Source organism: Salmo salar, chromosome ssa12 (genome assembly GCF_905237065.1).
Source record: "Salmo salar chromosome ssa12, Ssal_v3.1, whole genome shotgun sequence".
In the NCBI taxonomy this organism is placed as follows: Eukaryota; Metazoa; Chordata; class Actinopteri; order Salmoniformes; family Salmonidae; genus Salmo; species Salmo salar.
This window is the reverse complement of record NC_059453.1, coordinates 88,546,149-88,690,327: the sequence shown is the minus strand read 5'-3', so window position 1 is coordinate 88,690,327 and position 144,179 is coordinate 88,546,149. Positions and strand designations below refer to the sequence as shown.

At 44.6% G+C, this 144,179-nt stretch overlaps 4 protein-coding genes across 7 annotated transcripts; 2 read left to right on the top strand and 2 right to left on the bottom strand.

Moving 5' to 3' along the window:
- Positions 1–23,112: 23,112 nt before the first annotated feature.
- Positions 23,113–42,165, top strand: LOC106566011 (SAM pointed domain-containing Ets transcription factor). The gene is made up of 6 exons (XM_014133778.2): positions 23,113–23,535; positions 36,786–37,251; positions 38,964–39,161; positions 41,156–41,203; positions 41,413–41,547; positions 41,745–42,165. The coding sequence occupies exons 2-6, from the start codon at positions 36,798–36,800 to the stop codon at positions 41,921–41,923; spliced, it is 1,014 nt and encodes a 337-aa protein (XP_013989253.1). The 5' UTR covers positions 23,113–23,535; positions 36,786–36,797; the 3' UTR covers positions 41,924–42,165.
- Positions 42,166–78,651: 36,486 nt separating this feature from the next.
- On the bottom strand, positions 78,652–110,689 carry LOC106566012 (protein kinase C and casein kinase substrate in neurons protein 1). 4 transcript variants are annotated; one of them, XM_014133780.2, is made up of 11 exons: positions 110,556–110,689; positions 106,346–106,433; positions 88,313–88,442; positions 87,368–87,524; positions 86,410–86,645; positions 86,085–86,240; positions 84,840–85,015; positions 84,598–84,718; positions 84,163–84,311; positions 82,081–82,286; positions 78,652–81,365 (listed from the first exon to the last, which is right to left on the bottom strand). In XM_014133780.2, exons 3-11 carry the CDS (start codon positions 88,370–88,372, stop codon positions 81,256–81,258), a joined length of 1,371 nt encoding a protein of 456 aa, XP_013989255.1. In that variant the 5' UTR covers positions 88,373–88,442; positions 106,346–106,433; positions 110,556–110,689; the 3' UTR covers positions 78,652–81,255. The 4 variants fall into 4 exon arrangements, with proteins under 4 accessions (XP_013989255.1, XP_045547852.1, XP_013989257.1 ...); XM_045691896.1 differs by lacking the exons at positions 106,346–106,433; positions 110,556–110,689 and adding exons at positions 81,677–81,736; positions 95,675–95,976; XM_014133782.2 differs by lacking the exons at positions 106,346–106,433; positions 110,556–110,689 and adding an exon at positions 95,675–95,977.
- Positions 110,690–111,960: 1,271 nt separating this feature from the next.
- LOC106566014 (40S ribosomal protein S10) lies at positions 111,961–115,354 on the top strand. The gene is made up of 6 exons (XM_014133786.1): positions 111,961–112,076; positions 112,811–112,960; positions 113,360–113,534; positions 113,998–114,084; positions 114,659–114,714; positions 115,268–115,354. Exons 2-6 carry the CDS (start codon positions 112,811–112,813, stop codon positions 115,313–115,315), a joined length of 516 nt encoding a protein of 171 aa, XP_013989261.1. The 5' UTR covers positions 111,961–112,076; the 3' UTR covers positions 115,316–115,354.
- A 255-nt stretch (positions 115,355–115,609) lies between these two features.
- Positions 115,610–134,058, bottom strand: LOC106566013 (diphosphoinositol polyphosphate phosphohydrolase 1). Its single transcript, XM_014133785.2, has 5 exons — positions 133,736–134,058; positions 132,223–132,333; positions 120,162–120,206; positions 119,973–120,057; positions 115,610–119,852 (listed from the first exon to the last, which is right to left on the bottom strand). Exons 1-5 carry the CDS (start codon positions 133,832–133,834, stop codon positions 119,656–119,658), a joined length of 537 nt encoding a protein of 178 aa, XP_013989260.2. The 5' UTR covers positions 133,835–134,058; the 3' UTR covers positions 115,610–119,655.
- Positions 134,059–144,179: the final 10,121 nt, after the last annotated feature.

Below are 144,179 nucleotides of genomic sequence, written 5' to 3'. Positions count from 1 at the left end.
CAACAATTTCGGGAGATCATTTTAGAAAGAAAGGGTCCAGATTGTCTATCCCGGCTGATTTGTAGGGGTCCAAATTTTGCAGCTCTTTCAGAACATCAGCTGACTGGATTTGGGAGAAGGAGAAATGGGGAAGGCTTGGGTGAGTTGCTGTGGGGGGTGCAGTGCTGTTGACTGGGGTAGGGGTAGCCAGGTGGAAAGCATGGCCAGCCGTAGAAAAATGCTTATTGAAATTCTCAATTATAGTGGATTTATCAGTGGTGACAGAGTTTCCTATCCTCAGTACAGTAGGCAGCTGGGAGGAGGTGCTCTTATTCTCCATGGACTTTACAGTATCCCAGAACTTTTTTGAGTTTGTGTTGCAGGAAGCAAATTTCTGCTTGAAAAAGCTAGCCTTGGCTTTTCTAACTGCCTGTGTATATTGGTTTCTAACTTCCCTGAAAAGTTGCATATCACGGGGGCTGTTCGATGCTAATGCAGAACGCCACAGGATGTTTTTGTGCTGGTTAAGACCTTCATGTCTTAAAGTAATGATGGACTGTCGTTTCTCTTTGCTTATTTGACCTGTTCTTGCCACAATATGGACTTGGTCTTTTACCAAATAGGGCTATCTTCTGTAAACCACCCCTACCTTGTCACAACACAAATGATTGGCTCAAACGCATTAAGAAGGAAAGAAATTCCACAAATTAACTTTTGAGAAGGCACACCTGTATATTGAAATACCTTCCAGGTGACAACCTCATGAAGCTGGTTGAGAGAATGCCAAGAGTGTGCAAATCTGTCATCAAGGCAAAGGATGGCTACTTTATAGAATCTAAAATAGAAAATATATTTAGATTTGTTTAACACTTTTTTGGTTACTACATGATTCCATTTGTGTTATTTCATACTTTTGATATCTTCACTATCATTATACAATGTAGAAAATAGTAAAAATAAATAAAAACCTTTGAATGAGTAGGTGTCCAAACTTGACTGGTACTGTATATACACTAAGTTATTAAACATTAGCGTCACCTTCCTAATATTGAGTTTCAGTTTGTCATTATGGGGTATTGTGTGTAGATGGGTGTGAAAGAAAAAATGTTTTAATCAATTTTGAATTCAGACATTAACAACAACATTTGGATTAAGTCAAGGGGTATGAATACTTTCTGAGGAGACTTTACAATAACACAAACCTTACTGTATACAAAAACATTGGAATGGTCTCTGACTATATGATGGACAGGTACCATGATGGTTTTTGAATAAAATAATATGTGTGTAAGGGGATTATTTTAGTGGGACAGTGCAGACATGGTGTCAACAGAACAAATGAGGACAAATATTGACTTTGACTCTGCAGTACATTGGCAACTTGAATAAGGAAGACATGGCAAACCGCTGTTAATCATATCTGGGATCTGCAAGTGCATTTAAGTTAATGATGTAAATTACATTTACATTTTACATTTATGTCATTTAGCAGACGCTCTTATCCAGAGCGACTTACAAATTGGTGCGTTCACCTTATGATATCCAGTGGAACAACCACTTTACAATAGTACATCTATATATATATATTTTTTCCCCCTTTTTTTGGGGGGGGGGGGTTAGACGGATTACTTTATCCTATCCCAGGTATTCCTTAAAGAGGTGGGGTTTCAGGTGTCTCCGGAAGGTGGTGATTGACTCCGCTGTCCTGGCGTCGTGAGGGAGCTTGTTCCACCATTGGGCTGCCAGAGCAGCGAACAGTTTTGACTGGGCTGAGCGGGAACTGTGCTTCCGCAGAGGTAGGGGGGCCAGCAGGCCAGAGGTGGATGAACGCAGTGCCCTTGTTTGGGTGTAGGGACTGATCAGAGCCTGAAGGTACGGAGGTGCCGTTCCCCTCACAGCTCCATAGGCAAGCACCATGGTCTTGAAGCAGATGCGAGCTTCAACTGGAAGCCAGTGGAGAGTGCGGAGGAGCGGGGTGACGTGAGAGAACTTGGGAAGGTTGAACACCAGACGGACTGCGGCGTTCTGGATGAGTTGTAGGGGTTTAATGGCACAGGCAGGGAGCCCAGCCAACAGCGAGTTGCGGTAATCCAGACGGGAGATGACAAGTGCCTGGATTAGGACCTGCGCCGCTTCCTGTGTAAGGCAGGGTCGTACTCTGCGAATGTTGTAGAGCATGAACCTACAGGATCGGGTCACCGCCTTGATGTTAGCGGAGAATGACAGGGTGTTGTCCAGGGTCACGCCAAGGCTCTTAACACTCTGGGAGGAGGACACAATGGAGTTGTCAACCGTGATGGCGAGATCATGGAACGGGCAGTCCTTCCCCGGGAGGAAGAGCAGCTCCGTCTTGCCGAGGTTCAGCTTAAGGTGGTGATCCGTCATCCACACTGATAAATCAACCCAATTATTAGATATGAAGGAAAACGCATTGTCTAGTTATGGTGGAATGGACACCACGGCCGCCAGAGGGCGTTTTTGCTATGGCTCCATCTCTTTATTTCATGACAATATTTTTTTTAAATGTGTGTGAAAGTTTTGATCCTTCCCGAAAATGTTCATGGCCCCAAACTTGTACAAGTGCACCAATTTTTATGCAAAAATTAACATTATTTTCACCTTTATTTAACTAGGCAAGTCAGTTAAGAACAAATTCTTATTTTCAATGATGGCCTAGGAACAGTGGGTTAACTGCCTGTCCAAGGGGCAAAACAACAACGGGGATTTGAACTTGCAACCTTTCGGTTACTAGGCCAACGCTCTAACCACTAGGCTACCCTGCCGCCCCATATCCTTGACTTTCTTGACTTAAAGGAAAGATTCATCTATTTTGAATGTAATATTTTTTTTGTGCATCTCTGAGCGATGTTCTATCAATTCCCGGGGTAATTTCATGTTTTTATGTGTATCTGAGCAATAGTCCGGTACAGCGGTTGCATCATAATACCCATAAAACCTAGCGGTACATTTGAAATGTACATTTAAGTCAATTAGCAGATGCTCTTATTCAGAGTGACTTATAGGAGCCATTGTGGTTAAGTGCTTTTCTCAAGGGCACATCAGATTCTTCACATAGTTGGCATGAGGATTCAAACCAGCAACCTTTCGGTTACTGGACCAATGCTCTAAATCCCAGTAATGGTTCCAATAGTTTTTTCACCATTAACTATTGTGTCTGGGATTTTAGAACTACTTCATATAAGGTCTGTATTTTGTGTAGGCTTACCCTGGCATGACGTTGTGATAACAGCATAATTCTCTCTTGGACAAGGTGAGTTTTATCAATTTACTCCCCACAAAATGTAATGAAAATGCTAATTAGCAAAAGATAAGACCTCAGCAAGACAACAAATTCCTTCAGGAAGCTCCTGCACGTCATTTCTGGCCGACACTCAGCTACCTTTCACCAGCGTGATCAGAGACCTGTGCCCAATCCAGGAACTTCTTATGTCCCCTTTCTCGGTTATAGCTAGCCACTGACCACACTTTACCTAGCTAGTTAGCGGAGCAGTAGATCAAAATTAGTGACATTTATAATTGTTTGTTGACTTTTGTGTCTATTTTAGATCTTATGGCATTTTTCAAGTATGATCACTAAAAGGGGAGAAGAGGGACAATTTATCGGTTTGGTCAGGTCCACCATGAGGGATAAACGTTTATCCTGTCTACGTGAATGTAGCTGTTAAGTTTGAGAGTCTTAGCAATACAATATGTTCTATAGTGCTGCCAACATTCTACAAGGAAAGAGCCATTTAATCATTAACCAGATTACCCCATCACGTTTTTATTTATTTATTTATTTCACCTTTCTTTAACCAGGTAGGCAAGTTGAGAACAAGTTCTTATTTACAATTGCGACCTGGCCAAGATTAAGCAAAGCAGTTCGATAACATACAAAAACACAGAGTTACACATGGAGTAAAACAACATACAATAAAAGATACAGTAGAAAAAAATAAGACTATATACAATGTGAGCAAATGATGTGAGATAAGGGAGGTAAAGGCAAAAAAGGCCATGGTGGCAAAGTAAATAAAGTATAGCAAGTAAAACACTGGAATGGTAGATTTGTAATTTGAAGTAAGTTCAAAGTTAAACTATAAATAATATGGTGCAAAGGAGCAAAATAATGAATAAAATAAATAAATACAGTAGGGGAAGAGGTAGTAGTTTGGGCTAAATTATAGATGGGCTATGTACAGGTGCAGTGATCTGGGAGCTGCTCTGATAGCTGGTGCTTAAAGCTAGTGAGGGAGATAAGTGTTTCCCGTTTCAGAGATTTTTGTAGTTCGTTCCAGTCATTGGCAGCAGAGAACTGGAAGGAGAGACGACCAAAGGAGGAGTTGGCTTTAGGGGTGACCAGAGAGATATACCTGCTGGAGCGCGTGCTACAGATGGGTGCTGCTATGGTGACCAGTGAGCGGAGATAAGGGGGGACTTTACCTAGCAGGGTCTTGTAGATGACCTGGAGCCAATGTGTTTGGCGCCGATTATGAAGCGAAGGCCAGCCAACGAGAGCGTACAGGTCGCAGTGGTGGGTAGTATATGGGGCTTTGGTGACAAAACAGATGGCACTGTGATAGACTGCATCCAGCTTGTTGAGTAGGGTATTGGAGGCTATTTTGTAAATGACATCGCCGAAGTCGAGGATTGGAAGGATGGTCAGTTTTACGAGGGTATGTTTGGCAGCATGAGTGAAGGATGCTTTGTTGCGAAATAGGAAGCCAATTCTAGATTTAACTTTGGATTGGAGATGATTGATGTGAGTCTGGAAGGAGAGTTTACAGTCTAACCAGACACCTAGGTATTTGTAGTTGCCCACAAATTCTAAGTCAGAACCATCCAGAGAAGTGATGCTGGACAGGCGGGCAGGTGCAAGCAGCGATCGGTTGAAGAGCATGCATTTAGTTTTACTTGTATTTAGGAGCAGTTGGAGACCACGGAAGGAGAGTTGTATGGCATTGAAGCTCGTCTGGAGGGTTGTTAACACAGTGTCCAAAGAAGGGCCAGAAGTATACAGAATGGTGTCGTCTGCGTAGAGGTAGATCAGAGACTCACCAGCAGCAAGAGCGACATCATTGATGTATACAGAGAAAAGAGTTGGCCCAAGAATTGAACCCTGTGGTACCCCCATAGAGACTGCCAGAGGTCCGGACAGCAGGCCCTCCGATTTGACACACTGAACTCTATCAGAGAAGTAGTTGGTGAACCAGGCGACGCAATCGTTTGAGAAACCAAGGCTACTAAGTCTGCCGATGAGGATGTGGTGATTAACAGAGTCAAAAGCTTTGGCCAGGTCAATGAATACGGCAGCACAGTATTGTTTCTTATCGATGGCGGTTACGATGTCGTTTAGGACCTTGAGCGTGGCTGAGGTGCACCCATGACCAGCTCTGAAACCAGATTGCATAGCGGAGAGGGTGCGGTGGGATTCGAAATGGTCGGTAATCTGTTTGTTGACTTGGCTTTCGAAGACCTTAGAAAGGCAGGGTAGAAAGGATATAGGTCTGTAGCAATTTGGGTCAAGAGTGTCACCTCCTTTGAAGAGGGGGATGACAGCAGCTGCTTTCCAATCTATGGGAATCTCAGACGACACGAAAGAGATGTTGAACAGGCTAGTAATGGGGTTGCAATAATTTCGGCAGATAATTTTAGAAAGAAAGGGTCCAGATTGTCAAGCCCAGCTGATTTGTAGGGGTCCAGATTTTGCAGCTCTTTCAGAACATCAGATGAATGGATTTGGGAGAAGGAGAAATGGGGGAGGCTTGGGCGAGTAGCTGTGGGGGGTGCAGTGCTGTTGAATGCAGTAGGGGTAGTTAGGTGGAAAGCATGGCCAGCCATAGAAAAATGCTTATTGAAATTCTCAATTATAGTGGGCTTATCGGTGGTGACAGAGTTTCCTATCCTCAGTGCAGTGGGCAGTTGGGAGGAGGTGTTCTTATTCTCCATGGACTTTACAATGTCCCAGAACTTTTTAGGGTTTGAGTTGCAGGAAGCAAATTTCTGTTTGAAAAAGCTAGCCTTGGCGTTTCTAACTGCCTGTGTGTATTGGTTTCTAACTTCCCTGAAAAGTTGCATATTGCGGGGGCAGTTCGATGCTAATGCAGAACGCCACAGGATATTTTTGTGTTGGTTAAGGGCAGTCAGGTCTGGGGAGAACCAAGGGCTATATCTGTTCCTGGTTCTAAATTTCTTGAATGGGGCATGCTTATTTAAGATGGTGAGGAAGGCATTTAAAAAAAATAACCAGGCATCCTCTACTGAAATCGGGGAAAGGAGAGAGAATAGGTCCGGTATGCTCTGGTCTGAGTCGCGCTGTACAAAAACTGGCGATAGCGACAGCTAACCGTGGCTAGCTGAACTCCAACGTTAGCCAGTGAAAATGGCTAACCTCTAGCTAGCTTCTGTTGTGGATTTCAGATTTGAGGTAAATAATACTTTATTTTTGAAATTGGTGAGGCGGGTTGCAGGAGAGTGCTTTGAGGTTGAGTTTTTAGAAGAAAAAATGTAAAAAGATATGCGAAGAAAAATATGTAAATATATATATACACGGGACACGACAAGAGGAGGGTAAAGGACGTCTGAACTGCTACGCCATCTTGAGCTTTTTAAGGTAGGTTTTAAGGCATGACCCAGGTGCAGACAGTGTTGAAGGAACAAAAGTACAGAAAATAGCCCTATTTGGTAAAAGACCAAGTCCATATTGTGGCAAGAACAGGTCAAATAAGCAAAGAGAAACGACAGTCCATCATTACTTTAAGACATGAAGGTCAGTCAATACGGAAAATTTCAAGAACTTGGAAAGTTTCTTTAAGTGCAGTCGCAAAAACCATCAAGCTGTATGATGAAACTGGCTCTCATGAGGACCGCCACAGGAAAATAAGACCCAGAGTTACCTCTGCTGCAGAGGATAAGTTCATTAGAGTAAAATGCATCTCAGATTGCAGCCCAAATAAATGCTTCATGGAGTTCAAGTAACAGACACATCTCAACATCAACTGTTCAGAGGAGAACGCGTGAATCAGGCCTTCATGGTCGAATTGCTGCAAAGCAACCACTACCAAAGGACACCAATAAGAAGAAGAGACTGGCTTGGCCCAAGAAACACAAGCAATGGACATTAGATGTGTCCTTTGGTCTGGAGTCCAAATTGGAGATTTTTAGTTCCAACCACCGTGTCTTTGTGAGACGGGGTGTGGGTGAACGGATAATCTCCGCATGTGTATTTCCCACCTTAAAGCATGGAGGAGGTGATATGGTGTGGGGTTGCTTTTCTGGTGACACTGTATGTGATTTATTTAGAATTCAAGGCATACTTAACCAGCATGGCTACCACAGCATCCTGCAGCAATACGCCATCCCATCTGGTTTGGGCTTAGTGGGACTATCATTCGTTTTTCAACAGGACAATAACCCAACACACTGTGGGCTGTGTAAGGGCTATTTTACCAAGAAGGAGAGTGATGGAGTTCTGCATCAGATGACCTGGCCTCCACAATCCCCTGACCTCAACCAAATTGAGATGGTTTGGGATGAGGAAAAGCAGCCAACAAGTGCTCAGCATATGTGGGAACTCCTTCAAGACGGTTGGAAAAGCATTCCAGGTGAAGCTGGTTGAGAGAATCCCAAGAGTGTGCAAAGCTGTCATCAAGGCAAAGGGTGGCTATTTGATTTTTTTATTTGCTTAACACTGTTTTGGTTACTACATGATTCAATGTGTGTTATTTCATAGTTTTGATGTCGTCACTATTATTCTACAATGTAATAAATAGTAAAAATAAAGAAAAACCATTGAATGAGTAGGTGTTCTAAAACTTTTGACCGGTAGTGTATAGGATTCTTCCCACTTTACGATTGATAAGTCAAGTGATAAAATCCCCAATTATCAATTAAAAGTTTATGGAAAAACTGCACTTGTCCTCATGTGAAAATGGCAATTTATTAAATATTCTACACTTGTAATGTCATCAATCAAATAAAAATATATTTATATAGCACATTTCTTACAATGAATGCACTTCTAGGTGTTCAAAGTCATGCATAGAAAGGCATGTGGCACTTGTCAAAGACCCCAGCCACCCCAGTCATAGACTGTTCTCTCTACTACTGCACGGCAAGCAGTACCGGAGTGCCAAGTCTAGGACCAAAAGGCTTCTCAGCAGCTTTTACCCCCAAGCCAAAAGACTTCTGAACCGGTAATCAAATGGCTACCCGTACTATTTGCATTGTGTACCCCCCCCCCCCCCCCAACCCCTCTTTTACCCTGCTGCTACTTTCTGTTTATCATATATGCATAGTCACTTTAGCTATACATTCATGTACATACTACCTCAATTAGCCCGACTAACCAGTGCCCCCACACATTGGCTACCCGGACTATCTGCATTGTGTCCCACCACCCACCACCCGCCAACCCCTCTTTTACGCTACTGCTACTCTCTGTTGATCATATATGCATAGTCACTTTAACCATACCTACATGTACATACTACCTCAATTAGCCCGACTAACCGGTGCCTGTATATAGCCTCGCTACTGTTATAGCCTCACGACTGTACATTTTCACTGTCTTTTTACTGTTGTTTTTTATTTCTTTACTTACCTATTGTTCACCTAATAGCTATTTTTCACTTAAAAATTGCACTGTTGGTTAGGGCCTGTAAGTAAGCATTTCACTGTAAGGTCTACACTGGTTGTATTCAGTGCACGTTACAAATAAACTTTGATTTGATTTAACCTCCTTCCTCTTGGCAGGTCTCTATAGGTGACCAGGGGATTCTCTCTACCACATGTGAATGCCTCCGTGGAGCTAGCCATGCATGCAGCCATGCAGCCTATTTTGGCGGTTCATAATATCGGCCATACGGCTGTGGAATGCGAGTGGAGGGAAGCCAGTCGTGTCCAACCAGTTGCAGTCGGTGGGGGATCTGTACCTGGCCGAAGACTACAACCCTCTGTCCCAAGAGCCCACAGAGGACGATCTTCAGTGCCTAAGGAACTGTGTCCGGGGCAGGTTCAGTGGAATGGCAGTGGAACCTGAGCCAGAACAACTGCTACCCTCCCTGTCATCCCAGTCTGTACCAGACATTGTTAAAAAACAGGGGCACCTCGGGCATGCAGGCATCCTGGCTGGCATGGCGCTGTCAGTGGAGCAGCAGGAGGCTATATGGCTGGCAACAGTTGGACAGCACACCAACCCCAACTGGCACACCATGAGGAGAGGGAGGTTGACAGCCAGCAATTATGGAGCAGTGATTAGGGACAAATGCGTTACTCTGTCGCTGCTAACAGTCGCTGGATGTGGTGTTGTCTGTAAAGTGGGGGACAGATAATGAAGAGGATGGCATCAAGGCATTCAAATGGCTACAGCGATGGATGTGCCGGAGTCAGGGCTTTGGGTCACAAGGTCTGGGATCCTTGGTGCCTCATTGGATGGTCTGGTGGGCACCACAACAGTGGTGGAGATCAAGTGTCCCTATGGTGCAAGGGATCTTACCGTTGAGGAGGCAGTGAAGTCGAATGATTTCAATATCAAGGAGGGAGGTTCTTACAGCCTCCGTGAAGACCATCCTTACTGGCACCAGGTCTGAGGTCAGCTCCGATTCACTGGAAGCGAAACCTGTTTCTTCATTGTGTGGACCATCAAAGCATCCATCACCATCCCTATCCAGCGTGACAACCTCCGACAGACTCATGTCGTGGAAATTCTAATCAAAAGGAAGAGAGACTGCAGATTCTTCAAAACAACAACTTGTTATTATAAGATTTGCAAATCTGGAGCTGGTTAACAATCCACTCAACAACAGTGCAGAGTTAAGAGGTAAACAAACAAGAGTTGGGTCTCAGCCTTTATAGGAAAATACAACCTCTGTCTACTTGGCAGTTTAGCAGTTGTGTGAGATCATGGTGGGAACATAGAGCACAAACCACTGATAATGCCAGTTTTGTCAGTGTTTCTCATCATTCACCATTATTCATTGCATTTTTTTGTCTGCCCTTCTCTGCTTCTCTTTCCCACTTCCTAAAATCATCCCAGTCTATTCTACTTGCCTTTCTTGGTTTATCTCTCAAAGTCCTGTAACTTCTTTGTACATTCTGTTAACAAAACTTCACTTAATGTGCCCTTCAAGGGAAAGTCTGTTCCAGAATGTCCCTGCATCCACCATTACCTTACCAGTCCAGTCAGCAGGTCGGGCATACAGGGTTCCCCTGCTGCTCTTGGCTCCCATTGTGAAACACCATCTATACACACACACTCAGAGATAAACAAAAAAACAACACACAAAACAAACAGTATTTAGTTAGGAACGTCTTCCTTTCTTAAAATGAATTATGGGTTAACGCAAAAATAAATTGATCATGAGTTAACTCAAAAGGGGGCATTTCTTTGCCATGAAAAAATGTTTTAATTTCATTATGTAATCTAGAATTCTGTACCCATACAGTATTTCCCCCTATACAAAATGTTGTATGTGTTTTATGCACGTAAGCAATTATTTCCCAAGTATATCCAAATCTCCTTTTTCCATCTATGTAACATTGCAAAAATCAGAAACTTTCTGTCCACAAATGAAGCAGAAAAATGTATCCATGCTTTTGTTACTTCTAGGTTGGACTACTGCAATGCTCTACTTTCCAGCTACCCGGATAAAGCACTAAATAAACTTCAGTTAGTGCTAAATACGGCTGCTAGAATCCTGACTAGAACCAAAAAACTTGATCATAATACTCCAGTGCTAGCCTCCCTACACTGGCTTCCTGTTAAGGCAAGGGCTGATTTCAAGGTTTTACTGCTAACCTACAAAGCATTACATGGGCTTGCTCCTACCTATCTTTCCGATTTGGTCCTGCTGTACATACCTACACGTACGCTACGGTCACAAGACGCAGGCCTCCTAATTGTCACTAGAATTTCTAAGCAAACAGCTGGAGGCAGGGCTTTCTCCTATAGAGCTCCATTTTTATGGAATGGTCTGCCTACCCATGTGAGAGATGCAGACTCGGTCTCAACCTTTAAGTCTTTACTGAAGACTCATCTCTTCAGTGGGTCCTATGATTGAGTGTAGTCTGGCCCAGGAGTGTGAAGGTGAATGGAAAGGCTCTGGAGCAACGAACCGCCCTTGCTGTCTCTGCCTGGCTGGTTCCCCTCTCTCCACAGGGATTCTCTGCCTCTAACCCTATTACAGGGGCTGAGTCACTGGCTTATTGGTGTTCTTCCATGCCGTCCCTAGGAGGGGTGCGTCACTTGAGTGGGTTGAGTCACTGACGTGGTCTTCCTGTCTGGGTTGCCGCCCCCCCTTGGGTTGTGCCATGGCGGAGATCTTTGTGGGCTATACTCGGCCTTGTCTCAGGATGGTAAGTTGGTGGTTGAAGATATCCCTGTAGTGGTGTGGGGGCTGTGCTTTGGCAAAGTGGGTGGGGTTATATCCTTCCTGTTTGGCCCTGTCCGGGGGTATTGTCGGATGGGGCCACAGTGTCTCCTGACCCCTCCTGTCTCAGCCTCCAGTATTTATGCTGCAGTAGTTTATGTGTTGGGGGGCTAGGGTCAGTCTGTTATATCTGGAGTATTTCTCTTGTCTTATCCGGTGTCCTGTGTGAATTTAAGTATGCTCTCTCTAATTCTCTCTTTTTTTCTTTCTGTCTCTCGGAGGACCTGAGCCCTAGGACCATGCCTCAGGACTACCTGACATGATGACTCCTTGCTGTCCCCAGCCCACCTGGCCGTACTGCTGCTCCAGTTTCAACTGTTCTGCCTGCGGCTTTGGAACCCTGACCTGTTCCAGACCTGCTGTTTTCAACTCTCTAGAAACAGCAGGAGCGGTAGAGATACTCTCAATGATCGGCTATGAAAAGCCAACTGACATTTACTCTTGAGGTGCTGACTTGTTGCACCCTCGACAACTGTGATTATTATTATTTGACCATGCTGGTCATTTATGAACATTTGAACATCTTGGCCATGTTCTGTTATAATCTCCACCCGGCACAGCCAGAAGAGGACTGGCCACCCCTCATAGCCTGGTTCCTCTCTAGGTTTCTTCCTAGGTTTTGGCCTTTCTAGGGAGTTTTTCCTAGCCACCGTGCTTCTACACCTGCATTGCTTGCTGTTTGGGGTTTTAGGCTGGGTTTCTGTACAGCACTTTGTGATATCAGCTGATGTAAGAAGGGCTATATAAACAAATTTGATTTGATTTGATAGTTTATCATATCACAAATACACCTTGGACAACGTGACAACTGGTCCCTCAACTCCCAATCCTCATGCCTCATTGTTTGTTCTTGTTTCCCAATCAACAGTCTGGATCTTCCTTTTCTGCCATGGTGGATGAGCTATCTTTTCTGGTAAATGCAGGGCCCTTTCTCTTTCCCACCGGAAAATGGCAGCTACAGACCCAAGTGTTGTCACTGGGTTTCCGGTTCGCGCATCTGAAAGCCAAAAATAAAAAAGTTACTTTTACTAGCTAGCTAGGTTGATTACTAAAATGGTAACATCTACACTACCGTTCAAAAGTTTGGGGTCACTTAGAAATGTCCTTGTTTTTGAAAGAAAAGCACATTTTATATCTATTAAAATAACATCAAATTGATCAGAAATACAGTGTAGACATTGTTAATGTTGTAAATGACTATTGAAGCTGGAAACAGCAGATTTTTTTATGGAATATCTACATAGGCCCATTATTAGCAACCACCACTCTTGTGTTCCAATGGCACGTTTTGTGTTAGCTAATCCAAGTTTATCATTTTAAAAGGCTAATTGATAATTAGAAAACCCTTTTGCAATTATGTTAGCACAGCTGAAAACTGTTGTTCTGATTTAAAAAAGCAATAAAACTGGCCTTCTGGAGCATCAGCATTTGTGGGTTCGATTACAGGCTCAAAATGGCCAGAAACAAAGACCTTTCTTCTGAAACTCGTCAGTCTATTCTTGTCCTGAGAAATGAAGGCTATTCCATCCGAGAAATTGCCAAGAAAATGAAGATCTCGTACAATGCTGTGTACTACTCCCTTCACAGAACAGCGCAAACTGGCTCTAACCAGAATAAAAAGAGGAGTGGGAGCACAACTGAGCAAGAGGACAAGTACATTAGAGTGTCTAGTTTGAGAAACAGACACCTCACAAGTCCTCAACTGGCAGCTTCATTAAATAGTACCCGCAAAACACCAGTCTCAATGTCAACAGTGAAGAGGCGACTCCGGGATGCTGGCCTTCCAGGCAGAGTTCCTCTGTCCAGTGTCTGTGTTCTTTTGCCCATCTTTTTATTGGCCAGTCTGAGATATGGATTTTTCTTTGCAACTCTGCCTAGAAGGCTCAACATCAGTGCTCGACCTCACTAATGCTCTTGCGGCTGAATGGAAGCAAGTCTCCCCAGCAACATTCCAACATCTAGCGGAAAGCCTTCCCAGAAGAGTGGAAACTGTTCTAGCAGCAAAGGGGGGATCAACTCTATATTAATGGCAATGATTTTGGAATGAAATGTTCGACGAGCAGGTGTCCACATACTTTTGTTCATGTAGTGTAGCATTGCGATAAAGCCGCTCTCACTACACTGGAAATTAATAGGAAAACGACTAAGATTGCAAAAATGTCTATCATACATGTAAGATGTCAATACGGACCCATGTCCAGTGGCGATTTTAGCATGTAAATCTTGGTGGGGCAAAAAATTTAACAATGTGGGATGGATGCCAACAAAGCCACAACACTAAACAATACATGAATTGCACTCTAACGGTGACAAACGGTGCCCACAGACTGTTAGCACCTACATAAAGCTGTCCTAACAACAGAGTCCCAACACCTTACCACTGCTACACATGGCTATCAGCGGAGCCTTGTCTGGCAGCGAAACAGTTTTTCAGCCTGTTAAAAAACATAGCATTTATGTCTGACTTGCTTAAACAGATTTGGTTTCTACTGACAAATGAGATGTACAAACTATTGCATAAGGGGACGAGAAGCGGATAAGAGGCAATCCGTAATTTCGATTAAGACATTAATGAGCGAGCTAAAACGGATGTAGTCAATATAACTATTTCTTCAGCTGGGGGCATATAAACAGAATGAAAGCTCTTACAATATATTTGAAGATTACATTTCTCTAAAACAGGTTATAGGCTACATATGCACCACCAAGTCAGAACATTAGGCGAAATTAAGAGAGGGGAAAATATACCAAATTATTAGGGTCACCTTGTTGTGTGTGCTGTGCTCACTTGAACAGGAAGGTGGCGTAGAGTTCCTTTTTGGGCAAATTTTGTCATCAAAGTCTGTCATTCTCTGGATTTATGGTGCTTTCAGTGATCTTCATGTCGTCGCTCTAGAAAGAGGCCCGAGTTCCCGATTTACAATTCCGAGTTGGATGACCATTCAAAACGTAATTTCCCAGTTGGATGACCATTCAAAACGTATTTTCCCAGTTGGATGACCGTTCAAAACGTATTTTCCCAGTTGGATGACCGTTCAAAACGTATTTTCCCAGTTGGATGACCGTTCAAAACGTATTTTCCCAGTTGGATGACCGTTCAAAACGTATTTTCCCAGTTGGATGACCGTTCAAAACGTATTTTCCCAGTTGGAGCTTCTGAGTTCCCACTTGTCTTGAACTCACTGAAGTCAGATTTCGCAGTTCCGAGTTAAGTTGTTTTGAGCGCGGCACAAATCATGCTTCATTGACAGTATGGCCACATTCAATGTTGAATGTATATCATTTTAAACTTGGAAAAGAGACCCCTAATCTCAGATTTGGGACCACACAGGCACTCCACTGAATAGCAGGCTAGTGAATGCTTTGCGATGCTTGCAGTTAGAAAATGATTCCTTCCAAACCACTCCACGGGCTGATATTGACTTGGGTATTATTGTGTGTAGCTACATTTGCTAGCTAGCTGGCCAGTCAGCCCATAGAAAGAGCATTGCATTGTGGGTTTTGTAGTCGACTTGAACTGCAACAGATTTCCATAACGATTTCACGTTGCTACCAACCTTATTATAATTAAACATTTGTTCACATAAAAACACAAGATAAAACTGCTGATGCACAACCACATTTTTAAATTGCACCTATTCTACTATTATAACTTGCAACAGTAAGTTGAGACCCCAAATGACTTCCTAAATTATTTATTTATAGATTGTTTAATTGATCCGAGGGCCTTCAAATGGAAGGCTGCCAGTTGCCCATCCCTAATATAGACCAATTCCCACAAGTGTAAAGTGTAAACAGATCATGATAAACATATGTATCTTTTGGTAATTTCATTTTGTTTCCTCTCTGTACAGAAACCTGAAAAGAAGATTTCATAAGAACATATTTTGTTGGAGTGTTTTGCACCATTATGCGTAGTTGACAACCACATCAATGAAATATTGATGACCTGGATTATTTGGTAGGGTTTTATCCCTAGCATAGCCGTATAGATTGTTGAAATGTAATTAACCCCAACAATGTATTTACCATGAAGATTCCCCAAATTACATTTTCATTATTGTCAACACAGTTTAATTTGCAAATTTGTCGCATCACATTTAGTCAAAGTAATTTGAGGACATAATCCCCATTCATTGCTACTCTATCTACTGATCTGTATATTCATTTCATCAGGCAGTGAAAGATTGTCACTGCCTATGAACATAAAACAAGTCAAGAACCCAGAACAGTCAATCAACCCATAACTGAATATATCATTCATGCCAGAAACACCTGCTCCAACCCTGAAAGTCACTGAGGAAGGTTGCAGTGGGGTGAATAACACCAAGGTACACAATTGACAGTTCCCTGGCCCAAACGCCTGCTCAAGATCTCATCTATTACAATAGCTGCAATTTTATAGACACAGTTGTAAATTTGAACTGTGACATGATTATTTAACTCTCTCAAATCCTATCTCAACCATGTGAATGTTATTCTATAGTAATGTTTTCTAAAGGTTAAAAGAGCAAAGTTTTTCTTCCCACATTTCAAGTAACTGCCATGCAAATTTCTTCAGATAGATAGGATGTTGGCAAAGACAAAAACAAACAGAAGAGAGTGAGAAGAAGGAGCTCTGTGCCGTTGAGCTCAACTGAGATGATTATTTTTTACGCCATTTGACTCATTGTGATAATGCTGAATGTATGTGGATAGGATTATTTTCCAATTAAAAGTGTAGCTCCATTGCAAGATATGTCTTCATTTTTGCAGACAAGTTCAGTCTGGATATATAGTATTACAATACCAGCCTTTCAGACAATATGAAATGCTTCATAATTCAGTAGGCTACAAAAAACATTCCCAACACACACACACACACACAATCTCCCTCTCACCAGCCTTGAATCTATTATAACAGGAGTCCGTCTGTCATGGTTCCTGTGATTATTGCAGGTGTAAAAGAGCAGGGCTAGTGTGGGTGTGTCAGTTTAACAGTACAAGCACACACCAGGCTCAGTCTCTCTAAAGGCCCCATGCTAGCAGCACTCCCTCTCCCTATCTCACAATTACTCTATTCACACACTGCATGCGTAATGATATCTAACCTTTCTCACAAGTACTTTCACACATGAAACCTAATAATGTTATTTTATCCTATTATCATTTAAACTCAACTCCTCCATAGCTAAGAGAGCAGCATCGAGGTCCGGTCATCCTGATAGCAATTAAATAATGTTTTACAGTGCAAGTACAAAGTAATTAATGGGGGAAAGAAATAAACTACTGTCATTTGGGGGGAGCGTGCATGTTTTATTGCTAAAGGGGAGCACTTCTACATTACGTTCTTTACATTCTAATTGACGGGACATTAGGGCAACATGCTGTTATCTTTTTAGCTCCTGTATTCATAAAGCTTCTTGGAGTAGGAGTGCGGATCTAGAAGCAATGTGTGTGTCCTTGTAATCTTGATCCTTATGATCTAAAAGACGAAACTGATCCTAGATCAGCAACAGCCCTAATCAGCACTCCTACTCTGAGAAACTTTACGAATACGGCTCCAGATCCCATGAAAGGAAGAAAATTATATTTGGTCCAGTTACACACAAGTGTGTAATGTGCGTGCTTAGTCCCCTCTGTACTCTCTGTTCACCCACAACTGCATGGCCAAGCACGATTCCCAACACCATCATTCAGTTTGCCAACAACACAACAGTGGTAGGTCTTATCACCAACAACGATGAGACAGCCAATAGGGATTAGAAAGCAAATTACGGACTCCTCTTTAAATCTGCGAATTCCTTCAAAGCTCAGTTGTCCTGAGTCTGCACAACTCTGCCAGGACCTAGGATCAAGGGAGACACTCAAGTGTTTTAGTACTATATCTCTTGACACAATGATGAAAATAATCATGGCCTCTAAACCTTCAAGCTGCGTACTGGACCCTATTCCAACTAATTACTGAAAGAGCTGCTTCCTGTGCTTGGCACTCCTATTTTGAACATAATAAACGGCTCTCTATCCACCGGATGTGTACCAAACTCACTAAAAGTGGCAGTAATAAAGCCTCTCTTGAAAAAGCCAAACCTTGACCCAGAAAATATAAAAAACTATCGGCCTAAATCGAATCTCCCATTCCTCTCAAAAATATTAGAAAAAGCTGTTGCTTTTTGTAAACGCTTCAGTCTGGTTTTAGACCCCATCATAGCACTGAGACTGCACTTGTGAAGGTGGTAAATTACCTTTTAATGGCGTCAGACCGAGGCTCTGCATCTGTCCTCGTGCTCCTAGACCTTAGTGCTTCTTTTGATACCATCGATCACCACATTCTTTTGGAGAGATTGGAAACCCAAATTTGTCTACACGGACAAGTTCTGGCCTGGTTTAGATCTTATCTGTCGGAAAGATATGTTTGTCTCTGTGGATGGTTTGTCCTCTGACAAATCAACTGTAAATTTCAATGTTCCTCAAGTTTCTGTTTTAGGACCACTATTGTTTTCACTATATATTTTACCTCTTGGTTATGTCATTCAGACACATAATTGTTAACTTTCACTGCTATACGGATGACACACAGCTGTACATTTCGATGAAACATGGTGAAGCCCCAAAATTGCCCTCGCTGGAAGCCTGTGTTTCAGACATAAGGAAGTGGATGGCTGCAGATTTTCTACTTTTAAACTCGGACAAAACAGAGATGCTTGTTTTAGGTCCCAAGAAACAAAGAGATCTTCTGTTGAATCTGACAACTAATCTTGATGGTTGTACAGTGGTCTCAAATGAAACTGTGAAGGACCTCGGCGTTACCCTGGACCCTGATCTCTCTTTTGACGAACATATCAAGACTGTTTCAAGGACAGCTTTTTTACATCTACGTAACATTGCAAAAATCAGAAACTTTCTGTCCAAAAATGATGCAGACAAATTAATCCATGCTTTTCTCACTTCTAGGTTAGACTACTGCAATGCTCTACTTTCCGGCTACCCGGATAAAGCACTAAATAAACTTCAGTTAGTGCTAAACACGGCTGCTAGAATCTTGACTAGAACCCCAAAATTGTATCATATTACTCCAGTGCTAGCCTCTCTACACTGGCTTCCTGGTAAGGCAAGGGCTGATTTCAAGGTTTTACTGCTAACCTACAAAGCATTACATGGGCTTGCTCCTACCTATCTTTCCGATTTGGTCCTGCCGTACATACATACACGTACGTTACGGTCACAAGACGCAGGCCTCCTAACTGTCACTAGAATTTCTAAGCAAACAGCTGGAGGCAGGGCTTTCTCTTACAGAGCTCCATTTTTATGGTCTGCCTACCCATGTGAGAGATGCAGACTCGGTCTCAACCTTTAAGTCTTTATTGAAGACTCATCTCTTCAGTGGGTCCTATGATTGAGTGTAGTCTGGCCCAGGAGTGTGAAGGTGAACGGAAAGGCACTGGAGCAATGAACCGCCCTTGCTGTCTCTGCCTGGCCGGTTCCCCTCTCTCCACTGGGATTCTCTGCCTCTAACCCTATTACAGGGGCTGAGTCACTGGCTTACTGGTGCTCTTCCATGCCGTCTCTAGGAGGGGCGCGTCACTTGAGTGGGTTGAGTCACTGACGTGATCTTCCTGTCTGGGTTGGCGCCCCCCCTTGGGTTTTGCCGTGACGGAGTTCTTTGTGGGCTATACTCGACCTTGTCTCAGGATGGTAAGTTGGTGGTTGAAGATATTCCTGTAGTGGTGTGGGGGCTGTGCTTTGGAAAAGTGGGTGGGGTTATATCCTGCCTGTTTGGCCCTGTCCGGGGGTATTGTCGGATGGGGCCACAGTGTCTCCCGACCCCTCCTGTCTCAGCTTCCAGTATTCATGCTGCAGTAGTTTATGTGTCAGGGGGCTAGGGTCAGTTTGTTATATCTGGAGTATTTCTCTTGTCTTATCCGGTGTCCTGTGTGAATTCAAGTATGCTCTCTCTAATTTTTTCTTTCTTTCTCTCTCTCGGAGGACCTGAGCTCTAGGACCATGCCTCAGGACTACCTGGCCTGATGACTCCTTGCTGGCCCCAGTCCACCTGGGCGTGCTGCTGCGCCAGTTTCAACTGTTCTGCCTGCGGCTATGGAACCCTGACCTGTTCACCGGACGTGCTACCTGTCCCAGACCTGCTGTTTTCAACTCTCTAGAGACAGCAGGAGCGGTAGAGATAGTCTGAATGATAGGCTATGAAAAGCCAACTGACATTTACTCCTGAGGTGCTGACCTGTTGCACCCTCGACAACCACTGTGATTATTATTATTTGACCCTGCTGGTCATCTACGAACATTTGAACATCTTGGCTATGTTCTGTTATAATCTCCACCCGGCACAGCCAGAAGAGGACTGGCCACCCCTCATAGCCTGGTTCCTCTCTAGGTTTCTTCCTAGGTTCTGGCCTTTCTAGGGAGTTTTTCCTAGCCACCGTGCTTCTACACCTGCATTGCTTGCTGTTTGCGGTTTTAGGCTGGGTTTCTGTACAGCACTTTGAGATATCAGCTGATGTAAGAAGGGCTTTATAAATACATTTGATTTTATTTGATTTAGGGATGTAGTCAGAGACCTGGCAGTGTAGGGTCAGGACAACAACCTCTCCCTCCATGTGAGCAAGACAAAAGAGCTGATCGTGGACTACAGGAAAAGGAGGGGCAAGCACGATTCACATCGATGAGGCTGTAGTGGAGCGGGTCGAGAGCTTCAAGTTCCTTGCTGTCCACATCAGTAACAAACCATCATGGTCCAAACACAACAAGACAGTCGTGAAGAGGGTACCTAGTGGTTAGAGTGTTGGGCCTGTAACCGAAAGTTTGCTAGATCGAATCCCCTAGCTTACAAGGTAACAATCTGTCGTTCTGCCCCTGAACAAGGCAGTTAACCCACTATTCTTAGGCTGTCATTGTAAATAACAATTTGTTCTTAACTGACTTGCCTAGTTAAATAAATATTTTAAAAAAGAGGGCATGACAATGTCTATCACCCCTCTCAGGAGACTGAAAAGATTTGGCATGGGTTCTCAGATCCTCAAAAAGTTCTACAGCTTCACCATTGAGAGCATCCTGACTAGTTGCATCACCGCATGGTATAGCAACTGCTCGGCAAGGCGCTACAGAGGGTAATGCGTACGGCCCAGTACATCACTGGGGCCAAGCTTCCTGCCCTCCAGAACCTCTATAACAGGCGGTGTCAGAGGAAGGACCTAAAAATTGTCAAGGACTCCAGCCACCTGTCACGACTTCCGCCGAAGTTGGTGCCTCTCCTTGTTCGGGCAGCATTCGGCGGTCATCGTCACCGGCTTTCTAGCTACCACAGAACCACGTTTCTTTTTCCATTTGTTATGTCTTGATTGTTCACACTTGGTTCCCATCTCGTTATGATTATTTTCCCTATTTAACCCTCTGGTTCTCATTATGTTTGTCACATCCTGACCAGCAGAGGAAGCAATTGGATTAGTTTTGGTCAGGATGTGACAGGGTTTTTGTGTGTGTGTGAATGGTTGTTGGTGATTAGGACTCCCAATTGAAGGCAGGTGTGTTGAGTTTCCCTTTGATTGGGAGTCCTATATAGGAGTTTGTGTTTTTCTTTGGGGTTGTGGGTAATTGTTTCTGTTCAGTGTGATATGCTGTCAGTACTGTTTAGCTGTCGGTATTTTCTTGTTTTTGTAGTGTTCCAGTGATCGTTTTTTAATTAAAATTATGAACACTAACTCTGCTGCACCTTGGTCCACTTCTCTCCATGACGACAGTTGTGACAGAATTACCCACCAAACCAGGACCAAGCAGCAGAGGAACGAGGAGGAAGGATGGACGTGGGCAGAGCTAAGGAGGAGCGTTTCCAGGGCGATGGAGTTTAGTAAACTCGAGAGGCAGCCCCAATAATTTTTTTTGGGGGGGGCACAAAGGCTATTTGGCGGGGCGAGATTGGAGCCCCAGGCCAGCTCCCCATACCCTTGTAGGGCAGACTGGACAGGTCCCGTGCTTTGGGGTTGGGGCTGTGGTGAGGCCTGGGATTTTCAGGCCGGTAGGCACAGTACCAGCGCACCGCATGTGCCAGGGCGAAGTAGGCATCGAGCCTGAAGGGGTGATGCCAACCCTGCGCTCAAGACCGCCGGTGTGCCTCTACGGTCCGGTGTTTCCCGCTGTGCGCACTAGCGTGGAGGTGTGTGTCTCCAGTCTGGCACGTCCACTACCAGCCCCACGCATCAGGCGTCTAGTGTGTCAGCCCAGCCTTGCCAGTCAGGAGTCGCCAGAGCTGCCTGCCAGTCAGGAGTCGCCAGAGCTGCCTGCCAGTCAGGAGTCGCCAGAGCTGCCTGCCAGTCAGGAGTCGCCAGAGCTGCCTGCCAGTCAGGAGTCGCCAGAGCTGCCAGTCAGGAGTTGCCAGAGCGGCCCGACTGCCCGGAGATGCCAGAGCGGCCCGACTGCCCGGGTCTGCCAGAGCGGCCCGACTGCCCGGGTCTGCCAGAGCGGCCCGCCTGTCCTCCGGGTCTGCCAGAGCGGCCCGCCTGTCCTCCGGGTCTGCCAGAGCGGCCCGCCTGTCCTCCGGGTCTGCCAGAGCGGCCCGCCTGTCCTCCGGGTCTGCCAGAGCGGCCCGCCTGTCCTCCGGGTCTACCAGAGCGGCCCGCCTGTCCACCGGGTCTACCAGAGCGGCCCGCCTGTCCAGTGGCCCGCCTGTCCAGTGATCGTTTATGAATTAAAATTATGAACACTAACTCTTCTGCACCTTGGTCCACTTCTCTCCATGACGACAGTTGTGACAATGTTTTGTGCATGATTGTTTGCTTGTCATTGTGTTAGTTGTTTTGTGTCAGGATTATTTATCCCTGCGTGGATTTTGACTTATGAGTTTCTTCGAGAGTAAAGTACGTTATTTTACTCAGTTCTGTGTCCTGCGCTTGACTCTATCCTCACCTCCACATAACTGACACTGACACCACCCTAGTCATAGACTGCTCTCTCTGCTACCACATGGCAAGCGGTACCGGAGCACCATGTCTAGGACCAAATGGCTCCTTAACAGCTTCTACCCCTAAGTTATAAAACTACTAAACGGTACCACTACCCCCTGTATATAGCCTCGTTATTGTTATTTTACTGTGGTACTTTTTTAGCAAATATTTTCTTACTTTCAAAATAATTCTGCCTTGTTGGTTAATGGCTTGTTAGTAAGCATTTCATGGTAAGGTCTACAGCTGTAGTATTCAGCACATGTGACAAATAAAATGTTATTTGATTTAACAGTTAAGTTGCTGCCTAACTACATTCAAGTAAAGAAGACAACTAGATTTTTTAAATGTCAAAATAACTGTCTTTTCAAGTACAATTTACAAAGCAACCTACTGTCTATTTCCCAATGATTTTTCAGTTTACCTTTACAGAATCTGCCAGATTAAATGAGAAGTTGTCATGGACACTCAGACCCCCATTTACTTTGAACTAAGATCAGACGCTGTTGTACTAACAAAGTAGAGAAATGACTGTGTTCTGAAGGGGCTTAGGCATTATTTTAGGAGGAGTGGGCTGGGGTGGCAACAAGGCCCTCAGACAGGGGTCAGCTCACACACACACACACACACACACACACACACACACACACACACACACACACACACACACACACACACACACACACACACACACACACACTGTGTGCATAGGTAAACAAGGCTGCCCTAGTATAAATATGACCTGCAGCCAATGGAACTGAAATTCCTTCACACGCTCTTGCTCTCCCTCTGTCACACCCACAGCAGGTATAGTGTCACCAATAGCGTAAGTTAGCCTTGGTGTGCTTTTAGGCTGCACCTTTCAAATCTTTTGAGTGACCTAGTAGAGTCTAGGAGACAGCCTCAGCCCTCAGGTCCCAATGCAGATGATTCTTCATCAGTCTTCTGGGTGACATAGAGGCCTGCCTGCCTGTCCTACCTGGTACCTGCTTGCCTTCCTACCTGGTGCATCTCCTGGCCCATCAGAAAACACCAGACACCTGCAGGCTAACAGAAGAGGAGTCTGGGCTAACTGGACCAGACGTCATCATCACCACTAGTCTACGTTACATCTGTTGCTGTCCTGTCCTGTCTACACTCAGCAATAGTCTCATCCTTGCCAGAGACCACCCAGAGACCAGCACACCTTGGCCCAGGTAAGGAGTTGGACAGGTAGTCAGCATTCACTTTCTGTGGGGTCTGTGTGTAAGAAAGAAAAAAAAGAAACAGAACTGGCTCCAGGGTGTGTTCTTATGGCTGATTTATCAGGTGCTGTTCACTCTGTGTTGGTCTTATTGTATGTTTTCAGAAAGAAAATTACTTTGCAGTTACAGTGCCTTCAGAAAGTACTCACACTCCTTTACTTTTTTCCACATTTGTTGTGTTACAACCTGAATTTAAAATGGATTTAAAAAATAGTTTTATTTTGTCACTGGTCTAAATACAATACCACCATAATGTCAAAGAGGAATTATGTAAAAAAATAGATATGAAAAGCTGAAATGTCATGAGTCAATAAGTCTTCAACCCATTTGTTATGGCAAGCCTAAATAAGTTCAGTAGTAAACATTTTCTGAACAAGTCACATAATAAGATACATGGACTCACTCTGTGTGAAATAGTAGTGTTTAACATGATTTTGAATGACTACCTCATCTCTGTACCCCACACATACAATTATCTGTATGTCACGCCCTGACCTTAGAGAGCCTTTTTATTTCTCTATTTGGTTAGGTCAGGGTGTGATTTGGGGGGGCATTCTAGTTTTCTATTTCTTTGTTTGCCGGGTATGGTTCCCCAATTAGAGGCAGCTGTCTATTGTTGTCTCTGATTGGGGATCATACTTAGGCAGCCTTTTTCCCACCCTAGTTTGTGGGATCTTGTTTTTGTTAGTTGCTGTGTAGCCTGCAGAACTTTTTGTTCGTTTTGTATTTTGTTGTTTTGTCGGTGTTCATTTTTATTAAAAGTAAGATGTTTGCCTACCACGCTGCACCTTGGTCCAATCTTTACGACGAGTGTAACACTGTAAGTGAATTTCAAACACAGATTCAACCACAAAGACCAGGGAGGTTTTCCATTTCCGGCACATATTGGATAACATTTTTAAAAAAGCAGACGTTAAATATCCCTTTGAGCATGGTGAAGTTATTAATTGCACTTTTGATGGTGTATCAATACACCCAGTCACTACAAAGATACAGGCACACTTCAAATTTTCTTTGTCACATGCGCCGAATACAACAGGTGTAGACCTTACCGTGAAATGCTCACTTATAAGCCCTTAACCAACAATGCAGTTTTAAGAAAACTAAATGTGAAGAAAAATATTTACTAAAGTAAATAAAAGAGCAACAATAAAATAATAATGAGGTTATGTACAGGGAGTACCGGTACCGAGTCAATGTGTGGGGGTACAGGTTAGTCGAGGTAATATGTACATGTAGGTAAGGGTAAAGTGACTATGCATAGATAATAAACAGTCAGTAGCAGCGTAAAAAAAATGCAAATAGTCCGGGTAGCCATTTGATTAGCTTTTCAGCAATCTTATGGCTTGGGGGTAGAAGCTGTTTAGAAGCCTTTTGGACCTAGACTTGGTGCTCCGGTACCACTTGCCGTGCAGTAGCAGAGAGAACAGTCTATGACTAGGGTGGCTGGAGTCTTTGGCAATTTTTAGGGCCTTACTCTGACACCGCCTAGTAAAGAGGTCCTGGATGGCAGGAAGCTTGGCCCCAGTGATGTACTGGGCCGTACAAACTACACTCTGTAGCGCCTTACAGTCGGATGCCGAGCAGTTGCCATACCAGGCAGTGATGCAACCAGTCAGGATGCTCTTGATGGTGAAGCTGTAGAACTTTTTGAGGATATGACAAACCATGCCAAATCTTTTCAGTCTCCTGAGGGGGAATCGGCGTTGTTGTGCCCTCTTCACAACTTTCTTGGTGTGTTTACACCATGATAGTTTGTTGGTGATGTGGACACCAAGGAACTTGAAGCTCTCAATCTGCTCCACTACAGCCCCGTCGATGAGAATGGGGCCATGCTCGGCCCTCCTTTTCCTGTAGTGCATGATCATCTCCTTTATCTTGATCACGTTGAGAGAGAGGTTGTTGTCCTGGCACCACACTTCAAGGTGTCTGACCTATAGGCTGTCCCGCTGTTATTGGTGATCAGGCCTACCACCGTTATGTCGTAGGCAAACTTAATGATGGTGTTGGAGTCGTGCTTGACCACGCAGTCATGAGTGAACAGGGAGTACAGGAGGGGACTAAGCACGCACCCCAAAGGGGCCCCCGTGTTGAGGATCAGCGTAGCAGATGTGTTGTCTACCTTTACCACCTGGGGGCGGCCCGTCAGGAAGTCCAGGATCCAGTTGCAGAGGGAGGTGTTTAGTTCCAGGGTCCTTAGCTTAGTGATGAGCTTTGAGGCCACTTTGGGGTTGAAAACTGAGCTGTAGTCAATGAACAGCATTCTCACGTAGGTGTTTCTTTTGCCCAGGTAGGAAAGGGCAGTGTTGAGTGCAATAGAGATTGCGTCATCTGTGGATCTGTTGAGGCAATATGCAAATTGGAGTGGGTCTAGGGTTTCTGGGATGATGGTGTTGTTGTGAGCCATGACCAGCCTTTCAAAACTTAAGGAAGGAAACTGCTCAGGGATTTCACCATGAGGCCAAAGCAGTTACAGAGTTTAATGGCTGTGATAAGAAAAAACTGAGGATGGATTAATAACATTTTAGTTACTCCACAATACTAACCTAATTGACAGAGTGAAAAGAAGGAAACCTGTACAGAATAACAACTATTCTGTAATACTGCAAAAAATGTTGCGAAGCAATTAACATTTTGTCCTGAATACAAAGTGTTATGTTTGGGCCAAATCCAATGCAACACATTACTGAGTACCACTATCCATATTTTCAAGCATTTTCGAGCACAAGCAAAATCTTGAATTCTTGGTTCAGTCTGCTTTCCAACAGACACTGGGAGATGAATTCACCTTTCAGCAGGACAATAACCTAAAACACAAGGCCAAAAACACTGGAGTTGCTTACCAAAACGACATTGAATGTTCCTGAGTGGCCAGGTTTGACTTAAATCTACTTAAAAATCTATGGCAAGACCTGAAAATGGTTGTCTAGCAATGATCAACAACCAATTTGACAGAGCTTTAAGAATTTTGAGAAGAATAATGGGCAAATTTCAGCCGTTGAAAGCTTTTATACACTTACCCAGAAAGGTGCTTCTAAAAAGGATTGAAAAAAATCATCTTAAATCATGTTTTCACTTTGTAATTATGGGGTATTGTGTGTAGAATTTATTTTGAAGTCAGGCTGTAGCACAACAAAATGTGGAATAAGTCAAGGGGTATGAACACTTTATGAAGGCACTGTGTCTTATGGGGTAAAGGTCTATGGGGTTATGTTTTACGAAAAGAGATCAAGCACCATTAGGGAAGCTACTCTGAAAATATAGTTTGCCATGCTACCAATTACTTCACACTGGAAGACGTTAAGCTACACTAAAACTACCCCTAAGAAAAATATAGTTGACTAAAGTTACTTTGAAAAAGAAAACTGACCAAAAATATAAACTCAACATGTGAAGTGTCGGTCCCATGTTTCATGGGCTGAAATAAAAGATCCCAGAAATGTTCCATACTGAATGCACAGAAAGCATATTTCTCAAAAATGTTGTGAAGAAATGCGTTTACATCCCTGTTAGTGAGCATTTCTCCTTTGCCAAGATAATCCATCCACCTGACAGGTGTGCCTTATCAAGAAGCTGTTTAAACACCGTGATCATTACACAGGTGCACTTTGTGCTGGGGACAATAAAAGGCCACTCTAAAATGTGCAGTTTTGTCACACAACACAATGCCACAGATGTCTCAAGTTTTGAGGGAAAGTGCAATTGTCATGCTAACTGCAGGAATGTCCACCAGAGCTGTTGCCAGATAATTGAATGTTAATTTCTCTACCATAATCCGCCTCCAACGTTGTTTTAGAGAATTTGGCAGTATGCCCAACCGACCTCACAACCGCAGACCACATGTAACCACACCAGTCCAAGACCTCCACATCCGGCTTCTTCACCTGCGGGATTGTCTGAGACCAGCCACCCGGACAGCTGATGGAACGGTGGGTTTGCAAAAATCGCCTCAGGGAAGCTGATCTGCGTGCTTGTCATCCTCACCAGGGTCTTGACCTGACTGCAGTTCCAGTGGGCAAATGCTCACCTTCGATGGCCACTGGCATGCTGGAGACTTATGGTATGGGCAGGCATAAGCTATGGACAACGAACACAATTGCATTTTATCGATGGCCATTTGAATGAACAGAGATGCCGTGACGAGATCCTGAGGCCCATTGTCGTGCCATTCATCCGCCACCATCACCTCATGTTTCAGCATGATAATGCATGGCCACATGTTGCAAGGATTTGTACACAATTCCTGGAAGCTGAAAATGGGCCAGTTCTTCCATGGCCTGCATACTCACCAGACATGTCACCCATTGGCCACGTTTGGGATCCTTTGGATTGACGTGTACGACAGTGTGTTTCAGTTCCCGCCAATATCCAGCATCTTTGCGCAGCCATTGAAGAGGAGTGGGACAACATTCCACAGGCTACAATCAACAGCCTGATCAACTATATGAGAAGGAGATGTGTCGCGCTGCATGAAGCAAATGGTGGTCACACCAGATACTGACTGGTTTTCAATTCCATGTCCCTACCTTTTAAAAAAAATTGCTATCTGTGACCAACAGATGCATATCTGGGGCCTAATTAATTTATTTCAACTGACTGATTTCTTCATATGAACTGTAACTCAATAAAATATTTGAAATTATTGCATGTTGCGTTTGTATTTTTGTAGGTCACTACATCCAAAATACTTATTATATGTAAATCTGAAATGTCATAGACTACAAATTGCAAGAAGAGATCACTTTGGGTCATATGTTAACAGAAAGTGTAATTTAGTGTATTAAACACAAAAACAATGTTTCAAGTGAGAATTAGGCAGGTCTGATGCCAAAAAATAAAGGCAATTATTATTACTTGACCCACATTTGATTTTTTTAAAGTAGTGTGTGGTTCCAGTAGTTAGCTGCACCGCTACGAGGTAAAAAACGTATCAAGTACTGACAAACACTACCAAGATTTGAATTTAGTTAAACTACCACCAAGCTACAGCAAAATGTAGTTAAATGACTAGTTTAACTAAATGAAGCTCACTATGACCCAACACTGTCAAACACATACAGTTTGTAGCTCTTATGCTGAAAAATATGTAAATATTCAAATTTCCTGAGTCATACCACACAATTGTGGTATTTTAGTTTATTGCATTTTATTCAACATTAAGATACTTCAGAATCTGTGCTATTGCATCCATCTGTGTATTTTGGATTTATCTGCCATAATATGCAAATTATATTTCAAATAAGAGATACTGAAGGATCCCAACAGTAATACAAATTAGTCCAGAAAAGTACAGGCACCTGATGGATTTAGGTTGTACAGAAAAGTAGCTGTTTTGGTTTGGCTGCTACCCAACCCGTAACACCATAGCACATGAATATGTCTCAAAATAAATAACAAAGTGCATTTCGCCCACATTCTTTTCAGAGATAGAAAAGATAAAGGGTGCAGGGGCTCAATAGCTCTCCACACTAAAAACATCAAATTCAGGGTAATAAATCAGCAATCAAATATTTTAAAAATATAAAACAAGGTAACTGTAGCCAACCCTCTCTGAAGATCCTGGCCTGATGCCATTGCAGGTGGAAATGGTCCTGTCACAAGAATAGCAAAATAGCGTGACACAGAAATAAACCATTCACTCTAATTCATACCAATCCCTTCTAAGCAAGGAAATAAAAACCAACATCCCTCATTCAAATCCAGTCATGTAGATTCAACCACTATTGTTCATTGATTGATTTATACCAGGGGGCATTGTTACCCTGGAAAGGTTAAGGGCATACTGTGCTTCATAACATGCAGTCACCTGCAGTAGGGATATGTCACAATTAATATATTAGAGGTACTTTACATGGTGATGAAATGCTTCTTGATTCTTGCTTACCTTTCTGGGGTCTTTCCAAGTATCCATAAAGAAAGAGGGGAATAACTCAAGAGACTTGCTTGGAAAGTAGTCAATAGGAAATATGTCCAGACATGTGTCCCAGGGACATGCAAATATACAGTATATGTGAATGCTCCTGGGTGATACAGTCATCATGGTTGATTAATATTAATTAGACAGTGAGTCAAGAAGTTATGACGTTTTCAGCTTTTACTGTTTTCTGCAATTACAGTTTGTTTCTGTGTTATTGGTCATCCCCAAAATATTTATGTCCACAAAAGAAATGTCTAGACTAATTATAATTTTATACTTAAAAAAAAAAAGTCACCCTTATTTAACCAGGTAGGCTAGTTGAGAACAAGTTCTTATTTACAACTGCGGCCTGGCCAAGATAAAGCAAAGCAGTTCGACACATACTACAACACAGAGTTACACATGGAATAAACAAACATACAATCAATAATACAGTAGAAAAAGTCTATATACAGTGTGTGCAGGTAATCAAATGGCTACCCGGACTATTTGCATTGTGTGCCCCCCCCCCCCCCCATTCATGTACATACTACCTCAATTGGGCCGACCAACCAGTGCTCCCACACAGTGGCTAACCAGGCTATCTGCATTGTGTACCACCCACCACCCGCCAACCCCTCTTTTACGCTACTGCTACTCTCTGTTCATCAAATATGCATAGTCACTTTAACCATATCTACATGTACATACTACCTCAATCAGCCTGACTAACCGGTGTCTGTATGTAGCCTCGCTACTTCTATAGCCTCGCTACTGTATATAGCATGTCTTTTTACTGTTGTTTTATTTCTTAACCTACCTATTGTTCACCTAATACATTTTTTGCACTATTGGCTAGAGCCAGTAAGTATGCATTTCACTGTAAGGTCTATTCGGTGCAAGTGACAAATTAACTTTGATTTGATTTGATTTGCAAATGAGGTAGGATAAAGGAGGTAGGATAAAGGAGGTATAGGCAATAAGTAGGCCATGGTGGCGAAGTAATTACAAAATAGCAATTAAACACTGAAATGGTTGATGTGCAGAGGATGAATGTGCAAGTAGAGATACTGGGGTGCAAAGGAGCAAGATAAATAAATAAATAAATACAGTATGGGGATGAGGTAGTTGGATGGGCTATAAACAGATGGGCTATGTACAGGTGCAGTGATCTGTGAGCTGCTCTGACAGCTGGTGCTTAAAGCTAGTGAGGGAGATATGAGTCTCCAGCTTTAGTGATTTTTGTAGTTCGTTCCAGTCATTGGCAGCAGAGAACTGGAAGGAAAGGCGGCCAAAAGAAGAATTGGCTTTGGGGGTGACCAGTGAGATATACCTGCTGGAGCGCGTTCTACGGGTGGGTGCTGCTATGGTGACCAGTGAGCTGAGATAAGGCGGAGCTTTACCTAGCAGAGACTTGTAGATGACCTGGAGCCAGTGGGTTTGGCGGCGAGTATGAAGGGAGGGCCAGCCAACGAGAGCGTACAGGTCGCAGTGGTGGGTAGTATATGGGGCATTGGTGACAAAACGCATGGCATTGTGATAGACTGCATCCAATTTGTTGAGTAGAGTGTTGGAGGCTATGTTGTAAATGACATCGCCAAAGTCGAGGATCGGTAGGATGGTCAGTTTTACGAGGGTATGTTTGGCAGCATGAGTGAAGGATGCTTTGTTGTGAAATAGGAAGCCGATTTCTAGATTTAATTTTGGATTGGAGATGCTTAATGTGAGTCTGGAAGGAGAGTTTACAGTCTAACCAGACACCTAGGTATTTGTAGTTGTCCACATATTCTAAGTCAGAACCGTTCAGAGTAGTGATGCTGGACGGGCGGGCAGGTGCGGGCAGCGATCAGTTGAATAGCATGCATTTAGTTTTACTTGCATTTAAGAGCAGTTGGAGACCACGGAAGGAGAGTTGTATGGCATTGAAGCCCGTCTGGAGGTTGGTTAACACAGTGTCCAAAGAAGGGCCAGAGGTATACAGATATTTGACTAATTCCAGGACTTCACCGTTTGAAGTTTAATAGTGTGAGGTGTATGCCCTCAGTTGGGAAGAGAGCTAGGGGACAGAACATGTTTGTGTCATTGTTATAAAGATTTCAATTGTTACTGAATGACTGATCTAAATAATGACACATTGATCTATTGTGAACTCTCACCACGAATACATAAAATGAGTCCCGATCATTGTATTTTTATCTGCACACATATCGTAATTTTTTAAATGTGTTTTCAATATCTCTTCATTATTGACACAAGCTTCTTTGGTCTTTACTTTTTGAACAGACCTCATATAAAACACCTGGTTATCAGCGTGTTAAAGATTTCCTCTGACCTCAATTGGAGTTCCTGGTTAAATAAAGGTTAAATAAAAACATTATGACAGGGTGTAAGGAGAGTCAAATGGCTGTATTAGGTTATATTTCTCTCAGCAAAGACTATTTCCTGGGAACAGCAGACTTTGCTGGGTATATGTAGCTTCCCAGCATTCTCTTGTTGCGGAAGGAGCCTGCCGTAGAGCGCAATCATTATCTTTTCTTTTCTTTCGTCTCGGAACTGTTCTTTCATTCGTCGGTTCCAAGTTTCCCATGAGAAACAATGACAACGAATCCCTGAGGCTCCAGATCTCTCTTTAAACCGTACACATTTACACACACAGCAAACATGCCTGACTATATATACTTATTTAACCCCAAAATCAAACAAGGGAGCTCTTTGGAGGAGCACAGGGAGAGAACTTAACAAGGGAAATGTGGTGACTGTTGCATTTCCCTATCTCTAGTACTTATGCCAACTTTTGTCTCAAAGAGTCATTTTAAACCAGATACAACAGTCTTGTAAAAGACCAAGCAGTCAGGGTATTCGACTGTTCCTCAGAAAGTCACTAGTCACTAGCATCCTAATATTGAAATGGAAAAACCTTTAGATATACAATACTTAATGTTAAACACATTATTTATATTAAAGAAAGTTTTGCCTTAATGAGCTTCTCATAGGGATAGGACTCAACATAATAACTGATACTTAACCTGACCACCCATCCTACATACTACATGTCTCCATAGAGGACCTGTCATAGTAAAGCTGGTTAGGAACCACAGAGACTCTAGCTGAACATCAAGCTGAGATGCAGAGTAAGCCAAGAAAGCAAAGAAAGAGGAATGAATTTAGTTACCAGGGAGGATGGCTGCCTTCACGGCTATAGTCCCTCTCACTGTGTGTCTAAGGTCTGCCCTGGATGGTTACCAGGGAGGATGGCTGCCTTCACGGCTATAGTCCCTCTGACTGTGTGTCTAAGGCCTGCCCTGGATGGTTACCAGGGAGGATGGCTGCCTTCACGGCTATAGTCCCTCTCACTGTGTGTCTAAGGTCTGCCCTGGATGGTTACCAGGGAGGATGGCTGCCTTCACGGCTATAGTCCCTCTGACTGTGTGTCTAAGGTCTGCCCTGGATGGTTACCAGGGAGGATGGCTGCCTTCACGGCTATAGTCCCTCTCACTGTGTGTCTAAGGTCTGCCCTGGATGGTTACCAGGGAGGATGGCTGCCTTCGCGGCTATAGTCCCTCTGACTGTGTGTCTAAGGTCTGCCCTGGATGGTTACCAGGGAGGATGGCTGCCTTCACGGCTATAGTCCCTCTCACTGTGTGTCTAAGGCCTGCCCTGGATGGTTACCAGGGAGGATGGCTGCCTTCATATCTATAGTCCCTCTGACTGTGTGTCTAAGGTCTGCCCTGGATGGTTACCAGGGAGGATGGCTGCCTTCACGGCTATAGTCCCTCTGACTGTGTGTCTAAGGTCTGCCCTGGATGGTTACCAGGGAGGATGGCTGCCTTCACGGCTATAGTCCCTCTCACTGTGTGTCTAAGGTCTGCCCTGGATGGTTACCAGGGAGGATGGCTGCCTTCGCGGCTATAGTCCCTCTGACTGTGTGTCTAAGGTCTGCCCTGGATGGTTACCAGGGAGGATGGCTGCCTTCACGGCTATAGTCCCTCTGACTGTGTGTCTAAGGCCTGCCCTGGATGGTTACCAGGGAGGATGGCTGCCTTCGCGGCTATAGTCCCTCTGACTGTGTGTCTAAGGTCTGCCCTGGATGGTTACCAGGGAGGATGGCTGCCTTCACGGCTATAGTCCCTCTGACTGTGTGTCTAAGGTCTGCCCTGGATGGTTACCAGGGAGGATGGCTGCCTTCACGGCTATAGTCCCTCTGACTGTGTGTCTAAGGCCTGCCCTGGATGGTTACCAGGGAGGATGGCTGCCTTCACGGCTATAGTCCCTCTGACTGTGTGTCTAAAGCCTGCCCTGGATGGTTACCAGGGAGGATGGCTGCCTTCGCGGCTATAGTCCCTCTGACTGTGTGTCTAAGGCCTGCCCTGGATGGTTACCAGGGAGGATGGCTGCCTTCGCGGCTATAGTCCCTCTGACTGTGTGTCTAAGGCCTGCCCTGGATGGTTACCAGGGAGGATGGCTGCCTTCATATCTATAGTCCCTCTGACTGTGTGTCTAAGGTCTGCCCTGGATGGTTACCAGGGAGGATGGCTGCCTTCATATCTATAGTCCCTCTGACTGTGTGTCTAAGGTCTGCCCTGGATGGTTACCAGGGAGGATGGCTGCCTTCACGGCTATAGTCCCTCTCACTGTGTGTCTAAGGCCTGCCCTGGATGGTTACCAGGGAGGATGGCTGCCTTCGCGGCTATAGTCCCTCTGACTGTGTGTCTAAAGCCTGCCCTGGATGGTTACCAGGGAGGATGGCTGCCTTCATATCTATAGTCCCTCTGACTGTGTGTCTGACCTGACCAGCAAATGGAGCAGAGCCTAATTCTCCTGAAATGAATATCACCGTCTTGACCAAACTCATTTAGAGATCAGGCAGGCCCTTAATCCTTCCCCTGGGGAGCATGTTTGCGCCTCTTTCTCCCGTCCCCTCTCCTTTTGGTAAAAGCTAATATGGCTACATTTGCCGAGCTAATGGGCTTAGCGCAAGCTGTTACAGAGGAGAGTGGACACACAGCAGGCTAGCCGGGACACTGGCGCTTTTTAATCTGACTCCTGATGAAGGGAACACACAGTGGGTTATCCCTAGACCCTTAGCAGGACATTTGGGAGATAAAAGGAGGAATGGGGGAGGGGGTAGACTGGGGGTTGGAGACACAGAGAATAGAGAAATAGAGAGAGAGAGAAGAGAGAGTAGAACTATTTTGGTGAGGATAACTTCATTTCCTTTAGGGTGATTACAGCTCTGGGACTGATAGAGGGCTGTTGTAGGTCTGTCAAGTGTATTCCTGCAAGGATCATTTGGGTAATGCTAAATAAGCCTTTTTCCCACCCCAGGGAATATTCTATGACAACAGTTTCTTTGATAAACAACAATATAACAAGTGTAAAAATGGATCAACGTAAATATATCTTCCTTATTGATGGCTTTGGGGGCTGTTGCTGGGTGTGGCACGGTAGTGTTATAGCTGTTTTATTAATACAGTGGCTAACAGTCTCTTTGGACAAACAAAGCATGCCACTCTTTGAACATGTGCTATGTGAGAGCAGGCATCTTTTAACATAGCACAACTACTGATAACCCTGTCTGTATGACACCTATGCTCCTTCCCTTCTACCACCTGTGGCAGCAGGTAGCCAGGTACACTTAACCATAAGTGAGGTCATCCTGTGATTACACTGGCATCCTCTGATGTTGACTTAGGATGGAACTTTAATGCCAGTAGAAATGCACCTGTGAAGAAAATGTTCTAAAGGCAAGGGGGCGTTTTTCTTGTACAGGTCATGTGTTGAGAAATACCTCTGGGACATTTTACATGAGGCAGGGCAAACTACTGAAACCAACATGTACGTAAATAGAGTGAATTGACACAAGAAATACAAATTCCTCCAAATTCTTCTGAAACTTTTCCTGAGCAGACAACAACACCAGCCCATTGTCATGCCATATTTGAGTTGTCTTCTCCTCCACATTATCCTTCTTTCATTTGATTAAAAACTCCAGCTGACAGTGGAGTCTAAGGACTGCGGAAATGGCACCTTGAAAGGCAAAGGCAGGCAGTCATACTGCTTTAGGCCTCAATACAAGTCACCTACCCCCAAGTCACAACCCATTCTAGGCCAATGACCCACAAGTAAGAGACTCAGTCAAATCCGTTTTGCCCCATGCCTGTCCTGCTGGTGCTGTGCACTGTGCAGTGAATATCTTCAGGGTCATTTCACCTAGTCATTTCTTCACTTGGCTCCAGACACACTTAAAGAGCCCCAGAAAACACTCTCACCTCAGTTTCTGCTCTGGTCTGTGTGCTCTGGAGGAGTCACACCCGGCACCGCAGTCCATCTGGAGGACTCACACCCACAATCCCCTGGAGGACTCACACCTACAATCCCCTGGAGGACTCACACCTAAAATCCCCTGGAGGACTCACACCTAAAATCCCCTGGAGGACTCACACCTAAAATCCCCTGGAGGACTCACACCTAAAATCCCCTGGAGGACTCACACCTAAAATCCCCTGGAGGACTCACACCAACAATCCCCTGGAGGACTCACACCCACAATCCCCTGGAGGACTCACACCCACAATCCCCTGGAGGACTCACACACACAATCCCCTTGAGGAATCACACCCACAATCCCCTTGAGGGCTAACACCCACAATCCCCTGGAGGACTCACACCCACAATCCCTCTGATGGACTTTCTTACAGTTTTGAAACTGATGCATGTTTAGCAGCCGGAGCTTTGGGCACGGATAGTTTCTCGAAGGTACTGTGATTTTGATTTACTGCAGGAATAACACCTACTACATAAAATGATATGTTCATAATACTTTGTTTTGGAATTTCAATCATTTAAATAATTCCAAAACGTTATTACAATTTGGCTATCAGGAAGCTCGTTTAGGTCACTGGCAACATCTTCTTTACAGAGTTTTCAGTGAAAGAGTCTTTTACGTTTTCCTGTCCGACATTGAACTGATTTGAATATGAAATAAGAGAGCTAGTGCGTGCTATTGCTCATTCCCACTTAAATAAAGAAACACTTGCTTACTTTGGGTCAACAAGTATGCTATGTGAAAGTGTCAGAGAATTATCCGCATAGCAGTCAGCTGAAATGGTGTTACAAGATCAAACACCATTTGATGACAAACCGTTGTTTTTCATTATTTCATCATCCAAACTTTATGAATGAGGCCAATGCACTGTATCTCCACACCTACAGTATATAAACATATAAAATAGAAAATACTGATGTACTACTTTGACCTTTGACCTGTAAATCTTCATGACTATTGTAAACCACATGTCCATTCCAGGAGGCAGCAGCTATGTCGAGTCCGGGGGAGAGTCTATCATCAGAGGGCAGCAGCCCATTGTTTCCGCCCCGCCTAGGTCTGCCCGAGAGCAACATGGGACACAGGGCCGGGGCTGCCTGGGAGATGGAGGACATCAAGCCCTGCATGGAGGCTCTGGAGCATCGCGGCTTTCCGGGCCTCTACCTGTCCTGCTTCGATATGCTCTTTACCGAGGACTCCGCCTGGCTGGTGAAGGTGTCCGAGGCCTCCCCGGGTTTGGCCTGCGCCGTGCCTGTCCCTGTACCCAGGACGGCGCACGGAGAGGAGCCTGAGCAGTGCCCCGTCATCGACAGCCAGGCCCTGGGGCTCTCCCCGGGGCTAGAGGGCCAGGAGGAGGAGCGCTCCCTGGAGCAGGTCCAGAGCATGGTGGTCGGAGAGGTTCTGAAGGACATCGAGACGGCCTGCAAGCTGCTCAACATCACCCCAGGTAGGTACTGGTACTGTAGTAAGCTGCCACTCTCATTCTATAATTATTATTAGAGTTTATAGATATTTCTGTTTGAAGCTATGTTCTGTGGTGGATCCTCATTCCATGTCCAATGTACAATTAACTGATGGTTGTTACATCAGCATTCTGTGCATTTCATATCTGATGTGGGGTACAAACCATAGTCCATGCACTTTCTCCTAATTGTTATTCTATGGCTGCCATCGCTGCATGATCCTGTCTCCTTTTCAAGAGCATTAAAAGAAGGTCGACTGACTGAAAGCTCAGCCATAATTAAAGAAATCAAATGAAAAATCAAATCAAATTGTATTTGTCACATGCGCCAAACACAACAGGTGTAGACCTTACCGTGAAATGCTTACTTACAAGCCCTTAACGAACAATGCAGTTCAAGAAATAGAGTTAAAAAAATATTTACAAAATAAACTAAAGTAAAAAATTTAATTAAATGAAAAGTAACACAAGAAAATAACAATAACGAGGCATAAGAGACAGTAGCAGCAACATTATGTACAAAATAAGTTACAAACAATGCGGAAAAACAAACAAAATAGCATAGAATGTGCATCTGACTGGAAGTGTACTTTTTCCGGTTTCTCCAGTTTTGCCTTTTGCCTCCAGCACCTTCACTAATCAGCTGTGGGTGTGCAGTAGATTCTGCTTATTATCTAATAGCATTAAGAACACCATGGCCGATCATTCTAGCGTATTCATGCATTACTGTCCAGGTATTGACAGAGGTATTGATATATTGATTGAGAGCAGACACGTCTCCCTGAGACAAAAGATACTCCTGCTGCTAGATGATAATGGCTGGATGACAGCTCGATGAAGAATATCTCTCTGACGCAAGTCATGTTTGTCTGCTCCAGGATCTGTATAATCCCAACCTTTGCATGCGTTTAACAAATACCCAACATGACTTTATGGGAATGACGTTGTTGCTCGCCTGCCAACAGCCGTGTACACAGTACTTGGGTGAGGTCTGTTCAACTGGCAAAGCAAACAGCAGGTTGAAGGAATACAGTACTGCATGTGTACTGTAAGATGTCTTCAGTCAGTCACACCCTGACATCTCAGAGCCCCTCATCCTGCTGCTGCTGTTGTATCAAAAATGTGGTGTCATGGTGCGTTCAACTGATGAAAATGATTGTAGAGTACACAACAGAACAGTACCGTACCTTATGCAAACCACCATTCTCCCCAGCTCATGCCTGTGATTAGAGTTTACCCAGAGTGAACCTCACAGAGCAAATACTAGTCAAATAAACAGCTTGAGATGAAGACAGTGATAGGCCTCTGACTGACAGCATTTGTGTCTGTATATGTCTGCGTACATACACATACATAGATACATATAGGGAGGGAGCTATTCAGGGTAGTTAAAGAGGGTTACCAAAACAACCATGAACACAGTGGAGACACTAGATGTGTGTGTGGTCCCTATACTACAGTGTCACTTGATCTTTGGTCTCACACACACACACACACACACACACACACACACACACACACACACACACACACACACACACACATGTTTTTTTTTACCCTGAAAAGATCCTTCCCTATTGAAGGTCAACAGACATGAAGTTGACAGTTATTGAAAAATGTTAATAGTTTCTATAGATGTATAGGGGACTAACCCCCCAAAAAGTTATATTTTTATTGTTTTTATCTGTTATCCCCAGACCCCATGGAGTGGAGCTCGGGGAACGTTCAGAAGTGGTTGCTGTGGACAGAGCATCTGTACAGACTGCCTCAGGCTGGAAAGACCTTCCAGGAGCTGACTGGGAAAGACCTGTGTGCCATGAGTGAAGAGGACTTCAGGCAGAGGGTCCCTCAGTGTGGAGACACTCTGCATGCCCACCTGGACATCTGGAAGTCAGGTGTGTTATAATAACTGTATGACTGGTGTGGAGACACAGGCTTCCCTGTGGCTCAGTTGGTAGAGCATGGTGTTTGCAACGCCAGCATGGTGTGTGCAATGCCAGGGTTGTGGGTTTGATTCCCACGGGGGGCCAGTACAAAAAAAGAAAAAGAAAGGTATGAAATGTATGCATTCACTACTGTAAGTTGCTCTGGATAAGAGCGTCTGCTAAATGACTAAAATGTAAATGTAAATGAGACAAATAACTGGAAACACTGGACACAAATACAAATGCAACATGTAAAGTGTTGGTCCCATATTTCATGAGCTGAAATATACTATACCAGAAATGTTCCATATGCACAAAAAGCATTGTGCACAAATGTGTTTACATCCATGTTAGTGAGCATTACTCCTTTGCCAAGATAACCCATCTACCTGACAGGTGTGGCATATCAAGAAGCTGATTCAACAGCATGATCATTACACAGGTGCACCTTGTGCTGGGGAAAATAGAACACTAAAATGTGCAGTTTTGTCAAACAACACAATGCAACAGTGGTCTCAAGTTTTGAGGGAGCGTGCAAATGACATGGTGACTGCAGGAATGTCCACCAGAGCTGCTGCCAGATAATGGAATGTTAATTTCTCTACCATAAGCCGCCTCCAATGTTGTTTTAGAGAATTAGTGCAGTATTTCCAACCGACCTCACAACTGCAGACCACATGTTACAATGCCAGCCCAGGACCTCCACATCCGGCTTCTTCACCTGTGGGATCGTCTGAGACCAGCCACCCGGACAGCTGATGAAACTGTGGGTTTGCACAACCGTAACATTTCTGCACAAACTGTCAGAAACCATCTCAGGGAAGCTTACCTGCGTACTCGTCAGTCAGGATCTTGACCTGACTGCAGTTCGGCGTTGCAACCGACTTCAATGGGAAAATGCTCACCTTCGATGGCCGCTTGCACGCTGGAGAAGTGTGCTCCTCACAGATGAATCCCATTTTGAACTGTACCAGGCAGATTGCAGACATTGTGTATGGCGTTGTGTGGGCGAGCAGTTTGCTGTCAATATTGTGAATAGAGTGCCCCATGGTGGTGGTGGGGTTATGGTTTGGCATATGGCTTCCCATTGTATCAATGCTAATTTGAATGCACAGAGATTCTGTTACGAGATCCTGAGGCCATTTGTCATGCCTTTCATCCACCCCCATCACCTCATGTTTCAACATGATAATGCACAGCCCCATGTCGCAAGGATCTGTACGCAATTCCTGGAACCTGAAAATGTTCCAGTTCTTCCACGGCCTGCATACCAACCAGACATATCACACATTGAACACGTTTGGATGCTCTGAATCGACGTGAACGACAGCGTGTTCTAATTTACGCCAATATCCAGCCACTTCACACAGCCATTGAGGAGGAGTGGGACAACATTCCACAGGCCACAATCAACAGCCTTATCAACTCTATGCGAAGGAGATGTGTCGCACTGCATAATGCAAATGGTGTGGTTTTCTGATCCACACCCCTATATTTTAAAGGGTATCTGTGACCAACAGATGCATATCTGTATTCCCAGTCCATAGAATAGGGCCTAATGAATTCATTTTGATTGACCTATTTCCTTACATGAACTGTAACTCAGTAAAATCTTTGACATTGTTCCATGTTGCGTTTATATTTTTTCTCAGTGTAGCTGTATGACTGGCGTAGACATTCAGCTGTGTTATAATACTGTAGCTGTATGACTGGCGTAGACATTCAGCTGTGTTATAATACTGTAGCTGTATGACTGTCATAGACATTCAGCTGTGTTATAATACTGTAGCTGTATGACTGTCATAGACATTCAGCTGTGTTATAATACTGTAGCTGTATGACTAGCGTAGGCAGTCTGCACATACTGTACTACTGTTTTCTATAGTGAAGCTTGTATTATTCTGTTGAAACAATACAACAATTCATCTCTCTCTTTTTATATCCACTTCTTTCTCTCCCCACAGCTGCCTGGATGAAAGAGAGGTGTTCAGTTGGAGACAGCAAAATCACAGGTAGGTTTAGCCTCTTCTCCAGTAGCTTTGTTAGGACAGAAAGTGACATGAATCTCATTTCTCCAGCACCAGAGTGTTGTTGGCCCTTGGGAAGGAGTAGCGACAGTTGTGTTCATAGCCCCTAGGTAGAAGAGCAGAGGGTCATGTATAGTGCAGTCTTGTTAGCAAATATGTGTGTGTGCGTGCTCATCCCTCCCCCATCTTTGCAGGCGGAGAGGAGCTGTGGTTGGAGGCAGACTCGTCGTGCTCAGGCCAGCCCATCCACCTGTGGCAGTTCCTCAGAGAGCTGCTCCTCAAGCCCCACAACTACGGACGCTGCATCCGCTGGCTCAACAAGGAGAAAGGTGAGCCAGGCAGGCTGTGTGACTGCCAAGAACTGGGATGGGATAAGTTCAGAAGTATTTTCAACTCTGCAATAATCCATCCTCTTCTCTCTTATAATTTTTCTTATAATTTTTTAATTTCATCAAAAAGACAGTAAATGACAATGGAATGGAGTGACAATGTATTCCATATCTAATCCCACTCTGCTGTCTGCCAGGTATTTTCAAAATCGAGGACTCTGCTCATGTGGCGAGACTCTGGGGACGGAGGAAGAACCGTCCAGCGATGAACTATGACAAGCTGAGCCGCTCAATACGGCAGTATTACAAGAAGGGCATCATCCGCAAGCCTGACGTCTCCCAGAGACTGGTCTACCAGTTTGTCCACCCAGTATAAGGGGAAGGAGGAGGACAAAGGCCTACAAAGAAAGGGCCACACGATCACACCTTGGTCTTGAACATTACACAACCAAGCTGAAAAGGGGTAAAACACATGCACTGGCCAACCCCTGTCAGTACACATACCCTTTGCCAGTACTGAAGTGTCAGCTGCCAAAGCTGGCAAATTAAGATTTTATTTTTTAACGCAGAGAAGAAATTTGAGACAAAACTTTTAAGTGATATTTCTCTGGACTGCCCCCCCCCTCCCTGCCATTTCAACTGCCTTTTTAATTTGCATGATCTGCCTGTCCTTGTTTTCCTATTGTGTCATTTAACCAATAATCGGTATCTTAAAACAACACTGTAGAATGAAGAACAGTTTGTTGTTTGTTAATTTATCAGATCTGGTCCCCGTTCTTCGTCTGGGAATGTATTTAGGAGTTTTGCTTCAGTAGCGTCAGTTCTGGCTGTTATCCAGAGGGGCAAACAGCTCCCTCTTTTTTTCTTAATCACATGGCACACTTCGGAATTCTCCCGAAAGGCATTTACAATAGAGAACTAGAGCAGTTCACTGAACCTGAATGTGAGTGCATCAACAACTCCATGACAATAAACTCATACAGCTACCACAGTCATCCGACCCTCTCCTATATGCACGCTCCATTAACTTACAGTGGCAAGGAAAAGTATGTGAACCCTTTGGAATTACCTGGATTTCTGAATAAATTGGTAATACAATTAGACAGCCTGCTTAAACTAATAACACACAAACAATTATATGTTTTCATGTCTTTATTGAACACAACATGTACACATTCACAGTGTAGATTGTAAAAAGTATGTGAACCCTTGCATTTAATAACTGGTTGACCCTCCTTTGGCAGCAATAAACTCAACCAAACATTTTCTGTAGTTGCGGATCAGACCTGCACAACGGTCAGGAGAAATTCTGGACCATTCCTCTTTACAAAACTGTTTCAGTTCAGCAATATTCTTAAGATGTCTGGTGTGAACCATTCTCGAGGTCATGCCACAGCATTTTAAATTGGGATGAGGTCAGAACTCTGACTGGGCCACTCCAGAAGACGTATTTTCTTCTGTTGAAGCCATTCTGTTGTTGATTTACTTCTGTGTTTTGGGTCATTGTCCTGTTGCATCACCCAACTTCTGTTGAGCTTCAATTGGCGGACAGATAGCCTTACAGTCTCCTGCAAAATGTCTTGATAAACTTGGGAATTCATTTTTCCGTCGATGATAGCAGGCTGTCCAGGCCCTGAGGCTGCAACGCAGCCCCAAACCATGATGCTCCCTCCACCATACTTTACAGTTGGGATGAGACTTTGTTGTTGGTGTGCTGTGCCTTTTTTTCTCCACACATAGTGTTGTGTGTTCCTTCCAAACAACTCAACTTTAGTTTAATATGTCCACAGAATATTTTGCCAGTAGCGCTGTGGAACATCCAGGTGCTCTTTTGCGAACTTCAGACATGCAGCAATGTTTTTTTTTGGCCAGAAGTGGCTTCTTCTGTGGTGTCTTCCCATGAACACCATTATTGTTTAGTATTTAACGTATCGTAGACTCGTCAACAGAGATGTTAGCATGTTCCAGAGATTTCTGTAAGTCTTTAGCTGACACTCTAGGATTCTTCTTAAAACCGCATTGAGCATTCTGCACTGTGCTCTTGCAGTCATCTTTGCAGGACAGCCACTCCTAGTGAGAGTAGCAACAGTGCTGAACTTTATACATTTATAGACAATTTGTCTTACTGTGGACTGATGAACATCAAGGCTTTTAGAGATACTTTTGTAACCCTTTCCAGCTAAATGCAAGTCAATAATTCCCTCTTGAGGATACCCTAGGATAGGGGGCGCCACAGCGCATTTTGATAAAAAATCGTTCCCATTTTCAACGGCCTACTAATCAAACTCAGAAGCTAGGGCATGCATATACGTATTATATATGGATAGAAAACACCCTAAAGTTTCTAAAACTGTTTGAATGGTGTCTGTGAGTATAACAGAACTCAAATGGCAGTCAAAACCCCGAGACCGATTGAAACAGGAAGTGGAATTCAGAATTGTGGACTCGACTTCTCATCTTTCCCTATAAATCACACCGTTAACCATGGTTCAGTGAGCACTTCCTATTGCTTCCACTAGATGTCGCCAGTCTTTTCACAGTGGTTTGAGCCTTATACAGTCGAAACTCAGTGAATGAGAGTCATTGGAAATTGGTCACAGTGGATGGGCCATCACCATTATGACTCCGGCGGCCATGTCTACCCCCACCTTTGGAAACGGTTTTAAAGGCAATGAAATCATCCCCCTCGAATCTTATTGGCTCTCTTGGTGTTACAGGCCCTGAAGATGAATGTTTTACAACGTTTGACATGTTTGAACGAACCTACAGGCGGGAGAATCTCATTTTATCCGGAACTTCAGCCCTGCGCTTGGAGAGAGCCCTAGGACGCGTTACCAACAGCAGGCTAATGGAACGTGAAGTATGGACTTTTTCGACCGAAAATACATCTGTTGTGGACCTGGGATGCTTTCTGATGAAGACAACTAAAGGTAGGCGATTATTGACAATATTATACAAGATCAGATGTGACTTGCGATTGTGCCAAGATGGCGCGGCGCTAGTTTTCCAGGCTCATTTTCTGAGTATCGCATCTCCTTTTATCGCAAAGTGTGATTACCCAGTAAAGTTAATTTAAAATCTGGTATGACAGGTGTTCTCAAGAGATATTCATCTATAAATGTTAGATTGACAATATAAATTTAAAAAATCGTTATAGGATAGTAATTTAGGGAATTGTAGCATTGTTTCCCGGGACGCATTTGAGGGGAAATTCGTTAGTCAACGTCAGACGCCGATGTAAAATGCTGTTTTTATATATAAATATGGCCTTTATTGAACAAAAGAATGCATGCATTGTGTAACATGATGTCTTAGGAGTGTCATCTGATGAAGTTTGTAAAAGGTTAGTGCTGCATTTAGCTGTTTTTTGGTTATATGTGATGCAAGTGGTTGGTCGGAAAATGGCTATGAAGCTGCTTTTTACGATGGACTCATCTAACATAATCTAATGATTTGCTTTTCCTGTAAAACCTTTTTGAAATCGGACGACGTGGGTCGATTCAGGAGAGGTGTATCTATAAATTATGATTTTTTTTAATTTTAATTGGCGATATGATTTTTCGCTGGATTTTGATCCCGCTGACGGGATGAGACGCTGGAGAGGTTAATCTTAGGTCTACTGAGATATCTTTTGTTCGAGGCATGGTTCACATCAGGCAATGCTTCTTGTGAATAGCAAACTCAAATTTTGTGAGGGTTTTTTATAGGGCAAAGCAGCTCTAACCAACATCTCCAATCTTGTCTCATTGATTGGACTCCAGGTTAGCTGACTCCTGACTCCAATTAGCTTTTGGAAAAGTCATTAGCCTAGGGCTTCACATACTTATTCCAACCTACACTGGACATTTTTAAATTATGTATTCAATATAGACAAGAAAAATACAATAATGTGTGTGTTATTAGTTTAAGCACACTGTGTTTGTCTATTGTTGTGACTAAGATGAAGATCAGATCAAATTTTCTGACTAATTTATGCAGAAATCCAGGTAATTCCAAAGGGCTCACATACTTTTTCTTGCCACTGTAACTGGCTGGTAAAGTCTGATCTATCATTGCAGTGTAACTCACAAAGCCATTGGATGTTCACTATGCTGTAGGAAACCTACAGTAGAATATACCACACCACTGTAAATTACCATATTACAGTTGAAGTCGGAAGTTTACATACACCTTAACCAAATACATTTAAACTCAGTTTTTCACAATTCCTGACATTTAAACCTAGTAAAAATTCCTTGTCTTAGGTCAGTTAGGATCACCAATTTATTTTAAGAATGTGAAATGTCAGAATAATAGTAGTGAGAACAATTTATTTCAGCTTTTATTTTTTTCATCACATTCCCAGTGGGTCAGAAGTTTACATACACTCAATTAGTATTTGGTAGCATTGCCTAAAAATGGTTTAACTTGGGTCAAACGTTTCGGGTACCTTGAACTGAACTTGACTTTGTTGTTGAAAAAGCGTGTGCGAGCAAGGAGGCCTACAAACCTGACTCAGTTACACCAGCTCTGTCAGGAGGAATGGGCCAAAATTCACCCAACTTATTGTGGGAAGCTTGTGGAAGGCTACCCAAAATGTTTGACCCAAGTAAAACATTTTTTTGGCAATGCTACCAAATACTAATTGAGTGTATGTAAACTTCTGACCCACTGGGAATGTGATGAAAGAAATAAAAGCTGAAATTAATTATTCTCTCTGCTATTATTCTGACATTTCACATTCTTAAATAAAGTGGTGATCCTAACTGAACTAAGACAGGGAATTTTTACTAGGATTAAATGTCAGAAATTGTGAAAAACTGAGTTTAAATGTATTTGGCTAAGGTGTATGTAAACTTCCGACTTCAACTTATATATATTTTATTATTATATATTTTTTAAATGGCTGTATATAATGAAAATCGAGGTGAGGGCGATGGAAATGCATTTGGCGGTTCATCTGCTTCTGTTCTGTGGGTGGCACTGTGTGCTCTTTTTGAAGGATGGGTCCCGGTCTCTCCGGGGCTATGGGATCCGGGGGGTCGGGGGTGGTCTGCCGGGCATTGGGATGACAACCCAACTCGGGATGAGGAGGGCTTTTAGCGGGTGGAATAGTGGGGACCAATTGGAGGTTTACTTAATATCAATGCAAATATCATGGTACAGCTATATAGACACTCAATCATTACTTTTTAATGGTACGTTTACAAACATATATTTTGATAAATAGAATTGAAACTTGTGTCTCATTATGGTAAGTGGTGAAATAAGTATAGCCAGTTATAGTTGTAATGGCTTAGCAGATAATAAGAAAAGTCGATCAGTATTTACCTGGCTAAAAGAGAAGGAATATCATATCTATTGTTTACAGGAAACTCATTCAACAATTTTAAATTAAGTTTTGTGTAAAAAGGACTGGGGGGGTGAAATGTATTTCTCCCATGGGCAAAGAAATTCAAAAGGTGTGATGATATTAATTAACCTGTTATGGATAGGGGGCAGTATTTTCACGGCCGGATAAAAAACGTACCCGATTTAATCTGATTATTACTCCTGCCCAGAAACTAGAATATGCATATAATTATTAGCTTTGGATAGAAAACACTCCAAAGTTTCTAAAACTGTTTGAATGGTGTCTGTGAGTATAACAGAACTCATTTGGCAGGCCAAAACCTGAGAAGATTCTGTACAGGAAGTACCCTGTCTGACCATTTCTTGGCCTTCTTGATAATCTCTATCTATTACAAGGGATCTCTGCTGTTACGTGACACTTCCTACGGCTCCCATAGGCTCTCAGAAGGCGGCAAAAAGCTGAATCGTGGCTTTGCAGGCCCTGGCTGAAAAACAGTAGCGCATTTTGATAGTGGTCGATCAGAGTACAGAGACTGGCGCGCGCGTGCACGAGGCGACCCCATGTTTTTATTCTTTCGTCTTTGAACGTAAACAACGACTCCCGGTCGGAATATTATCGCTTTTTTACGAGAAAAATAGCATAAAAATTGATTTTAAACAGCGGTTGACATGCTTCGAAGTACGGTAATGGAATATTTAGAAATTTTTTGTCACGAAACGCGTCGGGCGCGTAACCCTTCGTCACCCTTGGATAGTGTCTTGAACGCACGAACAAAACGCCGCTATTTGGATATAACTATGGATTATTTTGAACCAAACCAACATTTGTTATTGAAGTAGCAGTCCTGGGAGTGCATTCTGACGAAGAACAGGAAAGGTAATCAAACTTTTCTAATAGTAAATCGGAGTTTGGTGAGGGTCAAACTTGGTGGGAGTCAAAATAGCTAGCCGTGATGGCTGGGCTATCTACTCAGAATATTGCAAAATGTGCTTTCACCGAAAAGCTATTTTAAAATCGGACATAGCGAGTGCATAAAGGAGTTCTGTATCTATAATTCTTAAAATAATTGTTATGCTTTTTGTGAACGTTTATCGTGAGTAATTTAGTAAATTCACCGGAAGTGTTCGGTGGGAATGCTAGTTCTGAACGTCACATGCTAATGTAAAAAGCTGGTTTTTGATATAAATATGAACTTGAATGAACAAAACATGCATGTATTGTATAACATAATGTCCTAGGCGTGTCATCTGATGAAGATCATCAAAGGTTAGTGCTGCATTTAGCTGTGGTTTTGTTTTTTGTGACATTATATGCTAGCTTGAAAAATGGGTGTCTGATTATTTCTGGCTGGGTACTCTGCTGACATAACCTAATGTTTTGCTTTCGCTGTAAAGCCTTTTTGAAATCGGACAGTGTGGTTAGATAAAGGAGAGTCTTGTCTTTAAAATGGTGTAAAATAGTCATATGTTTGAAAAATGGAAGTTTGGGGATTTTTGAGGAATTTGTAATTCACGCCACGCCCATCATTGGATATTGGAGCAGGTGTTTCGCTAGCGGAACGTCTAGATGTAAGAGGTTTTAACAGTAATTTTGATCCAAATGTGCAAATTGTCCAAACAGATCATCAAGGTAGATGAATTATTTTAAATATGTTATTGGACAATAAACTGATATGGCTTACTAACCTATACGGTCCAAATAATGATGATCCAAGCTTCTTTGTGTAATGGCTGTTGAAGGGAGTAGACCAAGGCGCAGCGTGGTTAGTGCTCATCTTTGTAATTTAATGTGAAAAATGAACACTTTACAAATACACAAAAGACGACAGCCAAACAGTTCTGTCAGGTAAGATAACTAAACAGAAATAAACCACCCACAAAACCCAAAGGAAAACAGGCTACCTAAGTATGGCTCCCAATCAGCGAGTTTATATATAAATGGCAGGAATATTTACATTTTGTAGAATCTCTTATAAATAGGGTTAAAGATATGTATAGTAACCCTAGGTGTAAAATATTTGTAATGAACACGAGGGACAGAGAGCTGGTTTGAAGCACAGAGCGCAGCAGGTGTTTAATGAAAGGGACCATAGGAGGAGGCAGGTAGCTGGGTCCAGGGGCAGGCAGAAGGTCATACACAGTAGGTCCAAAAATGGCAACAGTACAGGCAGGGAATAGGCAAAAGGCGTCGTGAGTGAGGCAGGCAAAAACTATCATACACGGGAAAAGAGAAGGACGGGACAAAAAAAGAGCTCCCAAAAAGGAAGGGGGATGGGTCGGCACATCTTGGAGAACCGGTCCAATACAACTAAAATAGTCATGAAGCCCGAAGTGTCCGGCAGATTCGTGAGGAAATCCATGGCAATGTGAGACCATGGTCTGTGTGGTGTAGGTAAAGGCTTGAGGGCTCTTTGCCCATGCAAAGAGGTTGGCGAGGACTCTTTTGCCCATGCACAGACGGGACAGGAGAGAACGTAATCTCTGACGTCTGCTGTTAGGGATGACCATCAGAACTTGCGTGTTAGTAGCTCCGTGGTCCGGGTGATTCCGGGATGGCCAGAACTCAGCGAGGTATGGCACCACTGCATTAGTTGGGATCTGACGTACGCCGGAACGTAGGTCTTGTCTGCAGGGGTGTCGGGAGGTGCTGGGTCGTGGCATAGGGCCTCTTGGACGGCTGATTGAATTTACAACTGTATGGGTCCCACGACCCAAGACGGAAACAGGATGGGCTCGGGAGCTGGGTTAGAGGAAGGGGAGTCAAATAGATGGGATAAGAATTCCGGTGAATGGGTTTGGAGAGTGAGCTGGAAAGTGGGCTGCATTTCGGGGATCTAAGTGTTTGGGAGTGTGAGTTGGATGCAGACGTTACAATAGTAAATAAAGGCTACATCTCAGAAGGTTTTAAACTGTCAAGAGGAGTAAAACAAGGTTGTCCATTATCGGCATATCTATTTATTATTACCATCGAAATGTTAGTTGTTAAAATTAGATCCAACAATAATATTAAGGGATTCAAAATCTGTGGCTTAAAAACAAAGATGTCATTGTACGCTGATGATTCATGTTTTCTTTTAAAACCACAATTAGAATCCCTCCACAGCCTCATAGAGGATCGAGATACTTTTGCTAACCTCTCTGGATTAAAACCAAATGTTGATAAGTGTACTATATTACGTATTGGATCACAAAAAAATGCAACTTTTACATTACCGTGTAGATTTCCAGTAAAATGGTCTGACAGGGATGTGGACATACTCGGTATACAAATCCCGAAAGAAAGAAATTATCTCACTCCAATAAATGTTTATAGAAAGTTAGCAAAAATAGATACGATCTTGCTACCATGGAAAGGAAAATACCTGTCTACTTGTGGAAAAATCACCCTGATTAACTCTTCAGTCATATTACAGTTTACCTATTTGCTTAAGGTTTTGCCTACACCTAGTGACCTTCTTTTTAAATTATACGAACAAAAATATTCCATTTTATTTGGACTGGCAAGCCAGACAAAATTAAAAGGCCTATTTATATAACGAATATGAATTCGGACGGCAGAAATTATTAAATATTAAAGCATTAGATCTCTCACTAAAGGCACTAAAGGCATTAGTCACACAAAAGTTATACTTAACCTCTCTAGTATCATTGGGACGCTAGAGTCCCACCTCAACAACAGCCAGTGAAATTGCAGGGCGCCAAATTCAAACAACAGAAATCCCATAATTAAAATTCCTCAAACATACAAGTTTTATACACCATTTTAAAGATACACTTCTTGTTAATCCAACCACAGTGTCCGATTTCAAAAAGGCTTTACGGCGAAAGCACACCATGCGATTATGTTAGGACAGTGCCTAGCCACAAAACACCATACAGACATTTTCCAGCCAAGGAGAGGACTCACAAAAGTCAGAAATAGCGATTAAATTAATCGCTTACCTTTGATCTTCATCTGGTGGCACTCCCAGGACTCCATGTTACACAATAAATGTTAGTTTTGTTCAATAATGTCCCTCTTTATGTCCAAAAACCTCTGTTTTGTTGGTGCGTTTAGTTCAGTAATCCAAAGGCACAAGCGCGCTCTCAACATCCAGACGAAAAAGTCAAAAAAGGACAATAAAAGTTCATAGAAACATGTCAAACAATGTTTAAAATCAATCCTCAGGTTGTTTTTGTCATAAATAATCAATAATATTTCAACCGGACAAAAGCTTCGTCAATAGAAAAGGAGAAACAAGAAAGGCACGCTCCCGATCACACGCTGGACTCATGTCTGGAAATTTCCAGCTTTTGTCCTGTCCACTCATTGAAAGTGCTGTATCTCCCTCATTTTTCAGAGTAAAAGCCTGAAACAATGCCTAAAGACTGGCCACATGTAGGAGAAGCCATAGAGATCGTGAACTTGGTCCTAAGTTTTTGTATGGTGGATAGGCTTTCAATGGAAAAACAGCCTTTCAAAATAATAGTACTTCCTGGATGGATTTTTCTCGGGTTTTCACCTGCCATATCAGTTGTGTTATACTCACATACATTATTTTAACAGTTTTGGAAACTTTAGAGTGTTTTCTATCCAAATCTACCAATTATATGCATATCCTAGCTTCTGGGCCTGAGTAGCAGGCAGTTTAATTTGGGCACGCTTTTCATCCAAAATTCCGAATGCTGCCCCCTACCCTAGTGAAGTTAAATCCGAAATTGTTCTCTAGTAAATTAGTAAGAATGTCTCACCCCATGTTCAAGAATGGCCTTTTTCCCTTTATTCAGATTACAACTGCTCACTTTTGGTTATTTGAAAACGAAATAATCTCCAAAATTACGTTATTTTTTTAAACAAGGCTTAGAAAGTTGGTTGCAATTTCAGTTTAATCCACCTGAAAAGGCAGAACAAATAATACAACAAATATTGTGGTTAAACTCAAATATACTAAATCATTAAAAAAAAGTATTTTTCAATAAAATGTTTAAAAAAGTTATAATTTTTGTAAATGATATCATAAATAGGACTGGTGGAGTTATATCAGACATGCAGTTAACATATGGAAATGTCTGCTCTACCCTAAATTACAACCAACTAATTGCAGCATTACCACAAAAATGGAAGAGGAACTTGTCTGTCGGCCCTGCATTAAAACTTTATTCTAGAGCTGGCTGAATATGTTTTGATGTATAATTATTTCAGGTTTGATGATGTATACTACCTCCAAACTAATGGAACATCGATGGGCTCCACATTCGCTCCGAGCTATGCTAACCTCTATGTGGGTCTTTTTGAAGAACGTTTTGTTAATAATGAAAACGAAAATCCATTTTTGAATAAAGTCCTGAAGTGGTATCGATATATCGACGACATGTTTTGCATATGGGAAGGAACGGAAAAAGAGCTGTCAGACTTTATGGCACTACTGAATGACATTGACCCCAATCTCAAATTCACTATTGAATGTGACACGCAACATGTTCATTACCTCGATATATGGATTGAGAAATCAAAAGGAACCCTGTTAACAACTCTGTATAGAAAAGAAACAGACATAAATTCTCTATTAAAGGGGGACAGCTTCCATCCTGAGCCATTAAAAAGAGGACTTCCAAGAAGCCAGTTTTTCAGACTGCGCCGTATATGCCACTCCACAGAGGATTACTTAGAAATAGCAGCAAAGATGCACACTAGGTTTCTAAGAAGAGGCTATTCGCCACAATGTGTGGATGAAGCTCTTAATTTGGCATTGGTAAAAACACGAGATGAACTGCTACAAAAAAAGACCCGCTAAAGCTATAGAACACTCCGTAATGTTCACAACCACATATACTTTGAACTCGCGAAAAGTGGGAGATGCGGACAAGAAACACTGGCATATTTTTATCATCGGACCCAGCTTTGCCGGCTGAATTTAAAAACCCACCACTTATTGTGTATAGGAGAGGTCGCAATTTACGTGATAAATTGGTTCATGCCAACTGCCAGCCACAAAAGAAAATCAGCCAGGCTCTTTTACGCCCTCTTCCAAACGGTAGCTATAAATGCAGAGGATGGGCACAGTGCAACAATATGATGAAGTGTGAATATTTCTGCCACCCACATACAGGAAAACGGTTCCAAATAAATGACCTTATTACGTGTTCCACCACCCATGTTATTTACATTATTAAATGTCCATGTGGGCTGTGCTATGTAGGTAAAACCTCTTGTTCTCTCAAACAGAGAATCAGTGAACATAAAAGTTCAATCAGGAGAAATAACAGGGATTATCCAGTCGCAGTACATTTTAATGACCTAAAGCATGACATTTCTACCTTTAGATTTTGTGGCATAGAGAAAGTTAAGATATCAGACAGGGGAGGTGACATTAATAACACTGAGTAAAAGAGAATGTTTCTGGATTTTCACCCTCCAGACATTATTTCCTAAAGGTCTTAATGATGAAATGCCTATGTATGTTATGTTGTGAATTTCAACATGAATTATGCTCCTATTTAAGATTACTCTGCTTTTCGTACGATGTACCCAATGATTAATGAACACTTACTCTGTAGGTCTATGTCCTCATTGTGGTTTTACAGACGTGTTTAATACGTGTTATTTACACACTTTATTTGAATATTTATGAAATGTATATTGTTATACACTGCTCAAAAAAATAAAGGGAACACTAAAATAACACATCCTAGATCTGAATGAATTAAATAATCTTATTAAATACTTTTTTCTATACATAGTTGAATGTGCTGACAACAAAATCACACAAAAATAATCAATGGAAATCCAATTTATCAACCCATGGAGGTCTGGATTTGGGGTCACACTCAAAATTAAAGTGGAAAACCACACTACAGGCTGATCCAACTTCGATGTAATGTCCTTAAAACAAGTCAAAATGAGGCTCAGTAGTGTGTGTGGCCTCCACGTGCCTGTATGACCTCCCTACAACGCCTGGGCATGCTCCTGATGAGGTGGCGGATGGTCTCCTGAGGGATCTCCTCCCAGACCTGGACTAAAGCATCCGCCAACTCCTGGACAGTCTGTGGTGCAACGTGGCGTTGGTGGATGGAGCGAGACATGATGTCCCAGATGTGCTCAATTGGATTCAGGTCTGGGGAACAGGCGGGCCAGTCCATAGCATTAATGCCTTCCTCTTGCAGGAACTGCTGACACACTCCAACCACATGAGGTCTAGCATTGTCTTGCATTAGGAGGAACCCAGGGCCAACCGCACCAGCATATGGTCTCACAAGGGGTCTGAGGATCTCATCTCGGTACCTAATGGCAGTCAGGCTACCTCTGGCGAGCACATGGAGGGCTGTGCGGCCCCCCAAAGAAATGCCACCCCACACCATGACTGACCCACTGCCAAACCGGTCATGCTGGAGGATGTTGCAGGCAGCAGAACGTTCTCCATGGCATCTCCAGACTCTGTCACGTCTGTCACATGTGCTCAGTGTGAACCTGCTTTCATCTGTGAAGAGCACAGGGCGCCAGTGGCGAATTTGCCAATCTTGGTGTTCTCTGGCAAATGCCAAACGTCCTGCACGGTGTTGGGCTGTAAGCACAACCCCCACCTGTGGACGTCGGGCCCTCATACCACCCTCATGGAGTCTGTTTCTGACCGTTTGAGCAGACACATGGACATTTGTGGCCTGCTGGAGGTCATTTTGCAGGGCTCTGGCAGTGCTCCTCCTGCTCCTCCTTGCACAAAGGCGGAGGTAGCGGTCCTCCTGCTGGGTTGTTGCCCTCCTACGGCCTCCTCCACGTCTCCTGATGTACTGGCCTGTCTCCTGGTAGCGCCTCCATGCTCTGGACACTACGCTGACAGACACAGCAAACCTACTTGCCACAGCTCGCATTGATGTGCCATCCTGGATGAGCTGCACTACCTGAGCCACTTGTGTGGGTTGTAGACTTTTTTTTTAAATCACAAAAGCTCTGACAAAGGCCATGAGGCCGATACGTAAGCTTATTAAAGATCAGTGACACTATCAAGAGCAGTGTGCGGTTTGCTTTTTTTTTTGTTCAATTGTTACCATGCACCTGCAAAAAGATTGCTCAGATGTGCGAGTGCCTTTTGAATTTTAGCCTTGCGTAAAGACCATAAATGGTTAAAGAAAATTGTGATTAATAAAAACATCTACCAATTTCATTTAAGGACCAAATAATTGACAGCTGTGCCATATAAATGGCAAAATAGTTGGGAAGAGATTTTCGATGTACCTATTCCATGGCACATGGTTTATGAATTGACAAGCAAAACAACGCCGGATTCAAAACTTTGAATTTTTCAATTTAAAATTCTTGCAACCAATAGAATGTTATATATATGGGGGATACAATCTTCCCAGCTCTGCAGATTTTGCTATGAGGAGGCAGAGTCATTAGATAATTTATTTTGGTACTGTCCATATGATTTTGGTCACAGATCCAGGAATGGCTGAAGAATTGCAACATTTACCTAGAACTAACGCAGCAGAGAGCAACACGGGGCGATTTGAAAAGTCATAATCAATCAATAATATAATAATTATTTGAGCAAAAAATTGTATCTTTAATATACAATCTGTAGAAGCTATGAGAATAGAAAGGTTCAGTACTTTTGTGAAGCATCACAGCACAGTTAAAAAATATATGGCAAAGAGAAATCCAAAATGGATGGTGTTAAGAGATAGATGGGAGGGGTTGAATGGAGCTGAAGGGTGGGACTAATAACAACAAGATAACCAATGTAAAATATACGGGGTCTGTAAAATGTATATACTGTAGGTTCAGAAATGTTGTGAAATAGCACAGTTACAAATAGAAATCAGAAATAGAGGAAGGACTAAAAACATACAAAATATAACTATTGTAAAATAGATTGTGTCTGTAAAATGTGTATAATATGTATAAACTGAAGGTAGAAGCCTAAATGTTATTGTTTATTAGTTTACTCCAATTGGGGGAGGGGTGGTATGGTTTGCGGGGAATAATAAAGGTATATTCTAAAAAAAGTATGTATATAAACTCCCTTTTCCAGGACCCTGTCTTTCAAAGATAATTCGTAAAAATCCAAATAACTTCACAGATCTTTATTGTAAAGGGTTAAAACACTGTTTCCCATGCTTGTTCAATGACCATCAACAATTAATGAACATGCACCTGTGGAACTGTCTTTAAGACACTACCAGCTTACAGACGGTAGGCAATTACGGTCACCGTTATGAAAACTTAGGACACTAAAGAGGCCTTTCTACTGACTCTGAAAAACACGAAAAGAAAGATGCCCAGGGTCCCTGCTCATCTGCGTGAACGTGCCTTAGGCATGCAGCAAGGAGGCATGATCCCTCCTGTCTCAGCCTCCAGTATTTATGCTGCAGTAGTTTATGTGTCGGGGGGGCTAGGGTCAGTCTGTTACATCTGGAGTATTTCTCTTGTCTTATCCGGTGTCCTGTGTGAATTTAAATATGCTCTCTCTAATTCTCTCTTTCTCTCTTTCTGTCTTTCTCTCGGAGGACCTGAGCCCTAGGACCATGCCTCAGGACTACCTGGTATGATGACTCCTTGCTGTCCCCAGTCCACCTGGCCGTGCTGCTGCTCCAGTCTCAACTGTTCTGCCTGCGGCTATGGAACCCTGACCTGTTCACCGGACATGCTTGTTGCACCCTCGACAACTACTATGATTATTATTATTTGACCATGCTGGTCATTTATGAACATTCTAACATCTTGACCATGTTCTGTTATAATATCCACCCTGCACAGCCAGAAGAGGACTGGCCACCCCTCATAGCCTGGTTCCTCTCTAGGTTTCTTCCTAGGTTTTTGGCCTATCTAGGGAGTTTTTCCTAGGGAGTTTTTCCTAGCCACCGTGCTTCTTTCACATGCATTGCTTGCTGTTTGGGGTTTTAGGCTGGGTTTCTGTACAGCACTTTGAGATATCAGCTGATGTACGAAGGGCTATATAAATACATTTGATTTGATTTGATGAGGACTGCAGATGTGGCCAGGGCAATACATTTCAATGTCCGCACTGTGAGACGCCTAAGACAGCGCTACAGGGAGACAGGACGGACAGCTGATCGCCCTCGCAGTGGCAGACCACGTGTAACAACACCTGCACAGGATCTATACATCTGAACATCACACCTGCGTGACAGGTACAGGATGGCAACAACAACTGCCCGAGTTACACCAGGAACGCACAATCCCTCCATCAGAGCTCAGAATGTCCGCAATAGGCTGAGAGAGGCTGGACTGAGGGCTTGTAGGCCTGTTGTAAGGCAGGTCCTCACCAGACATCACCGGCAACGTTGCCTATGGATGTTGCCAACGTTGCCTATGGGCATAAACCAACCGTCGCTGGACCAGATAGGACTGGCAAAAAGTGCTCTTCACTGACGAGTCGCGGTTTTGTCTCACCAGGAGTGATGGTCGGATTCACGTTTATCGTCGAAGGAATGAGCGTTACACCGAGGCCTGTACTCTGGAGCGGGATCGATTTGGAGGTGGAGGGTCCGTCATGGTCTGGGGCGGTGTGTTACAGCATCATCGGACTGAACTTGTTGTCATTGCAGGCAATCTCAACGCTGTCTGTTACAGGAAAGACATCATCCTCCCTAATGTGGTACCATTCCTGCAGGCTCATCCTGACATGACCCTCCAGCATGACAATGCCACCAGCCATATTGCTCATTCTGTGCGTGATTTCCTGCAAGACAGGAATGTCAGTGTTCTGCCATGGCCAGCGAAGAGCCCGGATCTCAATCCCATTGAGCACGTCTAGGACCTGTTGGATCGGAGGGTGAGGGCTAGGGCCATTCCCCCCAGAAATGTCCGGGAACTTGCAGGTGCCTTGGTGGAAGAGTGAGGTAACATCTCACAGCAAGAACTGGCAAATCAAGGTGCAGTCCATGAGGAGGAAATGCACTGCAGTACTTAATGCAGCTGGTGGCCACACCAGATACTGACTGTTACTTTTGAATTTGACCCCCCTTTGTTCAGGGACACATTAATCCATTTATGTTAGTCACATGTCTGTGGTACTTGTTCAGTTTATGTCTCAGTTGTAGAATGTTGTTATGGTCATACAAATATTTACACGTTAAATTTGCTGAAAATATACACAGTTGACAGTGAGAGGACGTTTCTTTTATTGCTGAGTTCATATATGTGAATGTATGTATATACACTGCTCAAAAAAATAAAGGGAACACTTAAACAACACAATGTAACTCCAAGTCAATCACACTTCGGTGAAATCAAACTGTCCACTTAGGAAGCAACATTGATTGACAATAAATTTCACATGCTGTTGTGCAAATGGAATAGACAACAGGTGGAAATTATAGGCAATAAGTAAGACACCCCCAATAAAGGAGTGGTTCTGCAGGTGGTAACCACAGACCACTTCTCAGTTCCTATGCTTCCTGGCTGATGTTTTGGTCACTTTTGAATGCTGTCGGTGCTTTCACTCTAGTGGTAGCATGAGACGGAGTCTACAACCCACACAAGTGGCTCAGGTAGTGCAGCTCATCCAGGATGGCACATCAATGCGAGCTGTGGCAAGAAGGTTTGCTGTGTCTGTCAGCGTAGTGTCCAGAGCATGGAGGCGCTACCAGGAGACAGGCCAGTACATCAGGAGACGTGGAGGAGGCCGTAGGAAGGCAACAACCCAGCAGCAGGACCTCTACCTCCGCCTTTGTGCAAGGAGGAGCAGGAGAAGCACTGCCAGAGCCCTGCAAAATGACCTCCAGCAGGCCACAAATGTGCATGTGTCTGCTCAAACGGTCAGAAACAGACTCCATGAGGGTGGTATGAGGGCCCGACGTCCACAGGTGGGGGTTGTGCTTACAGCCCAACACCGTGCAGGACGTTTGGCATTTGCCAGAGAACACCAAGATTGGCAAATTCGCCACTGGCGCCCTGTGCTCTTCACAGATGAAAGCAGGTTCACACTGAGCACGTGACAGACGTGACAGAGCCTGGAGACGCCGTGGAGAATGTTCTGCTGCCTGCAACATCCTCCAGCATGACCGGTTTGGCGGTGGGTCAGTCATGGTGTGGGGTGGCATTTCTTTGGGGGGCCGCACAGCCCTCCATGTGCTCGCCAGAGGTAGCCTGACTGCCATTAGGTACCGAGATGAGATCCTTAGACCCCTTGTGTGACCATATGCTGGTGCGGTTGGCCCTGGGTTCCTCCTAATGCAAGACAATGCTAGACCTCATGTGGTTGGAGTGTGTCAGCAGTTCCTGCAAGAGGAAGGCATTGATGCTATGGACTGGCCCGCCCGTTCCCCAGACCTGAATCCAATTGAGCACATCTGGGACATCATGTCTCGCTCCATCCACCAACGCCACGTTGCACCACAGACTGTCCAGGAGTTGGCGGATGCTTTAGTCCAGGTCTGGGAGGAGATCCCTCAGGAAACCATCCGCCACCTCATCAGGAGCATGCCCAGGCGTTGTAGGGAGGTCATACAGGCACGTGGAGGCCACACACACTACTGAGCGTCATTTTGACTTGTTTTAAGGACATTACATCAAAGTTGGATCAGCCTGTAGTGTGGTTTTCCACTTTAGTTTTGAGTGTGACTCCAAATCCAAACCTCCGTGGGTTGATAAATTGGATTTCCATTGATTATTTTTGTGTGATTTTGTTGTCAGCACATTCAACTATGTAAAGAAAAAAGTATTTAATAAGATTATTTCTTTCATTCAGATCTAGGATGTGTTGTTTAAGTGTTCCCTTTATTTTTTTGAGCAGTATATGTGTATATGTATGAATGTTTATGTATACATATGAGTAAGTATGTGTACAGTCGTGGCCAAAAGTTTTGAGAATGACACAAATATTAATTTTCACAAATTCTGCTGCCTCAGTTTGTATGATGGCAATTTGCATATATTACAGAATGTTATGAAGAGTGATCAGATGAATTGCAATTAATTGCAAAGTCCCTCTTTGCCATGCAAATGACCTGAATCCCCCAAAAAACATTTCCACTGCATTTCAGCCCTGCCACAAAAGGACCAGCTGACATCATGTCAGTGATTCTCTCGTTATCACAGGTGTGAGTGTTGACAAGGACAAGGCTGGAGGTCACTCTGTCATGCTGATACTGTTCGATTTACAGACAGGAAGCTTCAACCGGAGGTTGCTTGGAATCATTGTTCTTCCTCTGTCAAGCATGGTTACCTGCAAGGAAGCACGTGCCGTCATCATTGCTTTGCACAAAAAGGTCTTCACAGGAAAGGATATTGCTGCCAGTAAGATTGCACCTAAATCAACCATTTATTGGATCATCAAGAACTTCAAGGAGAGCGGTTAAATTGTTGTGAAGAAGGCTTCAGGGCGCCCGAGAAAGTCCAGCAAGCGCCAGGACCGTCTCCTAAAGTTGATTCAGCTGCGGGATCGGGGCACCACCAGTACAGAGCTTGCTCAGGAATGGCAGGCAGGTGTGAGTGCATCTGCACGCACAGTGAGGCGAAGACTTTTGGAGGATGGCCTGGTGTCAAGAAGGGCAGCAAAGAAGCCACTTCTCTCCAGGAAAAACATCAGGGACAGACTGATAATCTGCAAAAGGTACAGGGATTGGACTGCTGAGGACTGGGGTAAAGTCATTTTCTCTGATGAATCCCCTTTCCGACTGTTTGGGGCATCCGGAAAAAAGCTTGTCCGGAGAAGACAAGGTGAGCGCTACCATCAGTCCTGTGTCATGCCAACAGTAAAGCATCCTGAGACCATTCATGTGTGGGGTTGCTTCTCAGCCAAGGGAGTGGGTACACTCACAATTTTGCCTAAGAACACAGCCATGAATAAAGAATGGTCCCAACATATCCTCCGAGAGCAACTTCTCCCAACCATCCAGGAACAGTTTGGTGACGAACAATGCCTTTTCCAGCATGATGGAGCACCTTGCCATAAGGCAAAAGTGATAACTAAGTAGCTCAGGGAACAAAACATCAATATTTTGGGTCCATGGCCAGGAAACTCCCCAGACCTTAATCCCATTGAGAATTTGTGGTCAATCCTCAAGAGGCGGATGGACAAACAAAAAAACCCAAATTCTGACAAACTCCAAACATTGATTATGCAAGAATGGGCTGCCATCAGTCAGGATGTGGCCCAGAAGTTAATTGACAGCATGCCAGGGTGGATTGCAGAGGTCTTGAAAAAGAAGGGTCAACACTGCAAATATTGACTCTTTGGATTAACTTCATGAAATTGTCAATAAAAGATTATGACACTTATGAAATGCTTGTAATTATACTTCAGCATTCTATAGTAACATCTGACAAAATTATCTAAAGACACTGAAGCAGCAAAATTTGTGGAAGTTAATATTTGTGTCATTCTCAAAACTTGTATATGATTATATACAGTGGGGAGAACAAGTATTTGATACACTGCCGATTTTGCAGGTTTTCCTACTTACAAAGCATGTAGAGGTCTGTAATTTTTTTTTATCATAGGTACACTTCAACTGTGAGAGACGGAATCTAAAACAAAAATCCAGAAAATCACATTGTATGATTTTTAAGTAATTAATTTGCATTTTACTGTATGCCATAGGTATTTGATCACCTACCAACCAGTAAGAATTCCGGCTCTCACAGACCTGTTAGTTTTTCTTTAAGAAGCCCTCCTGTTCTCCACTCATTACCTGTATTAACTGCACCTGTTTGAACTCGTTACCTGTATAAAAGACACCTGTCCACACACTCAATGAAACAGACTCCAACCTCTCCACAATGGGCAAGACCAGAGAGCTGTGTAAGGACATCAGGGATAAAATTGTAGACCTGCACAAGGCTGGGATGGGCTACAGGACAATAGGCAAGCAGCTTGGTGAGAAGGCAACAACTGATGGCGCAATTATTAGAAAATGGCAGTTCAACATGACGGTCAATCACCCTCGGTCAGGGGCTCCATGCAAGATCTCACCTCGTGGGGCATCAATGATCATGAGGAAGGTGAGGGATCAGCCCAGAACTACACGGCAGGACCTGGTCAATGACCTGAAGAGAGCTGGGTACAACCCCAAGAATACCATCCCAACCGTGAAGCATGGAGGTGGAAACATCATTATTTGGGGATGCTTTTCTGCAAAGGGGACAGGACGACTGCACCGTATTGAGGGGAGGATGGATGGGGCCATGTATCATGAGATCTTGACCAACAACCTCCTTCCCTCAGTAAGAGCATTGAAGATGGGTCGTGGCTGGGTCTTCCAACATGACAACGACCCGAAACGCACAGCCAGGGCAACTAAGGAGTGGCTCCGTAAGAAGCATCTCAAGGTCCTGGAGTGGCCTAGCCAGTCTCCAGACCTGAACCCAATAGAAAATCTTTGGAGGGAGCTGAAAGTCCGTATTGCCCAGCGACAGCCCCGAAACCTGAAGGATCTGAAGAAGGTCTGTATGGAGGAGTGGGCTAAAATCCCTGCTGCAGTGTGTGCAAACCTGGTCAAGAACTACAGGAAACGTATGATCTCTGTAATTGCAAACAAAGGTTTCTGTGTCAAATATTAAGTTCTGCTTTTCTGATGTATCAAATAATTATGTCATGCAATAAAATGCTAATGAATTACAAAAAAATCATACAATGTGATTTTCTGTATTTTTGTTTTAGATTCCGTCTCTCACAGTTGAAGTGTACCTATGATAAAAATTACAGACCTCTACATGGTTTGTAAGTAGGAAAACCTGCAAAATCGGCAGTGTATCAAATACTTTTTCTCCCCACTGTATATTTACCCAAAAGATATGTGGCAGAGGTAACTCTGGGTCTTCTTTTCCTGTGGCGGTCCTCATGAGAGCCAGTTTCATCATAGCGCTTGATGGTTTTTGCGACTGTACTTGAAGAAACTTTCCAGATTGACTGATCTTAATGTCTTAAAGTGATGATGGATTGTCATTTTTCTTTGCTTATTTGAGCTGTTCTTGCCATAATATGGACTTGGTCTTTTACCAAATAGGGCTATTTTCTGTATACCACCTCTACCTTGCCACAACACAACTGATTGGCTCAAACGCATTTAGAAGGAAAGAAGTTCCACAAATTAACAAGGCACACCTGTTAATTTAAATGCATTCCAGGTGACTACCTCATGAAGCTGGTTGCGAGAATGCCAGGAGTGTGCAAAGCTGTCATCAAGGCAAAGGGTGGCTATTTGAAGAATATAAAATATAAAATATATTTTGATTTGTTTAACACGTTTTTGGTTACTACATGATTCCATATGTGTTATTTTATAGTTTTGATGTCTTCACTATTATTCTACAATGTAGAAAATAGTAAAATAAATAAAAACCCTTAAAATGAGCAGGTGTTCTATAACTTTTGACCAGTAGTGTAAGTATTCAGACCCTTTACTCAGCCGGAGCTTGCCACTGAGTCTTGTTCTGTGCGCACACAGTGCAGGCGGCGATGAATGTGGAGACGTCAGGAACCATGGTGGGCCACCAAAAACCTTGTCGGATGAAAGCCAGGGTCCGACTGGAGCCGGGATGACAGGTAAGTTTAGCGGAATGAGCCCATTCCAGGGCCGGGGACCAGGCTGAATCAGGGACGAACATCCGGCTGGGAATGCTGCACCTTGCGGACCAGGCTCTCGATACCCCAGACAAGTGTAGCTGCAAGACAGGCGGTAAGGAGGATGGTCTCTGGGTCAGAGGGTGTAGCTATAGAACTATACAGGTGAGAGAGGGCATCGGGCTTAATATTATTGGACACAGGATGGTAGGATATGTTAAAATTGAACCAAGTGAAAAACAGAGCCCAACGAGTCTGTCTTGGGTTGAGGCGTTTGGCGGTGCGAAGATATTCTAGATTCTTATGGTCGGTCCACACTAAGAATGGGTGGTCTGCCCCTTCAAGCCAGTGCCTCCACTCCTCCAGGGACATCTTGACCACGAGAAGTTCCCGATTACCAACGTCATAGTTCCTCTCAGCGGGATTAAGGCAATGGGACAGGAAGGTGCAAGGAAGCAAATTTTGGTCCTGGGCACAACGGGAGAGAATGGCCCCCACTTCAACGTCCGAGGCGTTGACCACCACCAATTGATGGGACGGTCCGGATGAATTAGGATGGGGGCAGTGGTCCCCAAAACGCCTGATCCAAAAACACCTGGTCAGCAACTGGGGGCCACGTGAACAGAACCTTGGGATGGTGAGTGCAGAGAGGGGGGAACCCAGGGTGCTGTAGCCTCGAATGAAGCGCCGGTAGAAATGTGCAAATACCAGGAAACGTTGCAGCTGCACTCTGAATGTGGGTTGGGGACAATCCACCACCGCTCTCACCTTGTCAGGATCCATCGGAACGTTCCCTGCAGCGATGACGTATCCCAAAAAGGAGATAGTTTAGCGATGGAATTTATATTTTTCCCCTTTAACAAACAGCTGGTTCTCCAGGAGATGCTTTGATGCACCTGTGGCTCGGGTGGTTGTTGTCCTTGATGATCTTCTTGGCCTTCCTGTGACATCGGGTAGTGTAGGTGTCATGGAGGGCAGGTAGTTTGTTCCCGGTGATGCGTTGTGCAGACCTCACTACCCTCTGGAGAGCCTTGCTGTTGTGGGCGGAGCAGTTGCAGGCGGTGATACAGCCCGACAGGATGGTGTTTTTGGTGACAAGCCAAATTTCTTCAGCCTCCTGAGGTTGAAGAGGCACTGTTGCGCCTTCTTCACCATGCTGTCTGTGTGCGTGGACCATTTCAGTTTGTCTATGATGTGTACGCCGAGGAACTTAAAACTTTCCACCTTCTCCACTACTGTCCCGTGGATGTGGATAGGGAGGTGCTCCCTCTGCTGTTTCCTGAAGTCCATGATAATCTCCTTTGTTTTGTTGACGTCGAGTGTGAGGTTGTTTTCCTGACACCACACTCCAAGGGCCCTCACCTCCTCCCTGTAGACCGTCTCGTCGTTGTTGGTAGTCAAGCCGACCACTGTAGTGTCGTCTGCAAACTTGATAATTGAGTTGGACGCATACATGGCCACGCAGTCATGGGGGAACAAGGAGTACAGGAGAGGGCTGAGAACGCACCCTTGTGGGGCCCCAGTGTTGAGGATCAGCGGGGTGGAAATGTTGTTTCCTACCCTCACCACCTGGGGGTGGCCCATCAGAAAGTCCAGGACCCAGTTGCACAGGGCGGGGTCGAGACCCAGGGTCTCGAGCTTAATGATGAGTTTGGAGGGCACTATGGTGTTAAATGCTGAGCTGTAGTCGACGAACAGCATTCTTACATAGGTATTCATCTTGTCCAGATGGGTTAGGGCAGTGTGCAGTGTGATTGCGTTGTCTGTGGACCTATTGGGGCGGTAAGCAAATTGGAGTGGGTCTAGGGTTTCAGGTAGGGTGGAGGTGATATGATCCTTGACTAGTCTCTCAAAGCACTTCATGATGACGGAAGGGAGTGCTACGGGGCGATAGATATTTAGTTCAGTTACCTTAGCTATCTTGGGAACAGGAACAATGGTGGCCCTCTTGAAGCATGTGGGAACAGCAGACTGGGATAGGGATTGATTGAATATGTCTGTAAACACACCAGCCAGCTGATCTGCGCATGCTCTGAGGACGCGGCTAGGGATGCCGTCTGGGCCGGCAGCCTTGCGAGGGTTAACACGTTTAAATGTTTTACTCATGTTGGCTGCGGTGAAGGAGAGTCCGCAGGTTTTGGTAGCGGGCCATGTCAGTGGCACTGTATTGTTCTCAAAGTGAGCGAAGAAGTTGTTCAGTTTGTCTGGGAGCAAGACATCGGGTCCGCGACGGCAGTTTTTTTTGTAGTCCATGATTGACTTTAGACCCTTCCACATTCCTCTCATGCCTGAGCCGTTTAATTGCGACTTTACTTTGTCTCTATACTGACGCTTAGCTTGTTTGATTGCCTTGCGGAGGGAATAGCTACACTGTTTGTATTCGGTCATGTTTCCGGTCGCCTTGCCCTGATTAAAAGCAGTGGTTCGCGCTTTCAGTTTTGCGCAAATGCTGCCATCAATCCACGTTTTCTGGTTGGGGAAGGTTTTAATAGTCGCTGTTGGTACATCATCACCGATGCACTTGCTAATAAACTCGCTCACCGAATCAGTGTATACATCAATGTTGTTGTTCGACGCTATCCGGAACATATCCCAGTCCACGTGATCGAAGCAATCTTGAAGCGTGGAATCAGATTGGTCGGACCAGCGTTGAACAGACCTGAGCACGTGCGTTTCCTGTTTTAGTTTCTGTCTATAGGCTGGGAGCAACAAAATGGAGTCGTGGTCAGATTTGCCAAAAGGAGGGCGAGGGATAGCTTTGTATGCGTCGTGGAAGTTAGAGTAACAATGATCCAGAATTTTCACAGCCCGGCTCGCACATTCGATATGCTGATAAAATTTAGGGAGCCTTGTTTTCAGATTAGCCTTGTTAAAATCCCCAGCTACAATAAATGCAGCCTCAGGATATGTGGTTTCCACTTTGCATAGAGTCCCATGAAGTTCTTTCAGGGCCGTCGAGGTGTCTGCTTAGGGGGGATGTACACGACTGGGATTATAATCAAAGAGAATTCTCTTGGTAGATAATGCGGTCGGCATTTGATTGTAAGGAATTCTAGGTCAGGTGAACAAAAGGACTTCAGTCCCTGAATGTTGTTATGATCACACCAAGACTCGTTAATCATAAGGCAGACACCCCCGCCCTTCTTCTTAGCAGAGAGATGTTTGTTTCTGTCGGCGCGATGCATGAAGAAACCAGGTGGCTGTACCGACTCTGATAACGTATCCCGAGTGAGCCATGTTTCCGTGAAACAGAGAATGTTACAATCTCTGATGTCTCTCTGGAAGGCAACCCTTGCTCGGATTTCGTCTACCTTGTTGTCAAGAGACTGGACATTGGCTAGTAGTATACTCTGGAGCGTTGGGCGATGTGCCCGTCTACGGAGCCTGACCAGAAGACCGCTCCGTCTGCCCCTTCTGCGGCGCCGTTGTTTTGGTTCGCCTGCTGGGATCCGATCCATTGTCCTGGGTAGTGGACCAAACAGAGCATCCGCTTCGGAAAAGTCGTATTCCTGGTCGTAATGTCGGTAAGGACATTGCTCTTATATCCAATAGTTCCTCCCGACTGTACGTAATGAGACTTAAGATTTCCTGGGGTAACAGTTTAAGAAATAATACATGAAAAAACGAAATACTGCATAGTTTCCTAAGAACGCGAAGCGAGGCGGCCATCTCTGATTTGCAATATCGCTCAAACAGATTCACAGATGATGCAATCTCTATTGCACTCCACACTGCCCTTTCACACCTGGGCAAAAGTAACACCTATGTGAGAATGCTATTCATTGACTACAGCTCAGCGTTCAACACCATAATGCCTTCAAAGCTCATCACTAAGCTAAGGACCCTGGGACTAAACACCTCCCTCTGCAACTGGATCCTTGACTTCCTGACGGGCCGCTCCCAGGTGGTAAGGGAAGGTAACAATACATCCTCCATGCTGATCCTCAACATGGGGGCCCCTCCGTGGTGCGTGTTTTGTCCTCTCCTGTAGTCCCTTTTCACTCATGACTGCATTGCCAGGCACGACTCCAACACCATCATTAAGTTTGCCGATGACACAACAGTGGTAGGCCTGATCACCAACAACGACGAGACAGCCTATAGGGTGGAGGTCAGAGACCTGGCTGTGTGGTGCCAGGACAACAACCTCTCCCTCAACGTGATCAAGACAAAGGAGATGATTGTGGACTACAGGAAAAGGAGGACCGAGCACGTCCCCATTCTCATCGACAGGGCTGTAGTGGAGCAGGTTGTGAGCTTCAAGTTCCTTGGTGTCCACATCACCAACAAACTAACATGGTCCAAGCACACAAAGACAGTCGTGAAGAGGGCACGACAAAACCTATTCCCCCTCAGGAGACTAAAAAGATTTGGCATGGGTCCTCAGATCTTCAAAAGGTTCAACAGCTACACCAGAGAGCATCTTGACTGGTTGCATCGCTGCCTAGTATGGCAACTGCTCAGCCTCTGACCGCAAGGCACTACAGAGGGTAGTGCATACGGCCCAGTACATCACTGGGGCCAAGCTTCCTGCCATCCAGGGCCTCTATACCAGGCGGTGTCAGAGTAAGGCCCTAAAAATTACCAAAGACTCCAGCCACCCTAGTCATAGACTGTTCTCTTTGCTACCGCACCGCAAGTGATATCGGAGCACCAAGTCTAGGTCCAAGAAGCTTTTAAACAATTTCTACCCCCAAGCCATAAGACTCCTGAACATCTAATCAAATGGCTACCCAGACTATTTGCATTACCCCCCTTCCCTCCCTCTTTTACGCTGCTGCTACTCTCTGTTTATTATATATGCATAGTCACTTTAATAACTCTACCTACATGTACATATTACTTCAATTACCTCGACTAACTGGTGCCCCTGCACATTTACTCTGTATTTTACAGCTGCTCTTTAATTATTTGTTACTTTTATTTATATATTTGTTTTCTTATTAAAACTGCATTGTTGGTTAAGGACTTTTTAGTAAGCATTTCACTGTAAGGTCTACACCTGTTGTATTCTCTCCACGCAGACACACTGTTGGCTTTTGTTGTGGCAACTTGGGGCTTCTATGTGTTCGTTTGTTTTGGCACCTCTCAACAGCCCTCAATATCACCATCTATGCACGCATCCACTCACTTACACTACTGACTACTGACTACACACACCATTGTTACTTGGATATAGTTTACTTTGTTTAATAAATATATTTTTGTTATTTCTTCATCTCCTCGTCTCCCTCTTTGTTACGGACTATGAGCCGGTTCGTAACAATTGGGGGCTCGTCCGGGATGTAAGGTTGGTTCCTAGACATTTTGGTGTGTAGTATTTTGTTGCATTATGATGGGTTGATGCTAATTGGGATGTGCTTTGGTTGGTATTCACTGCCTAATCTTATAAGTGTTCGGTATAGTGCCTTTGAGACTTATCAGTGACTTTTGTTGTCTGGTGATGTCATCAAACCTGGAAAAGTATGCCAGTAGGCCTAATACTATTGTTGTTAAGCTAACTGGTATGATTATTTTGTTTGGGAGAAAATGAGGAGTTAGTGTTTTGATCAACTCTGTTGGTGCTTTGTTTGCATCTTTTGTACCAGCTTTGTTGAGTTGCGGTGTTTGGTAGCACCAGGGTTGGTGTCCTTTGTTAATGTTTGTTTGGTAGGCCCAGTGTTTGTTGTCTTTGTTTGTTTGTTTGGTAGGCCCAGTGTTTGTTGTCTTTGTTTGTTTGTTTGGTAGGCCCAGTGTTTGTTGTCTTTGTTTGTTTGTTTGGTAGGCCCAGGGTTTGTTGTCTTTGTTTATGTTTGTTTGGTAGGCCCAGGGTTGGTTGTCTTTGTTTATGTTTGTTTGGTGAACTTGCCACTGCGGTGGATTGTGTGCTGCATTGGAGAGAGGAACATTGGTTCGTTTTCAGCCCCGTGCCCAGGCTGGAAACTCTTGCTCTACTTGCTGTTGGGACATTGGTCCGAGGAGGTGAGTACAATCGGCTGTGTACCACAGTGGGAAATGTGGGTAGGGAAGTGCCATTTGCTACTCAGAGCTATAGCCTTTTTTTTCCCCTGTTAGGCTTAGCGACATTTTCCACTTTGGAATATGTTGGGCATGGTTATTTTGTTGGTTATTTTTGTGTGGTGTCCGTGGGTGGAGCAGTTGTCTCGGGGGCACATCCGTGGTTAGGGGGGAATCGGGCAGCGTGCAGGGGGGGGGTTCCGTGCCAGCGGGCTACAGCGCGTAATTACCCACTGTGAATCCACACGAAGACTACGGTTGAGCTATGGTAGGATTTGGGAAAGCTTTTAATTTATCTAATCTCTCTCCTGTGGTGCCCAGTGTGATTGGCGTTTCTCTTGCTGTGATCCGGTCTGGTGTGCTCAGCAGAGGGGAAGAGATTTTGTCTTAGCAGTTACTTCTGGCTATGACGTCTAATGTAGACGAGTTCATTCGCGTTCCATCAGAGGAACTGTTAGAATGATGTACTAAAAACAGATGTTGAAGATCGCTGAACAATACCAGGTTGAAATTAGTGATAAACTTCAAAAATTATGTTAGGTTGATATTGAAGGCCAATCTGCTGGAGTGGTATACTCGTAGTTACCACTGGGGCAGCCTCTGCCGAGGACTTGCCACCCCCCAGCCGTCTCCCGGTTTCGCTACAAAGGCCGCTCTGTCTGTTGCCCTAGTAGTCCTTCTTTTGAACAGCACCAAGAACTGTTTCTGTTACAGCTAGAGTATGATTTTGTTAACCTAGAACATGATTGCGTTAAGCTAGAGCATGATCGTGTTCAGCATGAAAAGGAATTTGAATTTAATCAGGATTTGGAACGCAGTAAAATCATGCTGTAACAAGAGTGGCTGGAACTGGTTTGGCATGGAAAGCTCTCGGGGGAGAGTTTGCTTAGGGAAGGTGACCTGATTCACCTAGGGGTAGCTCCTCTGTCGGTCGTGCCCCGGACACATTTGATATTGTTGGAAAATTACAGCTGGTGGTGGGGATGGGGGGGGGTGACGAGTTGGGAGGGTCGTCAGTGAAATGGGACATACCCGAGCCTAGGTGTGTCCCATTTCGCTGACGACCCTCACAGCTCCACCCACTGACATCCTATTAAGGAAAACAAGAGCAGAGAGAAAGAATTTGGCAGACAGAGTGGGAGGGTCATCACAAGTTCAATCTTGGTTTCATCAGACCAGAGAATCTTGTTTCTCATGATCAGAGACTTGTATGTGCCTTTTGGCAAACTCCAAGCGGGCTGTCATGTGCCTTTTACTGAGGAGTGGCTTCTGTCTGGCCACTACCATAAAGGCCTGATTGGTGGAGCACTGCAGAGAAGGTTCTTTCATCTCCACAGAGGAACTCTGGAACTCTGTCAGAGTGACCATCGGGATCTTGGTCCCGATTGCCAAGTTTGCCTGGGCGGCCAGCTCTAGGAAGAGTCTTGGTGGTTTCAAACTTCTTCCATTTAAGAATGATGGAGGCTGCTGTGTTCTTGGGGACCTTCAATGCTTCAGATTTCTTTTGCACCTGAGCTCAATTTTGAGTATCATAGCAAAGGGTCTGAATACTTAGGTAAATAAGGTATTTCTGTTTTTATTTTTTATAAATGAGCTAATTTCTAAAAACATGTTTTCACTTTGTCATTATGGGGTATTGTGTGTAGATTGATGTGGATTTTTATTTATTTAATACATTTCAAATATGGCTGTAAGTAACAAAACGTGGAAAAAGTCAAGGAGTCTGAATACTTTCCCGAATGTACTGTAAACACTCTAAATAGGTCAGGAGCCAGACAGGGGGCCTAGGAATGAACAAAAATGTACATTTACATTTACATTTAAGTCATTTAGCAGACGCTCTTATCCAGAGCGACTTACAAATTGGTGCATTCACCTTATAATATCCAGTGGAACAACCACTTTACAATAATGCATCTAAATCTTTTAAGGGGGGTTAGAAGGATTACTTTATCCTATCCCAGGTATTCCTTAAAGAGGTGGGGTTTCAGGTGTCTCCGGAAGGTGGTGATTGACTCCGCTGTCCTGGCGTCGTGAGGGAGCTTGTTCCACCATTGGGGTGCCAGAGCAGCGAACAGTTTTGACTGGGCTGAGGGGGAACTGTGCTTCCTCAGAGGTAGGGAGGCGAGCAGGCCAGAGGTGGATGAACGCAGTGCCCTTGTTTGGGTGTAGGGCCTGATCAGAGCCTGAAGGTACGGAGGTGCCGTTCCCCTCACAGCTCCATAGGCAAGCACCATGGTCTTGTAGCGGATGCGAGCTTCAACTGGAAGCCAGTGGAGAGAGCGGAGGAGTGGGGTGACGTGAGAGAACTTGGGAAGGTTGAACACCAGACGGGCTGCGGCGTTCTGGATGAGTTGTAGGGGTTTAATGGCACAGGCAGGGAGCCCAGCCAACAACGAGTTGCAGTAATCCAGACGGGAGATGACAAGTGCCTGGATTAGGACCTGCGCCGCTTCCTGTGTGAGGCAGGGTCGTACTCTGCGAATGTTGTAGAGCATGAACCTACAGGATAATTATTTAGGCTATATTATTTAAATTGTTTCAAGGCTATAGCCTACAAAGAAATGCATTTTGATGTATTTGCAAGTGCGACACAATAGGCTGGTATGGACATAAAGCGTGGAGCATTTAGACAACATTTCGTTCTGTTAAACCATTGTAGTCCATAAATTGTAAATAAATACAAAGTAAACGAAACATGCCTTTAAATGAATTTATAGAAACAGTTTGGCCAGTCTGTGGCTTGAAGCTCATGCGATGGTGCCTGGAGAGCAGGCCAGCAGCGGAGAATATTCCCTAAACACTTGCAGAGCCACTGGGGATGCTAAACACCCTTTTGGTCACTCTTGCCAGGCTGGGTAAAGATGCAGAGTTAAAAAATAAATAATCTATAGGTAAGCCTAAAAGGTTTTTAGGCAAAATAACCCAATCAAAACGGAAAGGTCCTTGAATGTGGGAATAAGCCAGGCCTATTGGGCTAGAATCAATTATGGCCTGTTGTAAAGATAATAGATAAAAAATGAACGAAACGTTTAAGAGAAAATAATTTTTTGTTTATAAATACTTTGCTACAATGAAACACTTAGTTATCTACCCACCTCGTTCCTTTCTTTTAGCATGTGCACGTAGTTGTAAGGCTCTGGGTGTAGTGGGTGTGAAGTCAGGCGCAGGAAGCAGAGAGTACCGGGTAGTGCTTTAATAGGCACACAAAACAAATGCCCCAAACACTGGGGACTGAAACAGTCCGGAGAAAAGCCCACGACCGAACACACAAAAAACTCAAGCGTGCATAGTAGCCACACACAAACAATCCCGCACACAGAGCAGGCGGGCCTATAACCCAACTAATCAGCAAAACAGGTGAGACCAATAAACAGAAAGGGGGAAAGGAATCAGTGGCAGCTAGTAGGTCGTTGACGACGAACGCCGAGCACCACCCGAGCAGGAAGGGGAGCTACCTTCGGTAGGAGTCGTGACAGTACCCCCCCTGACGCGCGGATCCCGCAGCGCGCCGACACCGGCCTCAAGGGCGACCCGGAGGGCGAGGCGCAGGTCGATCCGGGTGGAGGCGATGAAAATCCCTCAACAGTGACGGGTCCAAGATGTCCCCCACCGGTACCCAGCACCTCTCCTCCAGGCCGTACCCCTCCCAGTCCACAAGGTACTGCAGGCCCCTCACCCGGCGTCTCGAGTCCAGAATGGCCCGTATAGTGTACGCCGGAGACCCCCTGATGTCCAGAAGGGGCGGAGGGACCTCCAGCACCTCACCTTCTTGCAGGGGACCAGCTACCACTGGCCTGAGGAGAGACACATGAAACGAGGGGTTAATGCGGTAATAGGAAGGGAGTTGTAATCTATAACACACCTCGTTTATCCTCCTTAGGACTTTGAAGGGCCCCACACACTGCGGCCCCAGCTTCCGGCAGGGCAAGCGGAGGGGTAGGTTTCGGGTCGAGAGCCAGACTCTGTCCCCCGGTACAAACATTGGGGCCTCACTGCGGTGGCGGTCAGCACTCCTCTTCTGCCATCCACTGGCTTGCTTGAGGGATTCCTGGACGGCTCTCCAGGTCTCCTTGGAGCGCTGCACCCACTCCTCCACCGTAGGAGCCTCGGTCTGACTCTGGTGCCAGGACCGGCTGGTAGCCCAAGACACCCTGAAATGGTGATAGGTTCGTAGAGGAGTGACGGAGTGAGTTCTGGGCCAACCAGTACAAAAAAAAAAAATATGCATGAAAGGTATGCATTCGCTCTGGATAAGAGCGTCTGCTAAATGACAAAATAATAATAATAATAATAATAAAAATTAAAAACTCCGCCCATGGAATGTACCTAGACCACTCCCCTGGCCGGCCCTGGCAATACGACCTACCCACCTCCTGGTTCACGCTTTCCGCCTGCCCATTATTCTCGGAGTGATCACTGGAGGTCAAACTGACCGAGACCTCCAGATGCTCCATAAACGCCCTCCACACCCTGGACGTGAACTGGGAACCTCGATCAGAGACGATGTCCTCCAGCACCCCGTAGTGCCGGAAGACGTTGGTAAATAGCGCCTCAGCAGTCTGTAGTGCCATAGGAAGACCGGGCAACGGGAGGAGACGGCAGTACTTAGAAAACCGATCAACAACAACCAGGACAGTAGCGTTCCCCTGAGATGGGGGGAGATCGGTCAGGAAGTCCACTGACAGGTGAGACCATGGCCGTTGTGGAACGGGGAGGGGCTGTAGCTTCCCTCTAGGAAGGTGCCTAGGAGCCTTACTCTGGACACATACCGAACAGGAAGAGACGTAGAACCTAACGTCCTTAGCCAAGGTGGGCCACCAGTACTTCCCCCTGAGACCCCGCACTGTCCTCGCCACACCAGGATGACCCGAAGAGGGTAGTATGTGAGCCCACCGAATCAATTGACCATGGCCCACCTTGCCTGACGCGGATTCAGTCTCCTAGCTGCCCGGATATACTCCAGATTCTGGTGGTCGGCGGTCCAGATGAGAAAAGGGTGCCTAGCCCCCTCAAGCCAGTGTCTCCACACCTTCAGGGCCTTTACCACCGCTAACAACTCCCGGTCCCCCACATCATAGTTACGCTCCGCTGGGCCAAGCTTCTTCGAAAAGAAAGCGCAGGGGCAGAGTTTCGGTGGCGTACCCGAGCGCTGTGATAGCACGGCACCCACCCCAGCCTCGGAAGCGTCCACCTCCACTATGAATGCTAGAGAGGGGTCCGGGTGCGCCAACACGGGTGCATCGGTGAACAGCGCCTTCAACCTATTGAAGGCTCTAGCCCACCGCATATGCACCGCCCCCCCCTTCAGCAGTGAGGAAATGGGGGCCACTACCTGGCCAAAACCCCGGATAAACCTCCGGTAGTAATTGGCAAAGCCTAAGAACTGCTGCATTTCCTTCACCGTGGTTGAAGTCGGCCAATTACGCACGGCCTTAACGCGGTCACACTCCATCACCACCCCCGAGGTGGAAATGCGATAACCCAGGAAGGAGACAGCTCGTTTGGAGAACACACACTTCTCAGCCTTGACGTATAGGTCATGCTCCAGCAGTCTACCAAGCACCTTGTGCACCAGAGACACATGCGCGGCGCGGGTGGCGGAATAGATCAGAATATCATCGATATAGACAACCACGCCCTGCCCATGCAGGTCCCTGAGAATCTCGTCTACAAAGGATTGAAAGACGGCTGGAGCATTCTTTAACCCATACGGCATGACGAGGTACTCATAATGACCCGATGTGGTACTAAACGCGGTTTTCCACTCGTCTCCATCCCGAATACGCACCAGATTATACGCGCTCTTGAGTCCAGTTTTGTGAAAAACCTTGCTCCGTGAAATGATTCCACCGCCGTAGCGATGAGAGGTAGCGGGTAACTAAACATCACCGTGATGGCATTTAGGCCTCTATAATCAATGCACGGACACAGACCTCCCTCCTTTCCCCCCCCCAAAAAAACTCGAGGAGACGGGTGAAATGGAGGGCCGAATGTACCCGTCCCAGAGATTCCGTGACATATGTCTCCATAGCCAACGTCTCCTCCTGTGAAAATGGGTACACGTGACTCTTGGGAAGCGCAGCGTTTACCTGGAGATTTATCGCACAATCCCCCTGTCGATGAGGTGGTAATTTAGTCGCCATCTTCTTACAGAAAGCTATAGCCAAATCGGCATATTCAGGGGGAATGCGCACAGTGGAAACTTGGTCTGGACTCTCCACCGACGTGGCACTGATGGAAACTCTCATACACCTCCCTGAACACTCCTCTGACCACCCCTGGAGAACCCCCTGTCTCCACGAAATCCTGGGATTGTGACTAGTCAGCCAGGGAACCCCCAGCGCCACCGGAAACGCAGGCGAATCGATAAGGAAGAGACTAATCCGCTCCCTGTGATTCCCCTGCGTTACCATGTCCAGTGGAACCGTGGCCTCCCTGACCAACCCTGACCCTAATGGCCGGTTATCTAAGAAGTGCACGGGGAAGGGGGGATCTATCGGCACTAGCGGAATTCCCAGCTTGATGGCGAGTCCGCGATCCATAAAGTTCCCAGCTGCGCCTGAATCGACTAGCGCCCTATGCTGGGAAGAGGGAGAAAAGTCACGAAAACAAATACATACAAACATGTGACCAACAGGGGGTTCTGGGTGAGTTTGGTGCTGACTCACCTGGGGTGACCGAGAAGTGTTCTGCCTGCCCTCTCGACACCCAAACTGTCTCCCCCAGCACCGGTCGGCCGTGTGTCCTCTCCGACCACAGCTGGTGCAGGAGGAGCCTCTTCCTCCGGTGCTCCTCGGCACGGTGCCCCCTAACTCCATAGGAATAGGAGCGGGAGTGCTAGGAGGTGGAACAGACAGGACCCTTTCCGAATGCCCGCGGTCAGCCAGCAGATTGTCCAGCCAGATAGACATGTCTATCAGTTCGTCGAGGGAGAGAGCGGTGTCCCGACACGATAGCTCCCTGCGGACGTCCTCCCGGAGACCACACCAGTAATGGTCTATCAAGGCCCTGTCGTTCCACCCAGCCCCAGCGGCCAAGGTCCGGAACTCCAACGTGAAGTCCTGCGCGCTCCTCGTCTCCTGCCTAAGATGGAATAGTCGTTCCCCCGCCGCTCGGCCCTCCGGAGGGTGGTCGAATATGGCCCGAAAGCGGCGGGTGAACTCTGGATAATGATCCCTTGCCGAGTCTGGGCCATTCCAGACCACGTTGGCCCACTCCAGAGCTCGACCCATCAGGCAGGAGACGAGGACACTCACACTCTCCTCCCCCGAGGGAGTAGGTCTCACGGTAGCCAGGTACAGCTCGAGCTGGAGCAGAAACCCCTGGCACCCAGCCGCCGCTCCGTCGTACTCCCTCGGGAGGGCAAGACAAAGCGCGCCGGAGCCGGACACAGTGGGAGGAGGAGGTGGATTCGTTGGAGGAACCGGCGGTGGAGAGAGGAGACCACTCCTCTCCCATCGGTCCATTCTCTCCATCATCTGATCCATCGCTGATCCTATCCGATGGAGAATGGTAGTATGATGGAGGACGCGTTCCTCCATCGAGGGAGGGGGTGGCAGCTGCTCCTGCTGACTCCATTCAGAAGGTACAGGATTCTGTAAGGCTCTGGGTGTAGTGGGTGCGAAGTCAGGCGCAGGAAGCAGAGAGTACCGGGTAGTGCTTTAATAGGCACACAAAACAAATGCCCCAAACACTGGGGACTGAAACAGTCCGGAGAAAAGCCCACGACCGAACACACAAAAAACTCAAGCGTGCATAGTAGCCACACACAAACAATCCCGCACATAGAGCAGGCGGGCCTACTGGCTAAAATAACCCAACTAATCAGCAAAACAGGTGAGACAGAAAGGGGGAAAGGAATCAGTGGCAGCTAGTAGGCCAGTGACGACGACCGCCGAGCACCACCCGAGCAGGAAGGGGAGCTACCTTCGGTAGGAATCGTGACAGTAGTACGTACACCATCACCATCTTTTCAGATTCCACAGTGATTCTTTAGTTGTGGATGTTTCATGTAGCCAGCGTGTAACAACTGCCATATCCCGCGGGTAGAACAATGGCATCCGGTCTATAACCTAACAGTTTAGTACCATACCAGCAGGTGGTATCCAAGCTTTACACATAACAGTGGCCACTACATCACCACACTCCCTCTCTTGCTCTTGGTCCTCATATTTGTAAGTCACCTTGATTTGGCACCTGTGCTTTTTATCGTTTTTTTTTTTTTTTATGAAAACATTTAGCGAATTCCATGACAGTAGCTAAAGCAAGGGACTATTAGCAGCATACTAGTAGACTACAAATGCATGCTGGAGCGGGCATGCCCTGATCTCGTGGAGTGAGCGCTACTGGAGCGAAATTGGAGTGTGCGAGAAGGCCGAAGCTCCAGCTTTTGGGAATCTTGCTCCAAGTTCCAATCTTGACAAGCTCCGGTTCCAGGTCCGCACGACTCACATACTCTGGTAGGAGCTGAAGTTTACTGATGACCTCTAGTGGTGAGTTGGGTAACACTTTACTTACTACCTGCAGGTATAACAATGATTAGACTTGTCATAAGACGTTATAAAGGCTCATATATGACAATGATAAGCTGTAGAGTGCTATATCTCCAGGCTTTAAGTAAAGTGTTTTAACGCCGGTTCCATATTAAATGGGGTCCTCCACATAGACTAGAGCCCTCAAACTCAACTCGGGACCTGAAGCCAGTTCCACTGCATTTTTTTCATTGTCCCCCTCTAATTAGGGACTGATTTAGACCTGGGATACCAGATGTGTGCATTTAATTATCAGGTAGAACACAAAACCAGCAGGCTCCGGACCTAGTAGGGTAGGCGTTGAATACCCCGGGTCTAGAGTATACTTAAATGGACACTACACTCTTAGAAAAAAATTGCCATCTAGAACCAAAAACGGTTCTTCGACTGTCCCCATAGAATAACCCTTTGAAGAAACTTTTGGTTCCGGGTAGAATATTTGGGGTTTCCATGTAGAACCCTTTCCAAAACAGTTCTAACTGGAACCCAAAAGGGTTCTACATGGAACCAAAAAGGGTTCACCTATGGGGACAACCGCATAACCTTTTTTTCTAAGAGTGTACGTTTACATGTCCACAGAGTGCATATTTTTGGAGCATCATACCAGGGTGCAGATTTACTTTTTTGTTTTACGTTATCCTCTTGGATCCAGCACCGGGGAAACATTTTTTTATAGATGTATACCACCCCTCTATCCACAGAATGCATGTACCTCTCATCATCACAATAGTCATATCAATGTTTTGATGAAGCATTTTATTTTGTTGTATGCAGATGAACGGGCACTACAGTTGGTAGAGTAAATAGCTATTATTCTAAACAGACAGACTTCTAGACCACTAGGGCTTTCCCACATGTCCGACCACTGGTTCCCCTACATACAGTACGCAAAATGAGGTAAAATACAAGGTAAATGCATCGTTAAATATGCATGCTCTCTTTCTCTCCCTGTTAGAGTGTGTGTTGTGAGTATGAGTGGTGGCTCAGGTAAAGCATTCACGGAGTTAGCTAGGCTTGCGTTTCAGAGCTTGCGCTGCCACAACACTCATTTTGAGAGCTGATGGTTAAAGTGTTTTATCCCACAATCGGATGTGTGCAGTCCCAAAATTTCCCCCGACAGCCATATATCCCAGATCTCCAGAATAAACTTCTAGCAGCAGAAAATTCAGTTTCCTCATCAATATTTCAGTGGAGGCTCCGCTTTCTGCCTTTTTTTGCAGTGCACTTTGTACTGTAGCTCTTTGTCCCCATGTCAGTAAGAGTACACACCTCTTGTGTTGAGAGAGCAGTCAGGGTATTATAGCCTTCACTACCTCCCAGGGTTGCTAAGGAAACAAACACTACAGCTGTGTCATATAACAGTCATACATATTACAAGTATAATCTCTGCTGAAGATTCTGTTTGATTCACTAGCTCAAAATACAAGGATTAAGATTTAACAGGATTGTGTGTTGTATAGATTCAAATTCTCCCAATTATTTGGAGATGTTAAAAAACATTGAATATACTGATTTGTCTAAATTTTGCCAGTTAAGTGACCAAAATCATTGGCATCAGATTTCATAAGATTATGTTTAGGATTCAACTGACAGGATAAAAACATAAACAAAGTTTGGTCAATTTGTACAGTAATCTCACAGTAGAATTCAATGCTTATTTATGGTGATCGAGCATGCAATGACTGTTAGATAAGAGATAGCAAGGTGGAGACAGCTGGGACACAGTAAAGGTGACATTCATAAAAAAGACAGGACATAGAAGTCGTATAATAAACTGAAGCCATGGCAACAAAAACAGTTGTTATGGTTACAGTGTTGAGCCAGAGGAGACAGGATCTAGTATCTCCCATGGGGAAGTGGTGCTCTCGTTGGGTTGTTACTGTAAATGTGATCATCCATACAGCAAATTCCCAGAATTCGCTCATATTCCCAAATGTCTTTGTCTCCTTTAATTTGGTCACCGACAGTCCATTTATGATGACAAGCCTATTCCCGTTTCACCATTGATGGAGTAGGGTGGTGTTGGATCAATTTTGTATTTGTGCTGAACCTTTGTGGAGGCCCACGTAGGCTAATTAATGTTTGAACCCTGACCCTTCGAAAAAGCCACTGCTGTAAACATGTAGCCAGAAAAAAGGAAGGGGGTGTTGTTCACATGCTCTCACACCTAAACCCAACACATGGTCAGAGGTACTAGAAGTGATGAGTCCAGAAAGCAGTGGGGTCAGGAAATTACAGACACATGAGGGACATGGTCAGAGGTACTACAAGTACACTCAATGCTGCCTTGGGGAAAGCATGTATTCTATACCAGTGTTTCTCATTCCCAGGATCCATGGTCCGGCGGGCACCGGTCCCTGGGACATTGCTGAGTGGTCCATCAGATGGTTATCTGACTGACACCGATTTCATCTGATCTTGAGAGCAGGTTTTCAACATAAACAGTCATCCAAGGAACCATATCTTACCAGTCCCTGGTACAACGGTGGGTAGAGAAACACTGTTGTATACCGTTTTACTGAACAAGGCTCAACAGTGTAGTACTGCTCTGCTCCGCTCGACAGTGATTTGTCAAGGATCTTGCAGCTAAATGTCATTATTGTGATCCAGTAGGACATGCTGCTGCTGTTGCTCAGGGGGACTTCAGGGGGAAAACACCAAACACTGCATAACACTCAAAACAGGAGCAACTCACATAGAAAAGATAGAAAAACAGTGAGAATCTGTTGTACTGTACAGCATATTTAAAACCTTACATGGAATGACAGATGCAAAAAAAAAAAAAACAGGACTGTACAGTTTCGCATAGCATCCAGATTGCAAAAAAAAAAAATGCTAATATTTACAATGCACAGTGCGTAGCTTATTCTGGCTATGCAGGCACCATTGACTATGCCATATCACTAGTGTTACGAGGGAACATACTTACATACTGCCAGGAAAATGTCAACATAATCACAGCACAACATTGGAATAGAACACGGCAGAATATGTTTCCTGCGCTCGTAGGAGTTGTGGTGTTGTTGGTACACACATACTGCCATGGTTTGACTGTGGTAACAATCCCAGTGTTGTAGCTGATATGTGTTGATTATGTTGGTGCTGTGTTTCTCTGATGTGGGTCCTAGGGGAGTGTTTAAATAAAGACTGCTCAGTCAGTGTGTTGGTTGGTCAGGCAGAGAGGGGGAACAGGGAAGCGTTGCTTTGAAGTCTCTGGCAATGTGCAGTATGATTGGACGGTTCAGTCTGGGTGACCCAAGCAACTAGATGGGCTCTACGTAATTAGCAGGATATAAGCCCAACAAAATGGGCTCTACGTAATTAGCAGGATATAAACCCAACTAGATGGGCTCTACGTAATTAGCAGGATATAAACCCAACTTGCCACTGTCCAACAGGCCTTTACACCAGCCCTGCTCATCCTCGTCTTCTAGTTTAGTTAGCTCGTCTCCTGTGAGAAAGGACGGAGCGAGAGATGGAGAGCGAGGGAGAGACAGAGCGAGGGAGAGAGCGAGGGAGAGAGAGAGAGCGAGGGAGAGAGAGCGGGAGGGATAGAGAGAGCGAGAGATGGAGAGAGAGAGGGAGAGGGAAGGAGAGAGGGAGACATCAGATCGACATACAATTTTGATTGATATTTGATTGAGTTATCAACAAACATGAATTCAATTTGAAATCAACCAAACCTTGAAACTCTGTTGTTGATTTTTGGTTGAAATCTGGGTTAAATTTGAGGTGTGTATGTTAACTTTTTGCAAACTGTACCTCAAACTGATGCCAGTTCATATGCATGCCAGGGCCGTGGGTGTTGCTATTGTTTGTTTTCTTTTTGGGATGAAAAAGGTAATGAGACAAAAAAACTGATTTTTATGTTTGGAAACCTTTTATCCTACTGCGAGTTAGTTAGATGATTGATTTTAAATCATATATATCAAAACAAATATAATTGAAAAGTTCAGTGCACAATTTAGTGTCTTTCTTGTGGTACCCAATCAACAGATTCCGTTTCTAAAAGGTTCACAAGTAGTAGTAGTAGTTGTAGTAGCAGTATTAGTAACGTTATTGTCCCAAATGGGAAATAGATTTTTTGGCATAACATTTTCAAAAGACACATGACAAACACAGAATCACAACCAAATAGAGTTGTTAGTTCTCGTTGGGATGCTCACCTGCTTTAAAGGTGAGTTCGTCCTGTTCCTGCCCGTCGTAGTCGTACAGCGCCCTCACCCGTACACCCTTCGCTGACTCCTCAAAGGGGTTGGCCCCACCCTCATTGGTGTCTGAGCCGGAGTTTGGCGCGGCCTGCTCATCGTCTGACCACTCTGCCGACTGGTCCTGGGAGGAGTAGGCCTGGTTCTTATCAGAGCTGCTCACACTGTGGACAGGAGATGTTTCAACATCATAGACCATCATCATCATCATTGTTCGGTTGCAGAACAGTTTCACCACAAGCTTCCTCCAGTAACTAGGAACACTATCCATCAACATGGTTGTCATGTGACCAGCACAGAGGAGAAATGGCTGAGTGAATTGGAGACAAAAACTGGATGTTTCACTTTTATGAGCTGATCTCTTTATTCATGTCAACCCAGCACGAGAAAACATGCAACAGAATATGCCCCACTTCTCTGTTCTGCTATAATAACATAATAATACTAAAACAACTGGGTGACATCATCTTCTGGCCACTAAACAGCCTTTGTGGAGATATTACCAAACACAACTGTGACATTTCACAACAAGTTATTGGAAAGGGAAAGGGGATACCTGGTCAGTTGAACAACTGAATGCACTCAACCTAAATATTCTGCATTTAACCCCATCAGAGAGGTGCGGGGGGCTGCCCTAATCGACATCATATTGATACTGTAGTTTGCAATAACATCGCATGCTTCGTATTTATGAACTGTTAACTTTATATCAACATGAATCCTTGCTGCCACCTCCGGGACATTAGATAAGATAAACGTTCTAGCCCCCAATACAAGAGGAAATAGTATTGAGCAAACAACTGATGTCATCTGTATGAAAACAGATATAACATCTCATACACAGAATTCATACATTGCCTATTGCACCTATGGGCTGTTCTGGCTCGGACAAGGCATATTTACTATTTAACCCCTTACACACCACACATCGGACAAGGCTTACTTACTATTTAACCCCTTACACACTACACATCGGACAAGGCTTACTTACTATTTAACACCTTACACACTACACATCGGACAAGGCTTACTTACTATTTAACCTCTTCCACACTACACATCGGACAAGGCTTACTTACTTACTTACTATTGCACAATGCCTATTACACCCCTGACATCGTAAAAATAGATACATTCTGCTGTTAGTATTGATAAAACATGAAAATGGTCTCTGTGACGACACTCACAGTGACTCTACATGTTAGAAAGGCATGTTTGTTCTACTACAGAAGGTAACCGTGGTGGTAGAGAGACCAACCTGCCCCTGTCTGTGAGGCCAACCTGCCCCTGTCTGTGAGGCCAACCTGCCCCTGTCTGTGAGACCAACCTGCCCCTGTCTGTGAGACCAACCTGCCCCTGTCTGTGAGGCCAACCTGCCCCTGTCTGTGAGGCCAACCTGCCCCTGTCTGTGAGGCCAACCTGCCCTGTCTGTGAGACCAACCTGCCCCTGTCTGTGAGACCAACCTGCCCCTGTCTGTGAGACCAACCTGCCCCTGTCTGTGAGACCAACCTGCCCCTGTCTGTGAGACCAACCTGCCCCTGTCTGTGAGACCAACCTGCCCCTGTCTGTGAGACCAACCTGCCCCTGTCTGTGAGACCAACCTGCCCCTGTCTGTCTGTGAGACCAACCTGCCCCTGTCTGTGAGACCAACCTGCCCCTGTCTGTGAGGCCAACCTGCCCCTGTCTGTGAGGCCAACCTGCCCCTATCTGTGAGACCAACCTGCCCCTGTCTGTGAGACCAACCTGCCCCTGTCTGTGAGACCAACCTGCCCGTCTGTGAGACCAACCTGCCCCTGTCTGTGAGACCAACCTGCCCCTGTCTGTGAGACCAACCTGCCCCTGTCTGTGAGACCAACCTGCCCCTGTCTGTGAGGCCAACCTGCCCCTGTCTGTGAGGCCAACCTGCCCCTGTCTGTGAGGCCAACCTGCACTGTCTGTGAGACCAACCTGCCCCTGTCTGTGAGACCAACCTGCCCCTGTCTGTGAGACCAACCTGCCCCTGTCTGTGAGACCAACCTGCCCCTGTCTGTGAGACCAACCTGCCCCTGTCTCCAGCCGGTGCTGCCACATGGTCCGGTGCTGCCACATGGTTCGGTGCTGCTGTCACGCTAGTCAGCATTATACCGTCTGCCCCTTTCTTCGACTTCTCTCGTTTGCTGATCATGTGAGTGAGCTCTGGATTGTACTCCTGGAAGGAAGGAAGGAAGGAAGGAAGGAAGGAAGGAAGGAAGGAAGGAAGGAAGGAAGGAAGGAAGGAAGGAAGGAAGGAAGGAAGGAAGGAAGGAAGGAAGGAAGGAAGGAAGGAAGGAAGGAAGGAAGGAAGGAAGACGGGGAGCAAGCCACAGTTACAAGTCAATTCCTAGTTTTTCCCATTCAGTCAATGGAGGAAGTGAATTGAAATTAATTCCATGAGTTGAAAACGATCAATTAAACACATGCATTGTAAGGCTAACTGGGAAGAAGTGGTTGTGTACCTCAAACTGGGGCCAGTTCATGTGCATACCAGGGCCGTGGTTGTTGCTGAACCACTTCAGGTCATCTTGTGCACTGGCAGAGGTGATGGTGCGTTCCAGGTCTCTGTACACTGTGGCGTAACTGAAGACGGATAGAGATAGAGAGAAGTTACACCTCTGTTCTGACACATTCATCTTGACTCAGTGTATCATTATGGTGGTGCCCAGGTGGTGGGCCAAGGTGTGTGTGGGTATGGACCTACCTTTGGTTCTCGGTGAGGTTGAGGTGTCGTTTGATGTCCAACAGCACCTCCCTGAGGAAGCTCAGTCTCTTATCCTCAAACTGCTGACACGTGTCAAACACTGTCTCCATGTTCTCCATGTACTGGGGCGTACACTTCCTCAGCTCATCCAGAGCCTTCTCATACTTCTCCTTAGCCTGCATGGTGAAGATCAGACAGAGAGTATGTTAATAACATGTCAGGGATAAACAACCACACAGGCTGTACAGTTCAGAGCTGAGGCGCTGTTGACCCCCGCAAAGCGGGTTCACATTTTTTATGTTTCAGAGCCCTATCAGAATGTGTTTTAATGTTTCAGAGCCCTTTCAGAATGTTTATTTTAATGTCAACATTTTACACCTTAACAGTGACTTTTATTTTTCTTCTTTCTTACATGTTTTAGCTTCTGCATAGCAAGGTCTTTACGAGCTTGGGGTTACTGAGAAGTGGTGGTGATTCATGTTGACCAAGGATGAATGATAATTAGTGGTCCTCTCAGTAGTTGTAAGACAGTATTATTGAACATGTGTAATGGTTTGAGTGGGTCAAGGGGAAGCAAGGCTGTGACATCATCCCAGTGGGCTCAGCAGAGTAAAGTCCACTTTACCAGTGGTTCCCAAACTGTGGGGCGTGCCCCCTGGGTCGGCATGGAGCCCCCCCCCCCACACACTTATGTCAGTCATCAGTCATTGCATACCTTAGAGAGCTATTTACAACTTGGCAGAAATGTCCAGCATAGGAAGAGTAGGGTGAGCTGTGGCGGGTGAGCAGTGGAGGGTCTGGGCAGTAGGGGTCTGGGGAGTAGGGGTCTGGGGAGTAGGGGCCTGGACAGTAGGGGTCTGGACAGTAGGGGTCTGGACAGTAGGGGCCTGGACAGTAGGGGTCTGGACAGTAGGGGCCTGGGGCGTAGGGGCCTGGACAGTAGGGGTCTGGACAGTAGGGGTCTGGACAGTAGAGGACTGGACAGTAGGGGCCTGGACAGTAGGGGCCTGGACAGTAGAGGCCTGGGGAGTAGGGGTCTGGGGAGTAGGGGCCTGGACAGTAGGGGTCTGGGGCGTAGGGGTCTGGACAGTAGGGGCCTGGGGAGTAGGGGCCTGGACAGTAGGGGTCTGGACAGTAGGGGCCTGGGGCGTAGGGGTCTGGGGAGTAGGGGTCTGGACAGTAGGGGTCTGGGCAGTAGGGGTCTGGACAGTAGGGGTCTGGGGAGCAGGGGTCTGGATAGCTCACTTTCTGAGAGTCCTGTTTGCACTTGTCCACCTTGTCCAGGAGCTTCTTCTGCTGGTCGGCTGTGACTGAGGTGTCTGCCTTGCTGTTGGCCTCTCTGCTGGATGCCACCTTCTCCTCCTTACACGCCAGGTGGTACGTCTTCTTGGCAGTCTCAAGCTGAGGAGAGAAGATATGGTATATTTTTGAAGGATATTTACACTTTTGGAGGTATCATTTGAATGCAAACTACTTCAAGGTTATAGCAGAGCGTGGTGCATGTTCTGATTTGGTCTGGATCTCTACGGCAATGCTCAAGTGTACAGTAGTTCAGGTGGTTGCCCCTCACCTCCTTGAGCTTCTTGGCCCATGGTTTCTGGGCCTTCTTGAAGCCCTCCTCTGCCTCTTTGGTTTCCTTGAAGCCTCCCATCATCTGCTTGTGGTAGGAGTCCTTCTGCCAGTTCTTCACCTTCTCAAAGTCATTGTTGAGCAGTCCGTTCTTCACATCCTGGTGCAGCTCACTCACCTTCTCAGCCTCGGTCATCATTGCCACCCAGGCCCTCTCCACACTGCCGTACTGGGGCCCTGAGGGAGAGGGAGAAGGAGAACAGGGTCAGAGTTAGACGGAGAGGGAGAAGGAGAAGAGGGTCAGGGTTATAGGGAGAAGGAGGAGAAGAGGGCCAGGGTTAGAGGGAGAGGGAGAAGGAGAAGAGGGTCAGGGTTAGAGGGAGAAGGAGAAGAGGGTCAGGGTTAGAGGGAGAGGGAGAAAAGGGTCAGGGTCAGGGTGAGAAGGAAAAGAGGGTCAGGGTTAGAGGGAGAAGGAGAAGAGGGTCAGGGTCAGAGTTAGAGGGAGAAGGAGAAGAGGGTCAGAGTAAAGAGGGAGAAGGAGAAGGAGAAGAGGGTCAGGTTTAGAAGGAGAAGAGGGTCAGGTTTAGAAGGAGAAGAGGGTCAGGGTTAGAGGGAGAAGAGGGTCCGGGTTAGAGGGAGAAGGAGAAGAGGGTCAGGGTCAGAGTTAGAAGGAGAAGGAGAAGAGGGTCAGGGTTAGAGGGAGAAGGAGAAGAGGGTTATAGGGAGAGGGAGAAGAGGGCCAGGGTTATAGGGAGAAGGGGGAGGTCCATTAGCATTTTGAGAAACAGATGGAAGTATTACTCTATGACTCAATGAATATCCTGCACATTGCATTCACTGTACTCCATGACAAAACTAGAAAGGGTTTATTATTTTTTAAAAGCATGCTCCTACAGATGGCAATATAACTCTTCCAATCCACTGTGAGCTGCTGGGTGTCTCCCATTCTCCCCTCGTACCTTTATCCACCAGCTGTCTCCATCTCTTAGACCAGTCGGTCAGCTGCTGGCTGTAGGCCTTCTCGATTTTGGCTCGCTCTTGTATACAGTTCATCAGGTCATTGCAGAGCCGGTGGCCATCATCAATCCGCTTCACAGCACGCTTATAGTTTCCCACCTTTCATAGGTACCAGAATGAGAGGCATTTCAATTACATTCAAAACATTCCACCTTATGAATGTGGCGTTCCACGAACAATGGTGTCAGTGTCTCCCTATTGAGTGATCATTGTCGTGCCACCTTAAGAGGGACTCCCCCCTAGCCTGCAGGACGGGACGTGATGCCTGGGAAGAGCAAGAGTATACGGGATGGTAGGGGCTAGTGGTGCTAAAATAAGAAAAATAACAATAATACATTGAATTTATAACTTGCTTTTCATTGAAAAACTGTCTCAAAGTGCTACAGTGAGGTGCAATAAAATAAATTAAAACAAGAGACATAGACAGAAAAGGACAGAGCTAGACATGGAGACTGACACAAAGTACACAGCTGACAAGGGGAAAGGACAACAAGGAACACAGCTACTCTATATCTAACAGAAAGCCTTCCTAAAGGTTTTAGGCCATTTTTAAAGGAGCCCAGAGTCTGAGGTGCCTTCAGGTGGTCCAGGAGTCAATTACAGAGTCAGAAAGACAGATCCCCCATAGAGCAGAGCTTGGTCCTGGGGGATGTGGAGGAGCAGGCTATCGCTCCATCTGAGGCACACACACACAATCCCTCCACATCAGTAGCCCTAGTCAGCGGCCTGTTATGCTGCCAGCTCTGCTGCAAAGCCAAAAGAGGGTGACGCAGTGCCAGCAAAGTGTGGACACCTGGAATTGCTGGTTCAAATCCCAGTTCCACTGAAAGGGATGCATGTCTGACTACATATTAATATATCTCCAAACAGGTATGGTCTGTTCTCACCTCCCAGAAGCTGTCTGTGGCATCCTCCTGGCTGGCCGACTCGTCATAGGCGCCCGACATGATCCTAGATTTGGCAGAGAGGACGTGAGGAGGTTTTGGGAGTCTGCAGCAGATTCTTGGTCTTCAGGCACTGAGGGGAGAAGAAAGAGAATAATTAATAATAGCAATACAATGTGGTCAGTTGCTTTCATCCAAACTACAAAAAATACAGCAAAAGGCCATTTCAGACATTTGTTGTGGGAATTGAAAACAAACTATTAAAGTTGTCCTTAAGCCGTGTAAACATTAGTTCCCTTTAATTCATAATGCCATCAAATGTCATTCAGCCCAAACAGATGTGAGACAACTGATGATTGAAGAGCAGCAGAAGCTACAGCCCTCCCTCTGTTCTGTTCCTGGTACAACAGCCCTCCCTACGTTCTGGTACAACAGCACTCCCTCCGTTCTGGTCCTGGTACAACAGCCCTCCCTACATTCTGTTCCTGGTTCAGCAGCCCTCCCTCCGTTCTGGTACAACAGCCCTCCCTCTGTTCTGGTCCTGGTACAGCAGCCCTCCCTCCGTTCTGGTACAACAGCCCTCACTCCATTCTGGTCCTGGTACAACAACCTTCCCTCCGTTCTGGTCCTGGTACAACAGCCCTCCCTCTGTTCTGGTCCTGGTACAACAGTCCTCCCTCTGTTCTGGTCCTGGTACAACAGTCCTCCCTCTGTTCTGGTCCTGGTACAACAGTCCTCCCTCTGTTCTGGTCCTGGTACAACAGTCCTCCCTCTGTTCTGGTCCTGGTACAACAGTCCTCCCTCTGTTCTGGTCCTGGTACTGCAGCCCTCCCTCCATTCTGGTCCTGGTACAACAGTCCTCCCTCTGTTCTGGTCCTGGTTCAGCAGCCCTCCCTCCATTCTGGTCCTGGTACAACAGCTCTCCCTCTATTCTGGTTCTGGTACAACAGCCCTCCCTCTGTTCTGGTCCTGGTACAACAGCCCTCCCTCCATTCTGGTCCTGGTACAACAGCTCTCCCTCTATTCTGGTCCTGGTTCCGCAGTCCTCCCTCTGTTCTGGTCCTGGTACAGAAGCCCTCCTGTTCTGGTCCTGGTACCCCAAGTTATCGTTACTGATTGTGGATTTATTTCTTGTGTTATTATCTTTCTATATTTGTTCTGTTTTTCTCTCTGCATTGTTGGAAACGGCCCGTAAGTAAGGATTTCCCTGTTGTTTACGCAGCATGTGAGCTGAGGGCTGCCATTAAAAAACACCTCAGACTCCATGAGGAATGATTTGTCTCAGAACAAAATAACAGTCTATCCATGCTCAAACGTGAACATTATTGTCTCTAATATTAACACAGCGCTGAGTAGAAAGGGTAACATGCTAGTATGGAGAATGGTTTCCACTAATGGTGTTGTGGCTAGCGAGACCACCGGCTTGCTGGTTGAGTCCTTAATCAAGGCAAATATCATATTCTGTAATGCCTATGGCAGTAGAGCCTACAACTTCCAGATTGTACTCCAAGAACGACTGGATGTCTCTTTCACATCCGATACAGCAACCCCTCATCAGCCATGCAGTAGCAGTCTGCTACCAACAATAACAATGTATTTTCATTTGTTAAAATGTAACCTTTTATTTAACTAGGCAAGTCAGTTAAGAACAAATTGTTATTTACAATGACGGCCTACCCCGGCCAAACCCGGACGATGCTGGGCCAATTGTGCGCCGCCCAATGGGACTCCCAATCACAGCCGGATGTGATGCAGCCTGGATTTGAACCAGGGACTGCAGTGACACCTCTTGCACTGAGATGCAGTGCACCCCTTGCGAGCCCAGTAACAATAACACATCTTCACCAAACCAAGACCTGTATGTCGCATTTACAGCAACGACTATTCCCCAGGTCGTTGCTGTAAATGAGAATGTGTTCTCAGTCAACTTACATGGTAAAATAAGGGCAAAATTAAAATACAAATATTTTAAGCCATTCCCGAGGGCGAAGGCCCAGTGACGCTGCCTGGGAGAGACAATAGAGGGCTCTGCTTTAGAGTGGGGGTGGGTGGGGGGGGGGGGCACTGCATGGGTATTTGGGTCACCTCAGCCGTCCTAAACTAATGGCTGGAAAATACTTTTGACAATGGGGAGAAGGAGAGAGGGAAAACGAGAGAGAGAGAGAGAGAAAGAGAGCAATACAGACTTCAAAATGCAGTTTCTTTCCAGACAAAACGTGAGCAGAACGGCTTTGGTTGAAATACAAAAAGGGCTTCGGCTGCATGGGGAATGTGTGAGAGCTGGGTGTGCACCACAGTTGGTTAATCCATCAAGAGGAGGCTTTTGTTCTAGTGTAGGACAGTCCTGTCTGGGAACAAGGCTAGATGGTAGTGTATACACACAAACACCACCCCACACCTCTTCACCCGTTACTATCTTTCTGGCAGACAGCATATTTCTAAATTCTTCCTGTCCTAAATCATTGTAATATGTACAGAAATCAATACTTGAAATTTATCAAAATTCTAATGTATTTAGGCCTACTAGTGTTTTACACAAAAGAACACATGTAGTCAGTCCAGTTGAACTCTAACACACCTAAGGTGACAAAAGCAGTAACAAACCATTCTTGCTGTCTCATCAAAATCACCATGGAAAGGAACATGAAGTACCCTTTTTCTCCTCTACATACCCCAGCAACACTATGAAGAAGATCACAACACACATATTTCATTAGGGCTCTCCATCTCAACACACATAACCAGATATACACACACACACACACACACACACACACACATAGACACCTCAACCTCAAACACACCAGCACATCAACCAGTGAGAAACCACTCTAGGCTATAGCCAAGACAAAGGACCGCAAATGAATGCACCCAAAAAGAGGGAGGACGCAGGCAGACTACCTCCCTCCGCTCCGTTCTAACAACAAAAGCCTTACCCCCAGTCCTCCATTAGCAGAGTGAGACACGACGGCTAGCTACAGATACAGCTCTGAGGCACGTGGGCTCCACTCCTCTCCTCTCACTCTTCTCTCCTCCCGCCCCTTTGCTTTAGTTCAGCTGAGTTCAGCTGAGCTCTCGCATCATCACATCATACACCGTCAACAAACATAGGCACTATCTTATCCAAGAGCACAGACACTTCTGGCCAGGCAACGTGTTGAGTGAAAGCGTGTGAGTGTTCAGTGTGTGTGTGTGTGTGTGTGTTTCTCAATGGCTGAGTGATAATCCTCTGGTGTTTTGCTTGAATGGTTCAGTCAAGGAGGAAGAGAAAAGAGACTCAGAGGGAGAAGGGGGAGGAGGAACGAGGGATGAGTGTGAGGGGGGGGAGGAGGAACGAGGGATGAGGAGAAGGGTGGGGGGGAGGAGGAATGAGGGATGAGTGTGAGGGGGGGGAGGAGGAATGAGGGATGAGGAGAAGGGTGGGGGGAGGAGGAATGAGGGATGAGGAGAAGGGTGGGGGGAGGAATGAGGGATGAGGAGAAGGGTGGGGGAGGAGGGATGAGGAGAAGGGTGGGGTGTGATGAGGAGAATGGTGGGGGGGGGGGTGATGAGGGGGTGTACTAACCATGGCATCATGAGGGCACAGGATTGCATTGATTGATAGGACTAGAGACAGTGAGGGTTAAGGAGAGACAGGGAACACGGAGGTGGGGAAATATAGTGTGAAGAGCCTCTGATGTGTAGTTAGGGAAGAGAGTGAGACACAGTGAGGAAGAAACAGAGAATCAGACAGACATGGAGAATACAGGACTAGAAGGTGGACAGGAAGGAGGGAAAGGAGGAGAGGTGATTGAAGATGGAGGGAGAGAGTAAATTGTACAGGTGTGACCTTTACGACTGGTGCCTGCCTAAATTGAGACCCAATCACTGGCCACTTTAATAAATGGATCACTAGTCACTTTAAACAATACCACTTTAAATAATGCCACTTATTACATATCTTACATTACTCATATCATATGTATATACTGTATTTTATACCATCTATTGCACCTTTCCTATGCCGCTCGGCCATCGCTCATCCATATATTTATTTGTACATATTTTCATTCACCCCTTTTAGATTTGTGTGTATTAGGTAGTTGTTGGGGAATTGTTAGATTACTTGTTAAACTTTACTGCACTGTCGGAACTAGAAGCACAAGCATTTAGCTACATTCGCATTAACATCTGCTAACTATGTCTATGTGACCAATAACATTTGATTTGATTTGAGGTAATAGAGGGAAATGGCATGTATTATTATTATTATTATTATTATTATTATTACACAAGAGGTTGACTCCACTTCAAGAGAAAAATAGAGTGTATTATCAATCTCATCTAATATTCAGAGGCGGATTTGCGAGTTGCCATGCAGACAGAAAGCCAATAATAAAACCCTGATTTGAATATTCATGAAGCCAAGAGAGCAACCCGGTGCTATGATGAGACAGTCATACATGAGTGGTAATCAGTAGCCAGGAAAATCTGGCAGCACATTCCAGAGCAAAGGGTAACATGACGATGCTTTTACAACAGCTGATAGACCTGTGTAATATTATGCCATTCCTGTGAATGTAACCAGTAGTGCTTTCCTGTGTAGACCGAGTTGCTAGAGAGGAGGAGAGGAGATGAGAGGTGATTAAACGTCACTGGGTAGAGCGCTGGACAGAGTGATGCTGAGCAGTGCAGGACAGGGGAGGGAGGGGGGGACGCACGAGGGCAGTGGTAAGATAAGGGGGCCACAGCTACAGCTCCCAGCTAGCCACAGTAAAATTCCACTGCAGTAAAGGACAGGTCCTCTATATCACAGAACCCATGGCAGCACCACAGCTATTCATCATAAACACTCAATGTGCTGCCTACACATCTCTCTGACTGCAGACACCCGAGTACAGGTAGAGGAAATATTCAGGAAACAACCGAACTGCAAACTGATAAATAACTTTATCTTAGGGCTTTTAAAGTAAAAATGTAGTCCTATTCTCTTAAAAAAAGCTATTTTCAAAACAACTGAATGAATTCCTGTTATGTCAAGTTCAAAGGAGTATTTCACCGTACAACTGACATTTACATAAAACACTCCCTCAATCTATGTGCTTTGGTAATTTCCCTTGAAGGTAAGTCCCAATTCCACTGGACCATACCAAATACACAGCAATATAGGCCTATTTGAATTTTTAAATCCTCCAGGTAACTTAAGCCAACTGTAACCAACAGAGTACGAAACATGAATGCAAACATGCGGTCAGGCTTGACAAATGATGGCATGATGTCTGTGGTTGTACAGTAACTCTAACATGTCCTGGTTTGATTAGATGTGAATCATTTGTCATTGTTACACTGAGACTGCCTGACATGTTACAGTTGTGTCTGAATGATGGTATAAGCTACAAGTGCATGCCAGAGCAGGCAGGCTCAACACTGATTCATATTCATTAGGCCAGTGGTTTGTGCATTGTATTTCACTTTAAAACAGGTGTAGACTGGCCAACCGTCCTTCTGAAGAGCTACTGTGAATGGCCGTATGATGTCATCTGTTGAAATGGCTGTCGTCCATTCTTGACACATTGGACTAGTTCATATACTGTAGCTTTATAACAACTTATAACGTAACATTGGCTAACTGGGCTATCTGCATTGTGTCCCGCCACCCACCACCCGCCAACCCCTCTTTTACGCTACTGCTACTCTCTGTTCATCATATATGCATAGTCACTTTAACCATACCTACATGTACATACTACCTCAATTAGCCCGACTAACCGGTGTCTGTATGTAGCCTCGCTACTGTATATAGCCTCGTTACTGTATATAGCCTGTCTTTTTACTGTTGTTTTTATTTCTTTACCTACCTATTGTTCACCTAATACCTTTTTTGCACTATTAGTTAGAGCCTGTAAGTAAGCATTTCACTGTAAAGTCTACACCTGTTGTATTTGGCGCACGTGACAAATAAACTTTGATTTGATTTGGAATACACTCTAAGGTCATGAAGAAACGGAAAGGCATCATACTACAGAACGTTTCTCCTCTGGCTAAGAAATGACAGAGTGAGAGAGAAGTACCGTCATTCATTCATTTATTCATTCATGTCACTGTGTAAACCAAACAGAAAGACAAAAGACAGAAAACACCACTGTGCTAGCTTTGTCAAAACCTGGTGGCTGCATCTAAATCTGGAGCAGTATACTCAAATAACACAGCATCTGTGTCAAAGGTTGCTGACAGCTTCTAAAACAGTGTTCAGCAAAGCGGCACTGCCAGGGAAGTCTGACACATGAAATATCATTACACTGACAGCAACAAGAGGTTTTCAGTCTGACAGAAGGAAGCTATTTCAAATAGGCCTACCTAACGCACCCTTGCAGACCTTGTAGATCTCCGAAAATAACCTCACCCAAAGATAACAGACACACACTTTCTCTGTGTTCCTCCAGTACCCAACTGTTGCTGCCCCTGATACGCCAACAATCCCACTACACTAGGATCTAGGCAACATTGGTCATATGCAGCACTCATTTTATTCAGGAGAGACGCTGCATCCTGATGATGATCTCATCATATTCCTGCTCTATATACAGAGACAGAAGAGCTCATCAATTATTCAGTCATACTGTGTAAACAGATAGGAGCAATGACCAACTCTACGCACCTGGAGGCCTCCACCAGGGTCCCACAGCTCCAACTCATCCCATATCATTTACCATACAGTACAGACACACTGCCAGTCTCAATAAGGAGTGCTGTCATCTTATCAACTATCATTACCTTAGCATTTTTTTTTTTTTAAAGGCAGGTCAGTCAAGAACAAATTCTTATTTTCAATGACAGCCTTGTTAACTGCCTTGTTCAGGGGCAGAATGACAGATTTGTACCTTGTCAGGTCAGGGATTTGAACTTGCAACCTTTTGATTACTAGTCCAACGCTCTAACCACTAGGCTACCCTGCCACCCCAAATGTAATTGATAAAACTTAAGATACACAATGAATTGCAGTATTTGGTTTGATTAGAATTGATTTTACAGGATTTTTCAAATAAGTTCTGGGGTTCTGATATTCTAAGCCAGCAAATATGCTCGCAGATCACCCTACCCGTGATAATAGGTTATACGCACAGACCAATAAAATTGTATAGTCACTGTGAGTCAACCAATAGAATGGTATAGTCCGTCACTGTGAGCCAGCTGAGTATAGGAGTTAGTCAAAAAAAAAAATGTAAAAGGGTTCCACAACTGTTCTTCGGCTGTCCCCGATAGGTGAACACTTTTTGGTTTCAATCCAGGTATAACCTTTCACACAAATGACCCTTTTAGGTTCTAGATACCAAGTTTTTTTCTGAGTGTAGTCTTTACCAGCTTTAGTTCCATTGTTCCACTCACCTTTCTATGCAACGTCTTCCAGTCAGAAGGCTGTAGAGACAGTAGGGACTGTAGAGACATCCAGGAAGACAACAAAACTCCTGTTGCATTTTCCACCCACTCTATAAACCTGGATCAATGTCCAACCACTTCATCTATAACCTCATCTTACATCAGACTCCTCCTTGTGACACACACAGCCTCTCCCTCTCTCTGTACTTTAATACCAAGTTCAGGCTGCCCTCCGAAACAGATAAGACACTAACTAACCGGACAACACCTTCCTACAACAAAACACAGCCATTAAAATGCCCTGGATCGCTCGGGTCTCTCCCAACAATGACAGGATACCCTGACCCGTCCCTCCCTGGAAAACTATGCTGATGCTCTGCCCAGCCCACTTCACTCCCCAGCTCAACACAGCTGAAGGGAGCTGCAGTGGCCCAGCTCTCTGGCCACACCATCAATGTCCAATTGATAAAAAAGTTAAATTGATAAGAGCAAAGCATGAGTCACTCTAAAGGTGACCTCACAGTTGACTAACAGCGAAGGAGACAGCAAACAGAGCTGCTTCCTACAGATTCCTCCTCGGGATGGGAGTGCTTGGCCAACTCCCCAAAACAAAAGATTGGCACTGGAAGCAACACAGGGAAAAATGAATAATGAGACAGAGAGAGAGGGGGGGGGGAGACAGCGAGAGAGAGATAGAAAGAGGAAGACAGAGACAGACAGAGCGAGAGAGAGTGAGAGAGAGAGGGGAGAGAGAGACAGACAGAGAGTGAGAGAGAGACAGACAGAGAGAGAGTGAGACAGAGGGAGAGGGGGGAGAGAGAGTGACAGAGCGAGAGAGAGTGTGAGAAAGAGAGGGGAGAGGGAGAGAGAGAGAGACAGAGAGAGAGAGAGAAAGAGAGACCAGCCCCAGGGTCATGAAAGGTCAGAGGGGCTCAATGAGACAATAAGAACATGAGAGAAAAGCCAAGAGCATAACAAAGTGCAGTAAACCCATACACACTTCCCTATTGTGGTGACATCAAATTTACATGAATTACGACATCTATTTGCTTACCAAAACGTGTGTATCCAAGGTATCAGAGAACAACACCCTCTACCACCCACACATTCAGGAGGTTTTCTACAGAACAGCTGAAGTTAAATAAATGTAACCTTTTCTGGAGAATAAAGACAATATTTTTAGTCAGATGGATTGGTCACTCAACTTGTTATCCAAGGGACTAATGACCTGTTTGCAATGATCTTGTTTTAACCTTTTGTTTAACTAGGCAAGTCAGTTAAGAACAAATTCTTATTTACAATGGCGGCCTAGGAACAGCAGGTTAACTGCCTTGTTCAGAACGACATATTTTTACCTCGTCAGCTCGGGGATTCGATCTAGAAATCTTTTGGTTACTGGTCCAACGCTCTAGCCACTAGGTTACCTGCGGCTCCACTTCAGTGGAGGAGCAGCTAGCTAATCAGGGGATTTGATCTAGAAACCTTTTGGTTACTGGCCCAACGCTCTAACCCCTAGGCTACCTGCCACTCCACTTCAGTGGAGGAGCAGCTAGCTAATCAGGTTAGAGAAAACTGAACAACATTGTTCACATTATCAGCAAATCATAAAGTGGGTGGTTCCATCCCAGAATGCTGATTGGCTGACAGCCGTGGTATATCAGACCATATATCATGGGTATGACAAAACATGTATTTTTACTGCTGTAATTACATTGGTAACCAGTTTATATTAGCAATAAGGCACCTCGGGGGTTTGCTGTATATGGCCAATATACCACAGCTAAGAGCTATATCCTAAGGGCTTTGCGTCGTGCCTAAGAACAGCCCTTAGCCGTGGTATATTGGCCATTTACCACACCCCCCCGGGCCTTATTGCTTAAGTATAGGAGTCCTCTAAAGAACCTTGATTTTGCTAACAGTCTACATGGTGTCATGTCGCCTATGTTCTACAAGTCTGTGAATATTTCTGACAGTATGTATTGATCTCTATTGTTACTTTTAGAATAACATAACAACAGTAATGCATCTGGTCACTCGGAGCAATCTGTGTCCACCCTTGAGACAGACTCAAGACGGACAGTGCTAGAGGCTACAGGCAACTAGAATAGCTACGCACCTGAAGGAGATGGCACACCCTGTTGTCGAACCACCACACACACACACACACACACAAACACACACACACACACACACACACACACAGAGAGAGAGAGACTGAACTTTGCCACATCCTCCTAAAGACAGGTAAGGCCATCAATAATTAGCCAGCTGCCAGTGAGGGCACTCCCTTCCTGTCCGTCTGACACATTTGTAGGAAGTCTTAAGGAGAACAGTTGTCATGGAGAGAAAAAGGACAGGAGAGAAAATGGGTTAAGAAAAAAAGACGGAGGCAAGAGGGAGAGAGGGGAAGGAGAGAAAGAGTGAGGCAGGAAAGTAAGGAAGGTCAGAGAGAGAGAGGAGGGAAGGAGATATGGGGCCATGAGATAAAAAAAAGTTAGGGCAGAGGGAGGCAATAGAGAAGGGGCCAGAAGAGAGAGGGAGGCAGGGGAGAGGGGGGGCCAGGAGAGAGAGGGGGCCAGGAGAGAAAGGGGGCCAGGAGAGAGATGAAGACAAGAGAGAGGGGGCCAGGAGAGAGAGGGAGGCAGGGGAGAGGGGGGCCAGCAGAGAGAGGGAGGCAGGGGAGAGAGGGGGCCAGGAGAGAGAGGGGGTGAGGAGAGAGAGGGAGGCAGAGGAGAGAGGGGGGCTAGGGGAGACAGGGAGGTGGGGGAGAGGGAGGCAGGAGAGAGAGGGAGGCAGGGGAGAGAGGGGGCCAGGAGAGAGAGGGGGCCAGGAGAGAGAGGGGGCCAGGAGAGAGGGGGAGGCAGGGGAGAGAGGGGGCCAGGAGAGAGGGGGAGGCAGGGGAGAGAGGGGGCCAGGAGAGAGGGGGAGGCAGGGGAGAGAGGGGGCCAGGAGAGAGAGGGAGGCAGCGGAGAGAGAGGGCCAGGAGAGACAGGGAGGCAGGGGAGAGGGAGGCAAGAGAGAGATTAAGACAAGAGATAGGGGGCCAGGAGAGAGAGGAGGGAGAAAGGAAGGTTTGCGAGAGAGGAAGGAAGGAAATAGGTAATAAACATTATTTAGGTCAGAATCCTGGTGTGTGTGTGTAGAGACTGAGGAGCCTGAGGCTTTTAGTGTCATTATTTTGTCTTTATTCTCTATACATGCCTCCCCATCAGCTCACATGTATCCGTGGCCAAATTCCTAACCATGGTGAGGTGCCTGGAGTAAAATAATTCTCTGTTTATGGCTTCTGTTTCCCTCTGATGACCCCCTGCAGGAACTGTACCCATTGTGGATATAATAATGCCATGGTGGATATAATAACCCCATGGTGGATCTAATAACACCATGGTGGACATAATAACGCCATGGTGAACATAATAACGACATGGTGGACATCATAAGTCCATGGTGGACATAATAACGCCATGGTGGATCTAATAACGTCATGGTGGACATAATAACAACATGGTGGACATAATAACACCATGGAGGACATAATAACGCCATGGTGGACATAATAACGACATGGTGGACATAATAATGCCATAGTGGACATAATAACGCCATGGTGGATATAATAACGCCATGGTGGATATAATAATGCCATAGTGGACATAATAACGCCATGGTGGATATAATAACGCCATGGTGGATATAATAATTCCATAGTGGACATAATAATGTCATGGTGGACATAATAATGCCATAGTTGATCTAATAACGCCATAGTGGATATAATAACGACATAGTGGATATAATAACGCCATGGTGGACATAATAACTCCATGGTGGATATAATAACGCCATGGTGGACATAATAACTCCATGGTTGACATAATAACGCCATAGTGGATTTAATAACGCCATGGTGGATATAGTAACACCATGGTGGACATAACTCCATGGTGGACATAATAACGCCATGGTGGATATAGTAACGCCATGGTGGATATAATAACGCCATGGTGGACATAATAACTCCATGGTGGACATAATAACGCCATGGTGGATCTAATAACGCCATAGTTGACATAATAACGCCACAGAGGATATTTTTTTGTTCTAAACAGTCCTAACAGTCTTAATTGACCAGAAGAACACTTAATTTATTTATATAAAATGAGACATAGGCTACTGACAAAATTTGACTGCACTAATAACATTGTACTCCAAAATAGCTAACATCTAAATGCCAAGCGTTTAGCTATATACCCCTTGGTGAAACCAATTATACAGCCTCTGCAAGGTTAGGCTACACATCCAATCAATAGCCTAGAGCGACCATAGAGGTTTCCCGTCCTCCTAAAAGTCTCCATTCAAGTTAGCTTTTGATCAATAATGTTTCCCTAGCCCAGCAGGACATTCACTCAAGCCCAGGGCTCAGCCACCGGAGAGCCACAATAACACTCAGGAACGCGAAAGAGAGCTCTGCAGAGAGGCACCAATCGTTCCTGAACGTACAATGCCAAGTAGGCAAAATGAGACACTCAAATACACACTGCAGCTGCTCACTGCTGTGATTAGCCACACAACAGAGAGGTTCTCGGATAGTGTTTTCATGAATGAGCTCTGGTGTCCTCGTAGTGAGAGGAAAAACCATTCAAGGATGCAGGTAAGCAAAGACCATCTACAATATCCGAGATGCTAGAGTCAAAGCATAATTAAGACACAGATTAGAGCACATTAACACTGAGAATGGACCTTGTAAAATTGTCAAACCCTCACAGTGACACTAGAGCAGGGATCATCAACTAGATTCAGTCACGGCCGATTTTTGTCTGTGCGGATGGTTGGGGGCCGAAACATAACAATAATAATTTGTACATTACAAATTGACCACAACTGTCACGACTTCCGCCGAAGTCGGTTCCTCTCCTTGTTCGGGCGGCGCCGGTCTTCTAGCCATCGCCGATCCACTTTTCATTTTCCATTGGTTTTGTCTTTGTTTCCCACACACCTGGTTTTCAATTCCCAATTACTGGTCATGTATTTAACCCTCTGTTTCCCCCATGTCTTTGTGTGTGATTGTTTGTTGTTCAGGTCGGTACGTTTCCGGCTGTTTTTTTTTCCGGGTGCTGTTTTCCCCCGTGCTTTGTGGCAACCGTTATTGTTCGCACATTGGTATTGTTACTTTGTGCTATTTCTTAAGTAAAGTGCGTTGTTCACTCATCTCTGCTCTCCTGCGCCTGACTTCATGCACCAGCTACACCCACCGCCTGACAGAATCACACACCCAGAAACGTCATGGAGTCAGCAGGAGCAGGTACCCCTGAAATTGGGATCGAGGAGCGCGTCCAGGAGCAAGCGGCGATGCTCCATCATCTTGGCGCCACCATGGACCGCGTCCTACAGACTATGGATCGCTGGGAGAGAAAGGGAGGTCCTCCAACGCCTCCACCAGCTCAACCAAGGTCTCCACTACTCGCCCCTCTTTCACCCGGTCCCAGTGGGATTCGTCTTGCCCTCCCTATGGAGTATGATGGGACGGCTGCACAATGTCAGGGTTTCTTATTACAGCTGGAGCTCTACCTAGCAATCATCCACCCGGCGCCTTCGGAACGAGAGAGGGTGTCCGCCCTCGTCTCATGCCTCTCAGGGAGAGCCCTGGAGTGGGCCAACGCCGTGTGGGGAGAAGGAGATGCGGCGCTGGACCACTTCAAAGATTTCACCCGCCACTTCTGGGCAGACTTCGACCACCCGCCTAAGGGTAGAGCGGCGGGTGAACGTCTCGTACATCTGAGGCAGGGGATGAGGAGTGCCCAGGAGTTCGCTCTGGACTTCTGGGACCCTGGCCGCAGGCGTGGGATGGAACGACAGGGCCCTGATCGACCACTATTGTTGCAGTTTGCGCGAGGACGTCTGTCGGGACTTGGCCTGCAGGGACACCACCCTTACTTTCGACCAGCTGGTGGACTTGTCCATTTGGTTGGATAACCTGCTTGCTACCCGCGGACATACAGATCAGGGTCTGTCGGTTCCATCCCCCAGCATCACCGCTCCGACGCCCATGGAGCTGGGAGGTGCTGCGCTTAGGGAGACCGGAGGAGGTTCCGTTTCATGCACCATCTGTGGCCGCAGAGGGCACACTGCCGGTCGGTGCTGGGGAGGTTCCTCTGGCAGTCGAGGCAGCAGGCAGGGCACTCTCGCGTCACCCCTGGTGAGCCAGCACCATGCTCACCCAGAGCTCTCTGTTGCCCACATGTTTCTGAACATTACTTTTCCTGAGTTTTACCCGCATTCCCAGCATAAGGCGCTCGTCGATTCAGGCGCAGCTGGGAATTTCATTGACAGATCATTTGCCCATAAATTAGGGATCCCCATTGTTCCAGTGGATATGCCCTGCCCAGTTCACACCCTAGACAGTCGACCATTAGGGTCCGGGTTGATTAGGGAGGTCACCGCGCCCCTGGGCAAGGTGACGCAGGAGGGTCATAAGGAGAGAATCAGTCTCTTCCTTATTGATTCTCCTGCGTTTCCCGTGGTGCTAGGCCTACCCTGGTTAGTCTGTCATGATCCCACTGTTTCGTGGCAATGGAGGGCTCTCACGGGGTGGTCACCAGAGTGCTCGGGGAGGTGTTTAGGAGTTTCCGTTGGTGCTACTACGGTGGAAAGTCCAGACCAGGTCTCCACAATCCCCCTGAATATGCCAATTTGGCTCTTACCACCCCATCGACAGGGGGATTGTGCGATAAATCTCCTGGTAGACACCGCACTTCCCAGGAGTCATGTGTATCCCCTGTCACAAGCGGAGATGGCGGCTATGGAGACATATGTCTCCAAATCCCTTCAGTCTTCCACTTCACACGCCTCCTCGAGTTTCTTTTCTGTGAAGAAGAAGGAGGGAGGTCTGCGCCCGTGTATTGACTATCGAGGTCTAAATCAAATCACGGTGAGGTACAGTTACCCGCTACCTCTCATTGCCACGGTGATTGAGTCAATGCAGGGGGCGCGCTTCTTCACGAAACTAGATCTCAGGAGCGCGTACAACCAGGTGCGTATCCGGGAGGGAGATGAGTGGAAGACGGCATTCAGTACCACCTCAGGGAATTATGAGTACCTCGTCATGCCGTACGGGTTGATGAATGCTCCATCCGTTTTCCAAGCCTTTGTAGACGAGATTTTCAGGGACCTGCACGGGCAGGGTGTAGTGGTGTATATTGATGACATTCTGATATAGTCCGCTACACATGCCGAGCACGTGTCCCTAGTGCGCAGGGTGCTTGGACGATTGTTGGAGCATGACCTGTATGTCAAGGCTGAGAAATGCCTGTTCTTCCAGCAGGCCGTCTCCTTCCTAGGGTACCCCATTTCTACCTCAGGGGTGGAGATGGAGAGTGACCGCATTTCAGCCGTGCGTAATTGGCCAACTCCCACCACGGTAAAGGAGGTGCAGCGATTTTAGGGTTTGCCAATTACTACCGGAGGTTTATCCCGGGTTTTGGCCAGGTGGCGGCTCCCATTACCACACTGCTGAAGGGGGATCCTGTATGTTTGCAGTGGTCGGCTGAGGTGGACAGGGCTTTTGGTCACCTAAGGGCTCTGTTTACCTCGGCTCCCGTGCTGGCCCATCCGGATCCTTCTTTGGCGTTGATAGTGGAGGTGGACGCGTCCGAGGCTGGGATAGGAGCCGTGCTCTCTCAGCGCTCGGCCTCGCCACCGAGGCTCCACCCCTGTGCTTTCTTCTCGAAGATACTCAGCCCGGCGGAGCGGAACTATGATGTGGGGGACCGGGAGTTGTTGGCTGTGGTGAAAGCCTTGAAGGCGTGGAGACATTGGCTTGAGGGGGCTAAACACCCTTTTCTCATCGGCAGCGAGGTGACTGAATCCTCGTCAGGCAAGGTGGGCCATGTTTTTTACCCATTTTGTGTTTACCCTGTCCTACAGACCAGGTTCCCAAAATGTGAAGGCAGACACACTGTCCCGGCTGTATGACACAGAGGAGCGGCTCATAGATCATACTCCCATACTCCTGGAGTCCTGCCTGGTAGCGCCGGTCGTGTGGGAGCTGGACGCGGACATTGAGCAGGCGTTACGTACAGAGCCCGCTCCCCTCCAGTGTCCAGCTGGGCGTCTGTACGTTCCGTCTGCTGTCCGCGACCAGCTGATCTATTGGGTCCACACGTCACCCTCCTCTGGTCATCCTGGTATCGGTCGGATGGTGCGCTGTCTTAGTGGGAAGTACTGTTGGCCCACTTTGGCTAAGGACGTGAGGGTTTATGTTTCCTCCTGCTCGGTGTGCGCCCAGTGCAAGGCTCCTAGGCACCTGCCCAGAGGTAAGTTACAACCCTTACCCATTCCACAACAGCCGTGGTCACACCTGTCAGTGGATTTCCTGACCGATCTTCCTCCCTCACAGGGTAACACCACGATCCTGGTCGTTGTGGATCGTTTTTCTAAGCCCTGTCGTCTCCTCCCTTTGCCCGGTCTACCTACGGCCCTACAGACTGTGGAGGCCTTGTTTACACACGTCTTCCGGCACTACGGGGTGCCTGAGGATATAGTGTCTGATCGGGGTCCCCAGTTCACATCGAGGGTCTGGAGGGCGTTCATGGAACGTCTGGGGGTCTCGGTCAGCCGGGTTTTCACCCCGAGAGTAACGGGCAGGTGGAGAGAGTGAACCAGGATGTGGGTAGGTTTCTGAGGTCTTATTGCCAGGACCGGCCGGGCGAGTGGGCGGCATTCGTGCCCTGGGCAGAGATGGTCCAGAACTCGCTCCGCCACTCCTCCACTAACCTCTCCCCCTTCCAATGCGTACTGGGGTACCAGCTGGTTCTGGCGCCTTGGCATCAGAACCAGATCGAGGCTCTGGATGACTGGTTCAGGCGTGCGGAGGAGACATGGGACGCCACTCATGTTCACCTTCAGCGGGCCGTGCTGTGCCAGAAATCTAGCGCAGACCGTCACCGCAGTGAGACCGGGTCTGGCTCTCGACCAGAAACCTGCCCCTCCGTCTGCCCTGCCGGAGGCTGGGTCCGCAGTTTGTGGGGCCATTTAAAGTCCTGAGGAGACTGAACGAGGTATGTTACAGGTTACAGCTTCCCCCGATTACCGTATCAACCCCTCGTTCCATGTTTCTCTCCTCAGGCCGGTGGTGGCTGGTCCGCCCCAGGAGGCTGAGGTGCGGGAGGTTCCTCCGCCCCCTCTGGACATCGAGGGGGCCCCGGCGTATTCAGTTCGATCTATACTGAACTCGAGGTGTCGGGCAAGGGGCCTTCAGTACCTCGTGGAGTGGGAGGGGTACGGTCCGGAGGAAAGATGCTGGGTTCCGGTGGAGGACGTGTTGGACCCTTCAATGCTGCGGGAGTTCCACAGTCTCCGTCCGGATCGCCCTGCGCTGCGCCTCGCCCTCCGGCTCATCTCTGCTCTCCTGCGCCTGACTTCATGCACCAGCTACACCCACCGCCTGACAACAACTAAGCCCAAAAAGCATAAAAAATTGTGTCATACCTTGATTACATTGAGACGATTACACATGTCCGTGTTTGTATTCGTGGGAATAATTGAGAACAGATTTCCTAAATTAAACTCATTTTTAGCTGAATTCCTGGTGATTTTAGTAACTTATTTTTACAAAAAAATGTAAATGTTGTACTAAAAACTTTTGGGGACAAAAAATATCACTGGTGGGCCGGTTTTGGACCGCGGGCCACCTGTTGCCAACCCCTGGACTATAGGGTATGTCTGCCAACTAGATGTGCTAACATGGGGTCAGAGGGTTAAATGGTGCCTTGAAACAATCAAACAAGTTCTGCACCTAACACTTTGACAACATAAAGCCATTTCCTCCCTCCACCGGCCCTTGCTGCCCTCTCCCATAGCTCTACAGCTCTCCACTGAGTGGACGCTGTAAATCTGGACTATAGATGAACAGTTAAAACCTGCAGTCAACACCCACATGGGTTTCCATTATGTCTGAATCCCAAAAGGCACCCTATATCCATAGGGCTCAGGTCAAAAGTAGTGCACTATATAGGGAATATCGTTCCATTTGGGACACAGCCTAGGTCTCAGACAGTACCGGCGGATGGATAGACAGAGCCAAGTCCTTCTCCTAACAAGCTATTCTGTATGGGAGCAGTGGTTACATTAATGAGATGCATGTGTGTTCACTGTTGGAAAGGTGATGACTCATGACAGACTCATAATGGAAGAATGTATTTCCTTAATCCATCAAGCAAAATTAAGAACAAAACAGAGGATTTCCAAATGTGTTTCCAACCAACCAAGCCATTTAAAGCTGAAGTTGGGACACATACAGTATCCATTTCAGCCAAGTCATACGCTGCAGAGGAATTCACCATTTGCTCGTCTCTCATAGGCTCTACAGGCAAACTGCTCAATTACCGCCCAGCATGGTGATTGGGCTGGGTGCCTGGGCCTGCCTGGTCTGGGCCTGTGGAGAGCCCCTTCCCTGCCGCTCTCGCCATCTCTCAACCAGATGCTAATGATATGATATGCTCCTCCCCTTCCTTTTCCCCTATCCAATTGTGTTAGATCAGGGAATGACATTTTAAAGGTACAAAGTCTGCATCTATATATAGGGAGCACACTCAACCAGTAGAAAACAGGGAGTTTCTGCTTATAGTGTTGAAGGCCTATGTTGAAATGTGAGCCTAATCAGAAATCAGTGAAAACCCTTACCTTCTCAACTGGGCCAATCACGTTTCCATATATCCCCATGCAGGTTTGGATTGTGTTCCTTAAAATCCCCACCCCTAAAGAAGCACACCTAAGGAGACAAGAGAGAGCCAGTTATAACATCAGGAGTAGGATTATGGATTTCATAATAAAACAAAATGACAGACGGACACACACAACTGACGTCTCCATCTCAGAGATTCATATATCTCCTATAATCCCTCTCTTCCTCAATACCAAGATGGATCTTAACAAATATGAATCTGATCTCCTCTCTTCTAATGTCTCTCTCCATCTTTGTCTGTCTGTCCTTCAGACCGGCAATAAGAGCAGAGAAGACAGCCAGGAGGGATCAATGCCCTCTCCAAGAGAAAGAGACAAGGTTTTGGCTGTGCTGTCAGATGAGACTGACCTATGTTTACTGGACATTTTGCAAAGGTCTGTCTGTATAGAAGGAGAACTGAACAAAGAATGAGAATGACTCAAACGAAATCATCAAAGCACATGATGTGCTTTACTTGGAACAACCTAAATAACAATTTCGAAGTACTCATTTTAGGTGCCTCATAAAACACAAGTGGCCTTATATGAAGGAAGCGAGTCCCCAGTCACTTTCTACGATACAAGCAGTGGACTGGACAGTGATGTAACGTCGGCATAACACAGTCAATGGGAAATACTGAACCTGGCCTTCACAGACACCGGAGGCAGCCTCTCTCTCTGTCCACTCCAGTCGTCCCATGTGAGCATCCTATCACTATCTCCAAATACCTAACAGCGCAATCCTAAACTTTGCACTCAGCCTCCACCACCATCTAGATGATGCACTTCACTGAAAGAAGGTGTTAGGAGAAACCTTTCATTTAGAGGTGTAGTAGGTTGAGGGGTAAAATCCCCTTGTGTTTCAGTACTCAGAGAGGAGATGGTGTGGGAAGTTGGGGCATGGTAGCATAATGCCGTATGTTGCAAAAAGATAAGGAAGTAAGACATGACAGCTGGATTAGAACCATTTCCCTGTTTGACCACTAGGTTTTATGGGTATTATGACACCTCCACTGTGGGACTCTATATGAGGCCTAAAAAGGCAATGGATATCCCAGAAAATGTTCTTATTTATAGCCTATTATTAAGCTGTATTGGGTTCATAACGTAGTACTAGATGAAATGCACACACATATGTAGCATATTATGCTCTCTGCCACCCAAATATACTGAATATGGATTTGACAACAACTAGGCCTAGTAAAAATATGGAAAATCTGCATACATTGCTGAACCTTACTATTCCAAATAATGCATCTTCAGGCTACACAAGCTGGGAATGGGTAAAACCAGTGATTTGGCTAAATGAAATGCAGTGTCATTTAGTGTAGGATTAAGATTGTGGAGAGCAGATGTGACAAGGAGGCTTGTAGGTACAAATGACTGAGGCAAACAGTGAATGGATGTGTCCATGGGGAATAGCCTACAGTCCTACAGTGGCAGATTCACATTCATTTGGAGAAGAAAAACAACTTATGATCTGGCTAATTAATTACATTAGAAATGGTGCCACATCTGTCATTCCTCCTTCAGCGGAGTCAGCTGAATTGGGGTGTATAAATCAGACGTGTGTCCTGGGCCCCATTCATATTCATCACATTAATTAATCCAATTACACACTAAAACAGACAGGGGCACACACACACACACAGACGCATAGACACATACGTGACGCGAACACATAGAAGCATGCACACACACAGACACACAGGCAAACACACTGAAGCATGCATGTAGGCAAATACACACACACACATACACACAGTACTCTGTATTACCCTCTGCTCTTCTAGTTTCATCGTGCCCTTCACTTCAGAGTAAAACCCTTATGTGGACCCATTGCGGCATGCATCATAACAGACTTTGATAAAAACATAGATAAATGTGTTGGTTTATTCATCTCAAACAGCAGATGGCTTTCATTCAGCTCATTTATGCTCAGAATGCAAACACAGAGCATGGTGAGAGAACGAGAATGTCTGAGAGGAATGACTGTTTTTCTGCTGACCAAACAACACGTGGACACTTGAACAGAGCCAACTCTTAAACAGTGCTGAAGACACACTTCTTGATCTGGAGGTAAACGTTGGCATGGAGTATTGCCAAGGCCAACATATTTGGCGATCCAAAGAAATGTTCCAGGTGTGGGTTCAGCTGAAACAAAATGGACCTGCACATTGCTAGGCCTATACTCCCTAGTGCTTTTCTTCAATGAACCATTTCGGCTTGAAATGGGGCCTCGCCAGGACAGACAGCAATGAAATCAACCTGCATGTTATTGTGCTCACTTCCTTCTATGGCCAGGTGTGGACCAGCAATGTACTCTGAGGTTCAGTCAGGCCAGTGTCATTCAGCATGGTGATAGTGGTGTTGAACTGAGAGTTCAGGACCCTGGACAGTGCCCTGTGACTCTCTCTCTCGATGGTCAGACAACCTCACTGATAAGAGGCTGCAATATATGCAATATATTTAATGTTATTATGAGGTAGCAGCTACCCTTTAGCTTTTGTAACCAGATACCATGTCTCACTGTACTGGTTATAGCATCCTCTCAGCTGACCCTCCATCACAGAACCTGAGCAGACCCGACTCACATTAGGACATTCTGCGTTCACACATGCAGCACAATTCTGATATTTTGCACAATTATTGGTAAAATAGCTGATCTGATTGGTCAAAAGACCAATTAGTAGAAAAAGATCAGAACTGGGCTGCCTGTGTAAATACAGTCCAGAACCATCAGGAGTCAGGACCTGTAGAGTGGTCTTTATCTTAACCACTGCTAGGGCCCACTAGCTTAGTTGGTTCAACCAATTCTGCTCCTATTGGTGATTATCTCATATCTCTCAAGCTTACTCAAGGAAAGACATGCTCCTCTCATACATTATGTTTAAACGCCTGGATGGTAGATGGCATTGATATGAATACTGTACTAGATGTATAGATCATTTATCTGTGAGGTTGTTTGGGGTATGTTGGGGGAAAATGTCCGCTTAAGGAACATTTCTATTTTCTGATAACAAAAATGTTTGGTAAACATTTTTTTTTTAAAGAGAAATAAGTGGGCAGAATTAATTGTTTTTTTGTTAATTAATAAAAACCAAACATTTTGAAAGGGGGTGTTTTGCCCCACTATCGGGACAAATTGAACCCTGAAGATTAGTGTGTTAAAATCAATTTTATATGTTTAATTTTTTCCCTTTTTTTGTATAGACTCTTAAAAGCTAAAGTCTAGGTATATTACTATAATTAAATAAATCAAATATCAAAGCCCAATGATGTAAGGTCCCTCTTCATTTTCACGCTTCCTGTCGAAATCATCCTAAAGTATCTCAAAATTGATTTCAATGAAGTTCACTGAAGTTACTTATAGATGATTTGTTCAACGAAGTTAGTTATATATACTATAGATGATTTGGACATGATTTGAAAATGCTAATATGGGTACTATTGACTTGAATTGGATTGTCCTAGGGCATTTTGCCCCAAACATACTAACTTTAAATATTATTATTTTATAAAAAACTGATGGCAATCTCTCTAGCCAAGTGCATTATTTTTTCTTTAGGCTCCCTTACTGGTATATATATCTAAAACGTTTATAGATCTAAATATATTTGATTAGATATAGGCTTAAAACTTTTTCTTAATGACAAAATATTAGAGCAATGTACCTGAACATTGTTTTGTTGGAGTGACTTTAAAAGTTGAGATAAGACTGCTTACATTTTTAGTTGAGCAAGAGTAGTGGTAACCAGGGAAAGTCGATTGTTTTTGTTGTTGCGTGAAATAAAGTGGTTTCTGTGAGAATTACAGGCAGGGGATGTTCAACCCCAAATCATCCTATTATCCTCATTCAAAATGAATGAAAACAAATTAATCATATAAATAGTTATTATGCGAAGCATGCTATAGGTGCGGTATAATGGCGTTATTTGACTGTCAAACGGCTATAGTAGCTATATATTGTACAATTTAGGCTACTAAAGAATAAAGCAACAAAAAAACTGCAGGGTGAAAAAGTATCGCTGCCGCGGGTAGCAGCAGTACAAAATGGGTTGCGTAGCCTACCAGTCAAACGATACAGTTCTTAGCCTATTCTTCTTGCTCTTTCTAGTTTCTACTCAACCAAACTACAAATTGTGAATGCGCATATAAATGCATGACATACCAGAGAACGCAATGCGATGTGTCCGACTCCCTTGTTGGCCTAAATATACCAATATTTCCGTTCTAATAGCTTGAATGGTCGATGGACCCTGCTCAGTCAACTGACAGCATTTGTCTTGTGTGTTGCACTTAAAGTGCGGGGGGCAAAGAGGCGACAGATGGGGGATGGTCCCAGGGCCGGCTCTAGCCTTTTGGGGGCCCTAAGCAAGATTTGGTTTGCCCCCCCCCCTGAATTCTACACATTTTTCCATGACTTATTCCATGTTAATTATATCTGAGTGAGAGTGACTAACAAAATCAATGGGGGACCCCTGGAGGTGCCCTGCGTGCCCGGTTTGTTTTCGGACATGATTACTACATGTTTTGAAAAGCTGGCTAGCCTAATTTACCAATCTGAAAATTGTTAGCTGACATGCCTAATTGAATGCCCGTCATTGACTGACATAACAGAAAAATAGCTGATGCACAATTAAGTTTCGAACGTACACCTTGTTGACACCCCAACTTTTCTATAAATACCCTAGTGGACTGGGGCCCTAAGCGACTGCTTATGCCTGGAGCCGGCTCTGGATGCTCCCCCCCATCTGAGATATCTACTGCAGCCCTCATCCACATACAACACGCGTTCTGCCAGTCACATTCTGTTAAAGGTCCCCAAAATATACACATCCCTTGGTCGCTCCTCTTTTCAGTTCGCTGCAGCTAGCAACTGGAACGAGCTGCAACAACAAACACTCAAACTGGACAGTTTTATCTCAATCTCTTCATTCAAAGACTCAACTATGGACACTCTTACTGACAGTTGTGGCTGCTTTGGTGATGTATTGTTGTCTCTACCTTCATGCCCTTTGTGCTGTTGTCTGTGCCCAATAATGTTTTTACTCTGTTTTGTGCTGCTACCATGTTGTGTTGCTACCATGTTGTGTTGCTACCATGTTGAGTTGCTACCATGCTGTGTTGTCATGTGTTACTGCCTTGCTATGTTGTTGTCTTCGGTCTCTCTTTATGTAGTGTTGTGGTGTCTCTCTTGTCGTGATGTGTGTTTTGTCCTATATTTGTATTTAATTTATTTTACATTTTTTAATCCATCCCCCGTCCCCATAGGAGGCCCTTTGCCTTTGGGTAGGCCTTCATTGTAAATAAGAATTTGTTCTTAACTGACTTGCCTAGTTAAATAAAGGTTAAGTGAAGAAAAAAATGAAAAAAGCTTGCAAGGATGATTGGAACAGGTTCAGATTGAAGTGGTGTAAACTCAGACAGTGTGCTGCAGAGATGTGTTCATTAATTAGACTATGTTATTAACAAAAGTGCATGGATATTTTACCCATATGGTAATATTAGTAAATAGTAAAAATTCGAATGATAATAATTTAACCATACTGGTAATTCAATGTATCTTCCTACAGTTTTCCCGCCAGCTCAGTAGATGGCGTAAAAGCTGCTAGGTCCAACGCCTGCGCATAAACGCTCTTGAACAAGTTCTGTCTTTCTTTCCGGCTCCGGTCCCCTAGCAAGTTGTAAGGTAAGTAAATTCCAGAAAAAATTATCGTAATAAATCTCCAACATCTTACATTGTATGAAGCTGTTACGCTCAGTTTACATAGATGTGTATCTCGTTGTTATAAACATCCACACATTTCCCCAAAAATAATTGTATTATTCGAGATGTAGGCTGATATACACAAGGTAGTCTAGGTAACTACCCGGGAATGACTGCATTTTGGTCAACGCTAGATAGCTTTTTTTTTAAACTGGGCAAGTCAGTTAAGAACAAATTATTATCTACGATGAAGGCCTACCGGGCTAACTGCCTTGTTCAGAACGATAAAACGACTTTATCCTTTGAGATTACACCAACATTGTCGGCTCGGGGTTTCGATCCAGCAACCTTTCGGTTACTGGCCCAACGCTTTACCATTATGCTAACTTACCTGACGCCCCTAAGCTTTGCCGGATGCAACAGATACACGTTTAAGTGTGGCGTTATCATTAGACTCTGTATAAACCTGGTTACATTTTTTGTTTTTTATATATATATATAAGGTCTCTGTTACCCACCGCATCTGGGAAATGAGCCCATAACGTTAGTTGTCCGACGAAGCTGGTTAGCTACCTACTGGGGTAGGTGACATAGGGCTCCCAATCGTGCTTCACCTTGTAGGAGGATGGAAGCCAGCCAGTAATAGTGGGTAGATGGACATCCCTGTTATATTGCATGCACGCGAACGCTTGTCTCATTGTCGTTTGTGTGAGCAGATGCTGATGCCCAAGAAGAACCGTATTGCGATCTATGAGCTCCTCTTCAAAGAGGGCGTCATGGTGGCAAAGAAAGATGTGCATCTGCCCAAGCACCCCGAGCTTGCCGACAAGAACGTGCCCAATCTTCATGTGATGAAAGCAATGCTGGTGAGAGAAACTATTGCTTCTACTTTGTTGTTATCATCGTTTTATCCTTTGAGAGTGGGGTGCAGTTCTTGTGTCAAGTAGCATGATGTCCACAGGTATAAACTGTGTTTGGTTGCACTATTAGGCAACATTCCAAGTGTGTTTGGTAGCCAGTTAAGGACTGCGTTGTATCTGAAGTCAGATTTGTTGATGTGATGACCTAAAGGTGAATTTTGTAAGTGAACTACAAGGGTGACAGTGAAGAGATGATGCATATCTGATGTGGATTTGCAGACTTGTACTCAGTTGGTCTACATAAAGACGTTTCCTAGCATGCCTTGTCTATGATGTTGGATTTTTTTTTTTACTTTATCTTATCTCTGGCTAGAAAATGCATGTTTTTGCATGTTTGTCTTTCAGTCCTTGAAGTCACTTGGGTATGTTAAGGAGCAATTTGCCTGGCGCCATTTTTACTGGTACCTCACCAATGAAGGTATCCAGTACCTGAGAGACTTCCTGCACCTTCCACCTGAGATTGTTCCTGCCACTCTGCGCCGCCAGATGCGTCCTGAGACTGCAAGGCCCAGGCCCAAGGGTACGTCCACTTGTAGGCCTACCATTTTCACACTGCTGAGCTGTGTACTACACATCCACTGTAGTTGCTGGAACTGTGCTGAAAATAAAGTTTCCAAGCCAGCACAGTAATGTGAATCTGGTGTTACTGTTCCTAGTAAGGCCCCTACTTCAATAAACTGGGCTGGAGCATTCTAATCCCGGGGGTTTGCAGTGTGCTGGCTTTAGTACCAGCTCAGTACTAACAACTGATTCAACTAATCGTGGTATTTTTTAATTTGGGCCGATTTAGTTCAATCATGTGGGTTAGAGCTGGGCTTGAACAGGTCTGCATACACTAGTCCTCAAGGACTGGACAGTGAGGACTATTGAATTTAGTGCTTTAAAGCCCTAGGTGCTGATTGGACCTCAACGTGATGATCCTTCCTGTGTTTTTGAGCATTTTTAACCTCCCACTCAGCTGACCGTTGTCGTTTCTTTTCCAGGTATGGAGGGAGAGCGGGGAGAGAGGCCCGCCCGCTTCAACCGTGATGGGGGTGACCGAGACAATTACAGGAGATCTGCTGCACCACGTATGTATAGTGTTACAGGATCCTGCTCATCCTAAAGTAGCTTTCAGCCAACTGGCCATTGCATCTGCTGACTAGTGTGCTTTGTAGCTTCAAATACACTGACGGTAACCCTGCCTTGGTTTCCAGTAGTTGATCACATTTGTGATCAGTAATGACTTGTCTCAGCCTTTGTGTAACTAGTGTGAAGGTTGATGTTGAATGGGTGAAAATGTTTAGCTTACAACCTATCAGAAATGACATGGTCATTCACATTTACTGATCATGAAAAGCATGCAGTTACTTGCTGTGTAACTCTGATGGAGCTAAATGTGCACAATTGTTTTGCATGGAATAATCAGAAATGTTTAGTTCTGGCCCTCTTCAATAGGTGATATTAAAATCCAAAAGTTTGTTTATTTAACAATCCCTTAAACCGCATGTAGTTGTCAATATTTTTAGTGGATATGGGGTCTCCTTGCCCCCCAGCAGCCAAATTGAACTTGCGACGTTTTATTGAAAATGACCCATAACTTAAAATATTATTGGGAAAAGAATGTTTAGCTTACAAGCTGTCTTTTTTGGGGTTTTTTTACAGCTGGTGGAGACAAGAAAGCAGAGGCAGGTGCTGGTTCAGCTACAGAGTTCCAATTTGTAAGTACTGTATTGCTTTATGGTATTGTAGTGCGAAGCAAGGGAGTATTCATTATGCCGATTCTGTTCCAAAACGTTTCCTAAATGGAAGCAAACAAAACGGGACCTACCTGATTTTGTCTAATAGAAACTGTTTTAACTGTTTGGACTAATGATTACACCCCAGGTGTTCTCATCTGTTCCTATGGAGCGACTCAATATGCTGGTTACACTGACAAGTCTAAATAACAATATATCAAAAACGATTTTAAGTTTATTGGATAACCGACCGTTGAAAGGTTGTATACATCTGTTACTAGAATGGGAAATGTTCTTATTTTGTTGGCATTTAAATTGAGACTCAACTACATGACATTACCATGAGAAATTGTAATTAATCAGCTGGTTTGAAAAACTGCATACCTTGTGTAGCCAGAAGCACTGGTCTAACGCATTGAGTAGTTATTCGGGTAGACAAATTTGGGACATGAATTGGAAACATAACCGTATAATTGTTTTCCTGACCAACTGTTGTCCTGTGATGTGGAAGCTTACCCTTCTCTCTTGTTTTCAGAGGGGTGGATTTGGACGTGGCAGAGGACAGCAGCCTCCTCAGGAGTAAATTTCTATCCATTTCTTTACAATAAACACACAAAACGCAGCTCTGTCCTTTTTCTTTGTCAGTGCTTTAGATACTGGCCATTCTGGATTAATGTAGTATTTTTCCACAATATACATTTACACTGTGTGTGGAATGAGGAGTGTTAATTCACACACTACAGTAATTATACTAGCTAAAGCTTGGCAAAGGTTATTCAAAGTGCAGTCTTTCAGTCAGGTGTTAATCAACAAGTATTAAAAGCAGAATAAGCAGCTAGACATGTGAAGGTTCATAAAGGCAAATTAAATCCAGATATGAAATACTGGTGTTTTTATTTGTTGGCACATTTTTTTTTATTACAATCTTCAGTCCACTGGTTTATTCCACAGTCCCAAATGATGAGAAATAACATTCCAGAGAAGTACACCTTTACTACAAATATGTAGGGAAACTAAAAGGCTGAGGTCAAGAGCTTATGTTGAGGGAAGTGGAAACATATTAGGTAGTCCAAATAGCTTTTTACACTAAATCACATCAGATTACAATTTTTGCCTAATCAATTTGTACATAGCGGGAGTATCACCCAAATTGCTGGACGGTCCAATTTAAAAAGGATCAAGCTGTTAACCACTATCCCAACGAAATGCTATGCCATGAATACTGCAGAATGCTCAACTGAACATTGAGGCAAAAACATTTTTACGTGGGTTGTTGCAGAATATTGCCTGGCCACGAGCTGGTGTTAATCGTTTCCCGGTGGTCATGTGATTTCCAATATCTAGTGTGTTGAAGGACCAAGGCCTATTGGAGCAGAGGCTTCTTTTGAGCCTTTTAGAAATGCATCCTTCCTACTTTCATTCATCCTCAAGGCTTTCACTGCGCTTTTCATACTTTGACAGCAGTGACTGCAAAATCATCCCTTAGGAAGAGAAATGCATGTATAAATCCCTGTCCACTTCAACTTTCATTGCCCATTGCATTAAAATAAGTTAACAATTGTGATATGGAAAGGGGAAAACATACACCTTAGGCTTTAGTCAAGTGTATCGGAGAGCCTCTAGCTATAAGGCTTGGGCTGCTTTAGCTAGTATGCATGTACAACACATCTTGTCAGGAACACGTTAAAATTGACAAAGGTTAAAAAACAAGCTGGCTGTTACTCATATCCATACTTTTTTTTTTTTTTACAGTGCTTGCCTGTCCTCATACCGATTTTCAGTAGAACCCCTTTGTCAGTCAGATTTTCCAGCTCTAAACTGATTGTTAGATCATTATCATTGAAAGAAAATGGTGGACTTTAAGGGAGGCTGACCACATAATTGAAATACAGGCCTAAATTTATTCTGCTCTGTGTGTTTGACAAGTGATATTGGAAAGGATCCGGTCTTCACTAGACAGTTCCAAGACTTTGCCCCCACACATTTCAATGCAGCTCATTTTAAAAAGCAATACATCTGGGTTCAAAGTCCTGGGCCTTTGGGAGAGGGAGATTCCTGTAGCATTTCTATTGATATGTCATCTACTCAACTTAGTTACACCCTTAAAGATATTTCACCTCCATTGCCAATTAGAGAACAGGCCTACATCATTGAGTCTGGGATTGGGGAGAACAGAGATACTGCTCCGTTTGGAGAGCGAATGATGAGCTACTGAAAAAATTACGGGGCAAAAGAGATAACGGGGAGATGTAGTGGCCTGTAAGTATAAGCATTGGTTGTCAGAGACTAGGACAATGTCATAACAGCGCAGTGCTGTCATGTATGGTAGACTAGTGGTTTGGAACAGTGCTCAGCGGAAAACCTACATTTCGGCCTAAATTCAATTAGATTAAGAGTTAACTGGCAATAGCCGACACCTGCATAGGTGCAACTGCGTTGGAGCCGTCAAATCAGTGTGCAGCTGCTCTTGATCATTGTCACAATGCCACACCCGTCCAACTTGCGTTAGAAGCTTAGAACGAGAGCCTACACTATTTAGAAATAGTGCTCAAATTGAAAATCAGAAAATAAAATGAGGATTTATATCAGCCTAATCGAGGTGTAAATTATATCTCACATTCCAGTGTTCCAACTTGTAAACAAGGCTACATGGGGTTTCTCTTAATGTGACTCCGTGCAGCCAATGGCAATGTCCGCTTTAGGTATAATGCCAAGAGCGGCCAGTGGATTTGACAGCTCTAATGCAGTTCCCCACCGCCAAAAGAACCGCTATGAGGATGTTGGCTAAAGCAGATGTGATTGAATTGAGTTCTTTGTTTGTTAACCGTTCAACTGTGATTAACTTCAGTTTATAACCTCGGCCTCAGTTGCACATGGTCTTCATAGAACATCTGAGGTGGCATCTCAGCTGCTTATATCATTTGAGTTCTCTTCAACCCCAGCCCTTACGTACTGTGTATCAAAGCAACTTGTCAACAAAACTTCCAACATCATCGCTTGTTTGGGGATCGAGTCAACTCTACAGCCATGTTTGAGCAACATATAGCACTCACAAATGCGTCAGAAACTGTTTTTGTCATTTGTACACTCACCTTTGTTCTATACAGAAATAAACAATTTACAATACATCTTACATGCCATCTACAGCGCCTCCAGTTTCACAGTATTGAGCCAGCTGCTCCATGCCACATCCAAGGCAAGTATCGCAGGTTGGCTAGAGAGACTTTTGCCAGACGTTTAAGAGCAAAAAACTATCCAAAAGCATTTTTACATGTTAAAAACAAGGTATCCAACTGTACAAGGCTTGTTTGTTCGGCATCTTGCCAAGACAGCATTTTAGATTCCATGACTTTGAATGTCAAGCAGGTAGGTATCGTGTTTGTTCGGGGATGCAGGTTCTATACTAAACAAAATACCTTACTGAAAAGTCATCTAAAATACCCATCTATCTGTCTGGTGTGATAAATAAATGCTATGAACAATGTAAACATCTGATAAAAACTGAGGTTAATGTGAGTCAGGAGAATCTGAAAATGTGATTAAGAGTTATGTGTTGGGTGAAGGTAAGTCAGTCCATGGATGGCACTGCAGTCCGTAGTCCTTTCACCCTCTGGAAAATAAATGGAGGAAGACTGCAGTCGTTCACATCATGCAATTCCAAATTATAAAAACGGATACATTTCGGTCGGTAAGGGATCTGCCAACTGTTTCAGTGTCTAGTGAACCACTATCAACAGACTAGGGGAACATTAAAATAGATAGACACTAGAGAAAAAAAGTTCTCTATAGGAGACTTTGTTCTACATCTTTAGTTGAGTAGACCTTTCTAGAGTATATTTTTTGCCCAAAATGTAATATTGAAATGGCTGGCTAGCTTCCAGACTAAGGGAAAATGTACACTTCACAATCGGGTCATAAATCCATGTGGAAAATGGCCTAGTCTTTCTGATGAAACCTGCAAAATATTAACACCAATAACCACAATACATAGCTAAATGAAGATAATTCAAAGACCTTGGTTACCACAGAAGACTACCCTGCTGCACAATCAGTGTCAGGTCACCCCAATGTGTAAGACAAAACATACCAGTGCTCATGCAAAACAATTCACTTTCCACAATCTGTCCATTCAGATACAGAGAACATTTTCTATTGAGCCCGACCGATATATCGGTTCACCGATATTGTCGGCAGATATTGGCCATTTACCACTAATCGTAAGAAAATTCCACCGATATTCAATAAATAAGATGAAAAATGGGAATCTCATACTGATCTGAACACTTCCCGCCATTCTCATGATGGGTCATTATCACAATGTATGAAATCAACATTTGAAGCATAGTTATTGGACAACTGCTCTCTTGGATGGTAATTTATGAGAATTCAGTGTGGGGCAAAAACGACACTCACTTCCCCGCTATAAAACTGTATATCGGCACGTTTTACCCCCCAAAAGAAATCTGAATCGTACCCCAAAAAACAATGGTCGGGCTCGAATTTCCTATACTTCTGAGGGAAAACACTCTTGGCCACATTCATTCACAGAAAATAACCAAAAGACAAAATACCATTGAAAGCCTTGAGCTTAAGCACTAAGTATACACTTTTACATCACAACAGTAAAAAGTAGTTCTTGCATTCAATAAACATCACGCTAAGGGCGCGTTAAGGTAGTAGAATGGGGGAGTGAGGGATGCTTCATGCAATTTTCAATACAATGATAACAACAAAAAAAGGGTCAAAAATTACATTTACAAAGTGTTTCAGAATCTTCACCAAACACCTGTCAAGTCAGCGCCACAACTCTGGCACAAAAGAGTTGGCAAGGCAACCCATGTTGGTATTTGAGATCAAAAATAATAGAAGTAAGAGAGAGTGGTGGCGAGAGCTCCTCGGGGTTGCGTCAGCGTTGTGTTTTAGTTATCTGATACCCGACACAGAGCTCTGGTTGATGTTGTAGGTGGGCGAGAGTTCTCCGCCTATCGTGGCCACCAGGGGCGTCCCATTGCTGGTCAGGCAACCTTCCTTGAGAGGCTCGAAGTAAGTGGCCTGCACAGGCTTGTGACACTGCAACACTTGTATGGCATCGTCTATTTTAAACCAATCCCTTTTTCTCCCTGTTAAAGGAACATGAACAGACACCATTTAAGTTAAGCACAAGTTAAGACAGACATGAGACAACTATAACCAGAATTTAAACAATCTAGTATAATCAGATTTAAATGACAGCCACTCACCAATGTTGACAGAGTCCTCCCAGTCTTGCAGGACCTCAGTTACGATAAGAATGTAGACGTAGGTTCTGTGCTTCCTCTCTCGGTTCTGTAAGATAGTTAATGTATATCTTTTAAAAATTCAGAACAAAGTCAATATTTCTCTCCACTCCCAAATCACCTTAAGCAAGTCTAGGAAGGTCATAAACTCACCTCAAAAATTCCAACTAGGCGACCTAAAGTCCCCTTCACACCTGCCTGTTGAACAAAAAAAAAAACAAGGAAGCGAATCAACACATATCTAAGGAACTAATACATAATTCTTTCAATCTTAAGGGCCTGTGTCACTGCAGTAATGAGCGATGAATTAGGCGTGTGTAGCCTGTGCTACAATATGTCCTGAAGATGCCTTTCAAAAATCATCTTTCACACAATTATCCTGATACATACATCAAAAACTGCACACACCAGTACCTCAACCCACCATAGTTCACACCTTTAAAAAAAAATGTATTTCACCTTTATTTAACCAGGTAGGCCAGTTGAGAACAAATTCTCATTTACAACTGCGACCTGGCCAAGATAAAGCAAAGCAGTCCGACAGAAAGAACAGAGTTACACATGGAATAAACAAACGTACAGTCAATAACAACAGAAAAGTGTATATACAATGTGTGCAAATGTAGTAAGATTAGGGAGGTAAGGCAATAAATAGGCCATAGTGGTGAAATAATTACAATTCAGCAATTAAACACTGGAGTGATAGATGAGCAGAAAATGAATGTGCAAGTAGAGATACTGGGGTGCAAAGGTGAAAAAAAAAAAAAATGGGGATGAGGTAGTTGGGTGGGCTATTTACAGATGTGCTATGTACAGGTGCAATGATCTGTAAGCTGCTCTGACAGCTGATGCTTAAAGTTAGTGAGGGAGATGAGGTGTTTTGTACACGACTCCCAGAGACTGAGGGGTACTGGGCAAGGTTTATATACTACTAGAGGATGCCAGCAGTATGTATCGTCTTCAGGTTCCAGTTTCAGCCTATTAATAAACCTGGACCCCATAGGCAGTATACCCCAGTATCAATCCCACACTCTTCATGCCTTCAACCAGATAAAATGAGGAAGATCACCACTGGGCTGACTGGAGAATAGGCAGGGTTTGGATAGCCTAGGCCTAATTATTAAGAGTAGACTTTAGTTCCTCTCAACCACCTCCTCTAAATCAAAAATGGCCACCCTCTCCACATCATAATGAGAATGTGAGTGAAGAACATGAGCATTAGAGCTGCATTCCAGTCTATTTGGACTCTGCTGGGTCAGGTCAGTTGAGAATGAGTGGATGTGGACACTGTAGTTTGACTATTTAGGGCTGGGAATTGCCAGGGACCTCCCGATACGATATTATTACAATACTTTGGTTTTCATACGATACGTATTGCGATTCTAAATGTATTATGATTCGATATTGTGATTTTATTGCGATTTAACGTCCTAAACATATTGCTCACCATATGTCTGCTGCAGAGAGACAAAAGAGCCATGAGAAAACAGTCAATCAGTCATGGAAATAAGTGCGGAAAACAAATTGACAATTTATTCAGTCAGTTAAGAACAAATTGTTATTTACAATGACGGCCTACACCGGCCAAACCTGGGCGAATATTGTGCGCCGCCCTATGGGACTCCCAATCACGGCTGGTTGTGATACAGCCTGGATTCGAACCAGGGTGTCTGTAGTGATGCCTCTAGCATTGAGATGCAGTGTCTTAGACTGCTGCGCCACTCGGGAGCCAAATATATGATATTGTTTTTCATCTTAAGAAAAGGGAGTCAATTTGTTTGACATTATCGTCAAATTATATCCCGATATGTAACTGCATCGACCCCCCCCCCAAATCACTACTACGATCCATAACCCTTGACCTGTTATGTCTTTCAGTCCTGGCCGGACTCCAAACCACCCAGCATAAGAAGCAGTCACCTGTCAAATAGCCATCAGAATTAGAGCGAGGGTTATGACCTATTACAACAGAGTGCACTAAGAGGTTTAAACCAGCAGCAGCACTGGAGATGGATTGACTCAGTTTGATCATACAAACTGAGTACTTTTGGAAGGCACTTGCCTATAGATTAGGCGGTATAACATATACCGGGGGGTATTTGGAAAAAGGCACGGGATGTTTTTTCAATACCGTTAACTCTTTCTTTGAAATTTTGAATACATTTCAATGTTCATAGCTACTTTAAGTAAATACCTGCAGTCAACTTGCACAATACGTTAGGGGATGAAGAACATTGCATTCTTATTTTCAGCTGTCACATTATTATGAAGCTTTTAATAGTCAAGTGTCACATGGTGTTTGTTTCCAGGCACACTACGACGAGAGACCGGAGTCTTGAGTCACTCGGTGTTGGGCGGCATGCGCCAGGCAATCTAATTACAGTATGGAATTCACAACTAAATGTTTGCCAGCTAGATATCTTAGAACTATTAAATTAACTGTCTAAAATGTGCTAAATGCGCTGCAGTTGTGCCTTTGGTTTGCTAATTTAGTAGCTAGTAGCTAGTTCGCTATCTAGCTTCTTTCAAAAATCAAGCATTCGCTTGGTAACAGCAGAGAATCCTGTCCTGGATCAAGAGCCTTGCTGGCTAATATTGTTTTTGTGCATGCAGCAAACTGTGAATAGCATTTTTTTGTTACTTGTCTAGTTTAGGTCAGAAACTCTAGAAAATATTTTTAATATAATTGTTAGCATTTTACATGTACTTTTTAGCATTGCTAACCTTCGGATTACAAAGCATCAGTGGGGTTTGAAAACAGCACCCCTTATCTTCAGTGTCGGTATTACCGAATATCCCGGTATGGCATAAGGTCGGTATGAAGGTATGACAAAACATATTTCTCACCATATGTCTGCTGCAGAGGGACAAGAGAGAGCCATGAGAAAATGAGTTTTGATCAGCCATGGGAATAAAAGTACTGAAAACAAATTGGCTCTATATTTAAAAAGAAGGTGCAGGCACAGCAAACTAGCACAAAAACAATATCTTGATATGGAAATCATTTGTATTTTTTATTCACTAGTATATACGGGCAGTGGTTGCTATGGCTGTGGGATTGACTGAGCAAGGTGCTGTTGGCGACAGTAGGGCTGCGGATTTGATTCTAGCATGGTCCCTACATGCTATGATAACTATAAAAGCGTAGCCTATTTGACTTGAGCCCGTTTTAATCTGTTTTTAATTGTATAATTAGCCTAGCAATTATTGTGTTATCAAATCAAATTTTATTAGTCACATGCGCCGAATACAAGGTGTAGACCTTCTAGTGAAATGCTTACTTACACGAGCCCCTAACCAACAATGCAGTTTAAAAAAAATACAGATAATAAGAGATGGATTGATCTACAGCAGTGGTTCAAACCTTTTATAGTCCCGTACCCCTTCAAACACCAGCTGCATACCCCCTCTAGCACCAGGGTCAGTGCACTCTCAAATGTTGTTTTTTGCAATCATTGTAAGCCTGCCACACACTATACGATAAATTGAAACATAAGAATGAGTGTGAGCTTGTCACAACCCAGCTCTTGGGAAGTGACAAAGAGCTCTTATAGGAAAAGGGCACAAATAATAATAAAATAATCTATAATTTTGCTCTTTACTTAGCCATCTTACATATAAAACCTTATTTGTTCATCAAAAATTGTGAATAACTCACCACAGGTTCATGAGAATAGTGTGCTTGAAAGGATGCACATAACTCTGCAATGTTGGGTTGTATTGGAGAGAGTCAGTCAAATCACTTTCCACAGTCTGTGCCTGTATTTAGTTTTCATGCTAGTGAGGACCGAGAATCCACTCTCACATTGGTACGTGGTAGGGCTGGGCGATATGGCCAAAATCTCATATCCCGATATAGGTCATTTCATATCCCGATAACGATACAGATCACGATAGAGCAAATTTTCTGTAAATTCAATGAATAAATAGTTTATATAAAATGACCACATGTAAAGGCCCATTTCTTATTACATTTTGAATTATACTCAACAAATAAAAAAGGTACTGACTCATATTTGATTATTCCCCCCCCCCCCCCTTTTTTTTTTACCCCTATTTTCTCCCCAATTTCATGGTATCCAATTGCTAGTAGTTACAGTCTTGTCTCATCGCTGCAACTCCCGTACGGACTCGGGAGAGGCGAAGGTCGAGAGCCATGCGTCCTCCGAAGCAACCCAACCAAGCTGCACTGCTTCTTGACACAATGCACATCCAACCCGGAAGCCAGCCGCACCAATGTGTCGGAGGAAACACCGTACACCTGGCGACCTGGTCAGCGTGCACTGCGCCTGGCCCGCCACAGGAGTCGCTAGTGCGCAATGAGACAAGGATATCCCTGCCGGCCAAACCCACCCTAACCCGGATGACGCTGGGCCAATTGTGCGCCGCCCCATGGGCCTCCCGGTCAGCCGGCTGCGACAGAGCCTGGGCTCGAACCCAGAATCTCTGGTGGCACAGCTAGCACTGCGATGCAGTGCCTTAGACCACTATTATTTCCCCCTTTATTTAGAATCATTCAGGCGAGAAAAAACATCACCCAGATAGGCCAGTCGTGTGAGAAACTCATCATCATGCAAGCGGTCAGCCAAGTGAAAATTATGGTCAGTAAAGAAAACTTTAAGCTTGTCTCAATTTAAAAAGAACTTGTCAATACTTTGCCCCTTGATAACCAGCGCACTACTGTATGTTGTAAAAGCGTTACATGGTCGCTGCCCATATCATTGCATAGTGCAGAAAATACATGCGAGTTTAGGGGCCTTGCTTTAACAAAGTTAACCATTTTCACTGTAGTGTCCAAAACGTCTTTCAAGCTGTCAGGCATTCCCTTGGCAGCAAGAGCCTCTCGGTGGATGCTGCAGTGTACCCAAGTGGCATTGGGAGCAACTGCTTGCACACGCATTACCACTCCACTAGGTCTCCCTGTCATGGCTTTTGCACCATCAGTACAGATACCAACACATCTTGACCACCAAAGTCCATTTGATGTCACAAAGCTGTCCAGTACTTTAAAAATATCCTCTCCTGGTTTCCAGAAGAGGATGTCTTCCTTAATTGAACCCCCCCATAAACAGACATACCAGGAGCTGTGCCAGGCCCGCCACGTCTGTTGACAGCTGTAACGCATAGAATTCACTAGCTTGTATGCGAAGCAGTAATTGTTTCAAAACATCTCCTGCCATGTCACTGATGCGTCATGAAACAGTGCTGTTTGATGATGGCATTGTCTATTGATTTTTTTGGCCATTTCCCCCAGCATTGTCCCAGCCATATCCACGGCAGCAGGAAGAATTACGTCCTCCACGATAGTATGGGACTTCCCTGTCCTAGCCACTCGGTAGCTCACCATATAAGACACTTCTAGCCCATTCTTATTAATGGCACCTATTTCTTTTATACATGTCTTACTACTCGAAAGTAGTCTTAATTCTCGCTCAAAAAACTTGTGGCTTATTTTTGTAATTGCCATATTTTGTTTCTAAATGTCTGCGCAAGAGTCACGGTTTCATCAAGTTGTGAGATCGCCAGTGTGTTATATGTGCAAATGTACTGAGGAAAGGCACTACTCCCAATATAAGTGAACCCCAAATTAATGAAGTTCTCATAATATTTGCGCCTCTGATGGTCCAACATCCCCATCTGTTGTTTGGTGCTTTCCCGGGTAAGGGGGCAGTAGCTCTTCGGCTGCATCAAATTCACAACTGTCAGTGTCCATGCTAGCTGGGCTAACAACAAAATGTAGAATTACTGATGCTAGCATTGGATATGCTCGTGGAAGCAGAAGAACTTGTGTCACCGACAGGTGCAGTACTGCTGGTAGTAGCAGTACTACCAGTAGAGCTGGTATGCGTCTATAGACGCGGGCCTTACTTTTTTTTAACCATTTATCAATTTTCGAGCAAATGGAATGAGCAGCAGCTACGTTTGGCTACATACGGCCCATTAGTGGAATTCCTGCGAGAGAGTAACGGTTAATCTGATTGGATGTTAATTAATTGACTAGGCTACCTGTATTTGACATCTTGTTATTTCGCTCTACACCAGATGGTTTAATTGTATTTTTTGGCAGTGAAACGAGGCTACTCAGGTGAGAAAAAAACCTCACTCAAATGTATAGGTCTGTTGGAAAATAGAAACGGACTGTTTGAATTTTTTTACTTTATTATTTCACTGTTGGGCTAGTTGAGAACAAGTTCTCATTTACAACTGCAACCAGGCCAAGATAAAGCAAAGCAGTGCGACACAAACAACAGAGTTACACATGGAATAAACATACAGTCAATAATACAATAGAAAAAGTCTATATACAGTGTGTGCAAATGAGGTAGGATAAGGGAGGTAAGGCCATAAATAGGCCATAGTGGTGAAATAATTACAATATAGCAATTAAACACTGGAGTGAAAGATGTGAAGAAGATGAGTGTGCAAGTAGAGATACTGGGGTGCAAAGGAGCAAAATAAATAACAGTGGGGATGAGGTAGTTGGATGGGCTATGTACAGGTGCAGTGATCTGTGAGCTGCTCTGACAGCTAGTGAGGGAGATATGAGTCTCCAGCTTCAGTGATTTTTGCAGTTCGTTCCAGTCATTGGCAGCAGAGAACTGGAAGGAAAGGCGGCCGAAGGAGGAATTGGCTTTGGGGGTGACCAGTGAAATATACCTGCTGGAGCGCGTGATACGGGTGGGTGCTGCTATGGTGACCAGTGAGCTGAGATAAGGCGGGACTTTACCTAGCAAAGACTTATCAATGACCTGGAGCCAGTGGATTTGGCTCCACTCCACTGCACTATTGGTTAGAGCCTGTAAGTCTTTCACTGTAGTCGGCACACATGACAAAAACTTTGATTTGAATATGAAGCGAGGGCCAGCCAACGAGAGCATACAGGTCGCAGTGGTGTGTAGTATATGGGGCTTTGGTGACAAAACAGATGGCACTGTGATAGCCTCCAACACTCTACTCAGCAAATTGGATGCAGGCTACTTTGTAAATGACATCGCCGAAGTCAAGGATCGGTAAGATAGTCAGTTTTACGAGGGTATGTTTGGCAGCATGAGTGAAGGATGCTTTGTTGCGAAATAGGAAGCCGATTCTAGATTTAATTTTGGATTGGAGATGCTTAATGTGAGTCTGGAAGGAGATTTTACAGTCTAACCAGACACCTAGGTATTTGTAGTTGTCCACATATTCTAAGTCAGAACCGTCCAGAGTAGTGATGCTGGACGGGCGGGCAGGTATGGGCAGCGATCGGTTGAAGAGCATGCATTTAGTTTTACTTGTATTTAAGAGCAGTTGGAGGCCACGGAAAGAGAGTTTTATGGCATTGAAGCTCGTCTCGAGGTTGGTTAACACAGTGTCCAAAGATGGGCCAGAAGTATACAGAATGGTGTCGTCTGCGTAGAGGTGGATCAGAGAATCACCAGCAGCAAGAGCGAGATCATTGATGTATACAGAGAAAAGAGTTGGCCCGAGGTTTGAACCCTGTGGCACCCCCATAGAGACTGCCAGAGGTCCAGACAACAGGCCCTCCGATTTGACACACTGAACTCTGTCTGAGAAGTGGTTGGTGAACCAGGCGAGGCAGTCATTTGAGAATCCAAGGCTGTTGTGTCTGCCGATAAGAATGTGGTGATTGACAGAGTCGAAAGCCTTGGCCAGGTCGATGAATACAGCTGAAAATGTGGAGGAAAGAATTATAATAACAATGTTTTTAAAAAACATGTATCACATTTTTATTTGGCGTACCCCTGACGGCATTGCGCGTACGTACCCCAGTTTGGGAATACCTGCTCTACGGCAACTGAGTTAGGAAGGATGACTGCATCTTCGTAGTGACTGGGTGTATTGATACACCATCCAAAGTGTAATTAATTAATTACTTCACCATACTCAAAGGGATATTCAATGTCAGCTTTTGTTTTAACCTGTTAGGGCTAGGGGGCAGCATTTGCACGTCTGGATAAAAAAAATGTACCCGATTTAACCTGGTTACTAATCCTACCCAGTAACTAGAATATGCATATACTTATTATATGTGGATAGAAAACACCCTAAAGTTTCTAAAACTGTTTGAATGGTGTCTGTGAGTATAACAGAACTCATTTGGCAGGCAAAACCCTGAGACATTTTCTGACAGGAAGTGGATACCTGATGTGTTGTATTGACTTTAAACCTATCCCATTGAAAAACACAGGGGCTGAGGAATATTTTGGCACTTCCTATTGCTTCCACTAGATGTCACCAGCCTTTACAAAGTGTTTTGAGTCTTCTGGAGGGAGATCTGACCGAACAAGAGCCATGGAACGATGATGTCCCATTAGACACCTGGCGCGCGAGTTCATGTTGGGTACCCTCGTTCCAATACGTTATAAAAGAGAATGCATTCGTCCACCTTGAATATTATTCATGTTCTGGTTAAAAAAGGCCCTAATGATTTATGCTATACAACGTTTGACATGTTTGAACGAACGTAAATATATTTTTTCCCCTCGTTCATGACGAGAAGTCCGGCTGGCTTAGATCATGTGCTAACAAGACGGAGATTTTTGGACATAAATGATGAGCTTTTTTGAACAAAACTACATTCGTTATGGACCTGTGATACCTGGAAGTGACATCTGATGAAGAGAATCAAAGGTAATGGATTATTTACATAGTATTTTCGATTTTAGATCTCCCCAACATGACGTCTAGTCTGTATCGCAACGCGTATTTTTCTGGGCGCAGTGCTCAGATTATTGCAAAGTGTGATTTCCCAGTAAGGTTACTTTTAAATCTGGCAAGTTGATTGCGTTCAAGAGATGTAAATCTATAATTCTTTAAATGACAATATAATATTTTACCAATGTTTTCTAATTTTAATTATTTAATTTGTGACGCTGACTTGACTGCCGGTTATTGGAGGGAAACGATTTCCTCAACATCAATGCCATAGTAAAACGCTGTTTTTGGATATAAATATGAACTTGATAGAACTAAAAATGCATGCATTGTCTAACATAATGTCCTAGGAGTGTCATCTGATGGAGATTGTAAAAGGTTAGTGCATCATTTTAGCTGGTTTTATGGTTTTGGTGACCCTGTCTTTGACTTGACAAAACATTACACACAACTCTTGTAAATGTACTGTCCTAACATACTCTAAATTTATGCTTTCGCCGTAAAACCTTTTTGAAATCGTAAAACGTGGTTAGATTAAGGAGATGTTTATCTTTCAAAGGGTGTAAAATAGTTGTATGTTTGAAAAATTTGAATTTTGACATTTATTTGGATTCAAATTTGCCGCTCTTGAAATGCACCTGCTGTTGATGGAGTGCACCACGGGTGGCACGCTAGCGTCCCACCTAGCCCATAGAGGTTAACCCATCTACCAATAGGTGCCTTTCTTAGCGAGGCATTGGAAAACCTTCCCGGTCTTTGTGGTTGAATCTGTGTTTAAAATTCACTGCTCGGCTTAGGGTCCTTACAGATTATTGTATTTGTTGGGTACAGAGATGAGGTAGTCATTATAAAAATAAATCACATTAAACACTATTATCGCACACAGAGGGCAAGTATGTGATTTATTAAGCACATTTATATTCCTTAACTTATTTAGGCTTGCCATAAAGGGGTTGAAGACATTTCAGCTTTTCATTTAATTCAATCAGTCAACAACAACAAAAAAATGAAATACATTATTCCGCTTTGACATTATAGGGTATTATGTGTAAGCAATTTAATCCATTCAGGGTGTAACAACATTTGGAAAAAGTCAAGGGGTGTGAATACTGGCTGAAGGCACTGCAGGTATCGTGATATTGTATTTTGAGGTCCCTGGCAAATCTCAGCCCTAGTCAACACCTTAAGAGACTGTGCTAACAATGTGATGTCTATACACACAAAACACTGTGCCCAATGGAAAATCAATTGGCAAGCCAAGCCAGAGATGTCAGCTCAGCAGCTGGACTTATGTCTAACTTACTGAGCAGCCAAGGTAGGAGATGATATCAGCATCCTGTGAGTGATGGCTCCTGTGAACCATAAGACTGCTGAACAATTAATCAAATTGCCACCTGGACTATTTACATTGCACCCCCCACCTCCCGGTTTTTACACTGCTGCTACTCGCTGTTTATTATCTATGCATAGTCACTTTACCCCTACTAACCAGTACCACCGCACATTGACTTGGTACCGGTACCCCCTGTATATAGCCTCGTTATTGTTATTATATTGTGTTACTTTTTATTTTACTTTAATTAGTAAATATTTTATTAACTCCATTTCTTGAACTGCCTTGTTGGTTAAGGGCTTGTAAGTAAGCATTTCACTGTAAGGTCTACACCCGTTGTATTCGGCGCATGTGACAAATAAAATTAGATTGAAGTACATCGCTTAGTCTGCTCTATCTAATGACCCACTAAAGGCTGTCTATCAGGTTGTGAAATCAAATGCCCTGTCCCAGTCTGGCTGTTGGACAACTTCCTACATCAAGTAGCCTAGGCCTAGTGCTGGAAAGTTTTTGCAGGACATTAGCCTACATTTACTGATAGATTGATTAATTAATTAACCTAAATGGCTATAGAACAACAAAATCATATTTTTCCCACTTCATCAGGTGGTGAATAAAATAGCTAGCCTGCACAAAGATGCCGGAAAATTATTTGAAGAGTCAAAAAATAAAATGTGATATTTCTGGATCCTATTTTGCCAGGTTGCACATGAAAATAACAATAATGCATTCCCTGTATATTTTAGATGAAATAGCTTCCTTTTTTAAAATCATAGGCTACCAGCTCAGTAATCTTACTTGGCACTGGTATTTTTGTCTAGAGCCCTGCTGCTAATGTAAAGTACATGTCCATTAAAACGTTGTATTTATTGTTATTGAGCAAAATAGTTACATTTATAGCAATATGACTTTGTCCATATCGCCCAGCTCTAGCACCACCCCAAAATAATTTTGGTAAATTTCTCGCTTATTTAAAAATGTTTCATCGGAATATGGATTTTTGTCCATATCGCCAGCTCTAAAACATCATGACATGGGATACCTCCCTATAGAATGAACCTGCTGACTATTTTCTACAACCTAATTCTTAGTTGGAGAGGCCCTACTTGGCAACAGGGAAACCCTCTTCATCCCCCCGGTGAAGAAAAGTCCCTGGGCTCAAATTTAAATATTCAATCGTCATGGTTCAATTAGTGACTAGGCATCAACGTTGAAATACAGAATAGGCTACATTATGTCAACACACACAAATGTTAGCACATACCCACAGACTTCCAGCCATTGTGCTAACACTAGTTAGCATTGGCTCACGAAACTACCTCCTAACTTCCTTCATACTGGACAGACATAAAAATGGTATCCACGAGTTCACCAGACTCGTAGGAGGTAGACTAAGGGCTTCAGTGCCAAAATCAAGAAGTATCCCTTTAAAGAGATTCTTTGGTACTTTTGTATACTTTTTAGCCAGTAGTTCTGAAAGTAGCGCTCAGGAGCCAAAAGTGGTCCCCAAAAGTTGCACACTACGTCACATATGTGCACCACGTCATTACTCTCTCTCTGCTGTGTGAGCATCTTGCTAGCTGTCACTCAAATGGCGAGGGGCTGAAGCTTATTGGCTAGAACTTGAATTGCTAGGGGGTAGGTCCATGGGGGGGGGGGGACAGCTTCCAGTAAACAGGTGTTTTCAAAACTAGGAATTTCGTGATTATACATGTATGAACTACACATTGACACATCTAGCCCGAAGTGGGAGGTTTAAAAAAATAATAATACTAGTCGCCAAACTCCCTTTGGCACCAACATTCCTGTCTGCTTAGCTACTGTGGATGTTGCCTTTATATTCTCAGTACACATAAACAGAGTATGATCAAGGCCAACTGCACCGCCCAAGGTGGATGTGTTTTGACCAACATGGATTAGCATGTGTTGAACTCAAAACTTAGCGATCTTTCAACAAGCTATATCAAGGTAAAAAGCCTACTCACATTAGCAAATCTCAAAAACTTGTTGCCATTTGTAATCAAGGGGTGTGGTTTGCAGGAGAAAAAAAAACATTGATTTTGTCTACCCCAAAAGCCACACCTAAAACAAAGAGAGCAACATCTCCAATATCCAGAACAATTATGGAAAACACCTACAGGTTCCCTCAAATGTGGGGATACAGGGCAGTGTGGGAATGTAGTTTGAATGATTACAGTCATTGAAATGAGAGGGAAAGAAGCTAACCTCTTCACAGACTTCTCGTGCTGCAGCTACATTGGGCTCCTCTTCTGGCTCCATCCCTCCACCAGGGACGATCCACTTGTCTGGATGCCGACTACTACTCACCAACAGCACCTGCAGTAAGAGGATACAGCATTGAGCGCCATCGATCAAATCCAGAGTTTCAGATTTCAATGTAAACACAGCAGAGCATGTTGTTGAGACAACTTCTCTACTGTGTTGATGAAAACGTCAGTCATATTCAAATTACACCTGACATTCGCAAGAACAGATCGCCTAATGCACGTGTCAAAAGTCATTCCACAGAGGGCCAAGTGAATGCAGGTTTTTGCTCCTCCCTAGTACTTGATTGATGCATTAAGGGCACTAATTAGTAAGGAACTCCCCTGACCTGGTTGTTTAGGTCTTAATGAATTATTTTTTAAAAAATGCAGGCCCTCCATGGAATGAGCTTGACACCCCTGGCCCAATGCATATAGTTATTATGCATGCATAATTTAGGCATAGCTCCCTCGCATAAACAAGCAAGACACATTACTACCAATGGCGTGTGTAGAGCTATATAAATCATTGATTACCACAGACAGTGATGACAGATGGTTTGGTGACACTGACTTGTCTTTAGCCAGGTTGGCACCCATAATATGGGCCATATGAGTGATGCAATGGGTTATTAGCTGACCTCCAGATAAAACAGCTAGTAGACTTATTCAAGTGATTTGTTAGCTGGATTGAAGGAATAACTGGGTAGGTAGCTAGTTTGATCACAAGCACGGTTAGGTCGTGGTAGTTTCAGTCAAGTTACCTGTTGCTAGTCCCATCCAAGCAAAGGAAGGCCCATAGCTAACTATTTAGCTAACGGTAGCTATCCATCTAGCAAATGTGGCTAAATAACTAGTAGTTGGCGCTAGCTAAATTCTTTTTAATGACGAATCGACACTAGTTTTGCGCCATTGACAATGTTGCTAAACATTGATTGTCATAGTGTTTAAAGTGATCGTTATAACCATAAATATACTAGCTAACGTTAGTTAGCATTAACAATATGTTAGTTATAAATCAAGAAGATACAGTGCTGGCTAGCGCACTGGTTATCATTTTACTCTAACAGCTAACGTTAATTGGCTACGCGTTAGTTAGCCTAACTAGCTAGGTAACCAACAATGTGGCAAGCAACTAGCTAGTAATATTTGTACTGTTTGGTTAGCCGCAACGAGTTAACTAGCTAGCTAGATATAATAAAATAGCCCACTCTTTGTAGTTACCAGCTACCAAGTTAACTGGCTAGTTAGTTAGCTCAACGTTTGGCTAGCTATCACAACGTTAACTAGCTAGGAATCCCTGGGTGGTCGACCTGTTCGCTGATTCAAAAAAACAAACCAACACACCAAAACCAGTAGCTAACAGTTAGCTAAATTACCTTCCCAATTAGCAAATGACAAACACTAGTTAGCGACAGCTATTTTTGTTTTCCTGAACTGCGGCCCACCCAATAACCCTGCATCCTCGTCCTCACCTCCTCTTCACTTTCACTCCTAAAGCACAAACAGGCGGCCCGCTTCTTGTAGCCATCCCCATCGTATGTCCGGGTTTGATTTGACTTTAACTTCATCATTTCGGTCTACCAATGGACCAAAACTGTAATTCAAACACTGGGAAAGCCGCTGTCTTCGATGCAACGTCCTCCTATGGGGAACCCCGGCGTTTTATTAAAATAAATAACTTATTCGCTTCATTTTCACAAGCATAGGCGCTTCTTCAGCACGGTCGCCATTATGAAGATAACTGCGTAATAAACGTAACATGGCACATTTGAACGAAATTGGCTATAGGATATTACGTATCTTCTTTTGAGGAATACGGCATCGAATTACAAAAAACGAAATTAAGCAGAGAATTTACGCAAATGACGCTGGTTTCGCAGAGGACGCAATTGCGGGCCGCAATTCAGGGCGTTCCTGCATGTGCGTCCGAGCAGAACGGACGCATCCTGCTCGGACGCCTCCAAGCGGTCGTGTAGGCTGTTTGGAGTGTTTATCCGACTGAATTTTTTAAATAATTATTATTAGGTCCCCCCACTTCTAAAACCTAAGTTGCATACTCACTTTCACAGTCACCACATACACTGCTGCTACTGTCTATGATTTATCCTGTTGCTTACCACTACCTATATGTACATAGCTACCTCAATTACCTTATACCAGTGGTGGAAAAAGTACCCAATTGTCATACTTGAGTAAATGTAAAGATACCTTAATAGAAAATCATTCAAGTAAAAGTGAAAATCATCCAGTAAATACTACTTGAGTAAAGGTCTTTGGTTTCTAAATATAGTTAAGTATACTTCAGCAATTACAATAAAAGTATAAATCATTTCAAATTATTAAGCAAACCAGACGACATAATTCATTAACAATTGTTTTTAACAAATAGCCAGGGCCGTACTCCAACACTCAGACATAATTTACAAACAAAGCATTTGTGTTTAGTGAGTCCATCAGATCAGAGATAGTTGACATGCCAGGGATGTTCTCTTGATAAGTGTGTGAATTGGGCCATCTTCCTGTCCTGCTAAGCATTTAAAATGTAACTGGTGCTTTTGGGTGTCAGAGTAAATGGAGTAAAAAGTACATTATTTTCTTTAAAAATGTAGTGAAGTAAAAGTAAAAGTAGTCCAAATAAATTAATAGATAAGTAAAGTACAGATACCTCAAAAAAGTACTTAAGTAGTACTTTAAAGCATTTTTACTTAAGTACTATACACCATTGGTCGTGGGTGAACAGGGTGTACAGGAGGGGGCTATGCACACACCACTGAGTGGCCCTCGTGTTGAGGGTCAGTGTGGCGGATGTGTTGTTGCCTACCATCACCACCTGGGGCCGGCCTGTCAGGAAGTCCAGGATCCAGTTGCAGAGAGAACCTTATGACCGAAAAGAGCTTCTTGATATGAGGGCAGCGATTACTCATCTCGTACTGGAGGAATTATTTTTCTTCAACTAGTCGGACGTGAAAGATTTACTTCAGATGCCCGACAGGGCCCTCATCCCCGCCTTGTAAGGATCTGTCACCGAGAGGGTAATCTACCTTTACCTTTGGCCCTATTAGCCAATGCACAATCAATCGTTAATAAAATAGACAAACTACGAGCATGTATATCCTACCAACAGGATATAAAAAACTGTAATATCTTATGTTTCACCGAGTCGTGGCTGAACAACGACATGATTAACATACAGCTGGCGGGTTTTAAGCTTTTTCAGCTGGATAGAACAGCAGCCTCTGGTAAGACAAGGGGCGACGGCCTATGTATATTTGTGAACAACAGCTGGTGCACGAAATCTAAGGAAGTCTCAAGATTTTGCTCGCCTGAGGTAGAGTATCTCGTGATAAACTGTAGACCACACTATTTACCAAGAGAGTTAACATCTATATTTTTTGTAGCTGTCTATATACCACCGCCGCAGAACGATGCTGGCACTAAGACCGGACTCAATGAGCTCTATACGGACCTAGTATACGGCCATAAGCAAAAAGGAAAACACTCATTCAGAGGTGGCGCTCCTAGTGGCCGTGGACTTTAATGCAGTGAAACTCAATCCGTTTTACTTAATCTCTACCAGCATGTTAAATGTGCAACTAGAGGGGAAAAAAACTCTAGACCACCTTTACTCCACACACAGAGATGTGTACAACCCCTCTTTACGCTACTCTCTGTTCATCATATATGTGTAACAGTGTAGGTTCCGTCCCTCTCTTCTCCCCAACCTGGGCTCGAACCAGGGACCCTTGCACACATCAACAACTGACACCCATGAAGCATCGTTACCCATCGTGCCACAAAAGCCGCGACCCTTGCAACGCAAGGGGAACAACCACTTCAGGTCTCAGAGCGAGTGACGTCACCGATTGAAACGCTATTAGCGTGCACCACCGCTAACTAACTAGCCATTTCACATCGGTTACATATGCATAGTCACTTTAACCATATCTGCATGTATATACTACCTCAATCAGCCTGACTAACCAGTGTCTGTATGTAGCCTCGCTACTTTTATAGGCTCGCTACTGTATATAGCCTCGCTACTGTTTTTCACTGTCTTTTTACTGTTGTTTTTATTTCTTTACTTACCTATTGTTCACCTAATACCTATTTTGCACTATTGGTTAGAGCCTGTAAGTAAGCATTTCACTGTATTCGGTGCACAAGACAAATAAACTTTGATTTGATTTGATTTGAAAGCTTCCCCTCGCGCTCCATTTGGCAAATCTGACCAAAATGCTATCCTCCTGATTCCTGCTTACAAGCAAAAACTAAAGCAGGAAGCACCAGTGACTTGGTCAATAAGAAAGTGGTCAGATGATGCAGATGCTAAGCTACTGGACTGTTTTGCTAGCACAGACTGGAATATGTTCTGGGATTCTTCTGATGGCATTGAGAAGTACACCACATCAGTCACTGGCTTCATCAATAAGTGCATCGATGACGTCGTCCCCACAGTGACTGTACGTACACACCCCAACAAGAAGCCATGGATTACGGGCAACATCCGCACTGAGCTAAAGAGTAGAGCTGCCACTTTCAAGGAGCAGGACTCTAACCTGGAAGCTTATAAGAAATCCCGCTATACCCTCCGATGAACCATCAAACAGGCAAAGCATCAATATAGGACTAAGATTGAATCATACTACACCGGCTCGACGCTCGTCGGATGTGGCAGGGATTGCAAACTATTACAGATTACAAAGGGAAGCACAGCCGCGAGCTGCCCAGTGACACAGACCTACCAGACAAGCTAAATTACTTCTACGCTCGCTTCGAGGCAAGTAACACTGAAACATGCATGAGAGCACCAGCAGTTCTGGACGAATGTGTGATCACACTCTCCATAGCCGATGTGAGTAAGACCTTTAAACAGGCCAGATGGATTACTAGCACTTGTACACCGTGCATGCGCTGACCAATTGGCAAGTGTCTTCACTGACATTTTCAACATGTCCCTGACTGAGTATGTAATACCAACATGTTTCAAGCAGACAACCATACAGTGAGGGAAAAAGTATTTGATCCACTGCTGATTTTGTACTTTTGCCCACTGACAAAGAAATGATCAGTCTATAATTTTAATGGTAGGTTTATTTGAACAGTGAGAGACAGAATAACAACAAAGAAATCCAGAAAAACGCATGTCAAAAATGTTATAAATTTATTTGCATTTTAATGAGAGAAATAAGTATTTTACCCCCTCTCAATCAGAAACATTTCTGGCTCTCAGGTGTCTTTTATACAGGTAACGAGCTGAGATTAGGAGCACACTCTTAAAGGGAGTGCTCCTAATCTCAGTTTGTTACCTGTATTACATTTACATTTTAGTCATTTAGCAGACACTTATCCAGAGCGACTTACATTAGTGAATGCATACATTTCATACATTCTTTCCATACTGGTCCCCCGTGGGAATCGAACCCACAACCCTGGCATTGCAAACACCATACTCTACCAACTGAGCCACACGGGACCATGTATAAAAGACACTTGTCCACAGAAGCAATTAATCAATCAGATTCCAAACTCTCCACCGTGGCCAAGACCAAAGAGCTCTCCGAGGATGTCAGGGACAAGATTGTAGACCTACACAAGGCTGGAATGGGCTACAAGACCATCGCCAAGCAACTTGGTGAGAAGGTGACAACAGTTGGTGTGATTATTCGCAAATGGAAGAAACACAAAAGAACTGTCAATCTCCCTCGGCCTGGGGCTCCATGCAAGATCTCACCTCGTGGAGTTGCAATGATCATGAGAATGGTGAGGAATCAGCCCAGAACTACACGGGAGGATCTTGTCAATAATCTCAAGGCAGCTGGGACCATAGTCACCAAGAAAACAATTGGTAACACACTACGCCGTGAAGGATTGAAATCCTACAGCACACGCAAGGTCTCCCTGCTCAAGAAAGCACATATACATGCCAGTCTGAAGTTTGCCAACGAACATCTGAATGATTCAGAGGACAACTGGGTGAAAGTGTTGTGGTCAGATGAGATCAAAATGGAGCTCTTTGGCATCAACTCAACTCGCCATGTTTGGAGTAGGAGGAATGCTGCCTATGACCCCAAGAACACCATCCCCACCGTCAAACATGGAGGTGGAAACATTATGCTTTGGGGGTGTTTTTCTGCTAAGGGGACAGGACAACTTCACCGCATCAAAGGGACAATGGACGGGGCCATGTACCGTCAAATCTTGGGTGAGAACCTCCTTCCCTCAGCCAGGGCATTGAAAATGGGTCGTGCATGGGTATTCCAGCATGACAATTACCCAAAACACACGGGCCAAGGCAACAAAGGAGTGGCTCAAGAAGAAGCACATTAAGGTCCTGGAGTGGCCTAGCTAGTCTCCAGACCTTAATCCCATAGAAAATCTGTGGAGGGAGCTGAAAGTTCGAGTTGCCAAACGTCAGCCTCAAAACCTTAATGACTTGGAGAAGATCTGCAAAGAGGAGTGGGACAAAATCCCTCCTGAGATGTGTGCAAATCTGGTGGCCAACTACAAGAAACGTCTGACCTCTGTGATTGCCAACAAGTGTTTTGCCACCAAGTACTAAGTCATGTTTTTCAGAGGTGTCAAATACTTATTTCCCTCATTAAAATGCAAATCATTTTATAACATTTTTGACATGCGTTTTTCTGGATTGTTTTGTTGTTATTCTGCCTCTCACTGTTCAAATAAACCTACCATTACAATTATAGACTGATCATTTCTTTGTCAGTGGGCAAAAGTACAAAATCAGCAGGGTATCAAATACTTTTTTCCCTCACTGTAGTACCTGTGCCCAAGAACACTAAGGTAACCTGCCTAAATGACTACCGACCTGTAGCACTCATGTCTGTAGACATGAAGTGCTTTGAAAGGCTGGTCATGGCTCACATCAACACCATTATCCCAGAAACCCTAGTCCCACTCCAATTTGCATACTGCCCCAACAGATCCATAGATGATGCAATCTCTATTGCACTCAACACTACCCTTTCCCACCTGGACAAAAGGAACACCTATGTGAGAATGCTATTCATTGACTACAGCACAGCTTTCAACACCATAGTGCCCTCAAAGCTCATCACTAAGCTAAGGACCCTGGGACTAAACACCTCCCTCTGCAACTGGATCCTGGACTTCCTGATGGGCCGCCCCCAGGTGGTAAGGGTAGGTAACAACACATCCGCCACACTGACTCTTAACACGGGGGCCCTTCAGGGGTGTGTGCTCTGTCCCCACCTGTACTCCCTGTTCACTCATGACTGCACGGTCAGGCATGACTCCAACACCATCATCAAGTTTGCCGATGACACAACAGTGGTAGGCCTGATCACCGAAAACGATGAGACAGCCAATAGGGAGGAGGTCAGAGACCTGGCCATGTGGTGCCAGGACAACAACCTCTCCTTCAACGTGATCAAGACAAAGGAGATGATTGTGGACTGCAGGAAAAGGAGGACCAAGCGTGCCCCCATTCTCATCGACAGGGCTGTAGTGGAACAGATTGAGAGCTTCAAGTTCCTTGGTGTCCACATCACCAACAAACTATCATGGTCCAAACACACTAAGACAGTCGTGAAGAGGGCACAAAAAAGCCTATTCCCCCTCATTTAATTATTTGTTACTTTTATTTTCTATTTTCTATTTTTTACTTATCTATTTTTTACCTAACAGTTATTTATTTATTTTTTCTTAAAACTTCTTCAAGCATTGTTGGTTAAGGGCTTGTAAGTAAGCATTTCACTTTAAAGTCTACACCTGTTGTATTTGGCGCATGTGACAAATAACATTTGATTTGATTTAATTTGATTTGGAATAACAAATTGATTACCCTAATAAGTATTTTTTCTGAGAGAAATGCTTTAAGTTATTTGTTTCATTTGCATTTTCAGTATCCATTTCATAGTCATGTTATAGACAGCCAGAGCAGTATTTGACCAAGAACACAAAATTGATTAACTAGATGTAATAAAAAGGGATTTAAATGTTTAGTACTGTCTTGTTTTCTGAGAGAGACACGGTGAAATATCAACCCATTCAAACACACACCTGATGTATTTTCTGTTCCTTGAAAGCGGAGAGGCTCAGAACAGGAGATGAAGAAATGTTTTGCAAGGGAAGCAAATTCATCAAATAGCACACCTTAATATGAAATTCAAGAAATTATGAAAGCCTAATTTTCTATTGTAGATTGGAACAATTCAATGTTCAAGCAGGCTAAACGTGGGCATAGGGACAAAGTTTGAGTCCCAGTTCAATGGCTCAGACACGATACGTATGTGGCAGCGTCTACAGACAATCACGGACTATAAAAGGAAAACCAGCCACGTCGTGGACACCAACGTCTTGCTTCCGGACAAGGCTGAAAACCATCGCTCGCTTTAAGGATAATGCAGTGCCACCGATACGGCCCACGATCAAGGACTGTGGGCTCTCCTTCTCCGTGGCCGACGTAAGTAGAAATTTAAGAGTGTTAACCCTCGCCAGGCTGCCGGCCCAGATGGTATCCCTTGCCGCTTCCTCAGAGCATGCGCAGACCAGCTGGCTGGTGTGTTTACAGATATATTCAATCTCTCCCTATCCCAGTCTGTTGTCCCCACATGCTTCAAGATGGCTACCATTGTCCCTGTACCTAAGAAAACAAAGGTAATTGAACTAAATGGCTATCACCCCGTAGCACTCACCTCTGTCATCATGAAGTGCTTTGAGAGACTAGTCAAGGATCATATCTCCTCCACCTTACCTGCCACCCTAGACCCACTTAAATTTGCTTACCGGCCCAATAGATCCACAGACGATGTAATCGCCACCACACAGCACACTGCCCTGTCTCATCTGGACAAGAGGGAAATCTATGTAAGAATGCTGTTCATTGACTATAGCTCAGCATTCAACACCATAGTACCCTCCAAGCTCATCATCAAGCTCGAGGTCCTGGGTCTGAACCCCGCCCTGTGCAACTGGGTCCTGGACTTCCTGACGGGTCGCCCCAGGTGGTGAAGGTAGGAAACAACACCTCCTCTTCGCTGATCCTCAACACTGGGGCCCCACAAGGGTGCGTGCTCAGCCCCCTCCTGTACTCCCTGTTCACCCATGACTGCGTGGCCAAGCACGCCTCCAATTAAATCATCAAGTTTGCAGACGACACAACAGTAGTAGGCTTGACTACCAACAATGATGAGACAGCCTACAGGGAGGAGGTGAGGGCTCTGGGAGTGTGGTGTCAGGAAAATAACCTCTCACTCAACGTCAACAAATTAAGGAGATGATCATGGACTTCAGTAAACAGCAGAGGGAGCACCCCCTTATCCACATCGATGGGACCACAGTGGAGAAGGTGGAAATCTTCCTCGGCTTACACATCACTGGTAAACTGAAATGGTCCACCCACACAGACAGGAGGCTAAAGAAATTTGGCTTAACACCTAAAACCCTCACAAACTTTTACAGATGCACAATTGAGAGCATGCTGTCGGGCTGTATCACCGCAGTCTGCCCAACGGATTACCGGGGACAAACTTCCCGTCCCCTCCTGGACACCTACAGCACCCGATGCCATAGGAAGGCCAAAAAGATCATCAAGGACATCAACCACCCGAGCCACTGCCTATTCCCCCCGCTATCATCCAGAAGACGATGTCCGTACAGGTGCATCAAAGCTGGGACCGAGAGACTGCTAAACAGCCATCACTAGCGCATCAGAGGCTGCTGCCTATAGACATAGATTAGTAATCAATGGCCACTTTTAGAAATTGATCACTTTAACAATGTTTCCGTATCTTGCATTACTCATCTCACATGTATAAACTGCACTTCACACAATTCTACAGTATCTTAGTCACTTTTAAATTATGTTTACATATTGCATCACCCATTTCATATGTATATACTGTATTGTATTCTATACTACACCATTGAAAGTTAAACAGCCATCTCCAGCACACCAGAGGCTGCTACCTATAGACAGATTAGGAATCACTGGCCACTTTAATAATGTCTCTGTATCTTGCATTACTCATCTCATATGTATAAACTGTACTCTATACTATTCTACAGTATCTTAGTCACTTTAATTGTGTGTAAATATTGCAGCACCCATCTCATATGTATATACTGTATTTCATACTATGCCACTGTATCTTAGTCCAATGCCGCTCTGACATATATGCATATATACTCTTAATCCATTCCTTACTTAGATGTACGTGTATTTTCAATATATGTTGTGAAACTGTTGGATATTACGTGTTAGATATTACTGCACTGTTGGAGATAGAAGCACAAGCATTTCGCTACACCCGCAATAACATCTGCTGAACACTTGTATGTGACCAATACACTTGATTTGATTTGAACCAGCTGTGAACAGTATATTGTTCTTATCTACAACATGCATTTTTTTCACAAGCAGACCTCAACAATACAGGCTGTGTCTATCTAAAAACCCAAGCTATAAGCAATCTTAAGAGGAACCAGGATAAGGTACAGTCATCAACGAACAGACACCAGACTAATGTCACCTCCTTTTTGGGTTACCCTCTTTGTTTTTGCTCTGCAGTAACAGTAGCTTTCTGTTCAAGGTGGTAAACAAAAACAGCTCTGTTATGAATGGACCAAATGTATTAGGAAAGATGTTTGTACTGTGATAATATTTGGGTTTTTTTCACAACACATTTTCTGGATTGGCAATTACATTTTATAAAAAACTGCTGTTGTTTTTTATTATGTACCTAATTTAATAAAATAATTGTTTAAAAAAATGTAAAAGCCAGAAAACAACAAAACAGGCGCACGGACTATATAGTAAACAGACAGCATTATATAATTATTGTCTGTGATGCCAACACCTTGAGCCAAGTGGCATGTGTGTTAAGTGTAACACTGCATGTGTTATTGGCACCAGTAGGGGGAGACAGATGGTTCAGCCAAGAGAAGGCAGGGGATTCAGTGGCTTTTATCACAGGTGCTAGTGTACTGTAGTGTAGAGTAATGTAGTATAGGGTAATGTTATGTAGTGTAGAGCAGTGTAGTGTAGGGTAATGTTATGTAGTGTCGAATAGGGTAGTGTAGTGTAGGGTAATGCTATGTAGTGTAGAGTAGTGTAGTGTAGGGTAATGTTATGTAGTGTCGAATAGGGTAGTGTAGTGTAGTGTAGGGTAATGTTATGTAGTGTAGGGTAGTGTAGTGTAGGGTAATGTTATGTTATGTTATGTAGTGTAGAGTAGTGTAGTGTAGGGTAATGTTATGTAGTGTAGAGAACTTTAGTGTAGGGTAATGTTATGTAGTGTAGCTTATATGTAGTATAATGTACTGTACTGTTATCTTGGGGATAGGCATTTACACAGGGCACAGGCATTCTAATCCAAACTGATTCATAAAAAAGATTAACAAAGCAGTGAAGTATAGCAGAGGAGGATGTTCTCCCAACTCACACAGAGTAACTTTGCCTGAGGCTTGAAGACCAATGGTAGCTCAGTGGGCTAATGTGGTCTTGAGATGTGCAGAGGACCCAAGTTCACTATTCGGTTGGTTACATGTCATGTTGTCACTTGCCAGGTAATGCTATGTAATCCTTTACTGTTTGTTGAAGCATAAACAACTGGACCTTTGCGTTATTGATGGAGGGTGGGGGTTGGGTGCATTACAGTTACTTCGGTTATACATAAACTGACAATGGGTTCCATGGCAGGTTTTGTGTGTAGCCAGGCTCAGAGGTAAATATCTGATAGCAATTAATAAATAGGCCTGTGAAAGCTCCTCTGAAAAGCAGTAGAGAAAATGCAATCAATCATTCACAATAAAATGCAGTGTGAATAACCCCTTCCCTACACAGACCAGTGTCCAAGGACACGGTTGGTTATGTATTCTTTTCAGAGGCATTTGTGCATCTAGGCTTTATAGGCTGTATGCTTTGTTTCATATTTA

Bases quoted from the DNA above. Each gene is read 5' to 3' on its own strand.
- LOC106566011 (XM_014133778.2), top strand. From the start codon at position 36,798: ATGTCGAGTCCGGGGGAGAGTCTATCATCAGAGGGCAGCAGCCCATTG. The intron at 41,204-41,412 runs GTAGGTTTAGCC...CCATCTTTGCAG, and splicing joins TGGAGACAGCAAAATCACAG to GCGGAGAGGAGCTGTGGTTG. The intron at 41,548-41,744 runs GTGAGCCAGGCA...GCTGTCTGCCAG, and splicing joins CTGGCTCAACAAGGAGAAAG to GTATTTTCAAAATCGAGGAC.
- LOC106566012 (XM_014133780.2), bottom strand. From the start codon at position 88,372: ATGTCGGGCGCCTATGACGAGTCGGCCAGCCAGGAGGATGCCACAGAC. The intron at 86,241-86,409 runs GTGAGGGGCAAC...TTCTCTCCTCAG, and splicing joins GGGCCAAGAAGCTCAAGGAG to CTTGAGACTGCCAAGAAGAC. The intron at 84,719-84,839 runs GTAGGTCCATAC...ATCCGTCTTCAG, and splicing joins AACCTCACCGAGAACCAAAG to TTACGCCACAGTGTACAGAG.
- LOC106566014 (XM_014133786.1), top strand. From the start codon at position 112,811: ATGCTGATGCCCAAGAAGAACCGTATTGCGATCTATGAGCTCCTCTTC. The intron at 113,535-113,997 runs GTACGTCCACTT...TTTCTTTTCCAG, and splicing joins TGCAAGGCCCAGGCCCAAGG to GTATGGAGGGAGAGCGGGGA. The intron at 114,085-114,658 runs GTATGTATAGTG...GTTTTTTTACAG, and splicing joins CAGGAGATCTGCTGCACCAC to CTGGTGGAGACAAGAAAGCA.
- LOC106566013 (XM_014133785.2), bottom strand. From the start codon at position 133,834: ATGATGAAGTTAAAGTCAAATCAAACCCGGACATACGATGGGGATGGC. The intron at 132,334-133,735 runs GTGAGGACGAGG...CTCTTACTGCAG, and splicing joins GGAGTGAAAGTGAAGAGGAG to GTGCTGTTGGTGAGTAGTAG. The intron at 119,853-119,972 runs GTGAGTGGCTGT...TTCCTTTAACAG, and splicing joins GGAGGACTCTGTCAACATTG to GGAGAAAAAGGGATTGGTTT.